Source organism: Diabrotica undecimpunctata, chromosome 5 (genome assembly GCF_040954645.1).
Source record: "Diabrotica undecimpunctata isolate CICGRU chromosome 5, icDiaUnde3, whole genome shotgun sequence".
NCBI classification, from domain to species: domain Eukaryota; kingdom Metazoa; phylum Arthropoda; class Insecta; order Coleoptera; family Chrysomelidae; genus Diabrotica; species Diabrotica undecimpunctata.
In genome coordinates, this window is record NC_092807.1 from 155,205,166 (window position 1) to 155,327,061 (window position 121,896).

At 33.3% G+C, this 121,896-nt stretch overlaps 2 protein-coding genes across 2 annotated transcripts; both read right to left on the reverse strand.

Annotated features, from left to right (window-relative positions):
* Positions 1–60,906: 60,906 nt before the first annotated feature.
* LOC140442022 (uncharacterized) lies at positions 60,907–81,088 on the reverse strand. The gene is made up of 3 exons (XM_072533058.1): positions 80,742–81,088; positions 70,980–71,744; positions 60,907–61,464 (listed from the first exon to the last, which is right to left on the reverse strand). The coding sequence occupies exons 2-3, from the start codon at positions 71,733–71,735 to the stop codon at positions 61,003–61,005; spliced, it is 1,218 nt and encodes a 405-aa protein (XP_072389159.1). The 5' UTR covers positions 71,736–71,744; positions 80,742–81,088; the 3' UTR covers positions 60,907–61,002.
* Positions 81,089–94,757: 13,669 nt separating this feature from the next.
* LOC140442023 (uncharacterized) lies at positions 94,758–105,773 on the reverse strand. The gene is made up of 3 exons (XM_072533059.1): positions 105,619–105,773; positions 101,195–101,957; positions 94,758–95,724 (listed from the first exon to the last, which is right to left on the reverse strand). Exons 2-3 carry the CDS (start codon positions 101,951–101,953, stop codon positions 95,260–95,262), a joined length of 1,224 nt encoding a protein of 407 aa, XP_072389160.1. The 5' UTR covers positions 101,954–101,957; positions 105,619–105,773; the 3' UTR covers positions 94,758–95,259.
* Positions 105,774–121,896: the final 16,123 nt, after the last annotated feature.

The following is a 121,896-nucleotide window of genomic DNA, read 5'->3' on the forward strand; positions in this document are numbered from 1 at the left end:
AGCAGAGTCGAGAAAATATAACCCCTTGCCAGCCTAACTCTCAAGTCCAATTTTAGTTCTCTTGCACAAAGTACCTTGCACAAAGTACCTTCCTACCTGACTGTTCCTACAATTGTTATATTATTTCGTTCGGGCTCTTAAGCAAGGATATGGATAGAAGTAACAAAAATATCAGTTGTAACATTTTGTCCTTTTTTCAATTAGGGTTTCATCAGCTTCAATACTAGATGGTCAGAAAGTCTTTCATTTGAGGGACGAGTGTCATATTTTCCTAAATACGGAAAACCATCGGGTTTGTTAGCCATAAATTGTATAAATCTACACCTCGCCTTTGTTGGAAAAAGTTGTTATGTTTTAGTAAGGTATAAAACATGATTGACAATTTGAAATAAACCGCTCCCAAACCTCTGAAATTAGACAAAATTTATTGCCCTAAAGACTTTGGCGTCTGGTGGACCGGATGTCAAAACGTATAAATCGCATTATTTGTAAAAATCTATCTCGAGACATTGTCTTTAAAAAAATATGAGGTCCCACGTTGTTGACCATAAGCTCTTTAGACTAAAACTGTTTTGCCCTCAAATTCCACGAGCATACAAAAGTCCAACAAACGCTTTAATTTCTTCTAGTTAAATTTTTTCAGATAGACAGCAATTTGCTGTAGTTATAGCCAATCTTCAGTAATGGAGAAGGCACCTTAAGAAGAAGACATTTTTCACTCTTCAGTTTGCAATTGTCGTCAAGCTTTAACTTCTGTGCACCGTTTTATGTATTTTAAAATATAATCGTCAATGAATAAGCAAAATGAAACAGATCCGACAATAATTTTTGTTTTTGCATATCAAGATGGGGGTCAAGAAGGGTCCTTCAGAATATTTCGTTTAGCTGCTCTACCTCGAAGAAAAGTGTTCAGATTGATTTGATTTTTTCCCACACAGTATTTTAAAGATCTTCATTATCACATGCTTCATTATCGGAGTTATCAGTGCTCTCAACACTGGAGCTTCTCGAAGGCACTTGAAAATTTTCATCGTCACTGTTATCGCTGCCAAAATTAGTTGCTTCAAATTCCTCATTCCATTCATTATATCCTAGAACATCTTGAACGTCAGATTCAGTTTCAGATAATTGTTTTAGGTCAATTGACTTGACCACATTTTTGAAAATCAATCTAATAACAGACTGTCACCGACGGCTTTTAGAATAATATTGCACAAAAATGCCAAACCGACAATAACTTAAAAACAAATCCTAGAAATAATTTTCTTGAAAATAATATTGCCAATTGAACGAAATTCCCATGTAAAAATGAAATTTATAGCCCACATAAATCGGTTCGGATCAAAAATGATCATTTGTCGTCCTTCTAGGGATATTATTTCGTAAAACAAGAATTTTTAAATAAATTTAAAGTAAAACACTACCAATGTATTGAACAGTTTCGTTTAGAAAAAATAAAAAAATTACAAAGATCTCCTTCAACTAATTGAAAAGATGACCACCTCCAAATGACCACCTCCGTCTATCTAGTGTTAACTCATCTTCTATACATTAGTATTATGGACTCACATGGGCAACCCTTTTATCAGTTAAATGACTATTACTTAATACTATTTAATTTTACCATAATTTTAACCACAACATAGAGTATATTATAAAATTGTAAGTAACTTTAGTCAATATTAAATTCTAGAATCTTATTTAAGAAAATAAAGATCAGATTACAATAGTCTTATGACAAAGGATTTTTTCTACGGTCAAAAACTTTTTTAATTTCGCTCTCTATTCCAGACGTCTGCAAATAGTAAGAGGAAAGAAAATCCGGAGCTTCCAGCAATACAGAATTTATCGAGTGCATTTTTATAAGGCGAGGACAGCCGCCATTTCAAGTCTATAAATCAGTTATCGAATGACTTTAATGTCCCAATATGATATGATTACCGGACCCGCATTCGGGTTCATATCTGAAAACCTCTGGATATAAAAAGAAAAATGGCTTATACTCGGTGTGATTTTGATGACAAACACGGTTTCCATTTCAAATTTTAACGAAATAATAAAAGAGGAAATGAAGTGCGGATGCGAAGGTCTAAATTTGGAAAGTTTTTGTTTATGAAAATGAAAAAGTTGATAAAAACCCATGCTGTAGGACGAAATAAGAAAAGAAGTCTCGCTGTATACGTATATTAATAAGAATAACAATAGTAATAAATACTTGTTTAACAAATTCATGAAGCAAAATATTTTATAAATATGCGTTTTTGAATAAATTAATTTAAAGTTTTACTTTGGGATTTGTTTTATATATTTTACATAGTCTTTCAAAATATAATCAATCTTACATAATGGAGAAATATTCTAGAAAATAAATTATTATTATGAAATGGCTTACGTTGGTAGCAGTCTAAATTTGTACTGTTGTGAAAATGTCTAATATATGAAAATAGATATGTGTCGTCTCCGGTGTAATTAATAAACATATGAAAATGGTGTTAGCAACTTGGTGCAAGTTCCCATGTTTATTAATTTTTCTAACTATTGCGCAATATGGTGTAATATTGCGTAGTTAGCCGGTACGCTCTTATTGTGGCATTGTCTTGAAGAGACAATGCCGTTATGGTTTTATTGGTGGTGAAATAAAACACAGTTTTTCTAAGAAGAAAAAAAACTCAGCTTCAGAGTCTTAGAAAGTTTGCAGAGCCCTTCGAGCAAAGTGCTCTAGGGAGCTACCCTACACGGGTAAAACTACACCATACACTATACTATACTTGAATGACTCGAGATCCGAAAATGTCCCATATTTAAAGATAAATTAACTTTTATATGAAACCTTTTCATTTCTCAACCAATTAAATTTAATTATAAGTTCCAGAAGGAAGGGCGATGCACATCGAGGTGCGTGATTGGTGGCACCTGGATGACATCCCCCCTGCTTTGGAGACTCTGAGGCTGATAAAAAAAGCTGATTTTATTAAAAAACTTAAAAAAACAATTTTTTTACAAATCACATATAGGAAAGAAAAAAAATGCATAAAATATATTAAAGATGTATATGTCTATATTGTCAAATTAACTTACAGTTCTCTAACACACACTACACTCGTGTAGCGCTCACTTGCACTGCACAAAAACACTCACAGGCGGTGGTCGGTGTTGTTGACAGCATCTGCAGGTCCATCCTCGACGACGTGCTCGTTCTACGGCGGCTTCGTCCTCTCTAGCTGTACATTTCCCATCTGCATGTTACCGGTGAGTTTGCTTAAGCCTCCGTGGTGCTCTGGACCACATAATGGTAGGGCAGGCAGTGACTGGCTACTGCGGAGACATCCATTGCATCAGGTACTTAGCATCAAGTAGGCTGGCTCGTCGGAGATGTGGCACATCGACGGTTTCAGGGCTGCAGAAGGTGGATATCGGCATGTTAGTTTGGTGTACTAACATCCGATGCTTCTCCCCGCTGTTTTCTTGAGTGGTTTTGATGCAGGCATCGTGTTGGAACTTTTTGCGATTTTCGATCGCGGAGCATGAGAACTCTGACATCTCGGAGTCGTGGTAGAGTTCGTTGAAGGTTGGGCGCCATGTCGTCTCCGGTGTAATTAATAAACGTATGAAAATGGTGTTAGCAACTTGGTGCAAGTTCCCATGTTTATTAATTTTTCTAACTATTGCGCAATATGGTGTAATATTGCGTAGTTAGCCGGTACGCGCTTATTGTGGCATTGTCTTGAAGAGACAATGCCGTTATGGTTTTATTGGTGGTGGAAATAAAACACAGTCTTTCTAAGAAGAAAAAAACTCAGCTTCAGGGTCTTAGAAAGTTTGCAGAACCCTTCGAGCAAAGTGCTCTAGGGAGCTACCCTATACGGGTAAAACTCCACCATACACTATACTATACTTGACTGACTCGAGATCCGAAAATGTCCCATATTTAAAGATAAATTAACTTTTATATGAAACCTTTTCATTTCTCAACCAATTAAATTTAATTATAAGTTCCAGAAGGAAGGGCGATGCACATCGAGGTGCGTGATTGCTGGCACCTGAATGACACAAGCAATTACATGTTTTAGGAATGTATAGAAACCGAGAAACTGGAAAAAAGCAGGATCCTTTCAATATTCATAAGAAAATCTTATTGAACGTCTTAGAGAGAGAGTTATTTAAAGACGAAAAACCAGATAATAAGCAAGAACTGAACACTGAACAGCTTTCAAGGACCAGATAACACAATGGAAGAAATCGAATATGCTATTAAATAATCAAAAACCTTAATGCAGTAACCTATATTCTAATTATATTTAAACCACATTTTAAATTACTACAGAGATTAACAAGTGCATCGAAATTTTAAGAGATGCATTCATCAAAATAAGATTATTTCTTTCTAAAAAGAATCTTAATCTTATATTCTAAAACGCTAAGCCCTTTTCTTGTCCACCACTTTATTAAAAAACCGTATTAGATAATTAAAATATTTTTTCGGAATATTATTAGTATTACGTATGAGATTGTCAAGATATACTTTTGGTACAAAAATTCACTTCCGGTTTTGAGATGACCGGAAGTTAAAATTTACTTTAAGTTTTAGACCCCACAATGTATATATGGATCGAAAGGTCTCGTCGAGACGAATCTAAATATGTACTTCCGGTTGCGATCCGACACCGGAAGTGACCCGAAACGCGCATAAAACGTCAAGATAGAGCAAATCTGACACCAGATTCGTGATCAGCTTGCAAAATTAACTGCTAAATGATAACATTGTAACAAAAAACATTGTTTTCGACGAAATATTTCGTGATGTTTAATACACTTTTTACTTGCATTATTATTGATGAATGTTATGTTTATTCTTGCTTATATTGTTTGTATTGATCTCTTAATTTTTCTCGCAAAATAAAAATTTAAAAAACTCGATGTCGAGTTGGTCCGCTAGTTTAGAACTAAGAATGTTGGACTTACTTTAAATATCAAAAAAACAAAATTGATGACCATTGCGGAGACACAACAAAAGCTATTGTGGATTAATGACCAACTCGTTTAAAAGGTAGACAGATATACAAACTAGGAAACAGTAGTAACCGAAAACAATGATTATACACAGGAGATCAAATGACGTAAAAAAAATTCCGATCAATATTCAATAATATAAGAAACATACTTCTCAGCAGTGATCTGAGTCTGCAACTTAAAGTACGAATACTGTGGTGTTATATATTTTCTGTGTTATAATAAGAAATGAAGGCTTAGACCGTAAAAAAGGATATAAGTAATAGAATGGAAACGTTTGAGATGTGGGCTGGGTCATGTCATGAGAGGTGAGAGATATGCGTTGTTGCAGATCATTATTCGGGTAAAGATACTGGGCAGAAGAAACATAGTTCGATGACGTATATTCTGGCTAAACAATTTGAGATAATGGTACAATTGTACTCTTTAAAGTTTTAATGAAAGAATACGGAAAAAGATGTAAAAATATACATCAAAAATTGTCATAACTGTCAAATAAATAAGCCATAGAAAAAAATTCGTAATAATAGACACTTCCAAAAAACGATAAGTGATTTTGTAGTGTCTGCTAGATGACTGTAACTTTCTAGACATTTTTCAAAACGATTAAACACCTGGAAGAACGGCGAAGTTTATATAATTCAATTTGGATTATACCTTACCACATTTTAATAAAAAATATCGGTCCATTTATGTATGATATACCGTGTCGGTGTAGTTTCCAAGAAGAAGGGGTTCTGAATTGAGTAGGGGCTCAGTACTTCTTGTAAAACACATGCGGAGGGAGGTAGTTCTCAACCTCAACATGGCGGGTCCCAATGACTGATAGTGAACGTCCTACAGATATGTGGGGCAGGTGTCAATAAGGCTTTGCCAAATAAACACCCGCGGATCAACTGAGAGGATGGCATAGGGCAGCAGCTATGTCATTACAGGATCGGAGCGGTAGAGAAAATCTCTTTACCGGTCTGATACTAAATAATCACAGGCGGTAATTCTGATTTAACCGGTTGTGACACTGCTAAATTACCGAATGTTTGCCGATATAAGCAAACCCCCACTTACTGACCAACGGCTTTGGGCGGATAAGTTGGTAAGTGGGCAGGCACTCTTTTGCCCTGAGATTGAGAAATCGATCTCAAAGGCGAATGAACCAAGATCAACGGCATAAGGATGCAGAAGGCAAAGAGAAACCACTGCATTAAAGATCCCTCAGGATTCTCAAGAACAACCACAAATGGACGTAAATCAAACAGTGGCCCCGAGTGCCCGGCGTCCCTTTAATGGGACACGGGTGCGAAGAATCCTCGGGCGGAAAAACAAATTTAGTGTAAGCGATTTGAAACGCATAGCAACGTGGAATATAAGAACTCTTTATGAAGCATGAAAATTAACAACAGTCATGATAGAAATGGAGAGATTAGACATACAAGTATTGGGCCTTTCAGAAGTTCGATGGCCAAATTCTGGAAACTACTACTATTTTGTACTCAGGCAAAAGCACTGGGGAACACAGCCATGGTGTTGGTATTATTATCAACAATAATTTAAAAGAGTTTGTGACAAATTTCATTTCCTTTAACGAACGTATGATGCTACTTCAGCTGAAAGCCAAACCCCTAAACATAAATCTAATCTAAGTGTATGCTTCAAAGAGCTGTAGAGCTGTTAACAGAAAACATAAAAGAGAAGTAAAAATAATTATGGGCGACTTTAATGCTAAAGTCGTTTGAGGAAAAACTGGAAATACAGTAGGCAATTTTGGGTTAGGTATAAGAAACGAAAGAGGTGATAGACTAGTCCAGTACTGCAAGAAGAAAGAATTAGTCATAACAAATACATACTACCACCTACCGTCACGAAGATTATGCACGTGGACTTCTCCAAAAGATAACACCAACAATATAATCAGAAACCAAATAGATTTTATAACGATTAAGAAAAGGTTTCGTAATGGAGTACAAAGTGCAAAAACCTATCCAAGCGCAGATGCTGATACGGACCATAATCTATTACTAACAAACGTCAACATTAAACACAGAAAACCGGAGAAAAAAGTTAAAACCACCAAAATAATCATCAAAAACCTAAAAGACGACAACTGCCAACACCAACTAAACTCAGAGATAAATAAATTAACTGAAGTAAGCGTGGAATGGGCAGATATGAAAAAAGCGGGAAAAGAGGTCCTAGGCGAAGAAGAGAAAACCACTAAAAAAGACTGGATGACACCGGAAATAGTTAAGCTAATAACTGAAAAAAAAAATATAAAAATAAAGATGAAAATAAATATAAAACCATCAAGAATAAAATCAAATATGAAATCAGAAAGGCTAAGGAGGAATGGATGAACAAGGAATGCCAGGAACTGGAAGAACTCAGTAACAAACATAACACCTCAAACTCACATAAAAAAATGAAAAAACTTACAGGCAACACCAGAACAAAGAAGAACACTCATAAAAAGAGATAATAATGGAGGAATACTTACTGAAGAGAGCAAAATAAAGGAAGTATGGGAACAATAAATAATCCATATGTTCCATGACGAGAGGGAAAATGAACAAGATATAGGTGAAGAAGAACAATACCTACAAATTTTACCCTCAGAAGTAAAGAATGCCCTACAAAATGCAAAACAAGGAAAAGCACCGGATCCTGATTAAATTCCAGTTAAAATGTTAAAAGCCTTTGATGACGGTAACATAAAGAGACTCACCCGAATTTTCAACCACATATATGTAGAGGGCAACATCCCGGAGGAATGGCTTAAATCGATATTTTTACCTCTGCCAAAAAATAACAATCCCAAATCATGTAATGACGATAGATTGATAAGCCTAATGTGCCACCCTTTAAAGATTCTCTTGAAAATTGTTCAAAACCGAATTTATAAGAAATGTGTGAAGCGGATAGGTCAAACACAGTTTGGCTTCAGAAAAGGCATTGATACAAGAGAGGCATTATTTGCGTTGACGGTACTTTTGCAGAAATGTCGGGAATATAACAAGAGTGTATATGTATGCTTCATAGACTTTACCGATTGCAGCATATGAAGTTAATAGATGCATTTAAAAAACAACAATTTAGACAAAAAAAAATTGAGTTTATTAAGGCTATATACTGTAACCAGAAAGCAGTAGTGAAGGTGAACAATATAGAAACAAATAATACACCGATAGCGAGAGGGGTCAGGCAAGCATGCGTCTTGTCTCCGACGCTTTTCAACGTGTACTCACAGGTCATATTCAGAAAAGCCTTATGGGAAACAAACGAGGAAATAAAAATTGGCGGAGAAACCGTAACACCACGAGATTTGCAGATGACACAGTAATTATGGCTGAGAGTATAGAAGAACTTCAAACTTTACTAGATGCAATAAATAGGGATTGCATTCAAATGGGACTTGACATCAATACAGATAAGAGCAAATTTATGATAGTATCAAGGAGTGCAATAAATAATGAACAACTAACCCTTGGTGGACAGCAAATAGAGATAACACACAATTAGATCCAGACCAAAAGATCAGGGTACAAATAGAAATAGAAAGGGCAGAGTTCTTAAAATTCAAGCAATTGTTCTGTGAAAAAAATCTGAATACTGCACTGAGACTGAGGTTTGTTGAATGTTACGTCTGGTCGCAACTATTGTGCGGGGTAGAAATATGGACGTTTAAAGCGCAAATAGTTAAGAAGCTTGAAGCCTTTGAACTTTGGATATACCGGAGAATGTTGAGAATTCCATGGACTGTCAGGGTCACCAATGACAAAGTGCTGAGAAGGATGGGTCGAGACAAAAAATTATGGAGAACAATAAAAGTACGCAAGACTGCATACCTTGGACACATACTGAAGAATGATAAATATAGTCTTCTGCAGGTCATCATGCAGGGTAGAGTCGATGGCAAAAAGGGAATAGGTAGAAAGAGGAAGTCATGGCTGCGAAATATTCGAGACTGGACAAACATGACTGTAGACGAATTATTCCACGTTGCAAAAGACAGACAAACTTTTTGAACTGTGGTCGCCAATCTCCGTAAATGGGACGGCATGGGAAGAAGAAGAATGTATGATTTAAAAACTCTATAATATTCAGAATGTCATTATCATCAACGGTTCAATGGCATTACAATCATTCGTAAGTCTTTACTGTGTGTACTATGCATCATTTCATCTTTCGTAGGCCATACTAAAGTTTTTTTCCTATTGGTTTCTATCAACACACATTGTTTATAAGTCGGTTGTCGCTACTTCGTATCACATGTCTTGCCCATCTTAGTGTATTGGCGATTTATATTAAACAGGTAAGTTATAAAAGGATAGGTCGTAAATCAAATAACATACTATTTATTATAAATAAAAAATTTGACCACTTTTAATCTGCACACCGAAACCAACACAAAAGGTTTATTTTTCGTATGATTCTATAATAATAATAATAATATATGTGGTCTTGATTTATGAAGAACCGGATTTTCGTGAAAATTATTCATACCTTAAAATCTGAAAATATATTACAATCAAATTCTCACAGGAATTCTTTTTGTAAATCGATTATGGTAAATATTCCATAAAATATTTTACATTCAACATTAGATTGTATAAAAGTTGTATACATTCGACAACGCTGTCCGTAAAAATACCAATAAAAACAAACAAAATTCCAACTGCATCCTGTAAACAATTCTCAAGTGCATCGTAACGTTCGAACAAGATCACTACTAGCAATACTGAAGAGTTGCAACTACGGTAATTGTTTCGTGTACGGAGATGGAGGACATAACCTTCTCTTCAAACTATTTTTGTGAGAAACTTTTTCAATTTCGCGCCGGGTCCGAAACGACTTTCAGTAAAATTTGTCCTACAATCATCTTAAGTAACGTTCGATTGAATAATTACTTAAATTTTGATTTAACACAACTTATTCTATTTATTTCAGAGTATAAAAAGATATAAAAAGGTATGTGAAGGTGATATTATATAAATAAGGCCACCTTAAATCTTTTGCTTGTATTTTCGGTGCCAAATTGTGCCAAATGTATAAAAATATAATAATTATTTATTTATTTGTTTATATTCCTCTATTTTTCTATTAAAAGGAAATTCCTCATATCCTTCTCCAATAATTTCTCAATTCAAAGTAAATCCATTCACAGAAGTACACTCACTCACACGAGCAAGTTAGTTGTACTTTGTATGTAGCTTGTGTGAAATGCAGATCATATACAAGAATAAAACAAACATGTAAAATAAAAATTACTTCAAATCATTGATTTATGCATTCGTAATTTCATTTTAATTTCAGAATAATTGGACCGCGTTATGTAATAGCGGATTAAGTGCCAAAATGTAGTTTTGAGAAAAATGGGTTTAAAGATTTTTAATTTGTTTTTCGTGCTATTTCTAAATTATACTACCTACTGACAAGTTTCATATTTTAATAGATTATTGCAAATTTAAAAAACTCTAACATGTTTTTTAAATTTTTTAAAAATAATTTATATTTTAAAAGTTATTCGATCAAATGTCGCTTAATTCGTTAATGATTTTTTAAGATATGTATGATTTAAGATCGAAATACTGGATTAAAAGACATATTTGGCGCTTAATCTGATGTTTCAAAATAAGAAATACGTGTTATAATGACGTTTTATTAAATTTTTAGCTTTAATACATATAAAAAGTTATATCGTTTACAGAAAATACTAAGATAGGTCTTCAATATCGAAGTCTAGTGATTAATTAAAGCCGTCAATATCATCTTGAATGTCTTCATTCCCTACGATATAGAAAAGGTTGATAAATACAAATACCTAGGAACCTGGATCAGACAATAATGATCAAACATCAGAAATAAGGGCCAGGATAGAAATAGCATATAGTTCTATAGAACTCTTCAGAGCAGCAGTAGATAGAGTAAAGATAGTGATGATGATATTCAACCTCCGATTAGGAGACGGCACTTAAAGAAGATGTATTAAATGGACTCACTGTATAAATGTTATTATAAAATACGTACCTCCGACTCTGGTAATAAATTTTCATTCTTTTCTAAGGAAAAAGAAACTGCACTATTTTCTATAGCTGTACACGTCAGTTTGTAACTTCTAAAACTTATTCATTAGGTTTAGATTATTTATTTTGATGAAATTATAAAATAAATCTTAATTTTATTATGCACGTGTAAGCTGGAAAAAAATGACAACACTATTATCGCTAGTTGGTTGACGACTGATGCACAATGCCCAATGATCCATTAAGTGCTTTAACTTTAAAATAACGAATTATCCGACAAACGATGTCGCGTAATTCGATCTCTTGAAAGCTAGACAATAAATATGTTGTGTTTTGTAATAAAGAATTAACCGACTATTTGTGGCGCTTGATTCGTTATTACACTTAGAAGATAAGGTTTTTTGTTTTTGACAAAGGATTATGTACTAATATTAGCGCTTGATTTGATATTCCAATTCTTGTTGTAAGAGTTTTTAATTCTGTAAAATCAACTTGGCTTTTAATTCGATATTACAAATCTTAATGTGAGATTTTCTTAATAAACTAACCAATGTCGCTTAATACAGGTTCTTAACAACCGCTTTATTTTGTACTTTTTTACAAAAAACATATTTTTATACACAGATTTGCACCCTATCTGCTAGATGGCACTATTATTTAGATTTTGAATTTTTGGCGCTTAATCCGTTGTTACATAACGCGGTCCAATTATTAAATTAATTTTGCATACAATTTTACAATTCTCCATGATAAGACACATATAGTAAATCTGCTGTATATGATGTCATATTGATTTTATAAACAGACGTTTTGAGAATTGGAACTGGTAGGCCATACAAAGAATGCATTGATTGTCCTTCCTCCTTGCAACAGTTTGGCAGCAATTCCCGTGGTAGCCGCTGGCAAAACAGCTAAACCTTCTCCATGTAGTTGTGGCATAAATTCTAAAACTTCATCGTGCTGTGGCTTCTCTGAGAGGATCATCATTTAATACCAATACGTCGTTGATTTCCTCCATGGCATAGGCTTTATAGTTTATGCAGTCCCCTTGTTGATTGTCACATTTGTAGCAAAAGTCTTTCGTTAGATGATCCCTAAAGTCATATGAATAGCTCTCAGGAATTTGTTGGTGCACAAAAAACACAAATGTAGGAATAAATCGCTATGCTTGGCTGTAATTGCAAATAAAATGGCGTCTTCTATAGTGGATCGTCACATTATCCTCTCGTCAAAAAGCATTACAAGTGCAGCAGCAGCATTTTTAAAGTTGGCGTGTTCCAATCCATTGACCGTTCTTAAATCTTAAAAACTTTGTACAGGATACGTCCAACCACCCTGTGTCCTACACCTTTGGGCTCGACCCATCTTCCTTGTATGAATACGTAGTGTTCTCGAATCTCCCAATAAAAGAAATTTTCGTCTTCAGCTTGATCTGAATCTGCATGTAGCATAAACCATGACATTAGCGTCGATGTTCTAGCAAGCCGCCTTTGCAGATCTGCTCCTTCAACCACTTTATTTAAGTAAATAGGCTGAGTATTAGGAAATTGAACTGTCAATCTAATGATTGCGTGGGCCTGATGATGTATGAAAAATGCCAGAATCCTCCATGCTGATTCAGGTGCGCTCACGTACCAATTATCCACAAATTTTAAAGACTCATCCCGGTTTACATCCTGGATTTACACATTTTCTGTGCCTTTACCTTTGTAGACGTTCTTAAATAAGTATTTTACACTCTTCACTGATGCACACATTTCAACATAAATGTGACAATTATATTTCTTCAAAAGGTAGGGACTGTAGGCAACTACCTAAGAATTTTCCACTCTATGACATCTCCTCTGATACTGTGGTACATGACGACGTCAGGACACAGGATATTAATCGACGTTTCCTTACGTGGCTTCAAAAACGGGCTTTACGAATATTTTGCTGCATTGGTTATTCTCCATGCAAGAGGAGCAAGTGTTAGCTGCTCCACATGATCCGTGAACAACACCATTTTATTGAGTTAAATAAACTTCTCACAATCAATCAATATTCTTTTCGTTCCTTAACTTTGAATCAGCTTCAAGGATAAGCAGGGTGTAAGCATGAAGGAGTCTACGTATTCCGGGGGCTTCCTTCAAAGGAAACAGGAAATATGACGGTCCATCCAATTACTGTTCCACCCTGAGCCTCGTTACCTGCTACCTACTGCACGACGTTGTAGTCTTCCACTCGCAACGCACTTTGGTTTAGGCCACATAATTAAGGCGATTTACTTCTATTCGGACGTACGTATCAACCAAAAACTGCTGTGTCAGCTTTCCTCCAGTGAGCAGAGGATTAAGACTGTCCCTGCAAGAAAAGATATAGCAGTAATATTGTAGTTGCTTGATTCGATGTGGTCGTGCTCCCCTAAATTGTTCCATGTCTCGCTGGCATGCTGCCTCTAACCTCTACGTTAGGATAAAAAATACACCAAGGCTTCCAGGTTTTTGTTTAAGATAGTGATTCTTTGAGTTCTTGGAGCTAAATGGGGTCATTAGGAGCCGGTCTGAGATGAATAAAGAATAAAGAACCGTGAGCCACCCTCGGTTGTAGGGTGGCTCTTCATTGTCGTTCTCAAAAACAGCCGCAATTTCACAAACTCTTGGTTTATTGTATCGCCTGATATCCTGATCCCAATTTTCTTTGATGGCTTTCTGGAACTTGTCTGCCATTCTGAACAGCTTCTTCTTGTGTTTCTCAATCTATATCTTAGAGCGGTTTGTAGGCCATTAAAAAGCCGTTGTTTTGCTCAAAGTAGTTAGCAAGTAGCTCCATTATTTTGACTTTACAATTTTAATTTTCGGCCATTCCGAGTCGCCCTGTATTTGTTTCAGATAAATCTAAGATATATGGCCATCATCTGGTTGAAGCGTCTGTGTCAAATGGTAAATCTTATCCTGGATTTAGAAGCAGTATGGTCCGTAACCAGGAGAAGTACTAGGTTGCAAAGGCGAACCAATATTGATGCTCCTTATATTTTCCATGAATTGTTTACTAACAGGATCGTTTCCTGTTATAATAATGTATTATATATATATATATATATATATATATATATATATATATATACATATATATATATATATATATATATATATATATATATATATATATATATATGTATATATATATATATATATGTATGTATATATATATTCTGTGAAAGAGATAATGCTGTGAAAATAATATTCGCCTCCACGTATAATCAAATTTTCACGGATTTTCATCCATGCTGCTTCTGGTATTCGAATAAACGACAATATCAGTTTGTTGTGGTTAGAGAAATCGAGATAAAGTAACAAAATTAAACCAAATCTCTTCTAAAGTCATCCCAGGTTTGTAACTGTTATTTCATGCATTGTTCTGGTGAAGCTATCATGCGTATAATAAGGGGCCGCGGGCTGGTTGATTAGACAAACGCGAAACGGCGTGTTAGGCCAGTTCAGTGTTGTTTATTTATCAAATGTTTTTTCGAATATGTTTTATTATCGTTATTTTAACATTTACAGTGGCAATTACATTTTTTTTCTTCCTTCCATTTTTCCTGTCCCTGGATAAATTATTAAATTCTTTTTTATATTTTTCTCATTTTTCGGTATAGTTCTTGAGCTATTTTTTTATGACAACATAAAAAAATTTATCATTTTTACTTGAAAATAACCGTAATTTTATTTTAAGTTTTTGTAATTCGTTTTCCACTTTGCAAATCGCGAGTTTACCATAAAACAGCAATACAGTAAAGACTACCTTCCCTGTGTATTTTTATGTCAACCAAGGATAATCGGTCTTAAAGGAGAAAAATGTGTTGACATCTGTTTTATTAAAAATAACTATCCGTTGTAGATAAGAAAAAATAGACAGAATGGCACAGAAGAGAAGAGAAGAGAAAGGGAACTTATAATATTCAGAAGATAGGACACAAGAAAAATAGTAATACCATATACAAGAGAATTATTCGAGAAAGTGAAAATGATAGGAGATAAATTTAATATTTTTATAAATATTTTTATATAGTTGTTGTTTATTTACCTAGTAAAAAGGTTAAGTTTAGTAGACTTTGAATATTTTCTCGATTGCTTAGGGCAATTTGATTACTTAAACAATGACTGCATAGTACTATTTATAGGCGATTTCAATGTTTCAAGGTTTATAGATAATGATATGTCTGATTTCAAAACTTCTGTAGTTTTAAGTTTTGCGGGCTCTACTAGCCTTAGACAATTTAACAATGTTGTTAATCATTTGGGTAGACTGCTAGATTTGGTCTTATCGCATTTCAGTTGTGAAGTGAAGCATGATTCGCATTGGTCGGTGTCTCTGCTGTGTTATACAAGGGAGATATGCCGACCCCAAAATAATCTTTCTGGATCCACTTTCCTTCCTTTGATTCCTTCCTACTATTTGACAATTACACATGTCCGGAAGATCTTAGTGGATCTACTATATATCAAGCTCTCCATTGGTCACCCCTAAATATTTTACTCCCCTTTGGTTTACCAAGTACTCTTGTACAAGGGCAATATTAAACAAACCCAAGCGCTACAAGGACTACCCTACCAAGTCCGTATTAATAACTTTTATGATAAGATTTTTTCTGTATTTAATAAGTATATTCCAGTTTATAGAAACTTTAGCCATAAATACCCACCCTGGTTCGATGCTGATATCATTCACAACATCAAATTAAAAGCAAAGTTTAGAAAAAAGTTTAAACGATTCAAAAATCATTCTGGTTTGCTTGAGTTTCAACGGTTAAGACACCTTGTCAAAACAAAAAACAGTTTGGCATACAATGTATATGTCGAGAATATCCAAATTGCTTTATCAATCAACCCCAAGACGTTTTGGTCGTACGTAAATTCGAAAAATAATAGTTCAAGAATTCCTGGTGTGATGAAATATAATGGCATTACTACTTCCGACGCACAAAATATTGTGAATGTGTTTGCAGAATTTTTCAAGAGTGTTTTTCTGTCATCAGATATTAATTTCAATGCTAACTCTTCCCCAGTTAACGCAGATTACTTAAATTTTTATCCTATTTTAGAGTCTGAGATAATTTTGGCTAGTTAGAAATTGAAAGACAAAATGACGTGTGGACCTGATAATATTCCATCCTTTTTGGTTAAGGATTGCATAGGTGCCTTAACTGTCCACTTTTAAAAATTTTAATTTATGTCTTCTTAACAAGGAATATCCGAGTCTCTGGAAGATGTCAAAAGTGTGCCCAATATTCAAAACTTGTGAAAAGGGTCAGGTAGAAAACTATCGAAAGTCTTTGAAATAGTTTTGTATAATCGTATTTACTCACGCACTCGTAATCAGCTGTCTCAATATCAACATGGTTTTGTCTCCAATCGGTCTACTGTGACAAAATTATTAATGGTCACACAATATATCTCAGCGGCCCTAGATAATAGAAGTTAAGTTGACGTCATATATACTGACTTTACGAAGACGTTGGACAGAATTCACTACAGCGTATTACTTTCTAAATTTTGTCTCTTTGGTCATTCTGAGGATGCCGTGACTTTTATGAGGTCTTACTTGTCAAATAGAAAGCAGTTTGTTGCTTTTAATGGTTACAAATCGGAAAAGTACCTAGCTTCTTCAGGGGTTTCACAAGGTTCTAATCTAGGTCCATTATTGTTCTTGTTATTTATTAACGATCTGTGTCAATCAATTTCTGCACCATGTTTATCCTATGCCGATGATTTAAAGATTTATTCATTGATAAGCGACCTTAATGAATGTTATTTTCTGCAGAATGAACTGAATCGTGTACATGAATGGTGTAATGCAAATCATTTGAATCTTACTGCCAATAAGTGCAAAGTATTCAGTTATTCTAGGAAACAGTCTAATATATACCATCCTTATATTATTGATGGCAATGAACTTGAACGTTTGAATAAAATTAAAAACCTTGGAGTTACTATTGGAGATTATAAACTCACCTTTGTTGAACATGTTAATTTAAAGGTTAAAGAAGCACTTAAATCTTATGGATTCATAAATATAAATAGTCGAAATCTCACTAATACTAAGGCAATTAAATTACTTTATTACACTTTTGTACGCTGTAAACTAGGGATGGGAAAAACCTACCGGTTTTTTTACTTCGCAATAACCGGTTTTATCGGTTGTTTTTTTTTGTCCCGGTTATAACCGGTTTTTTATTTTTAAAGTAAAAACCGGTTATTAGGGTTTTACGGTGATTAGGATTAGGCTAGGTATTATTTTTAATCAAAATCATAATTATTATTCTCAAGTAATTATTACAAATAAAACCATAATTCAAATTTTATTTTTTTTATAAATACAGAAGCAAACTAAAAGTGCAAACTTATAACCTATTGGATTAAAAAAACCGAAAACCGGTTTTTGAAAAAACCGGTTTTTTTGGCCGGTTATAACCGCCAGGTTAAACCGTAAGCAAAAAAAACCGGTATAACCGAAAACCGGTGTTTTGTTAAAAACCGCCATCCCTACTGTAAACTGGAATATGCCTCTGTCATTTGGTTACCTTTTTATGATGTACATATCCAAATTATAGAGCAGGTGCAGCGTAAATTTTTAAAATTTTTGTCTTTCAAAATGAACGGCATATATGCTAAGAGGGACATCGGCAATAGTGAGTTGTGTAGCGGTTTGGACGTAGTATCATTAGAATCTAGATAAATTAATGCCTCCCTAATATTCCTGTACAAGCTGCTACATAATCTCATTGACTGCCCTGATATTCTTCGATAAATAAATTTTAACGTTCCATCTTATCCAGTCAGAAATTCGATTACGTTCAGAAATACACAAGCTAGAACTAATCTTATGTTAAATTCTCCTCTATTTCTCATGTGAAACTATTATAATTCCTTAAGTGCTTACTGCGATATATTTCACTGCAGTTTAAAGCAGCTTACTAGGATGACTGAGATCTACCTAGGTGATTGAGTAGTTTCTTTATGTTAAGGTAAAAGACTCGAAAAATGTGTTATTTAGTTAGTACCTATGAATTAATAATATTTCATTTAACTTTATTTAGTATTGTATTTTGTCCTATAAATGGATTCTGTTGGACAATAAACGCTTTTATTATTTTAACAACATTCAAAACAACAAAAACATTGATATCTGTTTTATCTAAAACCAAACCTACCAACAAAAAAGAAAGAGCAAATAATAGTATTTATAAAATTCCTTGTGAATGCGAACAGTTTTGTTTAGGTCAAACACTAAGACCACTAAATACTTCTCCTTTTCACGAAAGGAAACACAAAATACAAACGTTCTTATTAGTAATGGATTCGACCGGTTGTTGATGGAAATTTATTTTATATAAACAATAAACCACTAAAAACTTTTTCAAAATTTACACAAAATTTATTTTAAATTATTATTACTACAGCTGTTTCGGCAGAGTACCTTTCTCAAGTGATCTATTTTTGGTATGTTTTACACTTTATAGTCCTTAATTGAATATGTTGAAGATGAACAGTAGAACTGTTTGTCTCGAGTTGATCCATTTAGAACTATGTCTGAATTTTTTAATTTGTTGATTTCCATAGATTCTAATACAGACAGTTTAAGATAGCATCTTTCGTAAGCAATTTTTATATTTGAGCGCAAATAAAGTCGATTTTTATAAAGTGGTTAAATAAATAAACTTTGCTCGATTTTTTCATTTTTTTACGATTCTCACGAGATCAGTAAAATGTATTACTTTCATTGTCCGGTTGTAATGGAATTTCCATTCTTAAAGTCTAATCCTTCAAATTTTTAACATGAAGATTCGATTTTGATTTTGGTAACAAACAGGAGGCATTTAAAATTTTTAAAAACGCCTAAAAATGTCTAAAAATGCAGAATTTAAACTTTTAAAGTACAAACAGTTACACGCCATGGAAACGAACTCCGTGAAGGCGGTATTGAGTGGAATTTCTAGCTGAAGTTATGTATTTTCGAAAAACGAAATGAAATGTGAAATTTGTAATATCAAAAATAAGCAGCTTTAAACGTTTTAGATCGTTTGTAATGTGAAAGTTTAAATTTAGCGTTTTGCGGCATTTTTGAAATGCCTCAGATTTATTGCCAAAACTCAAAACCAAACTGTTATGGTATAGGTTTTAAAGATTAAAGAAATACTTTACAAAAACTGCCAGGGGTAAAAGTGGTAAAAGTTGTAAACTTTTTTGCATATGTTTTAGATTCCCAAAATTAACGTTGTAAACAAAATTCAGTTTGTTTTTACGATTTTTAGAGATTCAGTGGTATATTCGTTTTCGAGGAATGGGGTATTTAACGACTCATCCTTTGTATTGATGTGCGTGCTTCCAAAAGTCCTGTGGTGTGCGTTGACGTCACACCTGTATTGAACAGCTTTATCCATGTATTCCTGCAGTGATTCACTAGCTGGTCCACTTCATTGGTCGGTGTCTCTGCTGTATTATATAAGGGAGATATGCCGACCCTAAAATAATCTTTCTGGATCCACTTTCCTTCCTTTACTATTTGACAATTACACATGTCCGGAAGATCTTAGTGGATCTACTATATATCAAGCTCTCCATTGGTTTACCAAGTACTCTTGTACAAGGGCAATATTAAACAAACCCAAGCGCTACAAGGACTACCCTACCAAGTCCGTATTAAATTTTGTAGTTATAAACTTTTAATTACGCTCGTCATTTTTAATAATTTTTGTCTCAGATTTTATTGCCAGAATAAAAAACTGTATATTTATTTCATCATCTTTATTTTACCCTATAAAATGGAATAGAATTTATTTAGTCAATACACAAAAATAGTTTTGTTTTTGACAAGTCGAAACATTTATATCAATTATTACATACATTCATATAAAATTTAAGTAAAATTTTTGTAAATTTACATATACAAACAGATATTTAGTATTAACAATTTAAGGAACGAAAAATAGACTTAATAAAAATATAAAAACATAAAATATCGCCAAAATAGACAAATACCCTGAAAAAACTAGTACTATTGTGTAAAAGCTGTACTTAGGTACTCCGTTTTTGAATAGAAATAATGTTTTAAAAAGTCTGGTTTGATTTTAAGCTTAAATGATAATAAGTGAAGACTTTTCACTTCATCTGTCAAACAGTTATAAAAACCAACATCAGTCGAATTTCTTACGGTCTCTGTCAACCTAAAATGTTGTTCTCTAATGGCCTCTCTCGATCTCAACGACGAATACCACTGGCTTGGGCGGCGTATGGTTCACTAAGAGACATCTTTAAGAGCAGTATCCCGATAGCTATGAAACGGAAGACATTTGACCAATGCGTTCTTCCTGTTATGACATACGGAGTAGAAACTCTCACGCTCACAAAAACAACAGCACTAAAAATGCGAGTGGCACAAAGGCACATGGAAAGATCAATTCTCGGCATGACAAAAAAAGACAAAATAAGGAATCAAGACTTAAGGAAAAGAACAGGTATCAGTGATGTCGTCGAACGTATAGCCAAGCTGAAATGGAATTGGGCAGGTCACATAGCGAGAATGAAAGACACAGGATGGACCAGAAAACTAATTGACTGGCGCCCACGAGAAGACAAATGCAGCAGAGGACGACCACCAACACGCTGGATGGACGACATTAGACGAATATCCAAGAAATGCCAACAAGAAGCACAGAACCGTGAAGAGTGGCGAAAAATGGGAGAGACCTATGTCCAGCAGTGGACAGAAGAGGTTGCATGATGATGATGATGACATACTACTTAGCATGTACATTTTATACATGCTGGAACTAGTCTTTCCGTCTATTTAGTATGTTTGATTCATCTGCTTGTAGTTCCCAGTTTTACCCATTTAAAAAGGAGAAGTACATTTTTTTTTATAATACTACTACTATTTTTTACACTTGTTGGAAAACGTTTTTACTTTCTTTTTAATATAATTTTCCTAATGTCTATGATTCATTATGTCGTGTGTCATGTCCCAATTGGAACTATTTTTTGCAGCTTTCCTTCTCGGCTTGATAGCTTCATGTAAATTCATTATGTTTTGTCTAATTTTTACAACTGTCATATCTCCCGTGTACGTAAGAGTAAAGACAGGACTATAATTTTAAGACTAGATTATTACGCTTGATCGATCTGCGATAACACTCGACCTCAAATGTTTGAACATTTGAACACTAGCGAGTTTGAATTCTAGGATTTCACAAAGTTTGTTTGCTCAATCTCAATTTATGAAGGCTGAATTGAAGTTTTGACTTAGATAACTGCAAATAATAAAATTTTACACTTTTAATTTAGGTTCAATGGTTTTTTCAATCAATTAGGTACGAGAAGTTGAACGAGATTTTAGGAGAGTTTAAGAAACAAAATTAAAATTAATAATTATGGAAGGGAAAGATATGGAGATTTTTAAAATATAAAGATATTTCCGAAGTGGAAATTGAAACGTCAATAAACGTATTTTAACCTTTAATGGAGATTTTATTATAACTCTTATTAAAATCGGTGTCTTATATGTTAGTTATTGTCATATAAAGAATATTAAAAGTAATAGTATTTTGCAGTTGCCAGGATGTAATAAAATTGTAGAAGTAGGCAGTTTCAGGTGTGACTGATTGCCTATATTATTATTTACAGGGTACATCAAATGGACATTTAAAAATATTTGTTTTGGCTAGAGGTAATGGGATCAAAAGTGAAAATAGCTGTGGTGATTACCAACCTCCTTAGAGGAGACGGTACCTAAAGAAGAAGAATAGGATTGTTTCGGTATCTACTTTTATAAATATCTATAGTTTATTTCACGAAAAATGGTTGAGTGCTTAATGATTGCAATAAAACCCGACCGCAAGTACCCCAGCTTAATCAACATTAGTTGAGCAGGTAAGTATTCAGGTAAAATTGAAGCTACTGTGGAGTGTCGTTATCTTGTTTGTATAATAAATTCATGGTAATATAAAAACGATTAAAAAATCGTATAAAATTATAAAAACGATTAGAATACATTTTATTTCATAAAGTTGTAAACATTTTAACAGTGAGTTTCACTATCAATGGTTGATCTTTTAATGACCACAATAAATTTGTTGATCGTTAAGTATTTCCTGGAATAATTATACAGGTTCCCTTCATTCTGTATAATTTGTAAAAGTATATAAAACCGATGAGAAATTTTTAAATATACATTTTGTTTCATTTAGTTGAAAGTGTTACAAGTGTTACCAGTGTTATACCTATTTATAGCTATAAAACAGCATTATGTGGCGTCCGTGGAAAAACATTGATGGTGCTTCTTCCAGTGTTCCAGCAAAGAAAAAGCTTTTATCTGCTGACGCTAGAGAAATCGTAAAAACAATATATAGTTCTTTACTTACAAGAGGACTTACTGCTTATACTGCTGCCAGTGAAATATCTGATTTAACGAAAATACCTCTAACCACAGTGAAAAGAATTACATCAAATTCCATTAAGTCAACAAGGAAGCGTAAGGATGCCGGTTCTATCAAATGTATTGCAAAAGTGATAAGGACTTAATAAGATAAAAAATTTACACAATGTACGAAGAGCAATGGATACCTACATTAGATGCTTTAAAACAACGGCTTACTAATGATGATACACAAATAAACTGTAGCCACATTAGTCTTTGGAGGATTTTGTCTAAAATGGGCTTCAGATATCGTACAATTGACAAAAGGCAAGTGCTTATGGAGTCCCATCGTTTACAAAAGTGGCGTACTAAATATATAACTTCCATAAGAAAGTACCGTACAGAAAATCGACCAATAATTTATCTGGACGAGACATGGTTTGACACTCATGAAACACCATCCAAAGGATGGTCCGATTCTTCCAACAGGTGTCAAACAAAAGCTCCATCAAACAAAGGGAAAAGAATAACAATTTTACATGCAGGATCAGAAAATGGTTGGGTCCCAAATGCCTTATGGCTTTCTGCAAAGAACATTTAAGACTCTTGCGTGGACTACCATAAGGATACAACGGCGAAGCTTTTTGAGCAATGATTTAAGAATTGTCTTATACCTAACCTTCCTCAAAATAGTGTGATAGTAATGGACAATGCAAGTTACCACAGTCGTCAATTACATAAGTCTCCAAGTGCAAATAACACGAAAATTAAAATTCAAAACTACCTGTTAGAAAACGATATATATTTTGAAGAAAGTTATTTAAAAAATGAACTGTTAGAAGTGTTAAAATCATTTTATATTAAAAAAGTATATTTGTGACGCATTGGCCGAGGACATGGAACATACAGTGTTACGGCTTACGCCCTACTATTGTTTATTTAATCCCATAGAGCATATGTGGCACCAACTAAAGTCAAATGTTAGGTCACAAAATGTTTCTCCGACTTTAAGTGCTAGTGTAGTCGAATTAATAAGGAATTGTGTTGATGATATCTCCCCAAAAAGTGGGAAAAATTCAATACGCCATGTAATGAACGTAGAAAATTCATATGTTACTTTGAATCACATAATTAAACCAATTGTTATTAATCTTGAAGTCCTCTTCAGCGACAGCGAAACATAATTAGGTATTTAGGAATTCATAAATATATTTTGGTTATTTTGGGTATTTTGTTTGTAAATATTAACTTGTATATATTTTTCTATATTTTTTTTGCAATTTATCCATTTTTTGTACATTATGTATTCGTTTGCATGTATATACTGTAAATAGAACTATTATAACTGTACATTTTTAACGATATCCGGAAGATATCGTTAATGTTTATAACGATTAGGAAGAGCAAAAACTTTTAAACACGCCAGTTTTTTGCTGACAGTTCTAATCCTGTAAACAGTGTGAAGGAAAGTACCTTTCTGAATTTAGATCCATATACTACAATTATTTACGTAGAACAAAAAAACCACTTTCTTCGTGTTAAAAATTGTTCAATTATCAAGTATATTCACTTGAACAACCTCAAAATACCATATGAAATAATTTAATAAATTTTTATAATCATGTATTACACAGCTACCAATGAAATATATTAAATAACAAACTTTCTGAAGTGCGACCCTGTGTACTTCGGTAGTTTATTGAGAGACTCTTGTACACACAATAGGATCAACTCAGGTAACCATTAACCACTCAACCATTCTCGTGAAACAAAATATACTAAATATTTTTTTTAATTATTTATTGCAAATCTGTAAAGGTGACTCTTATACTAATTGAATACTTATTGAATCAAAATTATACTCAAATTGGGTAAATCCTTAGATTTTAGAAATTCATAATCTAAGGGAAAATAGTTTCTTATTCTTATTAACTTCTTAGAAATAGCAAATGCTAAGGTTAAAGTTCTTCTTTTCTACCTCTTTCCAAGCAGTTTTGTTGGGTAGATCGAGTAGCTCGACAGAACTGTTACCGGTCCCAAGTCCGAACAAAGGAGAGGGTTACAATAAAAGGTTAGCACCCTAATGATAGCCTTTAAAATCATACAGCTCATAGAAACAGGATTAGATCTCGGAACAGGAATGTTTATAGTTAATTGGTGAAATAATTCACCAAAAAGAGAAAGCAAAAAGAGAAAAGAAGCCAGAATGGATGACAGATAAAATTTGCAGATGATTGTAGATTTGGAAAAAGAAAACGACGAAAGGAAACGGAAAAATGGAAAAAGAACAAAATTACAAAAAAAGATCCAAATTCTATCTATGTAAGACTGACATCAAAGATCACTTGAGTATGTATCATAATTTAATAACTTGAGTTGTATTTAAATGCACTATGGCAGATATTTAAGATACGACCCTGAACCACTCAGATATTTCATGTAAACGCACTTAAAAATTAGACTGAAACGCTCAAACCAACTGTTTTCAGAGATACTCAAGAGATCAAATGAAGTGAGTAATGCTCAATTTTCCGTAACTGTCGTCCCAAAATAAACTTCTAACTTGTATGGTAGCTAAAGTATTTTCTACCTAAGAAGACCGCTTTGCAATTAAATAACTTTATTAACTTTATTACTAGCGGACCAGATAAGCGGCGATATATTTTACACTACCTTTATGAATAACATTTTACTGCTCTGTTGCTTTAATCAGAACTGCTCAACAATTTATCGTTTATTGGTTTTAATATTTTATTGCAATAGTACGAGTACGGAATATTTATTTAAACAATGAAATTATTACATGTTAATTTTTTTTAACTTCTTCTGACGTATCGTATAATGTAGGTTTACGAAATAATCAAAGTTATGCTTTTACAAGAACATATTATTAGAAAAATAATGAGTACCATGTGTCATAATAATTGTAATCTCCTTTATACACACTTTAAAAATGTGTTAGTAATGTATTTCTTAAATCCACACAATCATTGAAAAATGATTCATGCTATTTAAAAATATCTTTTTGTTAACGACACTGTTATCGACAAAGTAGATCAAATTCAAGCTTGTCATCATATTACACTTCTGTTTATCGTTAAAAATTAATTGATGGTCGTGGTTTGTATTGATGATATTTAATAATTTAGCAAAATACATAAACAGCAAAAATCTTATTTAAATTATGCGAATGGTTTTTGGAGCCAGAGTCATCAGAGCCAGCCATGACGGTCATATACCAGAAATCACATTTAAATTATAATGCCAAAATACTATCTTTCAAATAAAGCCAATTTCATGTCAATTTATAAAGATCCTCTTTGTTTTATTCCATTTCTAGCTCTATACCTCTAGTATATACTAGTATATACTCTCAAGTTCTGTACCTCTAAAAATACATCCTTTATTTATGACGTTAAATATACATTTTAGCGTTACTAGGTTTATTAAAAATAAAAAAAAACAGTTTTGCATTTTATAAATATTTTTTATAAACAAAATTCGATATCTAAGATCAGTAAACAGTTTTGATTATATCAGAAATATAGAAGCTGCTTTTAAACAGGCTTTGTCAAAATTGTATTAAAGAATATTGCGATTTGTGGTATACCAGTTACTGTAGAGTTAGAATGTAGTTCTGTTAATGTTAAACAATACTTATATCTAGATCCATAAGTCACCCTGTACACATTTATGGTAAAACACAAACATAAACTGAAATAAGCAAAAGCCCTCGTGAAATCGTTCGTAACTTTAATACCCCTAATGAATTTAACGTGTCATGAAATGGGGGATAGAACGCCCCGGACAGTCCTTCGTCTTCATTTAGAAGCTGCCATGTTTGGTCCTCGCGAAAGCACACCGCTTTTCTGATCCTGCCTGCGACTGCAGAGTCGTAAAGATTTCATTCACTTGACTCGCGACTCCGAATGGTCCTTACTGCGCTTTATTGTGCACTTTGTAGTTGACTGGAAAAAGATAAGCAGCTATTATTGCTAAATAAAGTTTGCTACACAGTAGTTAAGATAAGTATAAATAAGGAAACATTTATTCAAAATAATTATCGTATTGCAATATTGGCTATAGACTAAGTATTTCTAACAAAAATCTATTAGGTAATATTATCAATATGAAATACAGGTTGCTGGAAAATTCGTTCATCTTACTTATTCTTGTACAATTTTATCCAGTTTTTTAGTAGTAAATGTGGACAGATGTTCTTTTTTGTCCTAGATTTGCTATTTTAGCATACCCCATGCTAAGGACAGCAAATAGGTCGAAATTAAAGACTTTTAAATGCTCAGAGCAGAAATTATTTTGACTACTTAAGTATTTTTTTTATTAAATTTGCCAATTTACAATCTGCTATTACAAGGTATTAGTAAATGTGAGTATTGCAAATACATGAGAGGAGAAATTATCCACTGGTAACACTCCCAATACTAACACTAACAAATTAAATTAATGTAGGATTATAATTTGAAACTAAAATCACAGAATACTAATCACAACAAGAAGCGAAAGCTTTGTCGGAACCTTTGATGTTGGGAGGACAGAAATTCAGAGTGACAGTGGCAATAAAACTATTCATTCGTACACGAAGAAAAGTAGCGAGGAAGTCGTTCAAAACTGTAGTCAAATGATAGTTACACTGAGCAATGAAGCAATCATTTTTAAGTAATCTGTTTTGTATGAATTTTATTTTTTCTTTAAAATTTTATATAACTATATATCAATTCTGTACTGATAATTAAAAAGTTGTTAAGTCAAAAATATCGATTTGTTTTTTTTTTTAACAAATAAATTAACGTATTAAAAGTATTTTAGTACGTTAAAAAACCGATAAAAATCGATTGAATAAGAGTTAATTTTAAAATAGAGATGAAAAGCAGTTAATTTCTATTACTTTTTATCGTTTTTTTAAGGTTAATAAAACACTTCATCACTCAAAATCTATATTTTGACTCAAGACTTTTTTACTTATCAATACAGAATTATACTTTTGAAATTTCTATTAACTTTGTCTTAAGTTGCTGACTTTTTTTGTTTCCTGTTGAGGAATTTCTTTGAATGTGAATATCTATTAACCTCCAACACCACGATATTTTCGCTGCGCGTAAAAACTCTGCAGCTGCGGCTAGAATGACTGTATACCCCTTAGATTTCTTTCAATGCATCTGAGGTCTCTGAAACTTCTGGTTGTATTGTAGTAAATTCAACACTCGCCAGGACATATCAAATTTATGGTAGGAAAGGGTAAAAAGTTGTAATAAAACAGAATAATAAATATTTATTGTAATTAATATACACGTATACCTCTTCGATTTCTCTTTCTGTGAGTCTGAGGTCTCTGAAACTTCTGGTTGTACAGTACTACATTCAATTCGAATGGATATATCACATTTGTGGTAGGGAGAGGTAAAAAATTGTAATAAAACACAATAATAATAATAGAAATTTATTGTAATTAATACTAATAATAATGTTTATTTAGGAAGCTTAGATTATAATATAGATTTACAAAAAATAAGCATACTGAACACTAAATAAACATGAAAAATCACTGAAATAGAGCTACCATAAAGTAGCACCCCTTGTGCGTGATACTTAAAAAATATATGTACAAAAAAGCAAATATTTAACAAATGTATTGATATAAACAGTTACATATGCGCACTTACAAAAATACATTCATTTTAATATAGCATGTGACATAAATATGTCAATAAATTCAAGAAATGTTGTAGTTGGTAAACAAAGTATATGTATAAGGACAATTTACGCACAGTTAAAAATTTATTCTCGTTGTATAACAGTTTGCTGTAATATCTTCAATTTTTTCCATAAAAATCTAATTAAGGGGCCTATGTGGAGTAGACACTTCTTGCCTATTAACATCAACATCTGAAATATAAAAATATATTTAATAACCAAATAACATATAAATGTTCAAAGTAGATATGCTAATGCTTATTAGTGATTAGTTGAATGCATAATACAGTTGTAGGAGCAATAAATAAAATAACCTGTTACAAGAAACTCTTCCATCAAAGTATCAGGTATAGTACTATGTTTGTCATCATTAATGGCAACTTCCTGTACATTATATATTTCAGTTGTACCTAAAATCATGACATAAATATTACTCAGTATGTAACCCTAAGATATATGTTCTTAATAAGGCTGATAAAAGATCATTCAATTTCACAATCCAGATCTTGTTTATATTATGAAAAACAACAAACAACTTTGTATATAGTTGTAAGTAGATACTGATTTTTATATGACTTTTATAATAAAGCACTATAATTGTGAATAAATAAAAAGTATCTACCTTCCAGCCTTATGACTTTCTTTAATGGTTCGTCTGTGTGTTCTGAATATTGGCTGTGTGAGAAAACCGTTGGATGTGCTTGTTCAAATAAGGTCTTCCTTGTGTTTCCTTTGGACATGTAGACCGGTTCAAAATGTTTCTCGCACATTTTATAATTAGTATGTAATTCAGAATGCTTGGAAAGCAGATCATACCTATTGGCTGCTTTCAGCCATAATTCAGCTCTAAAAAAAAGTGTATTTAACTAAAATATAAACATTCAGACAACACTTGTAACACGTTTTAATTGAAAATTTAATTTGTTTACCTGCTACGATCAGTCGGTATTGAAGAGACTAATTCCTTCACCAGTTTTCGATGGGCACCCACGAACAACACAATAAAATCCTTCCTTTCGTGCAGCCATCACAATAAGTTTATTACACAAATATATTAAATTAACTAACTAACTAAATAACTAACTAAAACTAAAATACTAACTAAATAACTAACTAAATTAATTATATTAACTATTAAAAAACAAACACCAAACACTTTTCAGTACATAAACAAACATGACATCAAAACTACTTAAAACATGGCGGATTTCGCACATGCGCAAAGAAATTTGGATTGCGAAAAAGCCTTCCGTTTCGCTTCTTGTTGGGATGGAGTATTCTGTGATAAAATTGACATGAAAATTAAAATTAAAATTAAAATTAGTAAATAAAGTCTGTTGGCGACTGTCTCTTCAATCTTCGTCTGACTTTGGAGGTGTACCTAGTTGTCTTGGGTCCTCGTTGGGGTGGGCTGGCAGATGTTCTAAATAATTTCTTGTTAGTCTGCTGATTTCGTCTTTAAAGAACGGTATATCAGAGTCATCATGCAGTGTTTTGTTATACCACGGCGCGTTGAAAATCATTCTGAGTATTTTGGACTGGATTCTATGGAATTATTTTGGTATTAGAAGGCTTTGCACAGCCCCATTGTTACATCCCATACGTCCATATAGGCTTTATTATGCACTTATACAAGAGAAGTTTATTATCTGTAGAAAACTGTGATTTTCGGCCTATTAGCCAATTCATTTGACGTATTTTCATGTTGATTTGGATTTTTTTGCCAAAATGTGTGCTTTCCAAGTGAGCTTTTGATCAAGTGTCATTCCCAGTTATTTGACTTCTGTTTTTACTGGTAGTAATATGTTGTTCAGTCTAATTCTCGCACATATGATGTTCCTGTTGGTGAATGTAATTTGATTAGACTCAGTATGGTAAACTTTGATTTTCCATCTTTGTAGTAGGTTCAGGTGTATTTGAAGGATTCCTGATGCTACTTGGGGGTCATCATCGATGGATATTATGGTGGTGTCATCTGCGAACATGGCTACTATGTTCGTATTTGTTGTTGGGATATCAGCAGTATATATGAGGTACAGGAGCGAACTCAGGACACTTCCTTGAGGGACACCAGATTTTATGGGATAGTAATGAAAGGTTTCTGTAAGGAATTTGACTTGAAAGTAAGGTTCTGTGAAGTATGATTTTAAAAGTAGATAGTGAGGTGTGGGAAAGGATGACTTATGTTTATAAAGGAGGCCGTCATGCAAAATACGGTCAAAGGCTTGTTCTAAAGGCTATATCCAGGAAGGTAGCACTGCAAATTTTTTTCTCTTCGAGGCATACATTAATGTTTTTAACAATCCTATGACATTGTTGTAGAGTTGAATGGGAACTGAGTTCACGGAAACCAAACTGGTGTGTTAGGATCACAGAATTAATTTAGATGTCTTCTGAGTTTCTTTGGAGCAGAAGTGTTTCTAAGATTTTTAACAATATTGAAGTAACCTGATTGGTCTATATGAAGTAGTAATATTTGGTGGTTTATTTGGTTTACTAATCATAATTATTTGTGCGAACTTCCAATTAATCGGGTAGTAGGCTAATCTTATGATACTATTATATATCGTTAGTAGGACAATTGCTTTTCTCGGTAATTTTTTTAATATTAGCCCGGTGATCATGTCGAAGCCTGGTGCTTTGTAGTTATTGCATCTAGAAATTTGTTCTTTCACATTATTAGGAGTAAAGCATTTGATTGGTAGCATTATTGGGCATGGTGTGTCTGAGAAGTTTTTAACTTGTCCTTTGTTATTATTGTTATTAAGTTCAGGTGCACCAAAAACGTGTTACAGATGTGCAGCAAAGATTGATGCCTTTTCTTGTTCAGTTTTTCCCCAGCTTCCATCGGCTTTCCTTAGAGGTGGTATGTGCTGTGTAGGCCTTTTGAATGATTTCGTTGCTTTCCAGATGCTGTGGTCTTCTTTTGACAGGCTGTTGATGAATAGTTCAAATGTATCATTCCTCGCGTCTTGTAGAGCAGTTTTAAGTTGCCGTGTTAATCTATTGTATTCATTTTTATCTATAGAGTAGCGACTTCTTTGCCATATGTGCCTGGCTCTTCTTTTTTGTGCAACAAGACGTTTTATATATATGGGTATGTTGGTGTCACTTAGTTTTTTGTCATTCTAAGGGGGTGTAGCTTTTTCAGCGGCTGCATGTATAGTTTGGATGAGAAGAATCACAGCATTATCGATATCGTCTGGTCGCTTTAATTTTATATTTAAATTTTCATTTATGTAAGACTCGAAAACATTCCAGTTGGTCTTTGATGTTGTCAACTTAGGGATATTCAGACGTTTTACAATTTTCGTAGATAGTGTGACAAAAAGAATGCCGAGAATTCCATAAACTACCAGGATCACCAATGAGGAAGTACTGAGAAGGATGGATCGAGATAAAAAATTGTTGAGAACGGCGACGCAATTTTAAACCACCCAGAATATGCAACGGCACACGCTTGGTCATTAAAAGTATCACCGGAAATATTATTGAAGCAACCATTTTGACTCGACGATTTAAAGAAAAAATCGTCATGTTGCCACGTACCCCATTAAAACAATCATATACCACAATATCATTAAAAAGGCTTCATATCCCTGTCCGACTAGCATTCGCGATGACCATTAAAAAATCTCAACGCCAGACAATGTCCGTTTGCGGCTTGGATTTAGAGAATCAATATTCCTCACATGTTTAATTATAATTATGTTGCATACACATCTGTTGGTAACCCATCAAATTTATGGAACAAATTGAAGTGAATGTTAACTAATAAGTATAATTTAGAATAATATAATTATTTGAAGTAAAAATCAAACTTTTCATTTCCGGTATAATAGTCATCTGGAAATGAACTATCTGCAATCTCAACTCTTCAGCTACAACCTTCTTCTAAACGTTTCGACTATTTGCCATTTTCAATAAGCACTAATTTTTTTAGCATTACGTCATACACAATTTATTGAGCGAAGTCCAATGCTAAAATAAAAATATTCCCAAAATTTGAAAATAATAATTTACATAAATTTGCGACACTGATAATACAAAAATAATTCTTGTACATTTCAATTACTTTATCTCCTTATTTATCTACGTTCTTGATGGAGGGCCGCTTAGAGACGACTTGATTATGTGAAGTAATTTGATGCGTATGAGCAGCCGAGCGGTGAAATCCCCGTAGACTAAAATGATAAGAGATAAGGTTAGCAGTGTGTTCATAGGGCCGTTACTAAAGCCGTAATCTGGCATCATAAACGGGTTGACCATAAAAATGACAAAAGCGGGAATAATAAGCTACGTCAGATGTGTGTGCTTGCCTTTGCTTTTGCCGCTGTTGATACTCATTTTGCTTCAAGAATTAATAAAATGGGATTGCCTTACATTTTGTGATCTTTCATTTTGTAACGTGATGCATTAAATTGTTGCAATGTCGGTTGGTTTATTTTAATATTATAAAATATTTTATTCTAAAACCTACGCAGTAAATATTCTGGGTTGTCTTACATGACCTTTTATATTAGCATGTTAAAAACTCCATTGGCCGATAAAAAAAAAACAAATTAATATAAATATTAAGCAAAGTGAAGAAACATATTGAAATTTTCCACAGTAATAATAAGCAAAAAATAAAATTTTGGCTTAGTTACCTTTGCAAAAATACAGGAGGAACCTTAAAACAGGTTCGGTTATACAAATTTTAATTTCGCTGAGAAAAACTGACTTTTTGAAACAACAACTGGGGACACAGTTTTCTATTAGTGTTGGTACTCATTACGTAAAATAACGGGACTCACGACGGGTCACAATTTACGACAGTCCAAATATTTCTGTTCTATCTGTGTATGTTGATTTGTTTTTATTTTAGTCTACTACAGGTATATATATTGGGGCCAACAAGGAGCGAAAAACGCCACCTTTCACCGAAAACGGAAGAGCTGTGACTCTTAGTAGGTTGTATCTGGTGTTGCTTAATTTATTTCTTATCGTGCATACAATGTAAGCACGTAGAGCCAGAACCGCAATAAAGTCGGCGAGTGGAAATAGGATTATAGTATTGCCCTATCCTATCATCGTGCAGTTTTGCAGACTGTGTAATTTTAAATAAAGTTTTAAAAGCCCTTAGTTTGAACTTCTCGATCTTCTTCTTTATGTGCCCTTTTCTACCGAAGGTTGGCGACCATCAAACGATAGATTTCTCTGTTTTGTTCCGCATGTATTATGTTCGCAGCTTCTGGTATTTGAAACCATTATCTCAAGTTTTTCAGCCAGGATTTCTTCTTTCTGCCCAAACCTCTTCTACCTTCAATCTTGCCTTCCACGATAAGCTGTAGCAGACTGTACTTATCATTACGGAACACATGGCCCAGGTATGACGCTTTCCTCCTTTTAACAGTTGTTAACATTTCCACCTCTTTACCCATTCGTCTTAATACCTCTGTGTTGGTCACTCTGTCTGTTTAAGGTATTCTCAGTATGCGTCGATACAGCCACATTCATTTTCAATTTCGATTTCAATTCGGATCTTAATCTCTACGTCTGGGTCCCACTTATCATTTACTGTATATCCCAGATATTTAAATCGGTGTACTCTTTCAATACGTTTGGCTTTAATATTCAGGTCGATATGTTTAATGTTCTTTTTACTGATCACCATAAATTTAGTTTTCTTTCTATTGATCTTCAGTCCAAATTGGTTGCCAGTTGTATTTACTCTATTTAGCATCATCTGTAAATCTTCGATGTTATCGGCCCCTATAACAGTATCATCTGCATATCGAAAATTACTTATTGGTACGCCATTAATCTTGATTCCCTCGTTGTACTCCAGTGCCTCTAGAAATATTTGTTCCGTGTACAGGTTGAAAATCAGTGGCGAAAGAATACAGCCCTGTCTAACCCCTCTCGAAATGGTTAAGTTTTCACTCACCATATGTCCATTCTTCATGTGGGCTGTTTGATTCCAATATAGATTTTTTATAACCTGGATGTCTTTAGTGTCAAGTCCTGTAAGATGGAATAGTTCTTATGTCTTAGTCTTTAGTCCGAACTTCTCGATCAACAATGTGAAATAAGTCGTGGAGTGAATGATTTATTGGTAGCTTCCTATATTTGTAGTGCTCTTCTTGTAGATACCTTGTTAATTTTTTCTATCTTAATACATTTGTTATATCCTCTGCTTTCATTTGCTATATGGCGTGTTAGGATTCGATCAGCTCTATCCTTCCAAGAACAAAATATGATTGAGATTGAAATGTCAGTTAATAGTTCAGATTTTTTCCTAGGTGGCGTTAGGGGTTTTAATGTAAACTTAAATAAAGCTATAAATTATTTGACTTATTAAATCTCTCCTTAAAATTATAGTAACCAATAATAATAATTATAATAATAGGTAATGAACTTAATTTAAATACAGGTGTTCACGATCCTGTAATATCTGATCATTTAGGTGTATTTGCTACTAGAAGTAGTTTAAAAAATGATACATTATGTCGGTTGGTTAAAAATTATATACTAATTATGACTAAACTTATTGAGAAGCCAAAAAAAATTAATTAATGAAAAAAATATTCAGAACTTTGTGGAAAAAATTTAATCCAAAGATTGTTGGACGATATCCACAGTAATTCAACCAACAACGTGACAGAGTTGTTTATGAGATATATGTGTGAAGAATACAGCATTTGTTGTCCTTTAAAGAAGGTGAATAGCAGAAAACGTTCAGAAAGCTATTCGTTGGTTTAATTGGAAATTTCGAAATTTAGAAAAACATCTCTACGATTGTAAAGCAACTTATAGCAAAACACATACTACTGACAATTGTAGTAGTGCGTAGGCAACTATCTCATTACTAGAATTCTGTTCTTGGCGGCGTGACACAGCTCGCCTGTATTGTGTATTCCTGTCCATTCTTTAATATTCCTTAACCAGGATAATTGTTTGCGGCCAGCTCCTCTCCTACCTTCGATCTTTCCTTGTAGGATAAACTGTGGTATTTCATATTTTGCTCCTCTCAATATGTGCCCAAGGTAACCAATCTTGCGTTTTTTAATTAATTCAAAGGGTTCTCTTTCCACGTTGGCTCTCTTAAGGACGTCATCGTTTCGAACTCTATCCACCCAAGGTATGCGCATCATTTTTCTCAATGAACACATTTCAAATGCTTCAAGTTTGTTGATAGATGTTTTTTTCAAAGTCCACGTTTCCATGCCATAAAGCAAGATGGACCATATGTAGCACTTGACCATTCTGTAGCGTATTTCGAAATTTAGGTTTTGATTACATAGGAGCGGTCTGAATTTCACAAAAGCTTGTCTTGCCATTTGTATTCGGGTTTTTATCTCTTGTTGTTGATCCGATTGGTCATTGATTGTGGTGCCAAGGTATTTATAAGTTTTCACGCGTTTTATGCGATCGTCACCTATGCATATTATCGGGTTTTCTGGAGGGTTTCTGCTAATGACCATATATTTCGTTTTTAAAATGTTGATTTTGAGGCCATATTTTTTACCTATGCTATTCATCCCATCAAGTAATAACTGCTGATCTTCCAAATTATTAGTTATAATCACTGTGTCGTCCGCATAGCGTAGGTTGCTAATTGGTATGCCGTTCACCTTAATGCCAAATTCCGTGTCTTCTAATGCTTCCGCAAATATATTTTCAACATATAAATTAAAAAGCATCGGAGAGAGTATGCAGCCTTGGCGGACACCTTTCCGGATTTCAAATTCATCCGTATATCGGTCTTGATCAATCCTTACCTTTGCCATTTGGTTCCGATATAGATTCTGAATAGTTCTGATCTCCTTCTGGTCAATGTTGGCCATATGTAGTAGTTTCATCATGATATCATGTTTAACATTGTCAAATGCCTTCTCGTAGTCGATGAAGGTGAGGTAGACATCTTTTCGTTGATCTAAACAATTTTGTATTAAGGTGTTCAAACATAAAATTGCCTCTCTCGTTCCTAGTCCTCCCTTAAAACCGAATTGTGTTGACCCGCTAAGTTCTTCTAGTATCTTGTACATTCTTGAGTGTAATATCCTAACTAAGAGTTTCAGCAAGTGACTCATTAAACTGATTAAGCGGTGTTCATTGCATTTTGTCTCATTAGCTGTTTTTGGGATCATCACAAAGGATGACTGCAGCCATTCTCGCGGAATGTAACCAGTATCATAAATTCTATTGAACAGCTTTACCAAGATTTCGATATTCTCCTCGTCTAGTAGTTTTATTGCTTCTATATTAACTGACTAAAGAAAATTGATTGACTAAAGAAATACAAACAAGCAATAAAAGCTAAAAAACGTACTGCTTATACTAACATAATAAACAAATCCACTAACAAAAGTAAGACAATACAAATAAAATAAGACAATACAAATAAAATACAAAGGTAAGTCCAATTTGAACACCAGAAAAGATTAACCAATACTTTACGAATATATATTATGTGTTCTTGTATTCTTTCTTAGTTATTTCCTATGTATACATAAGTGACTTATTTATATTGTGACATGACATGTAGTGTTTTTTCTCTATTCGGATTGCCGAATATAGGCCTCTCTTAATTCTCGCCATTCATCTCTACTGTTTGTAAGACGTTTGTACATTGGCCCTGCACTTCTTTTAATATCGTCGCTTCATCGCATTTGCGGTCTTCCTCGTGGTCTTTTGGCTTCATATGAGCGCCAATTCCCGATTTCTTTATTCCATCGGCCATCTGTAAGACGTTCGTTATGTCCAGATTATTTCCATTTTAGTTTAGCTGTCAGTTCGACAGCATCTTTGACTTTTGTTCTATTACGAACGTTTTCGTTGGTTTTATGGTCTTTGAGTGAGATACCCAGCATCTGTCGTTCCATAGCTCTCTGAGTTTTTCTGATCTTCTCCATATTTATTTTAGTGAATGTCCAGGTTTGAGCTCCATATGTAAGTACAGGTAGGATAAAGGAATTAAATACTTTGGTTAGCAGTCTTTGAGGTATATTTTCATTTTTAAGTATGTATCAGAGTCTTCCGAATGCTGTCCATCCCATTTTTACACGTCTGCTTATTTCGGTAGTCTGATTTTCTTTGTTTACCTCAACACTTTGACCCAGATATGTATATTCAATGTAGTTTTTACTATGTAGAAATTGTCAATAAACGTATCTATCTATCTAATTTATATCCAAAATTAGCCATATGGCTCACACTCCCTCTAAGGGGAAAATACACTTATTACAGATACTTACGGTATTAAAAGGATTAAGGTCTGGTGGGACTATTTTCGTGTTATCGAGCCCTAGACGACTTGGTATGCTAGAGTATCTTTTAAAAATTTTCGTACATATCTGAACGTTGCAAGGAGAACAGCTTTTTGCATAGCGTTATAGAGATGTATCCAGATTTAGCCATACGCCGCACACTACCTCTAAGGGAAAAAATCACTCATCTCTGACACCTACGATATCAAAAGGATTGAGCTCTGGTGGGACATTTTCCGTGTTACTGAGTCCTAGATGACTTGGTATGTTGGAGTATCTCCCAAAAATTTTCGTACACATCTGGACGTCGCGAGGAGTACAGCTTTCTGTATGGCCTTATAGAGATATTCATTTAGACCTAGCTATTTCATGTTTTCTAGAAGGTTTTTGGGAATAACACTAGTAGTAGATAGAATAATAGGTACTGTCTGGTTACTTTCCATTCTCCATTGTCTCCTAATTTGTATTTCTAGATCTCTGTACTTGTATTTAACACGTAAATTATTGGTGTTGGGTATCGCCACATCAATAAGTGCTGTTTTCCTAGTCAGTTTATTAACTAGTATGAGATCCGGTCTATTTTGCCCAACTGGTTGGTCTGCGAGCACAATGCGGTCCCAATATAGCTTGTAGTTGTCATTTTCCTGCATTCTGTCAGGGACGTATTGATAATAAGGAAGATGATCGGTTTGGAGAAGTCCCAGTTTGTTAGCTAGTTCTTGGTGGATAATCTTTCCTACTGAGTTATGGCGTTCTTTATAATCAGTACCGACAAATGCCTGGCAGCCACCGGTAAGATATTGGATGGTTTCTTGGGCTTGACATCCATATCGGCATTTGTCATTTTGGACTTGAGGATCTTTAATAATATATTTCAGGTAATTTTTTGTTGGAATAACCTGATCCTGAATGGCAAGTAGGAAACCCTCAGTCTCGGGAAACATCTTTCCTGATGTCAATCAATAGTTCGACGCTGTATTGTCGACATATTCTTGGCTGATCGCATTGAGATGTCGCCCATGCAGAGGTTTGTATCATCTACTGCGCAGATTGCTCGATGTAAAGTAGTTGTCTCAGCCTGAAGCGGAAAATAAGTTCTTAAATTAGCAATTTGTTTATCCAATTGCTCACCTATATCCATAAGTCCTCTTCCCCCTCGATACCGTGGCAATGTTGTTCTCTCTTCACTGCGTGGATGATGTTTTTGCGCCTTTGTGAGAAGTGTTCTTACTTTTTGCTGAAGATCCTCTATATCCGTTTTTAACCACTTTATAATACCAAATGAGTAGCTCAGCGCGGAACATGCGTACGTATTTAATGCCTTATTATTATTAATATTATTATTATTATTAAAAATTAAACGTATTATTTCAAGAACAAAATATAATTGAAATGTCAGTTGGTAGGTCAGATTTCTTTCCTAGGTGGCTCTAGGAGTTATGTTATTTAATCTTATAATTATTATTTTATTTAATTTTACCTAATTTTATTGAATTTTACTTAATATAATTTAATTTTTGTTTAATTTAATTTAATTTTATTTAATTTTATTTAAATTTTTATAACTTAATTTCATTTAATTTTATTTAATTTTATTTAACTTTATTTAATTTTATTTAATTTTATTTAATTTTATTTAATTTTATTTAATTTTATTTAATTTTATTTAATTTTATTTAATTTTATTTAATTTTATTTAATTTTATTTAGTTTTATTTAATTTTATTTAATTTTATTTAATTTTACCTGAGTTTATTGAATTTTACTTAATTTAATTTATTTGTTATTTAATTTAATTTTTTAATTTTATCCAATTTTATTTTATTTTATATAATTTCATTTAATTTCACTATAGATAGATAGTAAGACTAGTAACACATACTTAATTATTATAAACATATTAGCTGCTAATTTAAGAAAAAATTTCTACTTTTAAACTACTTGTCCCAGAACAACTTTTTTTTGTTTAAATTCGTGTAAAAATTGTATAAACTTTTTAAATATGGAAAAATATTTCGTCTTCAGGTAATAGTTCAAAAGTTAAAAACACATTTCTTTAATTATTCATTTAATAAATAAATTTATTTAACAAACATTTTGTTAAATTTCCTTTCCTTTTGTCACTTAAATTATAAAAAGTTTTGAAGAAGCCGTATCATATGGAAGATATTATTACGCTGTTAATTTTTACTTTCTATAACCAAACAAAATTCTTTTGTACTATTTGCCCCAAATATTTTTCATTAAAGTTAAAAAAATTAAATTTAAGTAAAGAATTCTCTGATGTATAAATGACATTATCTAGTAAAACGTGCCACCACTATACTTGATAGGATTACTCTGCTTGACATTGTGAGTCAGGAGATCGTTGGATTTTCGGGGCAGATTGGAATTTAGGGTCGCGTGCACGACAATTTCCAAAAGTCGACTTTTTCTTTCCATCCTTTTTGTTTTATAGATACGAAAAGAAGTGTCCCATTCCTTGAATAATATATTATGTATTTAAAATTCCAACTTAGCACTTCTTTCAATAAATTCTGCAATCGTGAAACTACAGTACAAGAAAACTAGTTTTTAAAAAAAATGTAATTGTTTAGGGAAAACAAAGATCAAAAATATTATGACAGCACATAAATATCAAATAAAAGTTATACAAAAAGGTTATTAGACTGTTTTTATGGGGCATGTCTATGTTAAACATTATGTTTTTATGGAATTAAGCCATAATTTATTGCAATGAACTTCACTGTTAATATCGCTGATGATGTTTTGCCTTCCACTCAGGAAATCGTTTTTAAAAAAGATTATTTTAACCCTTGACTAATCGGGCACATGTAAATTACATGAACAGTCGGATGGGGTCTGTAAAGCCAGTTTTTATTTTACACAATACATTAGAAAATATTAAAATAAAACTGTTTAATATATATTGTTGTGATCTGCTTTGTGATGTGAATTTAACACTAATTTAATTAATCCAATTATTTAATTAATTAATTCACTAATTTATGCAGAGTCATACAAATCAATTACTATTAAAAATTCTCAGGGTGCCTTTTTAATTTTACTTTAATCCGTTTACTTTATATATCTCTTCTAGTGGGTTCAGTATCTCCTAGTTGCTCATAATGAGGATAGAACAGGAAACGGAACTAACATTAAAACAACATAAATATGAACACAGATTATTATTTATTTTCAATAAGCAATAAGATGAATATTAATAAATAACTTTTGTGGGCAATTATCTTTCCCAACAAACTCCTATACTCTAAATTTAATTTTAATTACAAACTATCTATTGATCCGCTTTATAATAATATCTACTAAAAAAAAATGACCATATAAAAATATAATTTATTCACAAAAAAATATCTCTTTGAAACTTGGAATCTTAGTTCGTATGCTTATATTTGATTTTATCTTTAGAATATCTTAAAATTTTCTTTCATTCAAATTATTTGACTGACCTTTATTTTTTTACACCAATGATGTCTCCTCTCGATCAAACCACAGTTCCTTCCTTGATTGATTATGTCCGGCTACCATCAAATCTTTCCCGTTCTCAGCATTGATCCAAACCGCATACCAGCAAACTACTCCTCCGAAAACACAAGCCCAAGCCTCTTTTGACCGGTACTCTTTATTCACAAATTTTCCTTTCTTCCTCAATTATATCTCGTGGACTATGCAGACTCAAAAGAGGTATTAATCTTCTCGATTTTGATCTGCTCTCAGCTTCCACCTTTTTCACTAACAAACGAAAACACTGGTACTCAGATTGACTACACGAAAACACGTCTTCTCTTCTGGTCTGCCGGTAACATAATCATTCTTTCAATCTCTCCCAGACAACCTTCTCAACTCTCTCATTCACACCATTCCTTTTTAACCAATCATAAGCATTCATCTTTCCCACTTATTTTCGATTTAGAAAATTTCCAACATGATATTTAAAACAAATAAACTACTTTCACTCAAATTACTTTTCAGAAACCATTAACAATTTTGCCTTTTTCAACAGAAATAAGTTTCCAAATTCTTGTTATCGCATATCTAAATCTAATTCTTATTTACTTTTGAAAAATGCCCACCGCAAAATACAATTAGAAGTTTATTCCTAAATCTATAATTATACGGGTTCCATTGTCCTTTCACTATTCACTCAGTCTTTCACGGAAAAACTCGTCAGGGTCCCGTCACGGAACAATGTTTTCTCTTATTCTAACTATTACAAATAAGTACAGGGTTGTATTTTAACTTATATGCCCGCGCTATATTAAAATAATAAAAAAACTCTTTATTCTATTTCTGATCGATAAACTGATCCATAACAATATATGTACAATCTTTTTTTATTTCATTTTTAATACATATTTACCATTTTAAACACAGTGATAAAATAAACGACATCTTTAAGAAAATGCAAAAAAAGTTTAACAAAAATGTACTTCTCCTACATTTAATAAAAAAATTCTAATCCAAATTTTAATTTTCATTGCAGTCTTCGCAAATCGGTTTAAAATGCATTAAGCATAGCCATTTTTAATATTTGACAAAAAAATATCGTGTTTTATGATTTGGACAATAGGCGCAACGTCCTCGTGTATTTGGACGCGGAGGCGCTGGATCTGCATGTACTCCGCTTAATTTTTGGGCTATAGTTCTGATATCCTGTTGTAAATGAGGGTCTTTTTCTCTGGTGTCGACTACTAGGGCACTCACCATATACCTTTTATAAAGGTTTTGTTAAGTATTTTTTTCCTTTTAGTTTATTTACATTTGTCTGCAATTTATCAATATTTTCTTTGATAACTTTAGAAGTTTCTTCGACGATTTTCCACTTTATGTATTTTTGTATTCATATTTTTAGAACCTTGATTAGTTTTGCTAAAAACTTTTTTGGTTTGCTCAATTTAGGAACTTCTAGTTTTCTACCGGTCTTTCAAAAAACTTTCTCTATTATATTTTTGTAATGATTTCCTCGTATGTCCACCAGAATCTGAATGGTTTGGATCTCCAGTATATTATAGAGTAATTCATAGACAGATACTTAAAAAAACTAAAATATACGAAGATCAGTTTGTTTAACCCTTAACTACTGACTTGGATGTTTCAGGACGTAGACTCTGACATGCGGTATGTCATACCGTTGCCTATTCTCCTTTGTTTTTAATATGAATTTATCTTATATCACTGTATTTGTTTTTTATATCAACTACGGAATGATTCTTCACATTGCTGTAGCATAATATACTGCTAAAAGTAAAATAAACTTTACTTTTTCAAGAAAAATTGGTTACTTGTGACTAACAAATGGTAAAATAATGTTAAAAGAAACAGACTAATGGTTTAAATTTAACGAGAAACTTAAATACAAAATTCTGATAATAACCAAAAATTACAATAAAATAACTAGTCATTTTGCGCGCAAGGTCCGCAATTTTTCTTTGTACACTGTAAGCACAAAGCACACTGGTTTTCCACAAGAAAAGCACACATAAAAAGTCTGTCGCTTTAATGCACTTGGGCATAAGTAACATGTCTTCTTTTTCTCAAGCCTTTCTTCAAAATCTGCTTCTTTTTGGCGTTTTGTCCTAGTATTCGTTCAATACCACATAATAATTCTCTCGGGATTCTGGGATTTTCGAGTCTTCTTTGTAGATGAGGTTAAACTAATTGTTTCGCCAACTCCTTTGTGTAGTTTAGCCTTTCCATATTATCTTCTTGTAGTGATTGGTAAACAACATGCGAATTAACAGCAGCTATATCAATGATGCGGTAAAAAATAGTAAGTGGCCATCGGCGAGAACGACGTTTTATAGAATATTTGGCACACTTGGCATCTAAAGTATTGACACCTCCTTTCATACGATTATAATGAGCTATAATTTCTGGTTTTCAGTAATCTGATCCGTGCCTATTGAATGGTGCATCGAAGAAATAAGTAAAACAGCCCTCGATTTTTTTGGCACATGGGAAATTAGGGATAAACTTTTCTTAAATCAGTAAGTAGTTGAATTTACTTGCCTACATCGGTGTGGCTGGAATTCCGGGGGGATTTCCCGTTTATTTTTCTTGAGGGTTCCCACATACGTTAACTTCTTTACTTCTAACTGCTTTACTAATTCTATAGAACTAAACCAATTATCAGCTGTGATATTACGGTTAGTTCCATAAATAGGTTTAGCAAGCCGAAGAACGGATTGAGTTGGCTTATTCATCTTTTTTTCTTCCTCAGATAACCCAGTTCCGTCAGTGTCCTTGCCTCCATATATATAGGCATTGTATAAGTAACTTGTTCGTGCATCAGTCAGGCACATTATTTTAATGCCATATTTCACGGGCTTATTAGGCATATACATTTTAAACCTACATCTTCCCCTAAAGCCGACCAACATTTCATCAATACAAACACATGTGCCTACGGAATACAGATTTTGACAATTTGATATGAATATATTAAATATGTTACTAATGGCTGCTGTTGGATCTATCTTTTTTCTTTCTTCTCTATCCAGAGGGTTATCAAAAACATTTTAGAAATATTGCAAATCTTTCTTTTGACATAACACATCTGAATATATCTCTACCAGTGCCATCTGTAGCAAATATAGAACTTATATCTTCGTCATTGGATTTGAAAGCTAATGAGTATAAAAGCAATCCCAAAAAGGCTTTTAGTTCTATTTCATCAATTTCATTTAGTTCTGGTCTATTCATTCTTTTATAGTTTTCACGAATTGCACGTAATTTATTATTTCTTCATTTACGTATTTCTTGTATTATATCCTCAGAAATAAGAAAATTAAAAAAAAAATGATGAAGTTTCGTTTCTTACATCTCTGGACCGCATCGCTGGTACTTTTGTTACAAGATTGTGTAACGGAATTCTTACATTTTTCAAGGGTGCTGTAGTAGACCACTTAAAACGATTTTTGCCATAAAAATATGACTTACCATTATCATTTAAATGATATTTGTCTTCAGAACTTTCCGACTGCTCACTTCCGGTGTCGTGTGAACTTTCAATACATACTTCTTCGCTTGCATCGTCAACATCACTATCACTAAAATATTCTAAATCGCTAGGTACTTCGTCAGCCCATTGAGATAAAACTGCCTCAAAATCATCATCTGAAAGCTTTACAGTTTTGCGGCTAAATTTAGAACAACTGGATGAATTTGCTGCCATACTAACATCAAAAGAATACACTACACTGCTTTTAACCATAGAAACGTAAACACTGACATGCGGTACTTGATACAGCAAGAAAACTTTATGTCAATGTAGCTCAAAGACTAAACGTGTACTAAAACTGCAGCAGTTGAGAGCAGGTACAATTAAACCCCACTTGAAGGTACACAGATGGTGTTCTTAGAATCTTTTATAAAACACGGTTTACAACAAAATATATTTTCGGCTCGGTATGGCATACCGCATGTCAGTGGTTAAGGGTTAAGCAAAAAAAAATTATAGTAACTGTATTTGTTCGTCAAACGCGTAAGAATTTTAAAAATATTTTTTATAGAAATCACTTTTGACAATTTCACATATTACTGCCAAGTATATTCAACCTATATAGTACCTTAAATTTTATACTTTCTATCTCATATGAGTATTAAATAAATATTTCATAACCATCTGAATCAACCGAAATATTTTTTGCCGGCTTTTCATTCCTACTAATTGTGGAAGTACATCACGTTCATCATAATGAAAAATTCCATCACACTTTTTGCGATCCTGTAAAAATCTCATCGACAATTCTTTTGAGACAGTTCAAGACATAATATAAAACTTATTTAGTGTTGGTAGAAAAAAGCTGGCCTTGTCAGAAATATGACTTGCCTCCCAAAGCTCGACCACTCATCTTTATTGCGTCGTGTTTCTTGCACGTGAGGTGGAGCAGGGGAAAGCAAATAGAAGAAATAGGAATGTAGAGTTTGTGTTCCAGACAACGGGTTTAGCTGGGACTATTTCTTTTTATCGTCTACTTCATCCTTTAATTTATATTTATATAAATGAAACTATTCTTTAATTTTGACTCCATATTTAGTAGCAAATGCGTATAGGAATGACATAAAAACATGTTTTCGGATATTAATTAATTAAATTAACTACAATGTACACAAATAACTTATATTATCATACATATCCAACAAATATAATATTTACATTCAATTGGAATCTAGAATAGATCACAGAGAAAACATCAAACACCAATTTTTATTTTGGTTTTGCGTAGTATATTAAATTTTATAAACCATTTTATAATCGAAATATTGGGTTAAACATTGTTAACATTAACTTGAGGAAAACTTTTGTTATACCGTATATTCGAAATCATTTTTGGATGTATTTATTTATTTTAAATAATTTACTCATTTACTAAAAAGATATGCAAAATTAACGCATCTATTCCAATGTATAATAATAGGTGAATATTCTCCAGCTGGCGCCGTCTCTCGCTTCATAATTTCCAGCGTTTTTCAATCTCTGGCGGTTATGCATCCTTCACATCTTCTCTCCATGACCGTCTTGGTCTACCTCGTTTTCTTCTAGTGAGCGGAGTCCATTTTTCTATCTGTTTTGGCAATCTATTTTCAGGCATTTTCTGCTGGTGTCCATACCAGTTTGATCTTTTGGCTTCGATAGTTTCTATTATGTCTAGGTCAATTTCCATTGTCATCCTAATGTCTACGTTCCCCAGTTTATCAAGTATAGTGGGCTGGCATTTCTTCTTTTATTTTTTTTTTTATATTATTATTCCACAATTGTCCGTGTAGCAGTCTGATGACTGATCTTACTTGGCCAATCCTAGAATGTATTTCTTCGTTACTCCCTGATTTTGGTGTTATTTGAACTCCCAAGTATTTGAAGGTTTCACTTGATTTTAGTTGCCATTCCAATTTGTGGGCTTTCTGATTTTTTTCGTGTAACTAAATACTTGGTTTTTTGTATATTAATTGTAAGGTTCCACTTGGTGTACTCCTCCTCCAGTTTTCTAAGCATATAGTATATATCGCTCTCGTCTTCAGCTTGAATCGTATAGAGACCTTTTTGAGAGTGAATTTATGACACTTAGCCCCCTGTAGTTTAAACAATTCTTTCTATCTCCTTTTTTTTGATGTTGTTAATATGTGCTTTTGTCCACTCCGGTAGCTAGTCATGTCATGTCATAGACTAAGGTCATGTAGAGTAAAGTAAAGACATACTCCAGTAATTCCCGCAATACTTGTGGACTTCTTCTTCTTCTTCTTCAAGTGCCCTGTCCGTTGCGAACGTTGGCTATTAACATGGCAATTCTGATCTTGTTTGCAGCGCTTCTGAATAGTTCGACCGATGTGAGCCCGAACCACTTCCTCAGATTTTGGAGCCACAAGTGTCTTCTCCTGCCTGGCCCCCGCTTACTGTCTATTTTTCCCTGGACAATCAATTGCAGTAGACGGTACTTATCGTGTCTCAATATGTGGCCTAGATATTCAAGCTTTTTTTATTTAATTGTATTCACGATTTCTTTCTCCTTTCCGATTCTTTGGATTACCTCCATGTTGGTGACATGTTCGGTCCAGGATATACGAAGAATGCGTCGGTACACCCACATTTCGAATGCTTCTAGTTTTCTCGTGAGCGTCTCCGTCAGCGTCCAGGCCTCCACACCATACAGTAAGATCGGAAAAATGTAGCATTTAACTAGACGTAGTTTTAGGGGAAGAGATAAATCCCTGCTTATGAGGAGCTTTTTCATATTGCTAAATGCTGCTCTAGCTCGTTCTATTCTCGCCTTAATTTCTGTGGCCTGTTCCCATTTTGCATTTACGTTGGTGCCAAGGTACACATAAGATTCTACATGGTCAATTAGTATGTTACTTATTCGTAACTGTCGAGCAGGCTGTTGCTTCCTGCTTATCAGCATCCACTTTTTCTTCTTGAAGTTGAGGCTCAGGCCGTATTCCTCACTAACTGAATAAACTCTTTCCATTACCTGCTGTAATTCGTCTATGGTACTGGCAAGGATCACCGTGTCGTCGGCATATCGTATATTGTTCGTTAACTCGCCGTTTATTTTTATGCCCTCATTTGCATTTTCCATACATTTATTAAATATTTCTTCGGAATAAATATTGAATAGGAATGGGGATAATATACAACCCTGACGGACACCTCTTTTGATCTGCACACTTTTAGTGAGTTCGTTGCCAATTTTTGCTCTTGCTGTTTGACCCCAGTATAGGTTTGCCACAATTCGAATGTCCTTGTCGTCAATACCTGTCTTTCGCAGAATATCTATCAATTGTTCATGATTGACATTGTCAAATGCTTTTCTAAAATTCACAAAGCACAAATACACGTCCTTATCAACGTCTCTACACCGCTGTATAAGCACCTGGAGAGCGAAAATTGCTTCTTTAGTTCCAAGTGCTTTCCGAAAGCCAAACTGCGATCTATCAATATTTGACTCACATTTATCATATATTCTTATATGAATGATCTTAGTGAACGCTTTAGTGACATGATTAATCAAGATTATAAGCCGGTAGTCATCACAGATCTGGGCATTTGGTTTCTTCGGGATTGTAACAAATGTTGACTGCAGCCAGTTCTCCGGGATTTTACCCCTATTATATATGTTGTTAAAAAGTTCAACTAGATTATCAAGGAACTGTTTGTCTGATTTACATAGGATCTTTAATATTTCGCAGGGTACATTGTCCGGACCTGCTGACTTATTGTTTTTTAGTGCTGCAATGGCATCTTTTATCTCCGATTTAAGGATTAAGGTCCTGTTTCTCCTTCTCCATATAGGTGATCATCAGTCCTGTTAGATGCAAATAATTTTTCTATGTATGATTTCCATGTTTCTAAGATCGTTGATGGCTCCGAGATAAGATTTCCATCGCCATCTTTTATGCTGTTGGGTGACTTATTGAATTTCCTCTTGTTTGTCATTGATTTTATTTTTTTGTGCATATTGTAACTGTCGTATTTTCGTTCGTATTGTTCTATTTCCCTGCATTCGTTGGAAAACCATTTTTCTTTGGCTTCTCGAATTTTCGTTCTTATGATTTTGTGAATCTGCTGGTATTTTTCTTCATTTTTATTCTTGAATTTACGTCTTTCATCCATCATATCCAGTATCTCATCAGACATCCATTCTTTCTTCTTCCGTCTGTCACGCTTTAATAGAGTCGCGCATGTTGTTTGGATTGCTTCCCTCGATTTATCCCATCTCTCTATTATGTCCGACGTGTTCTCGTTAATGTCGTTTATTTTCTTTCCTAGTTGTTCTCGTACTTTTATTTCGGTTTTTGGGTTAGTGAGTTTCTTAATATTAATTGTGTTTAAATTAGATCTTGTCTCGAGCCGTTTTACTCTCATGACCATTCTGCATACCAACAGATTGTGGTCCGTAGGAACATCGGCACCTGGGTACGTTTTTGATGATTTTATCATGTTTTTATATCTTGTTGGTACTGCTATATAATCTATCTGATTCCTTATGATGTTGTCAAGTGAGTCAGCGGGGGATTTCCATGTGTAAAGTCGACGTTTGGGAAGCTTGAAGAGTGTATTACTTAATAGCAGGTTATATTCCTGGCAGAAGCATATAAGTCTATCACCTCTATCGTTTCTCTCTCCTAGGCCGAAGTTAACCACGATCTCATTCACCTTGCCTCTGCCAACCTTTGCGTTAAAATCTCCCATCACTATTGTTACTTCATGTTTTTTTGTCATTGGACAAGTTTTAATGGACTATGTTTTAATAATTCGTTTGGTATTCCTTGTGGTTCGCAATCTTTTCGAATTGTTATTATACAAAAATGTTTTACGTTACAAAAAGGATAACAAAATATCGGAAGGTGGGGGTATTAAACCTCGTCTTAAATCTAAAATTATATCTGTTCAATTTCTGTAAATTTTCAAGGTCGGCAGAATCAAGTCATGACTGTTCTTTTCTGAAAATAATAAAGGTATCTAACAAAAACTATTCACAACCAATAGCTGGCTTATTACTTTATCGTTTATCTTATTATCATTTAAAGATAAAGATTTAAAAATAAAATAATAATAGTCGAACTTCTGCAGAATTGTGTTAAAACTAATATTTTAATTCTGTAACCCTTAACTACCATGGCCAAAAATAGTAACATTTGTACCATGGCAGGGTCAAATTTGACCCCCCATTGTTTTTTGTATCAAAAAATATTCTTTTTTTAACTTGTTTTATTTTAAATTATTTTGTTTACAGCTACTTTTACATTTATATAAAAATAAACGAATTTGGTTAATTAGATATAACTTTATTTAAAAAAAACTTTTGTATTCAGTCAAATTAACATAGCTATGCACTTTCTCGAATTATAAGAAAAATAATAACAATGTGCAGTTTTTTTATATCCAATGGTGAAATCTAGGTATCATAGCTCCTACCTAAGATAAAAAAAAATCGATTTAGATTTCGTATCTCAAAAATGACAAGCATGATTTTACCTTAATTTTCAACACAGCTTATGCATAACGTCTGTATGCGACAATGATTTTTGCAAATAAAATCTCGACATTTATCACACGATGAGCTTTCTTTCTTTTGGTTTTTGGAATATGGACATATTTTACACCTTTCCCTTTTTTTTCGTCGTTGTGGCTCTGGATTTGCGGCAGGCATTGGTTCCTGAAGTCTGGAAACTTTAAAAATGGCACTACAAATTTCTCTCGGTAAACAAGTTTGCTGAGCTCTACGAGTTAAATGGGCCTTAATAAGTTCTTGACCTAAAGTGGCTAGAAACAATCTTCTTTCCATTACTTGGTTTTGCTGAACTCCATTAAAAATTACGTTAGCATTTAATCCTGCAATGTCCAAAATGCGAAACCATATTACTTGAGGCCATCTACGAGTTCTTCTTCCAGTTTTATAGCATGCACATTTCTTATCCAATGAATCCACCCCACCTTTTGTCTCGTTGTAAAAATTTATAATCACTGGCTTTCCATTAACCATTGTATTGGAATGGTGCATAGTTGACACTAACAACACTGCACGATTTTTCTTAGGAACAAAAGATACAAGGCTCTCGCTTCTTGTAAAACCAAATAAGGCAGAATTAGGTGGCCTGTTTTTTTGGGGTTGAAATTCAGCAGGAACCTCTCTTTTATTTCTTTTTAGAGTTCCAACATATGAAATTTTATGGCTTCTCAGTTCTTTTATGAGCTCAATGGACGAAAACCAATTATCTGCTGTTATGTTTCTATTTGTACCAGAAATTGGTGGAATAAGTGTCAAAACATCTAGAGTGGGGATGGATAACTTTTTTGAATTTGATCTGCGTGTATCTTTTCCAGTATATATAAAACCATTTAGCAAATAATGTGTCTTAGAGTCTACTAAACACTGCATTTTCAGACCGTATTTGTCTGGCTTATTTTTGAGATACATCCTGAATTGGCACCTTCCTCTAAATGCAATAAGCATTTCATCTATTGTGAGATATTCACCACAGCTATAATTGGACTGGCAATTAATTATAAACATATTAAAAATATTGGATATAGCTGCCAGTTTATCTCCGTGCGCAATACGTTCTTGTCTAGTAGCTGGGTCGTCAAAAGTCGTCAAAGGCTTCCAAGCAAAAAATAAAATCGGTTTAGTGACATGGTTGCTCGAAATATATCACGGCCAGTACCATTCGTAGCAAATAAAGAAAAGACCTTAAATCTTCATTATTGGATTTAAATACCCCAGCTAAATATAATAAGCCTAAGAAGGCCTTTAATTCAATTATGTCAAGATGATTGGTATATTGACACGATAAATTGTGTAAATTATATTTAGAAGCCATATTAGTTATTCGTTCATTGGTTTTCTCAAGAATTTCTTGCAATATATCGTGGCTAATAATACATTCCCAAGCATCAACTGGTTTCTCTGGTATACTAGCTCGAGCTTTTCCAATAACACCAGGTAAATGACTAATTAAATTATGCTTACGTGTACGAGAAAAGGTGGGAGAAATTTTAGACCACTTGTACCTATTTTTGCCATAAAACACATCCCTTGAGTCAGCTATATCACTTTCTTCACCCGAATATTCACTAACAGTTTCGAAATTATTAATTTGCCAATTTTTTTCGTCATCATCGTCCCATTCCTCTTCACTGTCTGTCCCGTGATCACTATGTTCACTAGCTTGGTCTAAAAACTCACTGTCACTATCTAGTCCATTTTCCATAATTTTTTGTCCCTCCTCTTCAAGTTCTTTCTGTGTCAGAGGAAGTTTATTGCGACTACACCCCGCCATTTCAAATTACTCGTTAATTGCACTAGAAACACTTATACCATAAGCGGGTCAAAATTGACCCTATGCATGCCTAACTCTGCAGTAGTAACAGATAAACTAACGGAATTTTCGTAGATCGATAAATCACCTACCGGTCGAAGATTAACAGAAATCGCGCAATGCTCAATCTATGTTTCGGTAGCGAAACTTGGCACTTTCACGTATAGAAAACTAGCACAAACTAACAAACTAGCTAATTAATATAATTAGAGATGGAATACGAGCGTTTATCCCAAATTTTGATTTAAGTCCTTCGTATTTTTCTTCTTCTGGTACTTGTAGAATTATTGTATTTTCATACTAACTAAAACATGCAACATGTTAAACACTATTCACGGTATTATTATTTTACCTTCCATTTACATCACCTTTGTTGAACACAAAGTATAAAATATCCGGCCGGGATGATTTAATGAACTTAATATACTGTAATGAAACGTTAAGTTTTTACCCCACCGCAACGCCCATGCAAAACCGACTAGATTATAAATGTGTAATTTCATTGTAGAGGACAATGTAGCCGACCTTCCCACCCCAATAAAATGTACAAAGCGCATAGGAAAGTGTTATTACCGACCAGGGCTACAATGGAGACCGGTGATAAATATAAGATATATATTGTTAACGTCCGGGAATCACTAGCCGCCTCTGTTCTTTTGAATGCCAATTTGAAAATTTATATTGTCCGCACCATTGATAAGGGTTTGAGTAATAAATGGTAGCAAAAAAATCGCTATTTGTAAAAGTCGTAGCCGAGCGTTTGTTTTAGGAAGCAAGGCCATTCTTTGCAAGCGGATAGCATCTGACGGTAGACGGAGGCAAGATAAATGTCATAACGGTGCCAATGTTTTCTTTATTTATTTATAGGCACGGTAAAATAGTATAAGATAAATCTTATTTATTAATTTTTAAGATTGTTGAATGCATTATTAACATTATTCATACACCAATGACAAATATAATAGCCTATACCCGGTTCACAATTTGTTGATAGCTCACTACAAGTTTAACCCTAATTAGAAAACTTAAATACAGAGAGGATAAGTAATACGGTATAATAGTAAAAACCAACCTAAAACTGACGGTTTAAGACGTTTTCGACGTTTACGACTAACCCACCTTATATCTGAAGGAATACAATACCTTATAATCCTATTACGGGGGTATATTGAATGGTTAGAGATGACCGACCAGTGTCGTAGAGTATATGATTGAAACATTTATTTGAACTAAATAAATATATTTTTTAAATTGTACTTATGTAAATTGTATTTTTTAATAAAACTTATTTGTTTTATTCAAAAATAAAAAGTTTCTTGCCATTTGTAAAAGATACATTTATTTAATTAAGGAAAAAGGCGCCAAATGTCGCCTGGCAAAATATCCAATGTGTTTTAAATGTATCCATTATTTTAGATTCCGGAGAAAACTAATAAATATTTTTGAAAAATTTAAACGCAGAATGAAAGATTACATTATTACTCAGGGTAGAAAGTCTCTGAAAACTTCTACAGTGTTTATTTTAATATGTTATGTAACAGGGGTGAAAATAAAAGAAAAAATATAGTATAATTTTTAATTGAAAATATTGCATGCAAAAGAAACTTTTTATTTATTCTAAAAAATATTTCATTCTGCTTTTAAATTTTTCAAAAATGCTTTTTAGTTTTCCCAGGATTTGAAAAAAAACTGGATACATTTAAAACACATTGAACATTTTGACAGGCGACATTTTGCGCCTTTTCCCTTTAATACCTTACGATTACAACTACTATTACTTACCTTATATAATTACGATTAGAAAACTATTCAAATTCAAAATAAATAGGATCAACTTCGGAATCCGAGTCGTCTTGAGGGTTAATAATTAGGTTAATAATCTCTACGGTCGCATCAATTATGTTATCAAGATCCCACATTTTTTTTTCTTCTTCTATTACATGTCTTACTGCATCTTTCCAGTTTTGTTTTGTAATATGTTATAAAGACTCGTATAACAATTCACGTACAGCTTGTATTTTATATGACGTATAGTGTTAGTCAAAAATGTTTCTTCTAATTTGTATTGTTTCCTGTTTTGTTCCTTGTCATGGAAATGTAGTATCCAGTAGCAGTTAAATGTACGGTATTGAGCAGTGTTACAACAATTCCGAAAGATAGCCACATGTTGCCCACGTGTGCCAGTTTTTTTTAGAAGCCATGTTCAAGATTTGCATAAGTGCCCCCTTCAACCTCGCTTTGTTCCTGTTGTGTTCCTAAGCAGTTTGTATTTGATCGTGTGGCAGAGAGTTCAACAGCAGTTATATTCCCAGTTATGGTTTCAGAAATTCAAAGTTAAATCGTGAAATTTAGGTAACTTTTTAATTGATTACATTTTAAATTAAAGACAGACATTTTTTTGCTAAAGAAATAATTGCTTTTATAACAGGTTAAATTTTTAATAATAAAATATTGTAAATCTTAGGGTGTGGCTATGCTGTCATTTTAATTGTTCTCTGTTAAATTTGACATATGACAGCTAGCCTTTAATTTATTGTAACATTTTTTATTTGTTTGTTTGTTTGTTTGTAGAAGAGGTTAACCTTTATGGGATTTTCATTTTAAAACATATCTTTAATTTTGATAATCTATTTCTGCCAGTTATAAATAACCTAATAACGGTTTTGTAAGTTTTGTAACAATTCCTGCCTGTGAGTTTGTAAACAGATATATGTAAGTTTTGTTTTATTTTGGTATAAACCCATGTAATTATAAATATCATAATTACTTCTGCTTATCTGTATATGTAACTGTTTGTTTGACACAGAAATAAATGTTTATTTCATTTCTCTGAACTATTTTGTTTGCATTTTTTTGGAAAAATCTCCTAACCCTTTGATGTGTTTTTTATTTTAGGGATATTTTTCCCAAATCCAGCAAGTTTAGGATTCTTCGAAGCGGCGTCCTCCCTTTCAAATAGCTAGAAGTATTTTTCTTATTGTCCCTATTTGCCCAGTTGTCCAGGAGATTTATGTATCACTTTGTTTAATTTTTTTGGTAATTGCCCCAATCCGACTCCTTGTCATTTACTTATCCACGACCCCAGCTCTCCAAACAAACCCTGAGTGCCGTTCGCACAAGTATCGTTTATTTTGCTTGCCCTATCTCCACCCTCAGTAGTTTTTGTCCCCAATTTTCTACCCCTTACAATAATACCCCATGTGGTAGGCAAAATATTTTGTTACGTAATATGTGAAAAAAATTAGTGCAAAATAAAATAACTAAATCATTTTCTGATTCACTTATATATTAGTAAATGAATAACTATATTGTCCTGTATTTCAGTATACAAGTCAAGAATAATATTAGGCCTCAGTTACGAAACACTAAATTAATGTTTTACGCTATAAGATCATCCTATATAATATTATGTACTTTATTAGTTATACAATATTTAATTTCGTTCAGTAGAAAGGCGGTCACAAATCTAGTAAATCGGATCATAATATAAACTCTCTAATTGAATGTAAGGGAAAATCGTGCAAGTGTACATATTTGATGGGCCGATATCGCTGAGTACAATCATTCGTATATATCGTATCAGAGACGCAATAAGGCGGGTCTCTAAATCCGATTGGAAACCTCAGCAGATTATTGGGATTCGTTCAGTCGTCCTCTGGGCAGAAGGAAAGAAGACGACGTACAGTCGAATCGGTCTCTGGGGACTGAGAGGGCTTTTCTAAGGACTCGAAGTCGCTCCCTATACTGCTGACTACGTATTATGATGCTCTTCATAATATGTTTTATCGATATATCGTCTACTAAATAAAGTCCGAATGCATTTAAGGGTAAAGTATTTGAAACTTAAAAGAAATTCAAGAAGTAATTTAAAAATATTTCTTTGATATTGAAAGAATATTGCTTTCTGGTTATGAGTTTTTTCGTTAATTTAGATTTTTCGCCGATATAATTTTTTATTTAAACTTTAAATTTAAAATATTTCTATTGGTACTGTATACATACAGATTAGTGTTATTTTTACTTATTATTAAATAAATTAATATTCATAGAAGATGAACAAAGTAAATCCAATAATAAGTGTCTCACTAAGATATAAAAGATCGGATGCGAATTCGGACCAATTATTTCACAAATCAAATGAAAACAAATACATAGAGAAGAAAAAAACGTAAACATGTAAACATTATGTTATATACTATGCTATATTTTATTGTTTATAAAATAAAGAAATCGTTACACAACTAGGTAGACACTCTAGACGAGTAAGTTTCTAGAGGAATTAGGATTTCCCCTAAAAGTTGCGGTTACCGAGCACTAGCTTGAAGTCAACGAGCATTGTTTTGTAGGAAAATATACCTCAATTGCTAGTTATGATCGTTCAAGTTCAGCTCATGGCGGCACCCTAATTTTTTCTACAAATAATGATTTCTCTCCTATAACAAAATATGATGATCCGAATGTCTTTCTCATCCAATCCTACTCTTTGTAGGGCGGCGAACATCTTCTGGTGCTGACAACGGCCAAATGCCTTGGCGTAATCAATAAAACAAATATAGACGTCACAACTGACATCGCGGCATCTCTGAAGTAGGACTTGTAAAGTGAAAAATGCTTCACGTGTACCCATGGAATTACCGAATCCAAATTGCATTTCACCGACATTCTCTTCGCGTTTCTTGTATATTCTGCATGTATGATTTTAAGAAAAATGTTAAGTGTATGACTCAAAAGGCTGATAGTTCAGAACTAGTTGGTAGTGTTACAAATGTTGACAATAGCCATTCCTCTGATATATTACCTGAATCGTATATAGCGTTAAACAGTTCAGTTAACTCCTTTGTGCTCACTTCACTCGTCACCTTAATAAGTTCAAAGGGTATTTCGTCCACACCTGTGACATTACCATTCTTATGCTGTTTTAAAGTTGTTTTCACCTCGCTTTCTAGTATTTTCGGCCCTGTCATGCAATTTATTTCTGGAAGGTTACCTCGATAGTCCCAGAAAAGTTCTTCGATGTACATTTTCCAGGTTACTAACTTCTCCTTAATTGTAGTCGTTAGGTTCCAGTCATTGTTAATGAGTAGATGTGTGTTTCTCCTCTTTAATTGACCAGTGGCTTCTCGAATCTTTTGGTAAATATTTATATGATCGTGTTTCACTTGGAGCTCTTCGATTGAATAACTATTATAAAAATAATACCTCAATCAACTATGGAAGCTTATCGTCTATGCCTTGCCCAGCTCAGTATCTCAAGTGTGAGTTCGTCTTGTCTTAAACTAGGAATTGAATCTGGCCCTCAGACAATAGCAAATATAACAAATTTTAACCAATCATATTTATCAAAAAAAAACAATAAACAACCCTGCCAATGCTTAACAATTTATTAGTGAGGATGATACTTATAGGCGTCGATGAGCTGCTTGTGTGTCCTCCTAATTGGATGTTAAATCCTACTGTGAGCTGCAGTTATAAGTACCATGATAGTGACTCCCAATTAAATGGTTAGGTCCTCCAATAGTCAATAGATTTTCATAATACCAATTAATTCAGCCAATAAAATTTGGATGTGGTCAATGAACTAATGAATATATTCAGCCAATAAACTTGAATGTGATAAATAGACGGAAAATACAACAAAAACTGATATTAGAGACACCTCAAAGGGGGTTTAACTTCCTTGCCATTTTATAAAATTACAATTAAACAAATAGCGTATGGAAAGGATAAAATGAAATATTAAGAACAGATCATAATCAAGAAACGTGGTTTCGAAAGAATTAAGGTTATGAATATTGAGAATGCTGTCAGAATTATAGAATAAATATCACAATGAAAGCACTCACCCCAAGAGAATGTTATAGACCATAAAATAAATCCTATAATAATTTTTACCTTATTTTATAAATTTTCATTATAGACAAAAAAACATATCAGACTATGTCAGAAAAGCTGATTGACAGAAACTAAGTGGGAGATTGAAATGAAGTTAGCACAGCTGACATAAGACGTAAGCCTATGATAGAAGTAGCTTCTCTGTCAACATGGAACAGAATATTTAGTCTACCGGACAGAAAGAGAGGGGGCGAATATTTATTCTATGGGACAGAAATAGAAAGAAAAGAAAGACAGAGGGCGCCAACTACTTTGTGAAGAAAACGTAGTAGAAAAGAAACCAAATGTAAAGGAGTTAATGAATTAATAAATAAATTAAAAAAAAATGACGTTTATAACGTTACAAATTGTTTGGTTAATTTCTTGATATTTCTTCGCGTCCCTGTTCTTCAATTATCTTCTTTGGTCCATCATCTACAGAATGTCATCAGTCATGCATTCTTTATTTTTTACTCTTGTTTTATTTCCCAGATGTTCTTTTCCCGCATTTAGCATAACGTCTTTGATATAACTCCATTTTTGTTCAACACTCTGTTCTTGTTGTTTAGCGGTTTATAGTTTTTCTCTTATTTCATCTCTTACGTTCTGACGAACTACCGGGTCTTTAAGACTGTCATAATCCAGGTTCTGTTTAGGTTTACTTTTGATGAGTTTGTTTAGTTTGAGTTCTATTTGGCCCACTAATGGGTTGTGGTGTGATAAGACGTCTGCTCCTGGGAAAGTCTTCGCCAAAGTCAAGGTGTTCTTGAATCTTTTGTTAAGAGGAGACCCGTGTCGTCCAAATAGCAAAAGATACGTCACCAATCGGCAGGAGACGTATCGGACGACCGCGCAAAAGATGGAGTGAAAACCTTCCATAGAGGTATTAATCCGCCAATGAACAAGCAGAATTTATTATAAGGGGGAAGAACTTTACTTTTTCCACTTTTTCCACTTTTTCCAACAAATACACCCTTTGTATTTGCGAGCCATAAATCATCGAGGGTGCACTGTGATGGGCAAAGTCTGCATACTCTCAGGTACACAGACACCGTTGGTGTCTGTGTTGATGCCCCATTTAATGAGGTTCTGATTTACCGGGGCAACATTTGTGCGTACGCGATTGAGTGTCCCCCAGGTTCTCCAGTCCAGGTCATTTCATTAGATCGTTCTGGATGTAGGGGGAACAGTTCGGGTGGTTCGACGCTGACATTTCTCATAAACCTTTTCCTTGGTTTAGGTCGGCTGATTCCTGGCGGTTCTTCAAACCCGTATAATTGGTACCTTTCATCGAAAGTTGGCCTGAACTTCTCCACATATTGAAAGGCGCATCTACAGTCGCCTGGTGATGCGAATCCAGCTATTTGGTACAGTAGGGGTAGAGGGGTAGGCTTCATACAACCGGTAATTATTCTACATGTTTTATTATCCGCCGTGGTGACTTGTTGGACGTGTCTAGATCTACCCCAGACGGGACAAGCATATTCCCCTGTTGAGAAACATAAGGCCTCAGCTGTTGTCTTTAAGGCCTGGGAGTTTTCACCCCACTTGTTCCCTACAAGTTTCCGGAGAAGGTTGTTTCTCGTAGAAACCTTTTGTCTTGTGCTCTGACAGTGGAATTTATACGTTAGTGACCGGTCTAGTATTACTCCAAGATATATGGGCCTATCAGTATGTTTTAAGCGTTGTCCCTCTCAAGAAACATTCAGTTTTACATGCGCCAGTTGGTTGTTGAGATTCAATGCACATACTTGGGTTTTAGTAGGGTTTGGCTTTAATAAGTTTTGTTTGTAATAAGTTGACATCATGCTTAAAACCTCTTCCATGGTCGACTCTACTTGTGTGAGTGTTTTACCCTTAACGGCTATACCAAGGTCGTCAGCGTAGACAAAACTCGCAGTCTGAGGGTGCATTGGTTGGTCGTTGGTGTAGATGTTAAATAAGGACGGCGCCAGAACGCTTCCTTTAGGTATGCCATTTTTTTGGGTTCTCCATCTGCTCTTCTTTCCATTTAGCACAACGTAGAAATGTCTATTACACAACAGTGATCTAATGATATTTACCAGGTAATAGTCAAGCACAGCGTTATAGATCTTAGTTAGCAAGATTCTGTGGTTTATTGTATCATAGGCCACTGTGAGGTCTATCAAGGCTACTTCCACTATCTCTTTCTGCTCAAATCCCTCCCTCTATGTATTCTGTTGGGTTCAGCACTTGGCCTGTGCATGATTTAGTTGGTCTGAAGCCTGCTTGTTGTGGGATTATTTTGAATCTAATTTTTCCTGGATGCGGTTTAAAATGAGACGTTCATACAATTTATACAAATGGTATAGCAAGGATATCGGACGGTAGCTACTCGGTAGTTCAGGGTCTTTCCCAGGTTTCAGAAGGGCTACTACTTTTGATTTTCGCCACAGTTTTGGAATCTGGTAGGTAGAGCGATAGATATTAAGTAGATCGAGCACCCATTCTCTTGCTTTTTGCCAGTGGTGTTTTATCTGTTCTGTTAGGATTTCGTCCACCCCAGGTGATTTTCCATTTTTCATACAGTCAATACCATTTTTGAGCTCTTCGATGGTAAATGGGAAGAAGAAGAAGATAAAGAAACATAAATAACATCAATACACAATAAATTTAGTACAGGAAATAAACGAAGATGATCTGGATGGAAAATTAGAATTTTGCGGAAAAATAATATATTGATGTACAGGTTTCCGTTTTTTGCTACCAATATCATCTTTCTAGACGTATTCCAATTTAATATAAACTGCATCGCAAGTAAACAAAACTGTCTATACTGGACCGAAACAATTCTCACTGCTCACTGCTCTCAATTGCTCACAGCAAGTAGAACCAGAATTAATAGCACTACTTCCAAGTCAGTGATAACAACTTGAACAACCTAATTAAAGATGTGTGGTATCAACACTGCTACTCCCCATTATGATGCGACCGTTCGTAATTATTTGAGAGAAATCGATTTCAAGTAGAAACATTATAAAATGACAAGGTAGGTCGCCAGATCTTACTCCTCTGGATTTCTTTTTGTGGGGATATATTAGACCAAAAGTATACGTCTCTCGATTTAATAATATTGATAGACAGAAGAAAAGCATTCGTACTGAAATTCATGCCATTGGACCTTAAACGACTTTGAAAACGTGCAGCGTGCATTTAAACAAAGCTTGAATTATTACTAAGAAGTGAGTAGATTTTAATTTGAGCAGCTTGGGCATATCGCTCAATCTTAGCGTTTTTTTGCAATTAGGTATGTGAAATTACAAAAAAAAACAAAAAAAGAAGTTATTTATTATTCCAATTATACAGTTCTAAGTATATAATATATTTTGCGTTTATTCGAGTTCTTAAACCTACACTAATAACGACATACTAATAGCTAAAAATTATTAAATATTTATGCTATCCAGATATTTTTCAGTAAAATTTATTAACGCCAGTTTATACTGTTCATTATTGATAACTTCTGCGTTAATCATTTTATCCTTAATATCTTTTCCGATATGCGCAGATCCTTCAACACTCTCGATCGTATCATTGGCTTCGTTTTCCCAGCCGCCTTCTATAAATTCTAGTTTCTTAAACGAGGATGCAAAGCAAAAACCATAAAACGCATATTTGTTCCAGTGTTCTAATAGCGTTGAGTACGAAAAGAGTTCATTTACGTCACAAGTTAATTCCTTTAAAGATATTGCAAGTTGTTCATGATAACATTTTAAAAAGTCTAATGCTTTATATGGTATATCTACGCTGGTGAAAAAGTAATAGGTTAAATCTAGAATGGGTGAATGTATTCCGACAACTTGGAAATCAATAAACATTGCATCTGATATAGATTCACAACTTATATCCTAAAAATAATAAAAAGCAATTTGTACAAAGTTTAAGCCTACTTCTGCCGTCCTACGAAAGACCCCCGTATCTCCAAAAATTTAAAAAAAACGAGATAATTGCTTCTACACGTTTCTCGTAGTGTTAATACGACTATGTTACTGATAAAAAACCCCGTATTTGCTATTTTTCTTTAATTTATAATGGAAAATTATTTCCCCGTAGTATGTAACATTATTGGCCCTAATACTAAATTAAAACCCAGTATGCACGCCTCTTTAAGTAAAAACACCGTATTATTTGATCAACTACGGGTTTTTAACTTAGGAACTTTGATTACGGGGGTTTTGCTTAGCAGAATGCGTATCGCGCTGTGTTGTAATTTCTTACAACATGCAATGTGGTGTTTTGTCTATCTAAGGTTAGTATTAATAGTATATCGTAGTAATACTCGTACTTTCACTGGAATGCCATCGTGGTTTTTGATACAGTGCTATTTGAAAACTAAGTGTAAAATACAAATTACGTAAGGTAAGACTATAAAATAATAAAATTAATGTGTTTTATGTACATTTACTATGGTGTATTATTAACAGATTAGGCAAATTAGAATTGAAAGTAACTTATTGTACTCAGCGGCCATTAGATCAAAAATAAAAAATATTTTTATGTCGAACAGTTTTTTACATATTATTGTGAACACTCATCAAACATGCTCTATTATATCTTTTAGAATTTCAGAGACAAGAGTCAAGGTCGAAGACCAGCTGACCGACCAAGTGAAGATCATGCGAGGAGTAAGACAAGGATGTGTGCTATCGCCGACTCTTTTCAATATATACTCTGAGGAGATTTTTAATGAAGCCCTCACAAACCTAGACATGGGAATCCGAGTGAACGGTGAATACATCAATAATATCCGCTACGCCGATGACACTGTGTTACTAGCAACCAGCCTAAACGATCTGCAGGCCTTACTAGACCGAGTGCGAACTGTGAGCGTAACATACGGACTGAACCTTAATATTAAGAAAACTAAATTCATGGTTGTCAGCCGTACAAATTTAGATCCCGGGGCACTAATGGCAGGTAGCGAAGAGATCCAGAGAGTCGACAGATTCACGTACCTCGGAACTACCCTCAACGTACAATGGGACTACGCTCAAGAGATTAGATCCAGAATTGAAATGGCACGGTCTACATTTATTAAGTTGAGATCCTTGCTGTGCTGCAGTGATCTCAGTTTGGGAACCAAGATGCGAATAGTGAGGTGCTACGTTCTTCCAGTGTTACTGTATAGAGTTGAAGCCTGGACACTGACGCAAGCCACTGAAAAACGAATCGAAGCCTTCGAGATGTGGATATACAGAAGGATACTAAAAATATCTTATGTGGACCATGTCACCAACGTTGAGGTCCTACAGCGCATGACAAAAGAAAAAGAAGTGCTTAATTTAATTAAACAACGCAAGCTTGAGTACCTCGGCCACGTGATGCGGAACGAAGAAAAATATCGAATTCTTCAACTTGTTATGCAGGGTAAAGTATTTGGCAGAAGAGGACCGGGACGCCGTCGTATCTCGTGGTTGAAAAATCTCCGACAATGGATTGGGATGACCTCAGCGGAGCTGTTTCGCAGAGCAGTCAACAAAACCATGATAGCCTTGATGATCGCCAACATCCGGACCGGATAAGGCACTGAAGAAGAAGAATTTCAGAATTAATACCTAGTTGTCTAGTTATGAATTTTTAAAAGTAAACTCAACATTTTTCATATTTGATCTAGTAGCCGTTGACTATGTGATACCCTAGTTCTAATTTTAAATTAAAATTTTAAATTATTTTAGAAATGTATTCAAGAGCAAAACTAATGGTTTCATTGGCTCAAAAAGAACGTTATCAAGATTAGCTCATATGTACCGAGGATAATATTGAAATTGGTACTTCCTGAGGAACAAGAGTTTTTTGAAGGTGCCTTCTATTTGTTATAGATTTCGTATTAGTCCAGATGAAGAAAATACAAATTATTACGTACAATTCTACCAAAATGGAGAATTAATTGAAACCTCTTACTTTCCAGAAAATACTAAAGATAACAAATTTTACATATTAAAAATGTATTTAGTTTTTAATTACAGATCTGCAATTATCAGAAAATGGAAAATGTTTCGATAACATTGATGGAATGGAACACAATGATATGCAACCTTCTGAGCTGCAACAAAGTGATACTGATGCCAAATAATGTTGGAGATGGTAATATTAAAAATACAATAAATAAACAATAATTATTCCTAACAACATATATGTTTTATTTACAGATGCAGAGAACGGACCTGGTTTGCAATGCAGTAATATTTCTAACACACTTATGATAGAAGATAATACTTCCAGTTGTACTAAAGTTATTAATAACAACCAAAACACGAATGATGATAAGATAGTAAACTCTAACGAAACAAAACGCACACGGTATACAAAAAAAGTTTATTAGTTAATTAGTTTTAAGAAAACAACAAAAATGTGAGCAAGGCAGAGAGAAGCACAATGTCCGTGAGCCTTTTGATATTGCTAAATGTAAAAAGAAGTGCCAAGAAAAAATTTACGAGAAAAGGAGAGAAGAAATAAATAAAGTGTACTGGGATTTAAATTGGTTGAAAAAAGTGCGTCACCAGAACTGACGTAAAAAGAAGGCGATCATGCTAAGATATTATAAAAATAAATAGCTTAAAATATTTTTTTAAAAATTCAGAGGGTGAAAGCCAAAATGTTGGCAAGATATTTTTCCTTTGCAAGTGTTCTTATGAAGTTTATAGAAAAGTAGTTAAATCAAAGAATATTTCTTTCACAAACTTAGAACATGAAGAGTGTGAAACTTGCGAAGGATTTCAGTTACAAAATACAATTCATTCAGAAGATTATTTTTTGAGACCTGTGAAATTTGCCAAAATTGGAGCAAACATATCAATAAAGCAAAACTTTCGAGAGAATTATATCGGCAAGATGCTGAGGGAGACCTTAATCAAAATACGGTAAAAGTCTCTGCAGACCTTGAAAAAGAAATTATGCTTCCACGAATCGACATGTTCAAAAAAGTGATATTTACTCAAAGAATTGTCGTATGTAATGAAAGTTTTGTGCCCTTGGGTAAATCTAGGTCTAGAAAACCATATGCAGCCTTATGGCATGAAGCCATATCTCGGAGGTCAAAAGAAGATTTATTCAGCACATTTTATGCATTTTTTTACACAACCGGGATACTAAACACTTTATCTTTTGGTTAGGTAACTGTTCCTCTCAAAACAAAAATTGGTCCTTTTCGTCATTCTTGGTGTATACAGGGTGAGTCATGAGGAACTTTACATACTTCTACCATATGTAGAGTCCCTCATGGAGCATATCATGTGGCCACTAAAAAATGTCAACTCCTCTTCTTTAATAATTAACAGGGTGATTTGTGTAATTGACCATTTATTTCATTTTACTGTAGTGTTTATACTACTCATTTGATTTTTTTAATTTTTGCATGATACAGTACACTACTATCAAGCATTCGACTGGTATTAGCTAAACTAAAAAATTCCAGGACTGGCTTTGGAAAAATTAATTTAGGGATTCGTATTAAATATTACACCCTGTATAAATTTTTTTTAAAATGCAATAAGTGATTTTCAAACTACATAAATAGCCAATGAAAACGACATATGCGACAATGTTGTCGCACTTTTATTAAATATTTAGTGAACGATCAAATCTTACCAAAAATAGAACAACCATAATGAAGTATCAAATTATAAGGTATTAATTTAAACAAATGTTATAAATTTCAAACATTTTAATTAAAATGAGTTCCTACAACATAATCTAATACGTAGAAAATTAACATCTTTACTGCCACTTTGTATTATCTCTACGATAGAATCAGTTGTTTTTCAATTTTAAATTTTTACTCATAGATCGTATTGGGGCATTATTTTCGATAAATAATAAATTGATTAAAAAGTCAAACCTCTTGTATGTGTTAGTTTTTGTTGATTGTAAATGATTAAAATTTTATGTCAAATAATAATACATTGCATCAACTGTACTAAATAAAAATAAATCTAAAAAAGTTTAAAATGAAGGTTGGACGTTTGACGTTTCTTGATATTTTATATCCATTGTCATTATTGTCATTATCAATTGTTATTTATGTGTACAAGAATACATATTTCTTCTGTCATATCTACGTTAAGTACATTGTGTTAGTTTTGGTAGAGCTTTTGTTACTTTCGTTCAAAATGCCACATCAGTTTTCGACCACAGAATATGCAGACATAATATTTGTTTATGGATTCTGTAATGGGAATGGTAGGGCTGCTAGTAGAGAATATCGCAGAAGATTTCCTAATCGTAGAACTCCCAGTCATCCAACATTTGGGTCAGTTTTTAATTATTTGCGAGAAAATGACACTTTTCCTAGTGGAACAACAGAGCGACATGTAGATGAAGCGCAGGAAGATGACATTATGGACGCCGTTACTATGAACCCTACAATAAGCACTAGACAAGTAAGTCGAGAACTCAATGTTACTCAATCAAAAGTAAGTAGAGTCTTACAAAAAAATAATCTATACCCATATCACATTCAAATGGTTCAGCGACTACATGCTGGAGATGAGATCGATAGGTTGGAATTTTGTAGATGGATTAACAATAATCGACCAACGCTATACAGGTCACTATTTACAGATGAAGCCCAATTTACCAGAGACGGGATAAATAATTCACGAAATTCACATGTGTGGGCAGAAGAAAATCCCCATGCTATTCGAGAACGTCCTTCTCAGTTAAGGTTTTCGGTTAACGTGTGGATTGGTGTCATAAATAACCAATTAGTAGGTCCTCACTTTTTTGATGGTCCTTTAATAGGGCAGGTCTATTTGAACTTTCTATAAAATATTTTGCCGAATTTGCTTGCCAACGCGAACGTTTCTATCCGAGGGATGTATTTTCAGCATGATGGGGCACCCCCACACTTTTTACTGGCAGTGAGACAACATCTCAATAATGTTTATGGCAACAGGTGGATAGGACGTGCAGGTCCTATTTCGTGGCCTTCAAAATCCCCTGATTTCAATCCCGTTGATTACCATATTTGGGGACGATTAAAGCAACTAGTTTACGCAGTGAATATTAATAACCGACAACAATTAATTGATAGAATTATACATTGTTGTAATACTATTAGAAACGATCCCCAGAGTATCCGTAATTCAATACGTCAATTAACAATTCGGCAACAAAAATGTGTACAGGCTGCAGGGTTCCATTTCGAAAATCTATTTTGAATTATTTTTATTTTGTTACCATTATTGTATCTTTTCCAGTTGTAATTTATGGGTTTATCATAACTATGTACATATTTTTAGTTTTTTTTTAAATTGTTCTTCGTTATTGTTAGTAGTTACTGTTTTTTGTTGTGCAGTGACTCAGTTTATCATTTCAATTAAAATGTTTGAAATTTATAACATTTGTTTAAATTAATTACCTTATAATTTGATACTTCATTATGGTTGTTCTATTTTTGGTAAGATTTGATCGTTCACTAAAAATTTAATAAAAGTGCGACAACATTGTCGCATATGTCGTTTTCATTGGCTATTTATGTAGTTTGAAAATCACTTATTGCATTTTAAAAAAAATATATACAGGGTGTAATATTTAATACGAATCCCTAAATTAATTTTTCCAAAGCCAGTCCTGGAATTTTTTAGTTTAGCTAATACCAGTCGAATGCTTGATAGTAGTGTACTGTATCATGCAAAAATAAAAAAAATCAAATGAGTAGTATAAACACTACAGTAAAATGAAATAAATGGTCAATTACACAAATCACCCTGTTAATTAATAAAGAAGAGGAGTTGACATTTTTTAGTGGCCACATGATATGCTCCCTGAGGGACTCTACATATGGTAGAAGTATGTAAAGTTCCTCATGACTCACCCTGTATAATAAATTCGAACAAGCTATCCGCAACAGATATTGTAATTAATTACTTTGAACCTGGACATAGCTTCATGTCCGCGGATAGCTTTCATCACCAGGTAGAACTTTCTCTAACAAGGATGAAAAAAGTGTATGACTTTTATGATTTTGTGGAAGCTGTAAAAAAATCCAACTCTGGACACGTAGATGTCATAGAAATGATGGTGTCTGATTTCCGTGAATGGAAAAATTTGTTATCGCAAGCAAAACTAAATAAGATCTGTTTACGAATTTATCTTTCTCAGATAACAAAAAAGAAATAATAAATATAGTCTTCTGCAGGTCATCATGCAGGGTAGAGTCGATGGCAAAAAGGGAATAGGTAGAAAGAGGAAGTCATGGCTGCGAAATATTCGAGACTGGACAAACATGACTGTAGACGAATTATTCCACGTTGCAAAAGACAAAGAAGCTTTTAAAAATGTGGTTGCCAACCTCCGTTAATGGGGACGGCATAGGAAGAAGAAGATATCAAAAATTATAGTTGAACAAGGAACTTTCACATTAAAAGTTTAAATGGATTATAAAGAAGATATGCGAGAGTTAGACATTTTGCAAATAAAATTAAAGAAAAATGGTTTTACTGCTGTACCGGACCCCATGAGCGCTCCATGTGGAATACCAAAAACTAAAAAGGAAAGTATTCTAAAAAACTTAAGTGAAGTTATGCCTGAAAATCGATGGCATTTGTGGCAGAATCTTCCATTGACAAATCCGAATTAGTAATTTTACTTACTGTGTATTTTGATTGAAATAAAATTACGTAACACCATTTTATTTTGCCTTAAATTTTTCTAAACTAAAATAGCATATTCACTTTTCCTGTTGATTTTACGTAGTAAGAACCACGTAAAAAACAATTTTTCGTTTTACGGAGTTTTTACTAAAAACTATTGCATGCTCAAAGAAATTTTAAATCCCGTAACTCCATTTTCTAGTAGCATCTGATTATTTATCAAGTTTATTTTTACATAATAATTTTCAGGGTAGTCAAAAACCATTATAATATTAATTTTACGCCAATACGGCAGGTAATAGTTTTATTGCAAAGCAAAATATATTAAACCGCATTTTTCTCAAAACAATGTTACCTGGAGATACGGGGGTCTTTCGTATGACGGCAGACTTATAGTCTCAAATATTAAGGCCGTCCGCACATAAAGCTACTAAAAAAAAACTAAACTATAGTCAGAATCCAGAAATCTAGGCAGTAAATTTTTGGAAGTAATAGTGATGGTTCATTGCTATTGTAGGTCTTCCAATGGCGTACGAAAAATATCATAAGAAGTTACGTCAAAGCTACTTGTTTTAAATAAATATGTACCTATTTATAATTATGTTAATTTTAATATGATTATTGTTGACATTTGGGTTATTATATATATTAATATAATATACATGGTGTTTGGTAACGAATGGCCATAACTTAATCTTAGATTCCTGAGATTAAAATAGGCCGATTAAAACTAACTTACTTTAGTACAAAAGTTGATAATAACCAAAATAAAGGGGGTCAAAGTTAAACTTTTATTTTTAAATATTTCGTGATAGGCATGGGATAACAACACGAAATTTGGTAAGATGGAGTTTGTTGGGACGAGAAATCAAAATTGGCTACTAAAAATGATGAAGGACGCCACATACATCTTTCAGTGCTCGTTTAATACGTTCAACGTTTTTTATCTCCCACTCGACATACTTTTAGAATCAAAACTTTTATTCTCTTAATATTTTTACTTAGAAAAGATATACTACATCGCTGTACAACCCATTACTTTTTATTAGTGTTTTATAAATTTGAATTAATTACAATAAATAATAATTTTAGTTTAGAAGGTAATAGTTACACCTCCCTAAAACCGTGATAGTCGGCTACTCAGGTATTCAGTTGTTTTGCTATCGAAGTAAACAGTGGTGTGATGACGATGAGTAGAATACTATTTTGCTGACGTCACGTTGTCCAGCAACCGTCTATTCTATTCGCTACGCAACGTGACGTCAGCAAAATAGTATTCTACTCATCGTGGCCCCACCACAGGACATGACTCACATATCGATTAGATTATCTAAGCAGTAAACATTTATTTTACTGTTGTGAGTAATATGGAAAGTGAAAGCAGTAAAAGTAAACGACGTGCAAATTTTTCGATGGGAGAAAAAACTATTATATTCAATGTGTATTGTGGACTCCGTGAAAGGAATAAAAGTATGTCGGTCAACGATGTAGTTATCCTGTGTAGTGATTTGACTAAAGTTTCGACGAGAAGTGTATACAGAATTGTAAACAATTTTAAACAAAGTGAAGGCAAATTGAATGATGGACCTGTTGAAACCATTGAAACCAAAGGTAGAAAACGCATTCAGCTTAAAGATCATACCAAATATGCTATTCAGAGGAAATTCCATGCTTTATTTTTTCGGAACGAAATCCCAACCTTAAAGAAAGTTGAAGTTGAAATAAATTCCGATAATTCAATACCCAAAATATCACGACGTGTTTTATTGCGAACATTAGAACAAATGAACATTAAATATATAAAAAGAAGAAGGAATAGTGTTCTTTTAGAAAAAGATGAAATTCAATAGAAAGTAAAGTAAATATTCAATTAGAAAGTAAACTCTTAATGGTATAAAACTAAATTCTTTACCAAACGCTTAAATAATAATGTTAATAAGTTGACAAATATAATTAAAAGTGAAACTGGAACAAACCATGAAGTGGAAATATCCAGGAGTGGCTAGTATACCTGTTGAATACAAAGCACGTGGTGTTCGTGTGTATTAAGGTATAAAAATGGTAAAATGGTAAAATGTAATAAGGTATTGACAAATATAATTTTAGTAAGCGTCCATAGAAATGTGGTACAACTCTCCCGGACTTACCCTAACAAAATTTAAAAACAAACTTAATGTAAATATACTCAATATACTCGTATAGGAATAATAAAAACTACGTTTTATTATAAATAAAAATTACATAATATTTTTACCTGTTGCTTGTGAAGTTTGCCGTTTGATATCGTCTAAAGTAACCCCTTCTTTTTTTGTTTTATCAAAATATTTAAATACATTAAATATTATTTCTCGTCTTAATCCTGATATCACGCATCTACACTTGTTATTTTCCTGGATGGTAGACATTATTCAAATGACCAGGAACTTTGTAAATGCAGACACAAGAAATGTAGTACATGTACAATCGTTACTGACAAGTAGTTACGCTACTGATAGAAAGCCAGAATAAGGTTTAAAGTGTAAGTGGGCGTGTCGACTTTTAAGTAAACGAATTCCGGTTTTTGCGCTGGTTCGTCATATTTGGCGTCCACTGTATAAAAAGTTAAATTCAAATTTAGACTGGTCCGTCTCTGTTATTTTTAGCTACATAAACTCTACTAAGTAAATTAATTTAGCTCTTCATTTTTTTCATAAATATCTGTATTGGGTTAAACAATTAAAATGTTTTATTTATTCTATAATAATTATTGATTTAAATTATTGATTTCTTACCTTAAACTTATACATAAGATTAAATTTGTGAAAGTCGCCATGGACAACAACAACTTCTTTTGGCTTATCATCCAGAATATTCACCATTGTTTGTCCATTAACGGTTTTCATTAATTTCCTAAACTTCAATAACGTTTCTTGTTTGTTAAACTCTTCTAAACTGTTTTCGATCTTGCAGAATACGCCTTGAGCTACATCGATCAGATTTGTTAGATTTTCTTTGTTTATCATATTCAAATCTTTGGTGTGTTTGTCAAATGTTTGTTTATCTAAATGTCTCAGAGCAAAAGAAAGTGCATGATATTGAGCTATATTTTTTGCAATGAGCTCTTGCCCTTCCACATTTATCTTTTTATAGTTTTCAAGTAAGTTCCAGCCAGAAAATAAAAGATTTTCCAAAATAAGTATTTCATATCCATCTTTGATTAAAGTTTTGTAACACTTTGGTATCTTGTTAAATACATTTTTAATCTTCAGTTCAGCCTGCAAGTTGTTAAAAAGAGGTACAATTTCTCTGAAAAATACAGACTCGCGACATGCTCTAGCAACCATACTGGAATCTATTTTAATTTTTCCAATTTTTACTGCTAATGAAATTTCTCGTGCGTTTTCATGTTCGTCTATAATACTGACTTTAGCAAATACCAAATTTGAACCTAGATGAAATGATTTCTTTGAAGTTTCATCAATTTTTGCCTCGAAAAATTTCAGATTTTCAGAATAAAATATGTCTTTTAATACTGGTAATATGTCCATATTAAATTTCTAAAACAAAATTTAAGTTAAAAGACGAATTTATACATTATACATACATACTTATAAAAAAAGTTTAATTGATGCGAGTACTACTATCAACAGAGATAAGGATTAATTCATGGCATAAGTGAAATGATAAGTAATAGTTTAGGTAAATAATAAACGGTAAGTAATAGGTAAAGAAACTTACGACCCATACATGCCCTTCAAAATAGACATCTTTTACAAAGATTATGATTTCTCCAGCTTTGCCAAACAAATTTAAAATTTCGAAACTTTTCAGGAATTTTTGATCATTGTCCAAAGAAAAAAATTGAAAACGTAAAAGAACAGCTATGGTTCGGTTCTGATAAACAGAACAAGTATTATTATGGAAAAGTTTTAAAAAGGCCAGAAGAAAACGCTGCCTAAAGCCGATTTATAATATCCCGGTCCGATGCACGTTATAATAGTGCCCGACAAAAAAAAAAGAATAATGTACTTATGTGAGTATATTTTTATACATTAACGTTTTCCGGATGGGTCCGTCCGTGCCCGGCCTGAATTTAATCCCAAACGATATTTTTGTTTTCGGCACTAGCGATGCACGCAAATGACACGGACCGCACGGACTTGTATAAATACAATTTTATTGTTTTAGGAACGTGAGTACTGATAAACAGACAAGCAGAAGATGTGCAGATATTATGATAGGGTTTTTTATATGTATTGAAGAAAAAAAAAAGAAAAAAGAGTACTGCAACATTCTAAAATATTCGTGAAATTTTGTTTCATGGTCCAACAATTCTCTGTAGATTTTAAAATCTCCTTCGATTTGTCTTTTTTTTTTCACATATAATGCAAACTCCATCTTCTTTGTTTATGCATTTTCTGCTTTTGCTCTTCCTCTTCGTCAAGTAATAATATCAAAACGGTGAGATCTTCTATATAAGCCGCTATATTTTCAATTCTCTTTTACACAGGAATATGTAATACCGTTTCCTCTCTATTCCTGTACGCATACTGCTACAATGTGGTTATATGTAAATATAACATTAATATAAAATCTACGGACTCGGCACTGACACGGAACGGACACGGCACAGATTAGTTCAGGAAATGAAGCTCGAAAAAAGTTAAAACCTCGCAATTTTTTCGTCCTGCATGGATTGAGTTGAAATTTTAACAGAAGGTAGGTGATAGCCCAAGGATCAAAATCTATATCGAACCGAAGTGCGCTAAAGGGTTTTAGGCGTGAAAACTACCCCTAATTGTCAAAAATTATAAAATAATATATTAAACCTGAATATGGGTAAGATTTGGTTTAAATTAGTTAAATAATGATTATTTTATACTTTTGAATAGAGTTCCATTATATTTCAACCCTTAAAAAGCAACCCTTGTTAGAGATTAATGTAAAAAAATTACTAATTCTAAAAAAATGATTTCGCCTTGGATCGATTTGGATAAAAATTTGGATTTAAACTCAACTCACCCTCTGCTTTATAGTTTATGTCATGCAGATGAACCCTGATTGTTCTTAGGGGTGAAAACTACCCCTAATTTTCAAAAATTGTAAAATAACATTACAAATCTTAAGATGAGTGAAATTTGGTTTGGATTAGTTAAATAGTGATTTTTTTATACTTTAAAATACAATTTCATAAATTTTCAACCATTAAAAATCAATTGTTATGAGTGCTATAGGTGAAAACAATTTTTTGCCAAAATTTTGCAACTTTTCAACTTTTGAAAATCACCCTTTACAACATTGCAGTTTTTATAAACTAATTTAATAGATATAAATTGAAAAAAGTAGAATTAAATACAAAAAAATTTATCAACATAAAAAGGCACCATATATTCTTATACATTTACATAAATAGTGAATACTAATAATTAATACATAAAAAAGTAATTAATACATAAAATATTGAAAATATTTACATTTATACGGAAAACAATTATATTATTAATTTTATTCGTCATCAATTACATCTTCATCGTGATTTATGTCATCCTCATCTTCTTCAATTATTGGTGGACTATTATTGCACCCTTCACCTGAGGACCCAGAACAAGTAGAGTTACAGTATAAACCAACTTTTCTGCACCCACATGAAACGCCGCATCCTTTTTTGCAGTGGCAAAAAATAATTTTCAAAAGTTCATCGGGTGCAGGTTGTTTGTTCATGCGTACGGGTAATAACAAACCATCTTTGGAATCCCCAATCTGTTGCTCTGATATTTTTATTGCCAAGCCACTGTTGAATTTGGTAATAGCATCTTTTTGAATGCTCATCTAAGGCATCAACAGTGGGCAGAAGGGATGATGGCTTAACCGCACAGTTTTTCGTTGTAGCTTTGATGAACTGTTCGTACCGCATCTGCTCGAGAAAAGCTTCCAAATCTTTTATTTTTTTTTTAACTTGGTAAGCTGTGTGTCTTTAACAGTTCCGTACAACATTATTGCACAGTATCTGCCAGCATCTAAAATATCTTCAAGCTTAGCAGTACTACTGTAAAAAATTTCGGCATGTTCCCTCATGTCCGGTCTTTTTTGAAGAATATCAAAAATATTTTTCTTACCTTTATTGTAAAAAGCAGATACAGTATCTCAGCCAGTAAAAGCATGGAAAAAAGCTATTAATTTTGAACTATCTGGGTACCCTATTTCAAAAAATTAATTGGTTTTTTTAACGTATTTCCTTTATTTTTAACGATAGAGTGGTTCTTCAAAAACGATTTTGTAGAGGTTTTTAAGAGCTACAAGGATCTGTGAATTAAATCTTTTTGGAACCCTTGTTTTTTAAATGGGGTGAGTTTAAAGGGCTCGAAAAAGATGGAGCTTGATCGTAAATCGATGCTTTAAACGGGTATATCTCGCCAAATATTCATTTTACAACAAATCTAAATAAAGCAAAGTTTTAGTCATTAAAAAAGCTACAATTTAGTACATTTTTATTTTTTCCATATATTCAGTTATTTCGGGGATATTTAAAAAAAGAAGGGAAAAAATATGAAATTGGAAATCGTTTCTCGCTTTAAGCTGTACTTTTTCTAAAACTAAGCATTTTAAATGGGTCAAACTTCTTGGACGTATTAACAATACATGTACAAAGAGAATTGCAGAAGGGTGAAGATCGATTTTAATTATGGGGTTGTTTTCATCGATTTTTTCGTAAAAAAATGAGGTATTGACCTCATTTTCATCATAACTCACTCAACTTTTGAGCTAGAGTCTTTTTTATGATAGGTCTATTTATGGTCTTTAAAAAGGTATGAGTTTTCTTCCAAAAATGCATAATTTTCCTGATATTTGACTTTAAATCTTTCAAATTTGGCATTTGAAGAAAACCGCTGAACATTGATAGGCCGTATTTCGGTTTCTATTATATCGCAAAAACATTTTAAAAAATGAATTTTATTTATCTTTTTAAAAGCTACAAATTTGTTCTCTACAATTTTTTTGATAAAATGCACCATTTTCGAGTTATTCGCGAAAAATCGATTAAAAACGTCGATTTTTTTGTCTAAAAGTTGTTACTTTCAATCGCGAATAACTTGAAAAATATCAGTTTTACAAAAAAATGTATAGAATATTTTTTATTTAGAATCGCTTCTTTAATCGAAACCTGTAGTTAAAACCTAAAAAAAAAATTTCACCCCCGAGATAAGGTGGCAACCACCCCCAAGGCTTTGGCGTACTTTGGTTCGGTATAGATTTTGATCCTTAGGCTATTACCTACCTTCTTTTAAAATTTCAAGTCAATCCACCCAGGACGAAAAAATTGCGAGGTGAAATGCTTTATTTCCTGGACTAGATATGTATAAATAGACCTTAACGTGTGCCATATTTATAAATAACCTCTAGAGAGCCCGTGCCTAGGTGGCGGATAGGGGGGAAAGCCTGGCACGTTTTACCGGTGGGTAGAAAGGAAATAAAAAATCTTTCGTGAACCAACAGGCCATTCATCGAATGATTGCCGATATCTGCAATCCCCGCTTACTGACAAACTTTTATTGCTTCAGGCGGATTTGTTAGTAAGTTGGAGGGCACATTACGTCGTATAGGCCAATTAGTCTTTTGTCAATTATTTTTAAACACACAACACACAATAAAAATCAAAAATATCATATTTGGCTTCAGACGGAAACGTAGCACTGCCCACAGGTACAAAGAATTCCGAAAAATAGACAATACTGTTCCGCTGTTTTTCTGGAAAGAAGTCAGGATTTTAATAAGGTCTCTCACACCGTTATACTCTATGAAATCAAAAAGCATGTACCGCATAGATTCTATAGTGTGCTAGAATCTTATCTAATCAACAGACACTTCCTAGTAAAACACTAAGGGGAATGCACTGACCTGTACCCAGTTAAATCAGTTGTACCCCAAGGTAGTGTTCTTGGACCTGTGCTTTACCTACTATACGCCATGGATTTTTCTGAAATACCCTCAACGAGAGTAGGTACATTTGCGGATGATACTGTAATATTAACATCACATTAAAATGCAGCTCTCTCTCTCTCTCTCTCTCTCTTGCTCTCCTGTTACTAAGGATCGTGATTTCTTCCAATATTCTCAACAATTTTTCTCCATTCGTCTTTATCTTCGGCTGCTCTGAAAGCTTCACAGAATACGTTTCCAGCTGAATTCTTAATTTGGTTGGACCATCTAATTGGCGATCTTCTCCCCGAAACTTTTCCAGAAACAATTAATCTCTCCTAAGTATTGTCACCTCTGCAAACCACGTGACCAAAAATTTTCAGAATACGTTTTTTTACTCTCGAGTTAGTTAAGAATGGAAACGTTTGTGCTATGAGCTGTCCAAGATATGCGCAGAATTCTTCTCCAGCATTACATCTGAAAGGCATGAATTTTTAGCGCTAGCATCCGCGAAGAGTCCAAGTCTCTGCCCGCATAGAAATATTAAGAATACAAGGGTATTCACCAGTCACATCTTGATATTTTGGGAGATATATCTGACTTTCCAAACTTTATTTAGGCGACTTATCGCATTTTTTACCATATTAATACGTCTTAGAACTTCTACTTCACAGCTACCATCGTCTGTTAGTTATACTAGATCCGAGATAGACAAAACTGCCCACCATCTGGTATTTCTGTAACATGTTATTTAGTTAAATAGTGTGAAATCTGTCGACCACCATTATTTTTGTCTTAGCTTTATTAATTTTCACGCCAACTTTGTTGCCTTCGTACCCAGCTCTTCGCAGAAGATTTAACATTTCTTGCTTATTTGATGCTATAAGTGTAGTGTCATCAGTAAATCTTAAATTGGCGATTTTCCTACCAGCCACTGTTACCCTACCGGCCCATATATCTAAAGCCATCCTCATGACACGTTCAACATAAATGACACCTCTCTCTATCTTGAATTGGTTTGAGAAGTTCTGATCTAGTCGTACTATTGCTATATTGGACTGGTACAGATTTTTAATAAGTGTCACCAGGTGCATTGGGATGCTTATTACTATTAAAATGGACCACAGACTTATCCAGTTTACACAATCGAATGCCGTTTGGTAGTCAACGAAGCATATAATCATAGGTACTTCAAATTCTCTAGACTTTTCAATGAGTTGTCTTAGGTTCTGGATTTGTCCCCGTGTACCTTCACACTTTACAAACCCTGCTTCTAACAGATATTTGGTAATGTAGATAGGTTTTTAATCTGTTTTTAATGATATGCAACAGTATTTTAATAGTACGTGTTATTAGTGACAGTGTGCGGTAGTTTTTACATCTGGTAGTAGTTCCTTTTTTGTTTAGCAGGACATAAATGCAGCTACTGCTACGAAAAACCTACAAAATTGTTTTAACAAGATCAAACTTTGGCAGTACAAATGGAAAATTAAAGCAAATTAAGCTAAATCCAAGCAGCTAACCTTCAAAATGAAAAGAATTAGTCCCAAAACTCCCAATTTACAAATCAACCCTGGAGCCGATTTGAAGATACGGAATAGAACTCTGGGGTGCTGCTAGTAACTCAAACATTGAAATCTAACAAAGACTTCGAAACAAGATCCTGTGTAGATTCTTCGTGGAATGAGCCCAATATGCTTATCGAGGAAGACTTTTGTCTGACATCTGTAAAAACAGAAATTACACGGTACAGTTAAATACAAACATAAAGTCAGTGATCATCGTAATTTGCTAGTGAGTCAGCTACACCAAACCATAGTGGAAGTGCGTCGCTTAAGGTAGTAGGTTTAATAAGATAATAATAATATGTCCAAGAGTAGTTGTGTAAACTAATTTTAGAAAAAGATCTTATAGAATATTACGATCAAAACAATAACGATCTTAATATACAAATAACAAAGGAAGAATTAGAAAATGTATTTCAGAATTGTAAAAACACTTGTCCTGGACCCGACAATATACCGTTTATATTTCTTAAAAATTTAGGCCCTCAATCTAAAGAACACCTACTCAAAATCTACAATATAATCTTATCCAGAAACATATTTCCTAAATCATGGAAAAATTCAATCATAATACCTATTCAAAAATCAACTAAACCAAAATCAGATCCACAAACATATCGACCGATATCACTCACATGTAGAATAGGTAAAATATTAGAAAAGGTAATAAACAATAGGCTTATGTGGTATTTAGAAGCAAACAAATTAATTATTCCAGAACAATGTGGTTTCCGAAAACATCGCTCAACTTTGGACAATCTCGTTGACTTAGAATCAGAAATCCACGAAGCATTTGCAATAAAACAGCATTGTGTTGGAATATTTTTTGATATAAGTAAAGCATATGATACAGTTTGGAAATATTCAATCATTAAAACACTCAGCAACTGGTTAATAAGGGGTAATACATTAAAATACATTTCAAATTTTCTTGAAAACAGACAATTTCAAGTTCGAGTTGACGGAACATATTCTCAAACAAAAATTCAACAAAATGGTATACCACAAGGATCAAATTTAAGCACAACTTTATTCTTAGTAGCAATAAATTCGATATTAACACAAATTGAAAACCCCGTCAAAGCTAGATTATACGCTGACGACCTAGTTATTTTTTGTAGAGGAACGATTCACAATCACATTCAAAAAGCGTTAACACACATTGAAAAATGGTCAGCTACAAGTGGACTTCAGTTTAACATTACAAAAACGAAAGCAATCTGTTTTTTAAAGAGAAATCAAATACAAACAAAAGAATTATATCTACACGAACAAAAACTAGATTATGTAGAAGAAATCCGATTCTTGGGTATGACGTTTGATAAAAAATTAACTTGGAAGACACATATTCAACAGCTGAAAAAATCCTGTCTACCTGGTATAAATTTACTACGATCACTTGCCTTTAAAAACTGGGGTGTCGATTATTCAAGTTTAATACTTATTTACAAATCCATAATTCGATCAAAACTTGACTATGGAGCCATCGTCTACAACTCCTCCAGAAAAATACATTTGAAGTCACTGGATATTATCCAAAATAGATGTCTACGTATTTCTTTATTGGGAAAGTGGAGAACTTCCTCTTTCTTTCAGAAGACAATATCTAAGCCTAACATATGCAACGGCAGTGTCATCAAACCGAAATAATCCAGTACTGCATAATGTTTTTGCTGATTGATTTACAAATAAATTTCAAGAAACACATCAAATTGATCATCCTTTTTACTTTCGTATAAAATCATACTTATCCAAATTAAATTTTCAATTTGTAAAAACCTATGATACCTCTTCAATCCACAACCCAGTACCATGGACAATATCTATTCCTGATATCAACATCAGTCTAACAGACCTAAGAAAATCAGAGATATCATCAACCGTCATTAAACAAAAGTTTTATACACTATTAAACAGATTATGGCAATACCTACAACGTATACACCGATGCGTCAAAAAATGAAGACAGAGTTGGAGCAGCAATTTATTCGGAAGACTCCTCAGTTAGTTTCAAATTGCCATCAATTACAACCATCTTTTCGGCTGAATTATTTGCAATTCTAAAAGCACTATTGTTAATACAAAACAAAAACAAAGAAAGATGTATAATAATCACAGATTCTTTAAGTTCATTATCCTCACTGACTCAATTGTACTGTGACAATCCCCTTCTACTTCTTATTAAAAAAGAACTTAAAAACGTTGCAAATAAGAACATCCAAGTTCACTTTTTATGGGTGCCTTCTCATATAGGAATTGAAGGTAACGAAGTTGTAGATAAACTGGTTAAGAACGCACTAACTAACCCGATGTCCGAAGAAAGTAATATATTGGTACAAAACGATTTAAAACCATACTTAAAACAAAAAATAATTCAAAAATGGCAACAAACTTGGAACAACACTCCATCAAGGCTATACGAAGTCAACAAATATTCACATCTTTGGAAACCAAAAATAAAAGACAGGAGAGAGCAAGTGATACTTACCCATCTCCGTATCGGCCATATACGACTTACTCATGACTATTTATTACAGCGCAAAAATAAACCAGTGTGTGAAGTGTGCAACAGTGTTCTAACGGTAAAACATTTTTTAATACAGTGTCCCAAATATAATAGTGAACGACTCTAATATAACATACCCAACTCCCTAAGAGATGCCCTAGAAGAAAATACAGACACCCGAAAACTATTTTCCTATCTTAAAGACTGCCAACTTCTTCAAAAGATCTAAAATGAACATTGTAACACACAAAGATATTATTATTATTATTATTGTAAACTAATGTATATTTTACTTATTGTATCTATATTGTATTAATCTAAATACGCTAATGACCCTGCGTGGTTGAAAAAAAAACTAAGTTTAAAGGTATTTTCTCATTAGAGAAAATTTCGACATGTCCCAATCAAAATTCGTCGAAAAGTTTTTACTGTTTATTTTTTATTTTGAAAAGTGTTGCGTGTATATATTTTAATACCAGTGAATATTAAAAATATTTGAGTATAGTCATAAATTTAAATTTAAATAAATTTAATTTATAATTAGTAGACTAGTGTAATACACTTACCCTTTGCTTTACCTGTTTTTTTTCCTACTCTCATGAACACTTTACTATTATTAAACAAAAAACTAGATAACATATTTTTGGTATATCATTATATATGTTATCAGACCTTGATCATTTATCTCTCCATCAGTGCTGCGACGATTTAATGATTCGAAATAGAAGTTTTGATAATGCATTTTAACCTGTACTAAATAATGGGTATCTCAAGAATAAAAAAAAATACAAATAAAGTTTTGTAGAACAATAAATAAGTATGTGGATAATGTAAAAATTTAGAAAAAAAAATTGAATAATAATTAAATATTACATCTTTCGATAACTATCCAAATAATCTACACAGGTATTACGCAATGACACGGAATTTGGTAAAGATTGTCTTATCTTTTTTGAAACGATTTACACTTGAATTTTCTTTATATATCTTAATGATAATTATGTTTAAAGAATCACGACACCTGAACTGCATAAAACAACAGTATTTATTACGCTAATACGAAAATCAACATAATAGACTAAACAAAGGAACAGTTGGTCATATTAAAATCAAATATTTAACGTGGTACTGAGATGGTTCTTCATGGTTCTTGTGGCATGTCCAAGTTAAATATTGTGTTTTTATGAGATGAAGTTACAATTGCTTGTAACGCTAATTTCATTTTTAACTACAAATATTTGACGTTTCGACTTCCACTCCGGAAATCGTTTTCTTCTTCTTCTTCCTCTTTGAAAGCAATTCTGCTTGTTCATTGGCGGATTAATACCTTTATGGAAGGTTGTCACTTCATCTTTTGATACATCTATCGCAGAGAGAGTCATTTTAAAAAGACTCAATGATGAATCTCTAGCTTTGGGATCTATACCAGAATCTCAGTTCGGATTCAGATCTGAACACTCATGCGAACTTCAAGTACTGAGACTTACAGAATACATCACCAAAGGCTTTAATGAAAAGTTGTACACAGCAACTGCGTTCCTCGACGTAAGTAAAGCGTTCGATAGGGTATGGCATCTGGGTCGTCTGCTCTACAAAATGAGTAACCTAGGTTACAGTGAGGCGATGACATGTCTTCTTGAGTCATACCTGGCCAACACAAGGTTCAGAGTTAAGATAGGACCAACACTATCTGAGCTCGGGACTCTGGAGACGGGTGTGCCTCAGGGGGCGGTGCTGTCGCCTTACCTGTACACTATCTACACTGCTGACACTCCGACAGACCCCAGAACACTGGTTAGTCTGTACGCGGACGATACAGCCATAGCAGCCAGTAGCAGAGATCCAAACCTGGCTGCAAATCATCTGCAAAGTGCTCTGAATATTCCAAAGATGGTGTATAAAGTGGAAAATTGCGCTAAATCCCGACAAGACACAAGCCGTTATGTACAAACACAGGAAAAAAAAACCAGACAGGGAGATCACGGTAGGAAACACCCCTGTAGAATGGACGAACGAGGCTAAATACCTCGGAGTCATACTAGACAGTAACTCTCTCGACAGAAAAAATTAAAACTTTAATAAAAATTTTTGCCGGGATGTGAAGAAATTAACCAAGAAGAGATACGTGAGTGGTTAGCAGCCGATGACTCAGAAAGTGAATTCATCGACCAGGACATCATTGATATGGTTCTTCATTCAGACAACCTGAGCGTATTAGACGACGAAGATGACAACCCAACAGACAACAGGCAGCACGAGACCGCCGACTCGCGCTGCCTTCAATGCCGTAGAGGTAAGAACTTTATACAGTAGGCCTAATTAGTTAGGGACACGATTAGGTTCTTAATTTTTGTTGTCTTTGCACAAAGATTTGTCCTTTTCAGATTGCTTTATGTTTCGTCGAACAATCGAATGAGGCAAACTCATGACGTTCTGCAAATGACCGATGAAGAGATATAGCTGCAAAACATCGTTGTCAAACAAAAACGCAAAAGAAAATAAAAGATTTCTTTACAAATGCATGTTAAACTTGTTCATTTTCCTTAATTTTATTACTTTATTCTGTATTTACTTATTAGAAAACATTACGAAATCAGCTCATAGTATTTTTTAATACTTATACTTTGACCAAGAATACTATAAAAAACAATTTTATTTTTAACCGAAATTCTTGTTATCCGAAATGGTCTCCTTCCCAATTATTTCGGTTAACGGAGGTTTTACTGTATGTCATTATTGGTCTTTCACTGGCTTTATAAATTCTTGACTTCATCTCAGTGTTTATGTATCTGTGTCGCCATATAGTGTTATTAAGGCATCTTGGAAGTCTATCTGCTTTTTGTACTTGATCTTTCACATCATTGTACAGGTTGCCTAACTGGACAGTGTAAATCATAGGTATTTTATTTTTACTACTTGTTCAATACTGATGCCATCAATTTTAATTTTACATCTGGTTGGTTCTTTGCTAACCACTACTGTTTTAGTTCTCTGAGATAAGATTTTTATATTAAATTCTTTTGCTCTTATGTTAAATCTGTGGACCAGTCTTTGCAGACTATATTTATCTTGGGCTATCAATATTGTGTTTTCTGCGTAACAGAGTATTTCGGAAATTCATTCGGTATCCTGAATTTAATTGCTGTTTTTCTGTTCTTCAGGTTTTCAAGTATTTTACAAACTTACAGTACATTTATATTAAGTTCTTCGTTTGTGGTAATTTCTGGTGTTTCCGGTTCTAGCATCGCTTGTTCGTCCTCTGCATATGGCTTTTTTAGATAGTCAATCCATGTATCCTTTTCTATGTGTTTTGGTTCTAATAGTTCCTTTAACTCTGTTCTTTGTCCTCTTATGAAGCGCCATATTTACTTTTGAGTAAAAAACTCAAAAACATAACTCCGCCTACAGTTTTGTTGGGTCAATTGAGTAGCCCGACAGAAATGTTGCCGGTCATAAGCCCGGATAAAGGAGGATGGTGTCTACAGCCAAGCTAGCACCCTACTGATAGACGTTAAAACCATACAGCTTATAGGAACACGATTAGGCCTCAAAACCACGGAAGCCTCGGATTATTGATACAAAGTACATCCTAAAGGATTTCCACAAAAAAAGACAAAATTGTTTAATTTAAAACAGATGCCGTCTGGACTAGTGCAGCTATAAAATTTGTGAAAACAAAAATGGCAATGCAATTTTTTAAAACACTATCACAAAATACCAAAAACAAATCCAAATTTAAAAACGATTATTGTTATAAACTAAACAAATACACCTGTTTTTAAAACAAAAAATCATCATTATTTATCATATTTCACAAGTGTTTTGTATAAAACTTAAGAGGTCGCTGGTTAAATGATATTAGATAAATAATTATAAAGTGAAAATGCGATATTTTGTTTGTGAATAAATTAGCGACAAAAAGCAAACACAACTGTCAGTAAATTACGAAATTTACTGGTCTTACTCATTATTGATGTTTGTACAAAGAATATAGACTTACCCTTTAAAATATTGCAGTCGTATTCTTAGCCAGTGGAATATCGTTGGTACCGCGTCGGGGCGCCCGCCGACGCTCGATGGCGAAAACCTATCACACACACTAGGTCCGTTTGGTTCGCTGTCTTGAGATGAAGTGTCGAAATTGCAGGTCAGAAAAGAACATTTTGGCCGTTGGGTGGAAGAGGATACATCAATAAATCACCTTATTGTATTATGATTTTGAATGCGATAATTTAAGTTAATTGAGACCGTAATACGAAACCGTACCCGTGTGTGCATATTTGTGACACAGAATACAAAAGAGAAGTCAAATTCTTCGTACTTATAACATAATAAATGAGACAATCAGTTTAGCAATTTTACAGGAAGCAATATATTTTACCAAAGTCGTTAGAATACATAGCATTGAATTAGATCACATTACAGTACCGTAACAGAAAAATATTAAATGTAAAAATATGAAAACAAATAGTATATACTTTCCCAAACAACAAGTGATCAATTAAATTACAACTTCTCGGATATTGTTAGGTAACTTCAAATCCCATCACCAAATAGAGTCATGAATATACTTCGGCTAAAGGCTAATAGAAAAGATAATCAATTCACAAAATCTAAATATACTAAACGATGGAAGAACCACAGGTTTGACATTCACACAGGAAATTCGACAGCAATCGATTTATCTATATGTGAATCAACTATAACACCAATATTAACAAAAAATGTTATTCCTTATCTGTATGGTAGTGATCACTCTCCCATCAGAATCTCTTATTAGTCATCTTATACAAAAATAAATAACTTTACTACTAAATGGAATCTAAATAACGCTAACTGGGATAAATATAGTGAAATGATAGAAGCGAATATCACTGACCTACAACAAACACCGTTCTTAGATATAGATAATGATTTACACACATTTATATCCTTAATTCTCTCGCCTCGCAAAGGCCTAGGAACACGTGAATCTCTTTTTTTACTTAATATACTAATACAAAGATGCCTGGACGTCAATCAAGATATATACGCATGTTTTATTGACTGTAATAAAGCATTCGATAAAGTACGACATAAACATTTAATGAATGTCCTGAAATCAAAGAAGATTGACTACAACGATCTCAGGATCATATCAAATTTATACTATAAACAGCAAGCAAAAGTACGTGTTAACGAACAGCTGTCAGAAGAAATTGAAATTAGATGTGGAGTAAGACAGGGATGCGTATTGTCGCCAATTCTTTTCAATGCCTACTCCGAAGAGGTCCTGAAAAAAGCTCTTGAGGGTGAAACAGCTGGAATAAAGGTAAATGGAGTCCCCATTAACAACATTAGATATGCGGACGACACTGTGATCTTAGCCGAAAACATTGAAGAATCTTCAGAGACTGGTGACCAGAATAGCAGAGTATGGAAAAGAGTATGGTCTAACAATGAATGTCAAGAAGACGAAATTTATGAGATTATCGAAAACTCAAAGAAATAACGAGAATCTTCTAATAAACGAAACCAACGTCGAACAAGTGGACAAATATGTATACCTGGGAACAATGATTAACTCCACAAATGATTACAATCAGGAGATAAAAATAAGAATAGAAAAGGCTAGAGCAAATTTCAACAAAATGAGAAGAGTTCTATGTACCATGGATTTAAAACTGGAACTAAGAGTTAGGTTGGCGAGGTGCTATGTTTTTTCGACTTTATTTTATGGAATGGAATCTTGGACCTTGAATGCGACATCAATGAAAAAACTGGAATCATTTGAGCTGTGGGTGTACAGAAGAATTCTGAAAATATCATGGACAGAACACGTCACAAACAAAGAGGTTCTGGGAAGGATGAACAAAGAAATGGAAATTTTAAATTCAATAAAAACAAGAAAATTAGAATATCTCGGACATATTACACGTAGAGAGAAATACACCTTGCTCCAACTGATTATGCAGGGAAAGATCCAAGGAATGAGAAGCATAGGAAGACGTAGAATGTCATGGCTGCGCAACCTGAGAGATTGGTATGGATGTACATCAAATGAACTTTTCAGAGCAGCCGTCTCAAAAGTCCGAATAGCTATGATGATTACCGACCTCCGCCGCGGAGATGGCACTTGAAGAAGAAGATATCCTTAATTACAAACCCTGCAGCACAACATATAGTTGTGATCGGATATTGTTAGGTGACTTCAAATCCCATCACCAAATATAGTCATGAATATACTTCGGCTAAAGGCCGAATAATAGAAAAGATAAACAATTCACAAAATTTAAATATACTAACCGATGGAAGAACCACTAGGTTTGACATTTACACAGGAAATTCGGATTGGTTGACGTAGAGTTGACCTTCTGTTATTCTTTTCTTGCTAATTATCATAAGCTTTGTCTTCTTAACGTTTATATTGAGTTCATAGTGTTGACTGTAATACGTGATTTTGTTCATAAGGACTTGTAGGTCTTCTAAGTTGTCCGCAAATACTATGGTGTCATCTGCATATCTGATGTTGTTTAGCCGGTAACCATTTAGTGGTTGTGGTTGCTAGTGGTATTAAAATAGTGATTAAATCCAAAATTTAGTTTAAGTAGCAAACTGAATGGAATAACTCTCAATCAAAATTAAAAGAAATTTAACCATCTACAACACGTGCAAGAAGCAAAACACAAGCAGGACCAACCAGGATAGAATTGATCGATTACGTTTAGTTCATGCATGAAAAACAGATGCATATTTATTTTATGGAAAGAATCAGAGAAAGAAAGAAGTCAAATTATGGGAAGCAATGAATGATCTCGGAATCTGACAAACACTAATAAAAGCAGTTAAAGCACTATACAAACAAAATAAAGTAGCTATTAAATGTGGAAATAAAGCCTACAATCCATTTAAGACGACAAAAGGACTTCTACAAGGCTGTGCTACGTCCCCTACTCTGTTTAAAATATTCTTGGAAAAGACACTCAAACCATGGAGGAGAAAGTGCGAAGGAATGGGCATACCAGTAAGAGACGAATACCTATACACCTTAAGTTTTGCCGACGATCAAGTAGTCATCGCACAAGATAAAGAAGATCTCAGCTTTATGCTCAGAAAACTAGAAGAAGAATATAAAAACAACGGAATGGAAATAAACTTAGAGAAAACCGAATACCTAACAACAGAAAACAAGGATATGAGAAACCTGGAGATAGACGAGGGAAGACAAATAAATGGAACAGATAAATTCAAGTATTTAGGAACCATAATATCGAACCAGGGAACAACAGAAGAAGATATAAACAACAGACTGAGACAAACAAGAAACTGTATAAGACAACTAAACTCAGTGTTGTGGGATAAGAACATTACGATAAAGACAAAAAAGAGAATATATAATACCCTGACAAGAAGTATCCTGACATATGGGTCCGAAAACTGGACAATAAACAAGAGAAATAGAGGTAGAATAAGAGCAGTAGAAATGGAGTTCCTGAGGAGAAACTGTAGACTTACAAAAAGAGACAGAATTGAAAACGCAGAGATTAAGCGGAGAATGGGAGTGCAATCAGACATAATCGACTATATAGACGAGAAGAGACTATCCTGGTACGGCCACGTCAGAAGAGCGGACAGAGGACGCTGGATAAACAAAATCACAGAATGGAGCCCGATTGGAAGAAGAAAGAGAGGAAGACCCCGAAGGTCATTCAGAGATGAAATCGACGAGGCTATGGAGAAAAGAACCCTGCGAGATGGATACTGGAATGACAGGGAAAATTGGAGAAAACGGTTGAGTGAAGGAAGACGATGAAAATTGTGGAAATCCTTAGTAGTAGTAGTAGAAAGAATCAACCGGTATGTGATAGATGTAAATCAACTCTAAGTGTAACACACTTATTAAAATGTGCACAATTAATGCAAAAAAATCGAAAAATATTCTTTCCGACGATCTAAAAACATTATTAGACAAAAATTATGACATGAAAACTATTGTAAATGTCCTTAAAAAGACTCACGTTTTTCATCTATTATATTAATTCATTAAATGTACCTTAATGTAATTTATGTGGCTTGTACCTATTAGCAGTTTATGCGACTGATAATAAATAAAAAAATGACTGCAACTTAGTTAAAGCATTCTGTTGAGTAAAGACATAAATATGTAATAAAGTACGTAGTGTGCTTTTTTTCATTTTTTAAATCACTTTCAACATCTGCTTTTCTACTGAACTTTAGTTCTCGATTTCATATTGATTAGAAAATAGACATAAAAAAGCCGGAGCCTACGTTGAACCGTTCTTATCTACTTTGCCTCTTAAAGCGTAAATTGAACTTCAGGTGTTCGTTTAAGTGGAATCTTGCTGGAAATTTTTGAATGTCGTGATTCGTAGAAAATTGGATTAGATTTGTTTAGCGAAAACAGTTGTTTTAATTTTTTTTGTGTCGACTTGTTTCGTTGCCATGTTGTCCCAATTGCTGCTTCTGAAAATAGATTATTAAAAGTAGTTCTGTAACTAACGTTGAAAATATTACTAAATTAGAAATAATTTTGAATTTAAATGTAATAGTTCGTAGTATAAATTAAGGCAAAATCAAAGGAATAATGGAATAAAGGAGTCCATGCCGTTTATAAATTCGGATCAAGGTTCAACTGAACTATAAATGAGCTTTTTAGATTAGCAATATGATAACTATAAAAGTAACAATTAAAATAAGAATTATGTTCGCATATAAACATGTTCGCATTTTAAATATTTACATAGATATTTATTTTAATACTGTCTTAATTATATAACGCCAATAGAGTTATATTTTTTATAGTTTAATTACGCAATTATTTTGGAAAGTAGTTCCATTGCACATAATTCCAACTTTGGAATACTACTACTACTAAGGATTTCCACAGTTTTCACTGTCTTCCTTCACTCAACTGTTTTCTCCAATTTTCCCTGTCATTCCAGTCTCCATCTCGCAGGGTTCTTTTCTCCATAGCCTCGTCGATTTCATCTCTGAATGACCTTCGGGGTCTTCCTCTCTTTCTTCTTCCAATCGGGCTCCATTCTGTGATTTTGTTTATCCAGCGTCCTCTGTCCGCTCTTCTGACGTGGCCGTACCAGGATAGTCTCTTCTCCTCTATATAGTCGATTATGTCTGATTGCACTCCCATTCTCCGCTTAATCTCTGCGTTTTCAATTCTGTCTCTTTTTGTAAGTCTACAGCTTCTCCTCAGGAACTCCATTTCTACTGCTCTTATTCTACCTCTATTTCTCTTGTTTATTGTCCAGTTTTCGGACCCATATGTCAGGATACTTCTTGTCAGGGTATTATATATTCTCTTTTTTGTCTTTATCGTAATGTTCTTATCCCACAACACTGAGTTTAGTTGTCTTATACATTTTCTTGTTTGTCTCAGTCTGTTGTTTATATCTTCTTCTGTTGTTCCCTGGTTCGATATTATGGTTCCTAAATACTTGAATTTATCTGTTCCATTTATTTGTCTTCCCTCGTCTATCTCTGGGTTACTCATATCCTTGTTTTCTGTTTTTAAGTATTCGGTTTTCTCTAAGTTTATTTCCATTCCGTTGTTTTTATATTCTTCTTCTAGTTTTCTGAGCATAAAGCTGAGATCTTCTTCATCTTGTGCGATGACTACTTGATCGTCGGCAAAACTTAAGGTGTATAGGTATTCGTCTCTTACTGGTATGCCCATTCCTTCGCACTTTCTCCTTCATGGTTTGAGTGTCTTTTCCAAGAATATTTTAAACAGAGTAGGGGACGTAGCACAGCCTTGTAGAAGTCCTTTTGTCGTCTTAAATGGATTGTAGGCTTTATTTTCATATTTAATAGCTACTTTGTTTTCTTTGTATAGTGCTTTAACTGCTTTTATTAGTGTTTGTCGGATTCCGAGATCATTCATTGCTTCCCATAATTTGACTCTAGGTATTGAGTCATATGCTTTCTTTAGATCAACAAAGGCCAGATGGACCGGTCTACCTTTTGCCATTTTCTTCTCTATCAGTTGTTCTAATGTGTACGTATGATCTAGGCATGATTTTCCTACTGTGAACCCTGCTTGGTCTTCTCCAATTTTTCCTATTATTTCAGTTTCTAGTTTTTCCTTAATAATTTTCCCGTAAAGTCTATCTACCGACGATATTATACTAATTCCTCTATAGTTTTCACATTTTTTCCTGTTTCCTTTCTTATGTATGGATGTGATGTATGCTTGTGTCCATTCCGCAGGTATTTCTTCTCCATTTAGTTCTCTTTCGAACATTCTATGTAGCATGCGGAATAACTTTTCCGTTCCGTTTTTAATTAGTTCGTTTGATATTCCTCCGGGTCCTTTGGCTTTTTTGTTCTTCAATGTCTTGATTGCTCACTTAACTTCTGCCAGGCTTATTTCTATCTGGTCGTATGCCCCATTTCCTGCATGATCTATATTCTCTTCCTGAAATTGGGGAGGGTTTTCTGTAAGTAGTTCTACGTAGTATTCTTGCCACTCGTTTTCACTAATTTTGCCGATCTGGGTTTTCTGTCTTATTTCGTTGAAGTGCTTTTAATATTCGCCATGATTCTGAATTTTTCATTCCTCCGATATGTCGTTCTATCTCTGTGCATGCTTGTTCCCATCGTTCGTTCTTTTCATTTGTTACTCTTTTCTTTACTAACTTTGGAATAGTGAGTTTATTTTTGAGTGGAGCAACACGAGACTTAGCGGTAATTAAATTACTAGACACTGAGTTGTCACTATATTGGGCAATAAGATAGATGCAAGCCCCAAAAGCGGTTAGGCTTGCATCACAGAAACCGTGGATATCAATTTTTGTGATTTTTATTATTTACTTTAACGAGGGTAGTTAAGAACGTTTTCCATTTTTTAAATATCACTTGATCGGTGATTGGGTCATCCTAATTTACCCTTAGTTTCCAAAGTTCTTGCATGAGTAGTTCACCGTTAACAATTAAGGGATTAACTATCCCAAGCGGGTCATAACAGGAGCTAATGCAACTAAGAACTCGTCGCTTAGTTATTGGTTCCAGGTCAATCGAAGTATTCGCGGATATTTTTATCGTATCTACTATTGGGTTTCATTTTAATCCTAAAATTTTGTATGGCGCTTCCTCTAAACTCAAATCAAACTCTACTGTATCAAATTGCGAAATTTCTTGCAAAAAAGATGGTACGTGCGAGCACCACTTGTGAAGATAAAATCCGTGTTTATTTAAAACAGCATTTAATTCTGAATAAAGCTGTCTAAGTTCGTGAAACTTATCGGTTCCTCCTAGGATATCATCCATATATGTTTGCTTTAATAAAGCTTTAGATGCGAGTGGAGCTTGGGGCTATGTCCTTAATAACTCTAGTAGCTAGAAATGGAGAGCAATTGTGATCGAAACTAACGCGAGATAATTCAATACACTTGAAATCTTCTGAGGGTGAGTCCCTCCAGAGAATATTTTGTAAATATCGATGATGCGGAGACATTTCTATCATGCGATACATTTTATTTATGTCAGCGATCAAAATAAATTTATAAGTCCGAAATCGACATAATATATCAAAAAGGTTGTCTTGCACTTGAAACCCTTTGAGAGTTAACTCGTTCAAAGATGATCCGGAGCTGGATTTTGCGGAAAAATCAAATACTGCACGAAATTTAGTGGACGAAACTCCCTCCTTAATAACAGCTCTATGAGGGATAACATATTTATGTTCATTTAAACAATAAGTGAGTGTAAGCGGTATGACATTTGCGTGTTCTAAGGATAAATACTCTTCTATTGTCTTTTTGTATTCTCTGAAAAAACTATGGTCTTTGGAAAATGTTTTCTCTAGTGTGTAAGCTATCTATCATTTCAACTTGATATCGACCTTACTCTAAAATTTTAGTAGTAGCGGCGAAGAGCGTGTCGGCCATTTCTTCCTCTTCAGAACGGGAACATCGCGAGGGAAGTTCCTCTAATTCCCAGAATTTTTCCAAAATTGAACATATATCTTTTTCTCCACCGTCGGAACCTACGGTTAGATTAATTTCGTCTTGAACAGATAAAAAAGAATGTGTTGTTGGGACACGATAATTGCCTTTTTGGTGGCTTGAATTACTAACTGGCCCTGCAACTACATAGCCGAATGCAGTTTCTAGAAGCGTGGGTTGATTATGACCTAGTGAAATAAGGTTGCCTTCTACTATGCTAAAATAAAGATCAGCACCTATTAATATATCAATATTGCTGGGTTCCCAAAAATGAGGATCGGCCAGCTCGTGTATTAGATGGTCGGGTATTTTTAAACCATGAGGGTTTAAAGCGATTTGCGGTAATCGCTGAGTAATTCGATCTATTACTGAGCAAGAAGCATCAAATTGTTGATAAGGATTAATTTTGGAGTGTAACACAATATCTAAAATTTCATTTGATTGAACAAGGCCATTATTTCCTAGACCGGAAATGGATAATTTTTGCGTTCTAGTGAGATACTGCAATCGATTTGCTAAGTCTTTCGATATGAAACTTTGCTGACTTCCTGAATCTAAAATTCATTTGATAGAAAATGGTTTACCCGTTCTTGAATATACTTTTGCCTGAGCAAAAGTACATTCAAGATTATTCAATTATTCAAGGTAGGTAAAAGGATTTGGCAATTATTTTTACTAAGGGCGGATAAATTAGTAGTACCTATAGATGAACAAACTTGATTACTAGCGATATTTGTGTCTGATACCAATAAATTAGCGGGCGAATTTTGAGTAAGAAAAGTACTATTTTGTGTTAGAGAAGGATTGGACAAATGAGCGTCTCTAGTAGAAACGTTAATTCTGTTTCCATTATGTCTCAGAGATTGACTATTTTGTGATACATTTTGAACCCTTTGCTAAGTTCCAACTCGCGGCGAATTAGTTTCTAAATGAATGAGCGAATGATGATTCCTACCACAGGACTGACATCTAGACAAGGATTTGCAACTTGACAAGATATGCATATTTGACAGACAATTAAAACAAAGAGATTTTGATTTAACAAATCGATGTCGCTCTTGCGTCGATAATTTTAAGAATTTTGTACACACGTATGTGGAATTCGATCGTTCATTGCAATAACTACAATATTTACCATCGGAGCTCCTGTTCTCGTAGTCGAATCAGACACCTTCGCGTGAAAGTTTAGCTTGGGAGAATCTTTATGTGAGTTTCTACTAAAACTATTACCGGGTTTTGAGCTACCGTCGAACATATTTAAATTTTCCAGTATTGTATAGCGCTTTTTTAAAAATTCAAAAAATATATCTACCGAGGGGAGCGCGGTTAACCCTCCATTCCACGGGTGACTTTCTTGCGACACAAATACACGGGTGGGGTCTATCAGGACCAAATTTAAAACAATATTCTTCTTATTAAAAAAATTTTTTTTTTAACATTTTTAAGGAAACTTACTGATGTAACGTTGTACTACCTAAATGTACATATAATATGTCTATCAATATATATTTTTATAGTTTACTACGAAATAACTAACACCATTATTTTTTTACAAGAGTTTATTAAAAAAATCATGAACGGCAAAATACAAAAGAAAAATATAAAAGACGACAATATTATTATTCTATAGAATTACAGTAATACAAGTAAAAAGGATACATCCAAAATTAAAATTAGAAACAGAAAATAGAAGGGGTTAAATTATGTAAATTTTCTTTCTACATGATCAGCACAAAATGCTTTTATATGTTCCATACATAACCAGTTTTTGTACAATTGGCAAAAATGCCTAGTTTTTCTTTTTTATATAATACTTATACATCCCAGTTTTCGTGGGGCTGGGTCATCCCTCGTCATTTGCTCAATTTCAGAAAATTGTGCAGCAAGTAACTGTGGTGTTCTCTATATACGCATATTTAAGGCTCGTATTTTCATATTTTTCTGGACTAACGCAATTCCTAAAGACTTCCTAAAGAAACAATCGACGAGAAAAACGAAATTCTGCATTCGTATTATTGGATCTCAGTATATAATAAATGCATTTATAGCTGCAATATTAACCAAGCCATAGTACAAAACAAGAAACGCCTGGTGGGGTCTGTCAGGATACTTTTGCAGGTAGCGATTGAAGGGATTCATACAATTTCACCAAATTATGCTTAAATGTACTATTCAGTGCTATTAAAAGGTACACCAAGTCTAGTAAAAAAATACAAAAGAAAATTTAAAAAATTAAGCAATTTCATTTATAGTTGTACTGATAGACCCCACCCGTGGGAAGGAGGGTTAAATCTCGTTCACTTTCAAAAGATCGTCGACTTTGAAAGTCCAGTTTTTTCTCTAGCAAAAATACGAGAAGCGTCTCAAAGGTAACTTGAGTAGATAGTCTAAGATTTTTTATTAAATCCAGTGTTTTTTTACTTGTAGATATGTGTAGACTTACAGCGATACTGCCAAGCAGCGCAGTCGATTGGAATCTACTTTTTACAAGTAGTTTCCTTTTACCATAAAAATCAATTAGGCTTCAATTTTGTAAATATTTATTATTATTTAATGTTGTAAAGAGCTGCTTCACGCTAATAACCCTCGGGTTGATGCGAATTTGTTGTAAATAAAAAAAGGTTTCAGCAAATATATCACACTTTATTTAAAAGTTATTATTTATATACATAATTAGGTAAAACAAATATGTAAAATTACATAAAAAAAATAGTTATTAATTGTTCCAATTATACCGTCCGGTGTAAATATTATATTTTGTGTTTACAGGCTCGTCAGCGGTTCTTTGAGCTTTTTTTATTTTTATATATGGCAGGCTGCTAACCTAACCCTACAACCCTCCTCCTTTGGGCTTGGGGTATTGTTGGGACCGGCAACATCACCCACCAAGCTACTCGATCCACCTAGTGGGCAATGCAAAAAGTCTATTGAGGCTAAAAACCGAAGTAAAACAGGCATTAAGCCTATTTATAAAGTAGGAAGAAGAAGAAGAAGTGTTTACAGGGATGTGTAAGGTTACACTAATAACAATATAATAACTTTAGGCGTTGTACATATACTAAAAATGTATTAAACTAAAAACTATCTTACTTTTAAAATTACTAATTAGTAACTAAAAATTACATTATTGAATACTTGTGCTTTCCAGATATTTTTCAGTTAAATTTATTAACGTAAGTTTATACAACTCATCATTGGTAATTTTTGCGTTGAGAATTGTATCCCTAATGTTTTTTCCGATATCTGCAGGTTCTTCAAAAGTCTCTATCGTACCATTAGACGATTTTTGAAGGGCGCCTTCAGAAAATCCTAGTTTCATAAACGAGGCTGCAAAGCAAAAACCATAAAACGCATATTTGTTCCAGTGTTCTAATAGCGTTGAGTAGGGAAATAGTTTATTTGCATCACAACTTAATTCTTTTAAAGATGTTGCAAGTTGGTCATAATAACATTTTAAAAAGTCTGATGCTTTATATGGTATGTTTACGCTGGTGAAAAAGTAATAGGTTAAATCTAGAACGGGTGAATGTATTCCGGCAACTTGGAAATCAATCAACATTGCATCTGATATAGATCCACAACTTTTATCCTAAAAATAATAAAGAACATCTTACAAAAAGTTTAAGTATATTTGTAGATTTAAATAGTAAAAGTTTTTTCACCTGTTGAAATGTACAGCTACGATAAAAAAACTGATACGACTCTTACAGCGTATTTAGTAGATAAATGAGCAGTGTATTTTGAAGGATAAATACTTTTATTATTTATAAACTGTCACTGTCACTGCCAAATCTAAAAATTTGTCAGATAACTTATTCTGTTCAACCTCAAAAAATAGCTCCACATGCTAGCAAAGAAATAAAAGCAAGAATTGTAACGAAATTAGAAGATGGTTGGTCAATACCTGTCGTAGCGAACTATTTTAAGTTAAGCAGAATAACAGTTTTCAATATTAATAAAAGATGGAGAGAGCAAGAAACTCTCGAAAGAAAGCGAGGTTCTGGAAAACCAAAAATATCTAATGCTCATGAAGATCTTATGCTTTTGGAGAGATTAGAAGAGAATCCTTTTGAAAATGCGAAAACTGCATGAATTATAACACAGTTTCCAGGAAGAAAGACAACAACTTGACGCAGAATTAAAGCATTGCGTCTTAGGTACCGAACTGCAGCAAGCTCGTATACCAAGAAAGCAAGCAGCAAAAAACCAAGACTTATATTTGCTTTAAACCATCAGCTAAAAAATCAAGATTTTTGCCACAAGGTAATATTTACAGATGAGTAAATGTTTAATTTTTTTAAAAAGGGCAAATATATTAAATTTTCTTTAAAGTTAATTATCTCAAAATTATGTTAGTGTGGGATGGATCAATTCTGCATAACTAGTATAGTATACTATATATATAAAAGTACGCAAGACTGCATACCTTGGACACATACTAAGAAATAATAAATATAGTCTTCTGCAGGTCATCATGCAGGGTAGAGTCGATGGCAAAAAGGGAATAGGTAGAAAGAGGAAGTCATGGCTGCGAAATATTCGAGACTGGACAAACATGACTGTAGACGAATTATTCCACGTTGCAAAAGACAGAGAAGCTTTTAAAAATGTGGTCGCCAACCTCCGTTAATGGGGACGGCATAGGAAGAAGGACGTATATTATAGTATAGTATAGTATAGTATAATATAGTATAGTAATTATATTTTTAATAACCTAATAAACGAACTTGGATACAAAAAAAACAAGTAGGCGACAGATAACAAAAATCGTAGCAAATTTAGACGTAGACATAGTGTCCTTAAAGAATTCCAAAGTAACTTTTCGTATTTATATCAGATCTTACTTTTAGATTATTAATTTTATTGATTAGATCTTATCTTATTGATTAAGCAGTCTCTACACTCTGGAAGTAGACTTGGAACCTTGACGCCGTTTGTTTCAACTACATTGCTATGAAAATAAAATAGATTGAAATGAAAACACTCAGTACAAAGTGCAGAGTACCAATAGCGGAGAAAATTTAAATCCACCAAATGTGTACTCAAATGTTCCAAATAATTTAGTCACATTAGCACAACTTGCAAATAATTATCCTATTCTACCTGATCAGTCAAATATAGGCGCAAGCTCAACCTAAGAATCAAGCCCGTAGTACTAGTTTATGCACTACGAGCCTATGCAGTTGCAGCCCATGCTGCACTAGCCAATACAGCATCAACTTATGCAGCATCAGCCAATGGAGCGGCCGTTAATCCAAAACCAGCAGATGCAATGCACTTAAAGTAAGTACCCTTAACAAATGGAAACAAATCTTACATAAACCAAGATAAACTATTACCTGCAACCATCACAATTACAGGAGACCAGTTCAACCCCTAATAAAAATAAACAGACAACTGGGATAGGAAACATAGTATATCAAGAGGTCACTAAACATAAAACAACTGATGATGATGGTAACTATGAACCGAATGACTTTCAGAAAATCAAATCGCATAGACATCTCAACGAAAAAGATAAAACGAAAGGCCAAACAGTTTGAAAAAATCTGCACGTCCCCGAAATCAAAGTAAAAACATTGAGTTTAAAAGTAAATTTCAACTATATCAACAATATCTATAAAGATACAACTATAAACAGCACTAACAAAGCTGAACAAAAAAAAATATAAAATTCCACCAATTATTCTATATGGAGTAACTAAAGATATCCGCCAATGCTAAGACTCATTCAAGAAGAAATTACAAACTTTACGTGTCAGCCTCTAATATGTAAATTAAATCATATCCACACTAAAAGAAAAAGGTCATAATCAGGCGTTTCTCAAGGTAGCGTTCTTAGGCCGTTCCTTTACCTACTATTTACCCCTGATTTGTCTACTGACAATAAAGTACATATTATAGCTAGATTTTCGGACGATACCGCAATAATGGCGGTACCTACAGCCAGATCCCGTTGTTCAGCTCTGAATCTAAATCAAGCGACATAGTATTCACTAAATGCCGTAGCGATTCGCCTCAAATATTACTCAACAAGGCTTACCTTCTAACGGTAGATACTCTTAAGTGCTTAGGCTTAGATATGGACAAGAGACTCGCCTAGAAAACTTTAATATGAAAAAAAAACATCTTGATAACACATATAGAATATTTTATGGGTTACTCAGAAGAAAGTCTTAGTTAACATTGCAAAACAAACTACTAGGGCACTGCTACAAAATTCAACCTAGCTATCATGGACTTATTTCAAAACAAGGTCAATAACTGATGCGCCATGGTTTGTAAGCAACAAAGACATACTACAAAACCTACAAATACCAGCTGCATGTGAAGTGATAGTGTCACATAGTGATAAAACAATATTCACATATACAAAAATATTTACAAGGATTAGAGAATTACCCTAATATGTTAGCGTTAAATATATTGGACAATAGTCAACAAATGAGACGCTTGAGCAAAAATTACCAACAGATTTACCATTATTGAATGAAGAATCGATAGTTATAATATTCATGTAGAGTAAATATTTATTGAAATATTTCTCTTCGCGCCAATGATGTAAATATTGTTCTGAAGCTATTTTCTTATAGCATGTTAAAGTACAGTAGTAAAAATTAGCAAACGTTAGTAAATTAAACAAATTTGGTTTTTTTGTTACTTGGTGAAAAATTCTTCAAATAATTTAATTTTATCTGACTCATTTATATTGACAATTCAGACATACAATTATACATTTTAAAGTAGACGACTTTAAAATGATATTGCCAATACTGTTGAGTTGCGTTACTGGGACGACTTTACTTGTAATATATCAGTCAGAAAAAAACATAGCATGTAATTCGTCTTTAAAAAGACAAACACATGCCATTATAACAGTAAAAATCTCCTGTTAGTGATTTCATAGTAAATTATGAGGGAAAAACCAGGAAAAAAAACCTCATAATACTATTCCGACATGGTAAGTATTTAGTTGTGCATTTAGTTTGTATCCTCTATATGTTACCGACTAAGTAATACTGATATTTTCCTTTTAATAACTTCCTCTTTTAATATGGGTAACCAGATCCTACTACATTCTGCCGAGGAATTTGCTACACAATTGGCCTTATTTAGCATAATTAGAGCCGCTTCTTTGATTTTTTCCTTTTTACCATCGGTTTCTTTTAGGACTATATTTGAATCATTCCTTTGAACCCTATGTTCATTATCCCATGCGTGTTTACATATTTAAGATCTAATAAATTCTCTATTTTTAATCAAGGTTGATGTTCACTTATTCTAACATTTAATGGCCTTGATGTTTTACCTAAATAAAACTGATCGCATTCACAAGGTATTTATAAATGCAATTCTTTGTACTTTCTTGTTCATTGTTAGGTTTGGTTTTAGAGAAAACAGATCTCAATGTGTTTGTTATTTTGAATGTTGTTGAAATGTTGAATTTATTTTCTGTCCTTTTATGTTTTTCTGATAATCGTTTTATGTATGGTATTGTTATTTTCCTCGTATTATTACTTGTGTATGCTGTAGGATCTCGTTCTAAGTTGTTCTGTTCTATTCGGTCGATTGTTGAAAATTCCTTATTTATAAACGATAAAGGATAATCATTTTTTAACAAAACAGATGTGAACAACTGTTTTTCCTCCAAGAACGAATTTTCGTTAGAACAAGTAACTTTGGCTCTATCATATAAGGATTTGATGATTCCCTTTTTAATATTAATATTGTGATTTGATTTGAAATTTGAATATTTGTTGTTGTGTGTTGGTTTTCTATACACCTGAGTATCATATCCAGTATCGTTCTTAGAGATTAAAACATCCAGGAAAAGTGGTGTGTTATTATATTCCTTTTCCATGGTAAATTTTATTGTCTCTTCTTTATTGTTTATATAATTCAGGAATGTGTTCAACAACTCTGATCGATGAGGCGATATAGAGAATACATCATCTACGTATCTCCACCATACAGTGGGTTTTAAATTTTATTTAGAAATAATATTTGTTTCAAAATCTTCCATAAATATATCGGCTAATAATGGAGGTAAACAGGATAATGGAATCACTAACAGGAGCTTTTACTGTCATCATGGCATGTGTTTGTCTTTTTAAATACGAATTACATGCTATGACTTTTTCTGACGGATATTCTTAAGTTAATTTTAAAGGCAATATCATTTTAAAGTCGTCTACTTTAAAATGTATAATGTATGTCTGAATTGTAAATATAACTGAGTCAACTAAAATTAAATAATTTCAAGAATTTTTCACCAAGTAACAAAAAAACAAAATTTGTTTAATTTACTAATGTTTGTATTTGACAACGATTTTCGAAGTGTTAATAGGAGGAAAACCCTACAAGCAATTGTTGAGTATTACTGACTTATCCTTATACAAACTACCACGCTATCCTATGCAGACCACATAGTCCTTACAGTGGACAATCACAAGATGCAAAAATTGGTAAATGTATGAATAGCAGAGAAGTAAAAATAATAGAAATATTAATTTAAGTTTTAAAGTCAAAAATGTAATGACAATAGCATACCAAAGACAAAAATTAAAGAAGGTCTCAATGTTTAAATGACATTTGAGGAAGTCTCGACAAAGATAGTATTAGAAACTAAAAATGTAAAAAGAAGAAAGAGACGACCACCAAAAAAAAATTTGGTTAAATGAAAATGTAATAGCGGTTAAAATCGGAGAGACGAACTACACAGAAATGAAAATATATCGGAAAACAAAACAACAATGGAAAAAAAAGTTTAGACACCCACACAGCAAAATATCCTTCACACTAGGGAATAAAAAGAGTTAAGATAAAAAACAAATCAAAATTGTCTGTTGATTTTTTTACGTGACTCTCTGTTGTAGAAAGGAATATCCTTTTTGGCTCCAATGTGGTATGTCTTTGTTAAATTTCTTTGCATTACAATAAACTTCCAAAAGTTATATTTAAAACATACTACTATAAAAGTTTTGTTTATTATAAAATACAAATGATATTCTTTATTATACGAGTAAATTATTTTTTAGAAATAATTATTGATTTCCTACCTTAAATTTATACATGAAGTTAAACCTTTGAAGATCGCCGTGGACAACGACAACTTCTTTCGGCTTATCATCAATAATCTTCACCATAGTTTGTCCATTAACAGTTTTCATTAATTTCCTAAACTTCAATAACGTTTCTTGCTTGTTAGATTCTTCTAGAATATTTTCAATCTTGGACATTATCCCTTGAAATACATCGATCATCCCTGCTATAAATCCTCTGTTTATCATATTAAAATCTTTAGTGTGTTCGTCAAATATTTCTTTATGTAAATGTCTCAGAGCAAAAGAAAGTGCATGATACTGAGCTACGTGTTTTGCAATGACCTCTTGCCCTTCCGGATTTATCATTTCAGTTAAATCAAGTGCGCTCCAGCCAGAAAATGAAAGATTTTCCAAAACAATTATTTCATATCCATCTTTGATTAAAGTTTTGTAACATTTTGGTATCTTACAAAATTTATTTTTAATCTTCAATTCGGCCTGCAAGTTGTCGAAAAGAGGTACAATTTCTCTAAAAAATGTTGACTCGCGACATCCATTAGCAACCGTACTGGCATCTAGTTTACTTTTTCCAACTTTTATTGCTAAGGGAATTTCTTGTGCCTTTTCATGTTCATCTACAATACTCACTTTGGCAAATAGCAAATTTGAACCCATATGAATTGATTTATTGGAGTTTTCGTCAATTTGAACATCGAAAAATTTCAGATTTTCGGAATAAAATATTTCTTTTAATACTGGTAATATTATATCCATATTTCTAAAACAAAATTTAATTATTATTTAAAATAATTATATATATATAATTATTTTTGGGCTTTGTTTCATGGGGTAATAAACTAGAAATAACTTATAAATTTAATTTAATTTAATTATTTATTTCTTTGAATAAAAAAAAAGCAAAGCAATAAAAAAAAGCAATCAACAATACATATATATATATATATATATATATATATATATATATATATATATATATATATATATATATATATATATATATAAAATTAAAAAGACAGTCAAGATTTCCTTTCACGCAAAAATAGTCTATGTATCTGTTGATACGTATTTCGCTTTAATAAAGCTCATCAGAACAGTTATTCATAGGCTTTCTCAACGTGAAAATTAATCTTTTCCTGTCTTTGGGAAGCAACGATAAAATGGCTTCGAAACGGACGCAATAGCGACATCTGATATTAAATCCGTAAAATAGTTTCGAAACACAATTCAGATAACTGCCTTAATCTGAACCTTCTATAAATGCAAGGTATAACAGACGCTGATAAAGATGTTAATAGATGTTAATAATAGATGTTAATAGATGTTAATAGATGTTAATAGATGTTAATAATTACATATTTATATATATTATTGTGATATTTAAAGTCTTGGTGCGCCAAGCAATAATTAGCTAATTAATTTTTTTGATTAATTAAAATTATTCAAATGATATGATTATGACTCTATCACAATTTTTAATTCTTTTATCTCAGGGTTAAATTCGTGCTTCAATATCTATGCTGTTACATGTGAAAGGTAAGGTCCAGAGAATACCGGAATAATAAAAAACACATATGATCTAACACTATATATTGAAATAAAAATAATGAAATAATTCACACTCAAAAGTTTTCAATAAACAAATCTCATATAATGATTCTCAAAAATTTTGTTCTACGTACGTGAACAACCAAAATTAATGGTACAAACAATATTAATTGAAATCTCAAAATTCCGAACTATTCTAACTCTCCTAATCAAAATATTTATATCCTTTCTAAATTAAGTGTAAAAATTGTGTTATCAATATAAGAAAAAAACTGCAGAAAACAAAATATCTCTCTCTGATGATGAGTGGTCCAAATCCTTGTTCCTTATAGACTGTATTATCTCCTCTCAACCGCTCCCTATGTAATCAGCAATCTTACACAGATTGTTGCAAGTATATCGTCCTTAATGATCTCCTTCAAAAGCACAAATCATTCAAATTATGATAGCCTTTTCTCCTCTCGATAAACTGAATCTCTCGTTGGCCCGAGTGAAAAATGACTCTTGGAATATCTTTTCTTTACGATAAACTGAATCTCTCGTTGGCCTGAACAGTGACTCTTGGAATATAAGTAGAGAAATATGACTTACAATATTTTGCTGCTTCAGCTCCTGTCAGATACACTAACTCCACAAAAACTCACTAACATTCCACACTACTGCTTGCTACATTTCAGGAACCGCCAGAGAACAATCCCTGTTCCTCGTACAGACTTGGAAACCAACTCCCCTATATCTTTTTTCTCTCCTCAATCTCGCTAAACTTTCTCCCACACACTTATCCCACCTTTTTCAATCTCCGCCAATCACAACTCGTCACAATTCCCCCATTTCTTCATTTCGATAACAAACAAATTTTTACCTATAATTATAAATTTCCTAAAACTTATTTACAAATACTATTTTTCTATAAATCTTAAAAACTAACAAAAACCTCTTTCTATAATCCTCTATTGTCTTTAATCACTACACTAATGTATTTGTAAAAACCCGTTTCAATTTGTCTTTTGTTTCACTTAAACTTATGCGGGTCAACTGAAGTATAACAAAGAAATGATTGATGCAAAGCTTACATTTTGTTTGGTACAGGTAATTCAAAGATTTAATAACTTTCCTTCTCCGAAATGTTTGTTGGATATTATCCTACTTATCTGAATTATTTTACTGTTTTTGAACTTTGAAATATTTTTAAACAAACCAATATTTTCTTGATTTTACATATCATAACAATATATATATATATATATATATATATATATATATATATATATATATATATATATATATATATATATATATTGTTATGATTGTTTATTTTGACTTTAATCTTAGTTTACAGAGCCAATAAAAAAATATTACTTATTTGTTATCAAAAGTAAAATAAACTCCTTATATTACCTGTGTTCGATGGATTCAAAGATTTTCTAGTTGTCTTTTATCGGGATAGAGAAGAAGGATAAGAATAAAAAATATATTATATTACAAAAATTTACGTTTCTTTATTTTATATGAACGAATAAAACAATTATCAAATTCTGTCGTTATCTTATCAATCAGCATACAAGAAAATAAATCAAATTTTTATAATAATAAGATTTTAAATCTACATACATTTATATTAAGTTAAAACCAATTTTACTTAAATTTTTCTTTAGTTGAAAAAAGAAACAACAAAACTTTAAACTTTTAATTAGCCTAACAAAACCTCAGTTCTTAAATTTGAATGCTAATGACCATGATATCAAACCGATCCTTCACAGCTATAAAATTCAATTGTACAAAACACTTACAGCTTATTTTCTTATTGAGTTGTATGTTGGAACATACCCAGAAAAATTCAGTCTCCTCAACGATGTGATCTCTCCTTTTTGGCACCTAGGCTCCTTCCTAGCGTCTCTGCAAACCTGCTGCACTAACCAAAAACACCTGATGCACTTCTCCAAAAACTCAACTACTTATTAATGACACAAGGACCTCCTTTTGTCAACTTGATGCCGTAAAACTACTTTCACAAATCTTCACAAAATGCCAACGGTAGATACAAGGACCTCTTTCAATCTACTTGCTATCTCCTTCTGCAAAAACTATTCAAATCTTTACACAATGCCGGTATCCAACTCACGAACCACACTCTATCTTGAGACAAACGACTGTTTCCTTCGATTACCAAATTATAACTGACTTCTCCGGTTCTCATGATCGGCTCACAAATTCCCATTTAAAAACGACCTTCCAATCAAAAGCTCAAATTGTGTTTATCATGATTTTGGAAAAGCCCAATTTCGGTTTCAGAGAAAAACTAAATAGCTTACTTTAAAATTGGTTTTGTCAATACACAATTTATACATATTTCAAAAGATTAGAATATGGTCATTTAATACTCGATTATACAAACAATGAAAAGATTAACTTACAGGTAAAATGTCTTCTAATTCTAAACAAAGGTTTTTTGATAATTTTGTTTGAAACGGAAAAAGGTCGTTTCTATCCCTATCTACACTAAATCTTATCTTAAATTACTATATACAATTTGTTTATATTGATATCTTAAAATTTTATTTCGATGGATTTTTTTATTTATTTTTCTTTTGTTGGGAAAGAAGAAACATAACAATATATATATATATATATATATATATATATATATATATATATATATATATATATATATATATATATAATACGGTCAAGAGTATTATTTAATTACCAGTGAGTATTCAAAATAAATATAAACTATTATAATTTTAAAATTAAAATTAAAGCTTCAGTCAATGTTTATGTCAGGTACAAATTCGAATATTTATAATATATTGTGTGTATACTCAAAAACATTTAATTTATAATAGTTTAGAATGCAATATAATTTAACTTACACTTTACTATGAGCTGTTGCAAATTACGATTTGTACTGTCATTAACACTTCACTATTAATACAAACAAACTCTTAACATAGTTATCATATACATATATCAGATACCGGCCGTGGCCTTGATCATTTATCTCTCAACCAGTGCTGCCACGATTCAATGATTCGAACTGAGTAGTTTTGATTAAATATTTTTGTCTTTTAAACAATGGGTATCTCGAAAATAATCGAAAACATAGTTTTTGTAACACAATAAACAAGAAATAGATGTACCAATATTGTAAAAAGAAAATTTGAAAAACAAAATGTAAAATAATGGAAATTTATCATCTAAAATATTAAAATCTTCATAAAATTGAATATTATAATATATACATCGTTCGATTTTTAGCCAAAAGAAAACAAGTGATAGCGAACTTACGCAACGATACGGAATTTAGTAAAGATTATCTTATCTTACGTGATATGATGTATACGTAGTTTCATTTTCTTTAAATTGTACTAAAATATAACTTGCTCTTTATAATTTCTTTCAATTAAACACATTTCTGAATATTTATAAAGGAATCTTAGATTAAGTATTTAATAGTAGTTATTGTTGATCGAAACGTTTAAGTGTTTACGTAGGCAAAATGGTACGTACTGTAGGTATAATATAATAGAATAATGCTATTAGTCCAAGATCCCAGAGCGATCAGACAACTTATTTTCACACAGATGAAACCTTAGAGTCTCAGTAGCGGCTCGCGTGCTTTGAATACCTGCGTATTTAAGAAACTTACTGAGTGACACCTGGGCAGTTACCAGGTGAGAAAGGTAACTAAAAATAAGAGCTATTTAACTTAAATTTTCATAACTTATTTTTATACATATTCTGTAGAATATTATTTGTCATGGACCAGAACTTTTGTCAGACGCTTTAAAGCTCCACTAAAATTAAATGAACTTTACTTACTTTTACATGTCTGATTTTTAAATATGTTATTAATGGAACTATAATAAAGTTATATTTAATCAGTTAGACAAATTAAAATGACCAAACATCCCTCAAACACAAAAATTAGTTAACCAGAAGTATGAGCGCGAGAGTGCTGTGCGCATGAGCCTCAGAGTAAAAAATTCAAATACATTAAGAATACTTACTGTTTTCGATCCGATTAAATATTTTTGCATCTCTATTGAACTCTAGCATTAATATAAATATTAAAATAAATTAATGTATTGAATATATTTTGGATAATTAATTAAATCGGAGCAATTTGGTTTCATAAGAAATTATATTTACTTTTTATTGTTCTGAAGCTATTTTCTTGTGGCATTTTAATAACGTCAATAAACGTACTTTAACCTTTAATTGTGGCTTATTCCCATTTAAATAGTAATTATATTTACTTTATTGTAAAAGGATACTAGTTAGGATAATTAAAAAAAATAATTTTTGTAAAAAATCTTCAACTGGGATTGATTGAAACAAACACTTTTCATATTTTAATCATCATATTCATTGTCGCAATTATTACAATTTTCATCATTCAACCAATCATGATGCTGATCATCCGAGTCATCATCTTCATCATTATCAGTTATGTTGTTGCTGACTGGTTCTTCTGCAAAAAATAGTTCAAAGAATTAAAAAGCAGAAAATCACAAACATAATAAATTCTAAACCTGAAATCAAAGTATAATACCTGAAGTTTGAAGGAAATCACTAACGTTAAAATTTTTTAAATTTTTGCGATCGAATTCTTCGTTAATATTAGATACGCTGTAATTATTTAAAAACAATTGAAGCCGGGCAGCATTAATGTTGCACGTATCAGTAAAACTATAAATTTCGCAGATAAATTTTTGGATTATTTTCAAAATATCTTTTTGGGTGCGCTCATCGGTAAACAACTCTAATTCTCCAAACTGCATGAAAGCTCGCTGATATTCATGTTTCTTCATTAATATATTGAATGGTCTTTGCTTACCCTTTTTAAAAAAGGCAAGATTAAAGTCACATCCAGTTAGAGCGTGAAACCCTGGCAAACTTCTACATAAAGATGGTCCCAAGTACTCGCAAACCTTTGTCAAATTAATGTATCCCTGGTTATTTCTGGTGCCTGCGTTTAACCATACATTCGAAACATCATTTTTTAAATTATGCATATGTCCAACATAATTATCGCAATGTCAGTATCAGAACATCTAATAACAAAATTTCATTCATGCTTCTACAGGTTCAGGACACGATAAATTGTCATCAACATTCGATAAAACTGTATTATTATCAACGATGTAAGAATGACATTGTTTAGAGTTAATTAATATCCGTTTATTCTCAATAAATGGCACCATTTCATCAGATGTCCAGTGTTGAATAAAAAAATCAACGAGGGCCTGTTTGAAATTGATATTTTTGAGTTCTTGTGAAAAATCTGACGGTCTAACTTGATCGGAACCAGAAATGTTGAAATCTAATTGAGCAGACTCATGACGAAGGCCTCTTTTGTAGCTTTTGATCGAAGGAGAGAAATATTGATCAAAAATAACATAGAGTAAAACAGATTGTGAGTTAAAGAAGGAGAACCGAGTTATAGACCTCTCACTCACTCTGAAATGCAAGCACAGCACTCTCGCGCTCATACTTCTGGTTAACTAATTTTTGTGTTTGAGGGATGTTTGGTCATTTTAATTTGTCTGACTGATTAAATATAACTTTATTATAGTTCCATTAATAACATATTTAAAAATCAGACATGTAAAAGTAAGTAAAGTTCATTTAATTTTAGTGGAGCTTTAAAGCGTCTGACAAAAGTTCTGGTCCATGACAAGTGTCTGACACTTATTACAGTATTTTCAAAATAATATTCTACAGAATATGTATAAAATTCAGTTATGTAAATTTAAGTTAAATAGCTCTTATTTTTAGTTACCTTTCTCACCTGGTAACTGCCCAGGTGTCACTCAGCAAGTTTCATAAATACGCAGGTATTTAAAGCACACAAGCCGCTACTGAGACTCTAAGGTTTCATCTGTGTGAAAGTAAGTTATGTCTGATCACTCTGGGATCTTACTCTATATTCTTTTGGATGCATAATTGGTTCCATCGCCTCCTAGCGATGGTACTTATGGAACTACAACTTGACTTGGGAAAGGTTGACTAATATATTAAATTGTGATATTACGTATTTATTCTTTATTATTTACAACGGGATAACTACTAGATGACACTACTTATTGCATGATGTATTAATTACGTAGGTTTACATCTTGAACACAATTACCGAATAACTTGACTTTAAGTAATTAACTCCCCTAATTGAATTCTTTTTTCTTCTTATGGTGTCTGTCTGTTCCGAACGTTGGCGATCATTCTCGGTATGATGAGTTTATTGGTTGCTATGCGAAATAGCTGTGTTGATATCTTTCTATACTCTGCTCTCAGGTTAGCAAGTCAGGATATTCTTCTTCGTCCTGGGAACCTTTTTTCTTCAATTTTACCTTGCAAGATGCATTGAAGTAGCTCGTATCTGCCTTGATTTCTTATTATATGTCCCAAGTACTGTAGCGTACGGTCCTTCACGATGTTGACCAAATCCGTGGTTGTGTTTATCCTCCGTAGTACCTCTTCATTGGTGACTTTGTTTGTCCATGGTGTCTTCAGGATCATTCTGTATAACCATAGCTCAAAAACCTGAAGTTTTGGTAGTTTCCGTCTTCAGTGTCCAGGTTTCTACTCCGCACAGAAGCACTGAGTAAACATAACATTTAAGGAGCCTTATTTTTGTTTCTAGGGTGAGGTAGCTCATGACTCTTGAACACAGTGCTTATAGTCAAGAATTCACTTTTTGCCTTTTCGATGTACATTTAATCTTTTGGGTATTATTCCACGACTCATTTATTATAGTTTCCAAGTAGCTGTATTGTGAGACACGTTCAATTCTCATTTGGTTCACGTAAGATTTTCTCGAGTTATGTTTTCCTTGTTGATGATCATTAGCTTGGTTTTGCTGGTGTTTATATCCAGTCCATATCTTCTACTTGTTTCCGTTATTTTGTTCATTAAGTTTTGAAGCCCTCCTATGGTATTGCAAAACACTATTGTATCATCTGCATACCGCAGGTTATTCAGCTTGACTCCATTTATTGAGATGCCTTCATCAATATCTTTTGAAGCCTCTTCAAAAATGTGCTCTGAGTACAGATTGAATATCAGTGGTGAAAGTATGCACCCCTGTCTCACTCCCCTTAAGATTTTGACCTGATCTGTATATTCTCCATCTATTCGGAGCACCGCTGATTGATTCCAATACAGGTTAGCTATTATTTTTAAGTCTTTTCCGTCAATCCCTCTCCTCTTCAGCACTACCATCATGTGTTCATGCCTGACTCTATCGAAAGCCTTCTTGTAGTCAATCAGGCATGCAAAAACATTGTTTACTTTTTTGTGCTTGCCTATGACGATATCGCACAGCTTGGTTATGCATGTGTAAGCAAAGCTATGTTTGGATCATTTTCAAGTATGCAATCTCAATTATTTTGTTAAAGTTGACACACTACGTACGTTCCCGATTCTGATTGTTAGAACAATAACGCAATGCGAAACATTACTTAGGGATTAAATATGAATTCTAATAACTTATAATATCACATACCCGACATAGTAGCAGTTGCCTTATTAATTGCTGAATGTTACAATAACTTCCATGCAGCGGACCATATTTTTAATTAGAGATACCCTGATTGCTCTACATCGAGGCCTTATTTCAGGGAGCTTCTTCGGAAGTGTGAAGAAACAGGTAGTCTTCAAGATAAAGAACGATCTGGTCGACCAACAATTAGTAATGAGAAAATAATGACATTATTGCAGACATGATTTTGAACCCTACTTCTTCTACAGTCCAAGTTGCATCTATCTATGGAATCAGTCAAAAGACAGTACACCGAGTATTGACTAAAAACAAATTACATCCATACAAATTAAAAATTGTGCACTAACTTAAACATGATCGCCGCTACTCAATACAAGAATTCTATAAAAATATGTCCAATAAAATTAACCAAGAGCCACATTACAAGCGAAGTGTTTAATGGCCTTGATAAAAGCAAAAAGTTTTCAACACTCTGTATCGAAAATACCAATCGTTACTTGCATGCCAACTTTCATCATCTACCTTCACAAATTAATTCAGTCAATAATACCCTTGTCTCCAGATAAATACGCCATGGAAATCTCTCATAAAGAAATTATCACCCGCTCCATCCGTCAATCAAAATCTTACTGTCAGAAATGTTGACGCCAAACTTTGCACCAATCCCCGCGCCAATATCCGCACCAGTCCTCCAGCTAACCTTCACGCCAACCTCCACCCAAACCACGTCACCAACGACGGTATAAATGAACCGTCCTCTATAGCCAGTACCAGTAATGCATTTGTTAGTGATCAGAGAATGGTTTGAATGCAGCTCAAAACAACTATTTAGAGCTACTGCCTCAAAAATTAAAATAGCTATGATGATTGCCAACCTTCGTAGCGGAGATGGTACCTGAAGAAGAAGAAGTGATCAGTGTAAACTCAGACCTCGGAAGCCCAGAAGAAGACATGGAAAAGAAAGTCGAAAGCTCAGCGCAATGATAATCCACGTGGTTCAACCCAGAAGACTGTTAAGTTTAATCCGAATTCCTGTAAATGATGGATTTGACCGTTACTTAATGGAAATTCATTTATATAACAATAAAACACTGAAGACTTTGTTTTTAAAACTTCCACAAAATTTATTATAATGTCTTATCACTATAGCTGTTTCAGCAGAGTGCCTTTCTCAAGTGATCTATTTTTGGAACGTGCTTACACTTTATAGCCTTTAACTGAATAGGTTGAGGACGGGAGAACTGTTTGTTTCATATTGGTCGTTCAGAATTATGTCTGTAATTTTTCGTCATCATCATCATTGGTGCTACAGCCCTATAAAAGAGTCTCGACCTTCCCAAGTCTATTACGCCAGTCAGTTCTATCCATTGCCAACTGTTGCCAGTTTTCTGCGCCTATTTGTCCACCATCCTCATCTACACCATCCCTCCATCTGAGTTTTGGCCTACCCCTACTTCTCACAGGTTGCGACATAAGGATTTTTCTAGGAGGGTTGTTCTGCTGTGATCTTACCAGATGTCCTGCCCATCTTAGTCTTCCTATTTTTATAAAGGATACTACGTCTTTACCACCAAATATATGTTTATATCTGTGATATATCTCGTAGTTGTACCTCCTTCTCCAAACACCATTTTCACAGATGCCACCGAATATTCTTCTCAGGATCCTTCGTTTAAATATAAGCAGGAGATTTCCATCTGCTTTGGAAATGGTCCATGTCTCCGACCCATATGTCAACACTGGTTGTATAAGGGTTTTGTATATGGTTATTTTTGTTTTTGGCTTAAGTTTCTGCTTCTCATATGTCTACTCAGTCCAAAATAGCATTTGTTTGCTAGGATTATTCTTCGTTTGATTTCTTCCGTCATGATGTTCTCCTTGGTGATCAGGGAGAGTAAGTGTGTGAATTTGTCGACCACTTCAAAGGAAGAATTATCAACCGTGAATTGGTTGGCCGATGTTTCTGGCTCTATTGTTGGGTTTTGATGCCATTATCTTAGTTTTATCTTCATTTACTCGCAGGACCATATTTTTTGAGGCGTTTGACAAGGTAGTATACATTTCTTTTAGCTTGCGTGTTGTGCGGGCAACGATTTATTAAAAATGTTTCCTCTGTTATCTATTTGGGCATCCCTGACCGCCTTTTCCAGAGCTATGTTGAAATGCCTGTGATTGTTCGCCCTGTATTTCGACTTTGCAAACAACTTTACGCATTGTCGCCTTAACCAATGTTATCAGTTCATCGGGGATGTGGAATTCATCCATGGCTTCATACAATTTATTTCTTAAGACACTATCATAGGCCTATTTAAATTCATTGGTTTTTTCCAGTATTTGCCTTAGCACAAAGATCTGGTCTGTTGTTGATCGACCAGGCCTAAAACCACTTTGATATTCGCCAAGAAGCTCCTCTGAATATGCACTCAGGCGACCATATAAAATACTCGAAAATATTTTGTATGCTGTATTAAGGAGGGTTATTCTCCTATAGTTTCTGCATTCTAATTCATCGCCCTTTTTGTGTAGCGGGCAAACAATCCCAATACACCACTCTTCTGGGATTTGTTCCTCATTCCAGGCTCTCAGTATGATTTTATATATGATTAGTCAGAGTAGCACCTCCACATTTAATAAGTTCCGTGGGTACACCATCACTTCCTGGAGATATATTATTTTTTAGGTGTTTTATTGCATCCCGTACTTCCCGAATTGATGGAGGCTCCAATGGCTCCAAGAACTGTTTGTCTCATGTTGGTCGTTCAGAATTATGTCTGTATTTTTTAATTTGTTAATTTCCATAGATTCTAATAAAGATAGGCCTTCATTTTGAATGTGAAGAATTTGAAATTCGTCATTAACAGAATGATTATGATTTAGAAGGTAAAGTGCATGAATATGTTTTTCTATTATTGAACTAATTAATTTCTATTATTAATTGATTGATCAAAAGTAGACAGTCTTTCTACTTTTTACGACAAAAAAAAGTTTTTTAAACATAAAGGTATTATAGGAAACTTTAATACTTATTACAAATATAAAATATTAACATAAAAACGGTCGTGAATAAATTTGCTGGTATGAATAGGTTTCCGAAAAAAATTATGACCCCAAAAAAAGTTTTGCCACACTCAGGATACCACGTATAGTTATAGCACAGTTTACTTGATATTGTCATCAAATGCGATAGTACGCACTTCGATGCGCATCGCCTTGCCTCGAATTTTCCCATTGGCTCTTGACCTGGAAATCGCTATTTATCGCTCGAACAGCGCATATAAATATTAGCGATTTTCAGGTCAGCCAGGTCAGTCCCTCACGGGCTCTCCGAGAGCTTAGTGCTCTTGGGGCGCTGCTTCCTGCTGTTCCAATTATACTCTGTGGCTGAGATATTATTCAACTACAATCTGATGTTTTATTTCGACCTATATTTTTGTCATGTAAGAAATATCTTGTCTTTTTCAAGACAAGCCTTCAGAAGACCACGACCTGATGCTTTATTTCGACTTGGTCATGTAAGTCACCTTTGTCATGTAAGAAATATCTTGTCTTTTTCAAGACAAGCCATCAGAAGATAAATATTTACAAGTCCATACCCAGTAAATGGACTTGGGTAGAGGAGCTTCCGACTGCGATATTCGAAGCCCTCTACAGAGCACCCGGAGATAACAGAAGGTGGTTAGACCCTTATTTGTTCCCCCGAGGTGACAATATTACCATTTGTTGTGCATAGAAGTACTAGTGATTATTAATATAGGATATATTTACCATAATATGTCTGGATATTCGATAACCAAGATAATAAACTGCAGAACATTATATTTTGTCAAAAATCTCTAGAATATTACATAAATTAGTAGAAGCGGCAGCTCTTTAATCGCTGTATAGAGTTCCTAACACGCTATCCTTAACAAAAGTGCACGGTCATCTTTACCTGTACTGGTTGTTTTTGTATTTTATCAAAACCTGCTATTTCATTATTATGCCGTAATGTATGACTTAAAATATTTAATTTGGATTTAAATCATTTTATGAGTAACACTTAGGTTCAATTCTATATCCTAGAACAAGTTTTATCAATGCTAAACTAATTTGTATTCGAGAATTGATAACATTTGCGCGCAAGATGCGAGGTAAAAATTTTATTCTCTGGTTTTGGTAGTCCAGTAAACAAAGCTAATATTTAAGTATAATATATTGCCGACCCATTTATGTTTTAAGGTCGGTTTTAGAACAACTAAAATAAACTGTTGTTTTTTTTACGAGAAATGTATTGAAATTGTAGCATTATCTTTTTCCTTTAAGTATCGATTATTTAAATATATAAAAATAAAAATGTATAAGAATTTATTTGATACGCCTCTTGCTGGTGTGTAACAATGATCTGAAGTTATTTACTTAAACGTCCTTGGCTAATACACCTAAAGTTTGTTTATCCAAGTCATCTGGAGAAAATACTAACGCATAGCTATCGAGTTGTATCCGTTGTAATTGCGTTTAATTTTAACAAGTTCCCACAAAAATTTGAAGGCCCGGCGCCTTAAGATCCATTATCGAATCCAAAGCGCAGTTAAAAAGAAATCTGGATTAGCTGTGAATTAAAAACTGGTACAGGGAGAGGCAAGTTTGACAACGAGAATTTAGTGTAGCAGTCAGGAGTACAAATTGGGGCCTGAACGAGGAAACATCGTTGTCTTTCAGTTTCAAAAACCGGCAGTTTGGCTGATTTCGATGAGTTTTGGTTTAAAGAAGGTGATTTAAGTTCAAAATGATATGTGGCAGTCTTTGTATAGTGAGTTCGTTGATCACCGGTTTATTGGAAGCTGTTTTCTTTGACAAGGAATTTAATAATAGCGTCCTGAAGGCTGTCAGCCGTTTCAAGTGGAACATAGGCAGCCTAGTTTAAAGAATACATATTGTTATCATCCAGCATAACGGAAAGCCCAGTTTTGGTGTTTGTCCGCCTATATTTTGTGTCTGATCCAGATTGTTTGAAGTCTGTCTGAGACAGTGTTTTTGTATTCAAATGTAGAACAACAAACGTTTTTAATAATTTGAAAATAAATAATTAGCATTGAAGTAAATAGTTTTGTTAAATTTTTCTAAATAAACATTCATCATTAATACAATAAGATTTGATCTCATGTCAATTTAAAAGGTTTATGATAAATAACAATTTTATGTATCAGCTACTTGTTATATTTTAGATTTTCTACAGTAATTACTATTTAAATGGGAATAAGCCACAATTAAAGGTTAAAGTTAAAGCATGTTTAAAATTTCTTTAAATTGTTCCCCTTAGAAAATTACTTCCACGTCACCTACGTCTATATATTTTATTAGAAGCCTTAAAAATAACCCAAAAGCAACGAGCGATCTGTCATGCCTCTTTTTAACAACGAAATAATTCGCCAAATGTTCTCTGCTCATTTTATCTATCATTTGTTAAATATAAACCCTTCTTAGTAACAAAAAGATCATTTTCTATTGTCGAATAGGGTTCACCTTCTAAGAAAAGCAGATATGTGGGTTTTCGATGAAATTATAATTCCTATCGGGAGAAAGTGGTTAGGTTACAAAAGCGACTACACTAGCCTTGCCATTTAAGTATCATTTTTGCGTGACACTCTTCGGCCAACACTACCACTCTTTTTAATCCTTAGCTTATCTAAGATCAGAATTTGAGCTCATTTTTGAGTTGGTTCCTATGGCAAGCGGTGTGTGTTTATCAAACGGCAGTAAGTGTATTTTCATTTCACCCTTATCTATATATCTTCACACAGTGCTTCCTATATTAACTATTTTGTCTTTAATCAAAAAGACGTCTTCCAATTAGAAGAAACGAAGTCACTTGATAAATGTTCAATTACTTGATATAGTGCGCGAACATAAGAGTTCATACATCAGATTTGCAGTAGACGAAATGGCACGCGAGCATGGCATCACCGTATTAAGAACTCCACCATATCATTGTGAATTGAATCCCATCGAGCTAATATGGGCACAAATAAAAAATGAGGTAGCGCAAAAGAATACAACCTCTAAATTAAAAGATGTCAAATTATTATTAGACCAAGCCATACAAAATATAACCGCTTCCAACTGGCAGTCATGCATTAAACATACACAGAAAGAAGAAGATAAAATGTGGGACGTAGACACGCGTGTTGATGTTCTTATCGAGGCCATTATCATTACTCCAGGAGAAGACAGTAGTGATAGTGAATTAACAACAGGAAGTGATTCAGAATAAAAATATTTCTTTAAAATAATAACTAATAGGTACAGTTCTAGAGATTTTTTGTTGCTACATTCGGAGACTACCTGTGAGATCCTTCGTCCTACCTGGTTATAATTTTCTAAGTAGGTATGTACCTAATAACTATATTATTATTATTATGTCAAGTTTGTTTTTCACAATTGTAGTTTACATTAGGTTGCTGGGTCTAGAATTATTATTTTCTGTAAAGAAGTTGGTATTTATATGTGAATATGAATTTTATTTAAAAAAAAATATTGTACGTTCTACCGATCTTAAAGTCGATCACAAAGGGACTAAGTTATTTCGAAACTATTACCTATTTACAAATTCATTCACATTTACTTAAAACTCTCATGTAGAAATTGATTGTAAATAAAAGTTCAAAATAAAAAACAAGGTTGTTTCGGGAATTCTATTATTTCCATTTTAATCGTATTTAATTGGAAATTTCCAGGTATTATATTTGTGTTCTTGGAAATTGCTCAATTTGAATGCTACGTCCTGTTTAGTTTAAAACGCATATTATGACTAACGAGGGTTTTTCAAAAGGTTAATCTGACAATTCATCTACAGTTTGATGTCTCAACGGTGGAACATTTTATAAAAAGCAGTGGAAGATATTCTATTGGGGAAATGCAAGGCGATACAATAGTTATTAGTTATTCTTACGTTTACTACTAAAAGTTTCGTTTATATTTTTAAGTTATTTTCTTTCTTGTTTGTTATGAATTTAAGATATTTATAAATGATAGGTTTTGTTTATTACAAATTATTACGAACCAGAAGTATACTCGTGACATTTCATTATTATAAGGGAGAAAGTTTTGGATTTAAAATATAATATAATTTAGCACCTCGACACCGTAAGGTACAAAAGGACGGCTTAAGTAAGTAAGTATAATTTAGCATTTGAGATGTTGTAAAATAAACATGTACATATTTCTTAAACTAAAAATAATATAAATGAATGAAAATATTGTGTGTACTCTGGATAACACAATTAATTGTTAAGACGTAATATTTTGAATATAATATTTTTACATAACATTTTAACAAAATATGTTTAATATATAAATTAACAATTTTACCGTTGTTTTACCGTTGACGCAAAAATATTTTTATGTGCAAGTTTCCTATTATTTTCCTTATTTAAAAAATATACACGCTACCATTGAACTACACGCTTCTCTCATCTCGGACCCCTCGAGGATCTATCATTATTTCTAAGCGATAACCTGACAATCGTATTGAATTTCGACCATAGATACAATTTTAATATTCCTCGCTTTTTTTTTCTATTTTTGAGAATTTTAAATTATTCGTCATTATTTTTCAAGAAAGATATTTTTTGTTGTATTCAATAATAAATTGTGCAATCACTTATCTCGTGCCATTTAGATGTGCAGTAAAAATTGTTATAGTGCATTTACTTTAACTACTACACCTCAATATAACTTTGTTGTTGAACTATTTGCCTTTTAATTTTTTGTTATGATATAAATTTATATTTTTGCGCATGGTGTATCTCTTTCAGGCATTGTTATTGATTTATATTACTATTTGATTTATCATACAAACAGTGCATATGTGTCGAAATATGTATTAAGTGTGTACTGCATAATCATAATAACTTTTTCTCTTAAGGTTTACTTTATTCTCGCGTGATCTTAACTGTACCTTAACTTTCTTGTTATTTTATTTTATATGTCTTAAGGTTTCCCTGTTCCTCTGAAAATAGGGTGGTACACAATTATTTCTCTTCTCTTATCTTCTAACTTCTCTTCCCTTTATCTTCTAATTTCTCGTCCCTGTATATTCAGTACTTCTCTAACTGATTCTTTATATTTGAGCTATAATAAGAGCCACGATCAAGAGACCTCTACCAGACTAAAGCCCGAGCCTAGTACCGTTCTTTGTGTAACCTCTACCCTGTCATTAAAGAGGGTACAAAGTAGATTTTTAAAGTTTCAATTTCCACTTCGCAAATTGTTCTCAAAATACAAACATTGCTCCAGATCAACATTTAAATTTTCTTTTAAATATTAACCTTTGATAATTAATTAGCAAGAAGATTCTTTTAAACGGCGTTCTATTTAAAATAGTTTAGAAGTCTTGTGTTGCAATACCCAAGATATCTCTGTAAGTATTTTTTTAAATTCTTTTTTGTAGTTAGTCCTTCCAGTCCTCCCTAAATAAAGAAATCCTTATCGACGACTCAGCTTTCCAACCAAAACACGAGTAGCCATTAGCAAACGTTTCAATTTATCTGCTTATCGAATCTTCAAGTCCAGTAATTGTTCAGTTCTCCCTTTCGTCCCCCTATAAGCAAATAATTATAATTGTTACAAAATAAGACTAACTCACTTTATACAAAACAGATAAAAAAAATTAAATTAAAAGCGAATATTGCCTTGTAACGATGCTCTGATCGTTTAACAGTTCGAACCGTGGGAGTGTCAATATTTGCGCATCCACTTCTACAACGTGACGGCCAAGTGGGATTCAGAACGGCTATTTAAGGCGTGTGAATAGCGGACAGTGTTCCCAAACCTACCGATAAATCGGTAGATCTACCGATTTCGACGTATTTCTACCGATCTACCGACACAGGCTTATTCTACCGATTTTTATATTCAGATAGAAATTTTTACTTATTCTTAAATTTGAGAAGAAATATGTAAGAGACAAAACAATTTTTCTTCCGATACGTGTAATTTGCATTGAGCATTTTTGTGTATTCACGAAAACGTGTGAAAACATTCAAAAATTTATTCTTAAATGATACCTAAGCGGTACTTTACAAAGTACACGATGTCATAAAAGCTAATAATGCAATAAATGAATCCAAATCCATTGTGATCCCGACCGCTTGGTTCTGGGAATTTGTCAAGTTAGGAACGAAACAACGCATAGTTAATCTAAGCTTCCGAGTGCACCTCACATAAAAACTCGGTAGTTTGTTTGTTGAATAATATTTCCTTGTAAAAAGGTTTTATACTTGAGTTTTCGTTTCTCAGATAAGTATTCGATTCCTAGTCACAGACTCATTTAAAGATTTAAATTTCAGTCAGTTGAGGTTTGTGAAGTCGTAACTCGTAACGTCGTGTTATTGTATTAGTAGCGTAATTTTTTATTGTACGCGTAACAATAATTTAATAGTTATGTCGTCAAGTTCTGAAAGTGATTCAAACCTAGGTGAAACAAGTAGCAGGTGTCTATTTCAATATTTCATTTAGTTTGAGATTATATTATATGGTTTAAAATAAACATGACAAATAAAGTTTTTTAAGTCCTCTTTTTTTTTTCTCTCGTCTACTTAGTAGAATCCAGACCTTAATATTTATGTAGTATATGTACCCAATATAAATGTGACAACTTCGTATTTCCCACTTCGTTACTGTTGGATGTTACTGCCAGCCAAGTGCCAACGTGCCAGCAGTGCCAACCTTCTCGTTTTAAGTTTAGTGTCTCGGTTCTCATTTTTTTATTTTATTAGATTTAGATGAATAAACATATTTTATTTTTTCTTAAATAAACGAATTGCAAAACATTATGAAATTTAAACAAAATAGTATATTTTGAAAAATCTACCGATTTTACACCACAATCTACCGATTTTTTTAACAAATTCTACCGATTTTATTTTTTTAAGTTTGGGAACACTGATAGCGGAATTAGATAGTCTTGTAGCTAGCGCTCTAGGCTCCCTGACTCGCCGGTGTAGTGAATCTGCGAGCTATTCCGAACAGAGAGATTTCCGTATTGAGGATCATACTCTGTCCCTAACCAAGCGGAACCCATCGGTATTGCGTATTGAGCATTACCGATCTGCCGGATCTGCACAGAACGAACCGGGACAGAGAGATTTCCGTATTGAGGATCATACTCTGTCCTTAGCCAAGCGGAACCCGTCGGTATTGTGTATTGAACATGCCATGGGTCTGCATAGCTAAATCTTTTGTTTGCGAGCGTATTCGGAGCTTTCGCTGAATTGAAGCGAAAGCGAGTATAAATCTGCGCGCGATCGATTTCCCCCATTTCGTTTGTTATTAGTACTAATTAATTTCTTTTCTTTTAGAGACGTTCGGCGAGGACTTCGTTCATCGCGGGATCCAGACGGGGACGTAGAATTCGTTTTAGTTTTATTCATTGTATAAGTATACAACGTAGAATTCCTTTTTATTTTTATTTATTGTAGATATACTAAATTAATAGATTTATTTTTATTTCAAACCTGTGTTTTACTGAGTCTGTCGCCCCGAAAGAGCTACCCATCACAGCCTCCCCTTGTGTTTATTATTGCTTGACAACGATCTCTGAAAATTGATCCCAAATTTCAACGAACCGTAAAAATCGTTGGAAATTGATGATGAATGGACAAATCCATCACTTAATTTGTATACGAGTGCAGGTCATGTTTTTCGACATCCTGTCACTCCTCTATTGTTGGTATACTCTGATTGTTAACTTCTTCTTCTAGTTTTGCTAACAAAGCCTGGTATATTCTACTGATGGGTTTGCTACACAGTTGTCTTCGTTAAGTAGGATGTGGGCTGCTTCTTTCACTTTTCTCTTTTTCAGGTCTGTTACTTTCATGTTTATTGATGCATCTTTCCATTGTGGTATGTGTTCGTTATTACAGGCATGTTTGCATATCTTGGATTTACCGAAGTCTCTATTTTTAATGTATATTTCATGCTCAGTTAACCTGACACTTAGCATTTTTGCGGTTTCTCGCACGTAAAAATTGTTGCATTTACAGGATTCGTTGTGAGCCTCGTATATGTTTAGATTGCTTTTGGACAGGATAAATCTTCTTCTGTTGGTTGTTTTAAATATTGTTGTGATGTACTTATTTCTTATCCTCTTCAGTTTTTTGATAAGCCGTTTTAATATAGGGTATTGCTTTCATCGTGTGAGTGTTTTATTTTTAGTCAAAACCTCTGTTGTAGTTTTTTTTCTTCAAATGCATGCTCATTGGAGCATGTGCTTTCGGCTTTATGATATTGATTTGTAAATTTTCTTTTTTGATGTTTTCATTACGGCTATAGTGGTAATTTAAATATCTGATGGTGTGGGTTGATTTTCTGTAGACTATAGATTTTAGTAGCATATCCTGTGTCTTTTTTGTGTAGCATGTAGAGAAAATTAAGTGAATTATTATTTGATTTGTATACAGAGGCACTACACGTAAAATCAATTCCTAACTGTCGTTTTTATGAGTACAATAAACCAGCTCACAATTGGGCTTAGATAAGGAGATATGATATGGAATGCAGCTTTATATTCCTTATATCTTTCTTGTATCTTTTTTCATCATCTGTTTTGCCTTTTAGTTTATAGAAGACACAGAATAAAGTAAAAATCTGAATTTTGTCAAATCTAGAG

Coding starts and splice junctions, on each gene's coding strand:
- LOC140442022 (XM_072533058.1), bottom strand. CDS start 71,735: ATGGACATATTACCAGTATTAAAAGACATATTTTATTCTGAAAATCTG. Junction 61,465..70,979: donor ATCTTATGTATAAGTTTAAG/GTAAGAAATCAA, acceptor TATTATTTTTAG/GATATAAGTTGTGAATCTAT.
- LOC140442023 (XM_072533059.1), bottom strand. CDS start 101,953: ATGGATATAATATTACCAGTATTAAAAGAAATATTTTATTCCGAAAAT. Junction 95,725..101,194: donor ACTTCATGTATAAATTTAAG/GTAGGAAATCAA, acceptor TATTATTTTTAG/GATAAAAGTTGTGGATCTAT.